The following is a 144,179-nucleotide window of genomic DNA, read 5'->3' on the forward strand; positions in this document are numbered from 1 at the left end:
ATAGGCATTCAAGCCAAGCTGAGAAAGCTGTATGAAAGGGGGACAACTTCATGAGTATTCTGTTCATTAGTGAATACTTTCATGTAATGTCCAACTTCCTTCCTGTAAAACCACGTCTTAAAGGAATTTGGGTAATGAACACCCAGATGAGTCCCTGATAATGCTTCTTCCAACCGAGAATTCTTTCCTGTGTTTGTTGATTCAGACATGGATGGAGGCTAAACCATATTTATTGTTATATTGTTATATAAAGGAATAGCATTTGCTTGTCAGCTCCCAGTCTGAGTTTAGGAATGCTAACTTTGCCTGGACAATAATTTTATATCTTATGAAAAACTATCCATAGCTTACTGTCAAACAAAACTACAGAGTGAGGAGCGCCTGGGTGGCTCAGCGGTTGAGCACCTGCCTTTGGCCTGGGGCATGATCCTGGGGTCCTGAGATCGAGTCCCGCGTCGAGCTCCCTGCGTGGAGCCTGCTTCTCCCTCTGCCGGTGTCTCTACCTCTCTCTCTCTGTCTCTCATGAATAAATAAATAAAATCTTAATTAAAAACAAAAACAAAAAACCCACAAAACTACAAAGCGATAACTTGCTGGATTTGTTGTTTTTACCAGTGAAGATAATAGTTTTTTTTTTGTCATATAAGAAGCTGGTAATTCAATCAAAAGCACCACTAACAGAATGAAAAAATTGGGAGAAGAGATTTGTAACACACTTATTCAGTGAAAGACTTGTATCCAGGTTTAAAACCCAATTTTAAGAATAAGCAAGTGTCAAAAAAAAAAAAGAAGCAAGTGTTTAAGAGGCATTTCACTAAAGAGTGTATCCAGATGATAACTAATAGACACAGAAAAGGTGTTTATCAGGGCACCTGCGTGGCTCGGTCACTGTTAAGCATCTTCCTTCAGCTCAGGACATGATTCTGGGATCCTGGGATGGAGCCTGGCTCTCCACTCAGCAGGGAGTCTGCTTCCCATCTGCCCCTCCAGACTCATGTTTGTGTGCTGGCCCTCTCTCTGAAATTAATAAATAAAATATTTTTTTAAAAAAGCACTTATCACTTTTGCATCAAGGAAATGCAAATGAAAACCTCAGTGAGGTATCACTATACCCGTGCCAAATGGCTTAAAATTGAAAGGTTGGCAATCCCTGTGTTGGCCCAGCGTGGAGCAACTGGAGCGCTCATAAATTGCTGGTAAGAACCTAAATCGGAGAGCTGCTTTCCAACATGGCTTGGCCGTATCTACCGAAGCTGAGCACATGACTGCTCTGCGACGCAGCCATACTGTACATGCCCAACACAAATACGTGCCATGTCCGCCAACAAGACGGGTATGAGAATGTTCATAGCTTCTATATTAATAGCCTCAAACTGGAAAGACCTCAGTGCAGTAGAGTGGATGGATAAATCATGTCCCTTCTGTTGGACTACTACATGGAAATGCAAATGAACCACTGAGCGACGCAGCAATGTGTAAACCATAGTGTATGATTCATACAAAGCTCAAAACCAGATGAAACCGATCAATGGTGATAGAAATGAGGACAATAGTCATTCTGGGTAAGGGGGCAGTATTGAGAGGAAGGTAACACAAGTGAACCTTCTGGGGTTTTGGAAATGTTTTATATTTTGATGCAGGTGGTGGTGTACATGGGTGTATGTAAAAATTAAATGAGCTATCCATGCATACACATATATAGTATATAATTTATATATTACTACACATGTAATGTTTAACTATATATAATAAAGGAAAAAAGCCAGCAATGAGTGAGAATTCTGTTGCCAAGGAAACTTCACATTCAAATGCAAACATTTTCAATTCTTAACAATGTAGCATATTTCACCAGGGATGGAAAAACTTAAAAATATTATCCTTTTATTAAAAAAAAAGACTGAATGGGGTGCCTGGATGGGTCAGTTGGTTAAGCGTCTGTCTCTTGGTTTCAGCTCAGGTCACAGTCTCAGATTTGTGAGGAGGGGGAAGGCTACTTGAGATTCTCTCTCTCTCCCTCTTCCTCTGATCCTCCACCCACTCTCTCTCTCCCTCTTCAATCAATCAATCGATCTGTCATCAATCTTAAAAGAAAACCCACCTCCTGCCCATAGGCAGGCGGGTGGGCGGGCAGGGGAATCTTAAAAGAAAAAGACTGGGAAGACATTTAATAAGATGTTAATATGAGATTGTTGGTTGTTTTTATTGTCTCCCTTACATTGTCAATATTTTTTCAATCTTCTAGGATGAGCCTGCCTTCATTCGTAATCAGATAACAAACATGCAAATAATTTTTAAAGTATGTGCTAAAATGTTATCTAAAAGTAGTATATTCACTGGGTGTTATGCTATATGTTGGCAAATCGAACTCCAGTAAAAAAATATACAAAAAAATAATAAATAAATAAAAGCAGTATATTATGTAACTACAATTCATTGAGTTATAACATTAACATTAAATATGTTTCCTCTGTGAATTTTTTAATAAAAGAATTGAAAATCATGTTTCTTTGGGCTAATACTCTTGGATAATAGACATCGAAGGTACATATTTTTTCTTTTTTTTATTTATGTATTTGAGAGAACACACACATGCACACACACGCACGCATGAGAGTGCACGAGCAGGAGGTAAGTGCAGAGAGAGAGAGAGAATGAGAGAGAATTAGACTCCCTGGGGAACAGGGAGCCCGATGTGGGGCTGGATCCCAGGACTCCAGGATCATGACCTGAGCAGAAGGCAGCCACTTAACCGACTGAGTCACCAAGTGCCCTTGTTTTTTCTTTTATTAAAGCCATTTGGAAAGTTGTGTCTTTCTTGCTTCCTCTGAAAGCAGTACGGCCTGTTGTTAGGCGTGCGGGTTCGTGTCTGACCACCTGAGTTCATAGACTCAGCTCTACTGCCTTCTGGTCCATGACTGCAGGCAGCCGACTTAGCCCTTCTAAGTTTGTTTCCTCTGATTTGGGGGTGGTGACAGCAGCCGTATCTATAGGGGGTTGTAAAAAAAAAATAAGTACTTCTTGTTATTATCACTGCTAGGATATATACGATTAAATCGTTCTTGCCCTGTATCTCTGTGGGCCTGGTAATATTGTTTAAAGAAACTTTTGAAGGATGTTTTACTTTAACATTTTTTAGTGTGCTGAGCTCTCAAATGTTGAATAGCATAGTTTTAACCAACTGGCCTACCAATCCACACTTGGAAATCAGCAACTATGTGCATCATGTCATCCTCACAACGACTCCGTGAAGTAGGCAGCGCAGCGCCACCCTTTTATACAAGTGGATGTACGCTGGGGCCCGAAGAGGCACAACGAGCCCCCAGAAAACAAGAGCCCGGGGTAAGGCAGGTCTTCGGATTCTGGCTCCGTCACATCACACCAGCCACAGGACACACAGGGCAGTTTCCTTCTGGTTGAGTTTAACCTGTGATTCCTATAGGCTTCTCTCATTTCTCCTTTGATGGGACCTGGGTCCGTCATCCCCCTGCACCCCCCCCTTCCCATCCACCAAGATGCTGATGCATGAACCTCCTCACTTCCACCCTGTGCTCCTGCTGGCCCTCTGCCGGCACCTGCCATCCTTCAAAGCTAAAGTCACATCCTGAGCCTGCAGAAAGTATCCCTGGTTTTCCTCATGCAGTACTCAGTTTAATTGTAGCCTCTTTGAATCCTGATAACCTTTCACTTTTCCTCTTTCTTGGCACTTCCAATGCTGTTCTGCGTTTCGATTGTTTGGGTATTGGTTTTCCCCCTCCACCTCTATTATTTATCCTAAAAACTCTTAGAGTACCAGCATCATGGCTCAAAAAGGAAGATGCCCTGGCACCTGAAGGGCTCAGTGAGTTAAGCATCTGTATTGGCTCAGGTCATGATCCCGGGGTCCTGGGATCCAACCCCGATTGCATCAGGGCTCCCTGCTCAGGGGGGGTCTGCTTCTCCCTCTCCCTCTGCCTGCTGCTCCCTCTGCTTGTGCTCTCTCTCGCTCTCTCTCTCTTTCTGTCAAATAAAGGAAGGAAGAAAGAAAAGAAAGAAGGAAGGAAGGAAGGAAGGAAAAAAGGAAGGAAGATGCCTTTGAATGGATGGATAAGTGCATAATGATGTAGCAGGCAAATAGGTACACATTTCAATATGTGGTTCATGAAACAAGTTCGGGGCACACGTCATAATATGCAAAAACCCCTCCCTTTGTTGGGATATTTGAGTGCAGCAAGGGACTTGCAGATTCTAGTTGAATTGCATTCATGAACATTTTTTTGAGGTTTTAAAAATAGGATTCTTGCTCAATTGTCCTTGGATCTGACCTCATTAAAATACTGGAAATGAATTTGTTCTCCTTTGCGGGCACATTAGCTCCTGCAGGCCGCAGACATGGGGCACTCAGAAAATTCCCTGAATGTCAAACAGATCAGAGGGCTGGGGTCAGAGCCCCTCGGCAGCAGATATGAAGGCAACCTTTCCCCAGGTGGGTCAGGATGCTCCTGCCCAGGGCAACATCATATTCAACTGGTTTGTTTAACTGACTTCTCAATATGAATGAGACTGATAGAAAAACTCTTTTAGGTATGGCACAGTGGGTTATATTTTCTAATGCAAAATGTGGTCCTAGAAATTAGATGAATTATGTATTTCAATTTTTATGCATTTAAATTTTTTAATGTCTCCCCTTCTGACCTCTGCATTTCATCTGGCTTGAGTTATATTTGAAGTAGATTATACAGTATATTTTGTCCATCAATAAATATTGAGCTGAATGTGCACAGTAAAAATATAAAAATACATTTGAATTTCGAGCCAAAGACTCTGTGCTTTTAAAAAATATATTTTTTAAAGATTTTATTTATTTGAGAGAGAGACAGAGATAATGAGAGAGAGCACAAGCTGAGAGGAGAGGGAGAAGCAGATTCCCCCGTGAGCTGGGAGCCCAGCCCGGGGCTCCATCCCAGGACCCTGAGATCATGACCCGAGCTGAAGGCAGCCGCTTAACCGACTGGGCCACTCAGGGGCCCCCCAAAATAAATTTTATGTTTGAAAATTTTGAATTAAGAATAGAAGGCTTTAGCTGTCTTTGGATCATGAGCCATCTTCTATCTCCAGAAATTCTCAGGGCCACCAAGGCTAAGCGGGTGTGAATTTTGCCAACAGGAAAGCGCAGTGGGAATTTCCAGAGGATGATCAGGGACGAGTGCGTCCGTCCGTGGCTTGGAAGCGAACCAGAACCAGACGGACAAACAACAACTGGCTGATTGCCTGATCTCAGATTACTTGCTGGGAAGAGTTGTGTATTATATTGGTCTGAGTTCTCTAGAGAAACAAAGCCACCAGGAGCTATGGAGCTATACAGACTGATGGATGGATTCATTTTCAAGAAATTGGCTCATGGCTCACACGAGGTGGAGATATGGAGGATCTGGAGGTGGAGACCTCCCAACGTCCGCAATCGGCAAGCTGAGGCCTAGGAGGGTCGGTGGTAGTTTCCGTCCAAGCCCCAGTTCAAAGGCAGAGAAGCCAGACGTCCCAGCTGGAAGACAGTTCATGATGAGGGAAATCAGTGCTTATCAACAGACGGGGCGGACTTCTGTTCTCTTTTGGTCTTCAGGTGATTGAGTGACTCCCACCCCCTGGGGAAGGCCAGGCCTTCTCTACCTGGCCTCCTAACTCCAGCCTTACTTTCATCCAAAACACCTTCGCTGCTTGGCTCCCATGATGTTTGACTGGAGTAATGTCTGGCTGAACAAACATCCGGGCACTCGGTGACCCAGTCAGGGCGACCCATAAAATTACCGTCACAAGCTGTTTTAACAGGATTTTCCCTGCTGCCCACAACAATCAATGCAGCTCTCAAAGCTGCAGCTGAGGGTCAGAAGGGTCACCTCCTCCCGGGGAGAGTGACGTGATGACAGAGCTGACTTTGGAGTTAAATTGGTCTGGATTGAAATCCCCCCCACCCCTTTTAGCTCTGTGATCTCCGACGAACTGATTAACCTCTCGATTCCCTCACCCACAAAGCACAAAATATTGCAGATGATTAGGGGAAAATATTTGTGATGTGACTGTCGCCGAGGTAAGTGTTCAGCACGTCACATCTGTTATCGTTAGTGCTTCCCTCAGGATTCATATAGCGCTGTTCCAAAAAATAACTATTCTGCACTTAGCACTTTAGGGAACACAGAAAACAGTTTGTAGGCGGGAGATAAATCACAGTAGCTTGGACGTAGCATTTTTTGAAGGTGTGTTCAGTGGTTTGTTTTTTTTTTTTTTTAATCACCAAAATGTACCCATAACTTCCAAGTCTTGAAACTCCAACCAGACCAGGACATTCATTCTTTACATACACCACATTCCTCTCTAATGTACTTTGATTTCGAGACATCCTGAATCTTCCCTGAGACCCTGATGCCGCCAAAGTTGGCCAGGCGAGCTGAGGGGAAAGCAGGGCATGTCTCCCTCAAGGGTCAGCAGAGTTGGTCTCTTGTTCACTGCACTCTCGCTATTAGGTCACGCCACTTTGGAGACTGAGAAAAACATGGGGTTGGGACCACTAACAGGGCATTTTAATTCGTGGAGCTTCGTGTGCTGTTTGGGGGTCAAACTCATTGTGGCCCCAGTGAAAAGAACAAATGCTGACCGTGAGGGCAGATAGGACATGGCCTGTCCCAGGAACTTGGTAACCCACTCCCTTGAAGCAAAGCTGGAACAACTAATCCAAACTTAAATATAGTTGACCTGACCATAGACTCAGCCCTAGGAACCAACCTCCCAGAAAGCGGACATGGAATGGGGACAACCTAAGGGGGGTTGTGAAGCAGTGAATGTTGTCTCCTGGGGACCCTCATTTTCTGTTTTTACACGATTTTCCTCCTCTCCAGGCCAACTTCTGTTACGTACCTCCTTTCTTTTCTGTGTTTTCTCAAGGCCTCTGCTCCTGTCACAGTCAAAGCTGATTTATATTTTAGAATTAATGACTTGGTATTTTACCCTTCTGGGCATATTTGGGTTTTAAACAAAGATGGCAATTACAGAACAATGCTTGGCTGAGAGGTGTATGTCCTACAACTTGGGTTTCTTTCCCCCCCCCTTTTTTTTTTTTAAAGATTTGATTTATTTATTCATGAGAGACCCAGAGAGAGGGAGGCAGAGGCACAGGCAGAGGGAGAAGCAGACTCCATGCAGGGAGCCCGATTCAGGACTCGATCCCGGGTCCCCAGGATCATGACCTGAGCCAAAGGCAGACACTCAACCATTGAACGACCCAGGTGCCCTGCAACTTGGCTTTCAATTCCCTTCTCCACCAATCATTACTTGGTACCCACCAGCATCTCAGTTACTTGCCTGTAATATCAGAAAAATAAAAATAACTTCCCCAAAATGACTTCAATAATGTAACATCTGTAAAAAAAATGCTTTTGTAAACCTTGGATTATTATAAACACTGTTACTCTTTTTTTTAAGATTTTATTCATTTATTTATTGAGAGACAGGGAGACTGTGTACAAGTGGAGGGAGGGGTAGAGGGAGAGAGAGAGAGAATCTCAGGGAGACTTCCCACTAAGCATGAAGCCTGATGTGGGGCTCAATCTCATGACCCTGAGATCATGACCTGAGCTGAGACCAAGAGTCGGATGTTTAATCGACTGAACCACCCAGGCACCCAACACTGTTAGTTATTTTTGTAATTAGGTCAATATCACTAACTTGCCCATATTTCTCACAGGATTCTTGAGGGCCCTGTAAGGTGACTTATTCACCACTGACCCCCAAGGACTGATGCTGTGCTGAGCATTTAGGTGGGATGCAGCAATATTCATTGAATGAATGAATGAATGAATGAATGAACGCGTGTATGGATGACAGCCCATGGGGGAAGTGGGTATTTTGAGATCTAGTATTGAGCTGAATGCATCATCCGGGCATCTCTTCTCTGCCTGGACAGCCCTTAGTGGCCACAGAAGAGAAAGAAACAGGGTTCACTTTTTTGATTGACAATTCATGTGAAGCACTCACCCCTATACATGTTGGAGTTACAGTTTATGAGGCCCTTTTTCTCCCCACCATAAACCGAAATTGGTGCTTAGAAGCAGGCAGAAGAAAAACCGTATGATCCTAAAACTCATACTAAAAAGGAAAGGCTAATAGCGTATTTTTAGTTAGTTATTGTGCCTGTGAATTTTGAGCCAGGATAACCACTCGGCCTGCACATTGGATCAGAGCGACACCTATTATTTCTGCTAAGTGCCATGCCACATTAAATGTCACTCATGTCTTTTTTTTTTTTTTAAGGGTAATTATTTCGGAGAGCCTAAAGTGCTAAGATTTGCCTCTGTGAAAGAAACGTGAAAACCCCCTACCTTCCTTTCTTACCTGTGCTGTTAAATCGCAGGCTGCAAAACCACCAGGTGTGGGCACAGCCTGTGTCCTCTGTGTGCTAAGTATCTTCTGTCTCCAGGATTCATCTTCTACCTCCCTCTACACAGAGTCTGGCCAATGTAGGCTGCACACACGGGGGTCCCTGGGGGTCCCAGGGCAGAACAAGGAAGGCACAGGCGATAGAACGGAGGCCAGAAGGAAGAGGAAGTCTGGGGCATTTATTTTCCTGGTTTCTTCTCTAAGGACTCAGCAGAGGACACTGTAGGTGCCAGGCTTTCCTCACAGAGCCGCCCTTTCTTAGAAGGGGGATGACTTCCTCCTTTTGTTAGCAGGTCTAGAGGAGATAACAGCTCCTTGTTGCCACGGGCCCCAGAGTGTGCACAGTCTGTTGGTGGTTTGTTGGTGGTTTCCGTAATCCCTGCCCACGTCTTTGCAGAGAGGGCCTTTGTTAAGCGCTTCTCAGATGACCCAGTTTGAGGATGCCTCTTTCCTGATATGCCTCCTGTGCAGAGAGAATTAAGGCAACTGTAAGTTGGCCTTTTTATCTCAGATCCTTAAATATTAGCAAAAGCCTGGGAGGGGTCATCTTCTATCCATTTCTCTGAGTAATTCACTACCTACTATCATTTTTATGGCTCTACTGTCATAAATATTGACATGCCTCCTTCCTGCCGGTCCTGCGCGTGAGGTGGGTGAGCATCCGCAGCGTTAACACAGGCCACAAGGCCTCTCACAGCGTGCTCCGCAGCCACAGCCGCGGTGTCGCCTGGGACCTCATCAAAATGTAAAGTAGTGGGCCCAGTCCCAGACCTACTGAATCAGGAATTTGAGGAGTGAGGCCAACAATCTGTGCTCTAACAAGCCTTCCAGAGGATGCTAATATATGCTGAAGTTTGGAAACCACCAGTGTAACATGCAGTTACATATGCATTTTAATGGAAGGAGCCCCATCCTGTTCTCCTCGGGGAAGGACTTTCATTTCTCCAGTTCTGTGGTCTCAGACGGGAGTCCACCAAAGTCCCAGAACCACCCATGCATGAGGCCTGTTCAAAATTCCAATGCCTAGATCCCACACTGGATTCAGTGAATCGGAATTTCAAGCTTGAGAACCACTGATCACTCTGTCAGCTCAAAATGGCAAGACCCACAGCTGGAATCGATAGAAGCAAGCTGAAGGAAGGGCGCCCACCATCTGGATGTGGTGAGCTCTAAGAAACTGGGATTACCTTTGGACCTGACTTCGACTTGTTGTATACTGGCAACGTTTTCTACTGCAAACAGCTGGATCCCGTTTATGGCCACTTTGGTTGCAGACAAGAGGGAAGTGTCTGACCTACGTTCCGAAGGTGCCTGCCCTCCCACTCCTCTCTTTCTCATAGGCTGCGCTCCCATCCACAGCTCCTGCCAAGTGGGCAGGCCATGCAGTCGTCCCAGGCCACGGATGATTGCATCCAACCCAAATCATTGGCAGCCTAGCTGCTAATCAGACTCCTTCTCTCAAAAAGGCCCTAAGGCCTTGCTCCTCAGAGAGGTGGTCTGTGGACCAGCAGCATCAAGCTATCACCTGGTTTTCTCTGGGCCCACCTAGACCTACCCAGTTAGAACCTGCAGCCTAACAAGATCCCCGGGTGATTCACATGCAGATTGACGTTTGGAAGCTCACGTTAAAGAGACAGAAACCTTTTAGAGACTCAGGAATAGATACCTCAACCCTATCCAGAACTGGTGGTCATTTTAAAAAATATATTTATTTATTTGGGGGGCAGAGAGAGAGAGAGAGAGAGAACAAGTGGGAGTGGGGGAGGGACACACTGAGCAGAGAGCCAGACACAGTGCTCGATCCCAGGACCCTGGGATCATGACCTGAGCCGCAGGCAGATGCTTAACCAACTGGGCCACTCAGGTGCCACGGTGGTGAGTTTTGATCATATAAAATAATGATGGGTTCTTTTTTTAATTATTTATTTATGATAGTCATACAAGAGAGAGAGAGAGAGAGAGAGAGGCGCAGAGACAAGGCAGAGACATAGGCAGAGGGAGAAGCAGGCTCCATGCAGGGAGCCCGACGTGGGATCCGATCCCGGGTCCCCAGGATCGCGCCCTGGGCCAAAGGCAGGCGCCAAACCGCTGCGCCACCCAGGGATCCCTAATGATGGGTTCTTAAAGGAATTAAGAAAACCTGTCTGCTGAGAGCAGGTAGCTATTTGGGAAGACAAGAAGAAGCAGAACTTAGATACATGGAGAAACAGAGAAAGTAGCTGGGTTGTTGAATTTTCTGTATTAGGCTCCCCAACAGCAGGCTTTCTTTCATTTTTTTGATGTTGGATCTTAAGGATGTTTCGGGTTGTATCATTACAATAAACCTCCCTGTTTACTTAACGTAGCCTGAATGAGTGTTTCTTGTAAGAGATAACTGGCAAAGAGATGAGCTACACTGCAACGAAAAGAAAATTAAAACAGACATTTGGAGTCATTTATAGGGTATATTGTATAGAGTATTATTTATGAGTAAATTGCCTTTTAAAAATGTTTAAATAACAGTCATTATGAAAAATTCAAAATTTTCAGAGAGAAGCAAAGTAGAAAAAAATCTCTTTCTTCCCCTAAGAGCCTTCCCTAGAGGTAAACGGTTAACAGTGTTTTGTATAAACTTTAATAATTTTTTTTCTACGTTCCTGTAACCACCCCTGTTTTTTCCCTTGGCACCAGTTAAAGAAAAGAAAGCTGCCTCTCGGGATGCCTGGGTGGCTCAGTGGTTGAGCGTCTGCCTTCAGCCCAGGGCCTGATCCTGGAGACCCAGGATCGAGTCCTACATTGGGCTCCCTGCAGGGAGCCTGCTTCTCCCTCTGCCTGTGTCTCTGCCTCTCTCTGTGTGTCTCTTATGAATAAATAAATAAAATCTTTAAAAAAAGAAAGAAAGAAATCTGCCTCTCAGTCCCATATTGACCTCAAGTTGGAGGAGGTAAGTCTAGTGTCAAAATGGAGAGCCATGATCCAAAGAGACCAGAGCAGTTGAGGAAACTGTTTATTGGTGGTTTGAGCTTTGAAACTACAGATGATAGTTAAAGAAAACGTTCTGGAAAATGGGGCATGCTTACAGATTATGCGGTGATGAGAGACCCCCAAACCCGACGTTCCAAGGGTTTGGGTTTTGTGACCTACTCTTGCGTTGAAGAGGTGGGTGCAGCAATGTGTGCTGAGCACACAGAGCTGATGGGCATCTAGTGGAACCAAAGAGAGCTGTTTCTCGAGAGGATTCGGTAAAGCCTGGTGCCATCTCACAGTGAAGGACATTTTTGTCGGTGGTGTTAAAGAAGATTTAGAAGAATATGATTCGAGGGACTGCTTCAAAAAGTGTGGCATAATTGAAACCATAGAAGTTATGGAAGATAGGCAGAGTGGAAAAAAGAGGATTTGCTTTTGTCACTTCTGATGACCGTGATACAGTTTGATAGAATTGTTGTTCAGAAATACCACATTATTACGGGCATAACTGTGAAGTGAGGAAGGCCTTTTCTAAACATGGAATGCCGTCTACTGGATCACAAAGAGGTCATGGAGACGGATCTGGCAACTCTATGGGTTATGGTGGAAACTTCAGTGGAAGGGGAGGCTCTGGTGGTGGAGGTGGTGGCAGCAAAGGTAGATATGGAGCAGATGAGGCTGGATATTTTGGAGGTGATGGTGGCAGCCATGGTGGTGGTCCTGGTTATAGCAGTAGACGAGGCTATGGTGGTGGCCGAACGGGATATGGACACTACAGAGGCGGCTGTGGTGGTGGTGGTAGAGGATATGAGGGTTAAAACAAAGGAGGAAATTTTGGAGCTAACTATTGTGGTGGTGGGAACCATTATGGTTTTGAAAATTATGGTGGATGTGATGGCAATGAAATTATGGACCCATGTAGCAGACGTGAACAGACATTTCTCCGAAGAAGACCTACACGCGGCCCACAAGCACATGAGAAAATGCTCTGCATCACTCATCATCAGGAAACTACAAATCAAAACCACAATGAGATCCCACCTCACACCAGGGAGAATGGCTAAAATTAACAAGACAGGAAACAACAGATGTTGGAGAGGATGTGGAGAGAGGGGAGCCCTCGTGCACTGTGGGTGGGAATGGGAACTGGTGCTGCCACTCTGGAAAACTGTGTGGAGGTTCCTCAAAGAGTTAAACATAGACCTGCCCTACGACCCAGCAATTGCACTGCTGGGGATTTACCCCAAAGATGCAGATGCAATGAAACGCCGGGACACCTGCACCCCAATGTTCATGCAGCAATGTCCACAATAGCCCAACTGTGGAAGGAGCCTCGGCGTCCATCGACAGATGATGGATAAAGAAGCTGTGGTCTATGTACACAGTGGAATATTCCTCAGCCATTAGAAAGGACAAATACCCACCATTTGCTTCGACGTGGATGGAACTGGAGGGTATGATGCTGAGTGAAGTAAGTCAATCGGAGAAGGACAAACATCATATGGTTTCACTCATACGGGGAATATAAAAAATAGTGAAAGGGATTATAGGGGAAAGGAGAGAAAATGAGTGAATAAAAATTAGAAAGGCTCTGGGAAACACACATGGTTGTGGAAGAGGAGGAGGCTGGGCGGATGGGGTGCCTGGGTTACAGGCACTGAGGAGGGCCCATGATGGGATGAGCACTGGGTGTCATACTATATGGTGGCAAGTTGAATTTTTTAAAAATAAAATGATTAAAGGCAAAAAAAATCAATAAATAAAAATCACAGGCCCACAACGGGGGATAGTGTTGGTGGAAGAAGCCTGGGTGGTCCCTCCAGTGGCGGTCACGGGTCTGGTGGAAGTGGTGGACACGGTAACAGAAGGTTCAAAAGAAAGAAAAAAGGAGCAAAGGGCTCCAGGGCTAGCAGGAGAGAGCGAGGAGTGGGCAGGAAAGCCAGTCACCCCGACGCATGAGAGGAACCGTAAAAATCTGCCACAGAAGGAACAACGACCCACGTTGGCTTGCACGGGAGCCCTTCTGGCCGGGGCGGCGTGGGGGGCGGACCTGGGCCTTCGCCACAGCTTGGTCCTTCCCTACATGGGCACACCCCGCGGATCGTGGTAGTGGTGCCAGGAACAAAAAATTAAGGGATTTTTTAAGGAAAGAAAGAAAGAAGAAAGAAAGAAAGAAAGAAGAAAGGAAGGAAGGAAGGAAGGAAGGAAGGAAGGAAGGAAGAAGGAAGAAAGAAAGAAGAAAGAAAGAAAAAAAGGAAAGGAAGGAAGAAAGAAATGAAAAAGAAAGAAATGAAAGAGAAAGAAATAAAAGAAAGAGAAAGAAAGAGAAAGATAAAAGAAAGGAAAGAAGGAAAAGAAGGGTAAAGAAAGAAAGCAAAGCGAAGCGGAGCGAGAGGCCCGACCACCTTATTCTCCCCCCACCTGGAGCGATGTATCTAGAACGAGCTCACGTTTGCTCACCTTCCAACCTTTAAAAATGCTCCCCCCTCCCCCCCCCCCACTTTGGTCCTTTGTCCTTTGTTTATAAGCGAGTCCTGGGAGGTCCACGCGGGCAGCGGCGTCGGGGTAGGAGGCCGCCCTGGGCTGCGGCTTAAAATGATGCTCTCGGTTTTCATCCGGCTTCATGAAATACGTGGTTCTGTGACAGTTGCTGTTGTATTTGCTTGAAAATATTTGAAGACGTCATCCACGGGCACACGTAGGAATTCTCTTCTAGAATTCAGTGCTAGGGAAAGACCGCGCCCCCGAGACCCTGGACCGGCTCCGGACCAGGCGCGGAATCACCGGCCGGGGCCTTGACTTTCTGTCTCAGCTGCTCAGGGTCAGAGCAGAAATCAACCAAAGCAACTGATTCCTTTCTTCCTCTCTCTTTCTTTCTTCCTACCTCCCTTCCTCCCTTCGCTCCTTTCTTCCTCCCTACCCTCCTTCCTCCCTTCCCTCCTCCTTTCCTTCCTTCCTCCCTATCTCCCTTCCTCCCTCCCTTCCTTCCTCCCTTCCCTCCTCCTTTCCTTCCTTCCTTCCTTCCTCCCTCCTCCCTTCTTCCTGTCCTCCCTTCCCTCCTCCCTCCCCTCCTCCCTCCCTCCCTCCCTCCCTCCCTCCCTTCCAGTGTGCTCTCTGCCCGATGTGGGCCTTGAACTCACACCCTGAGCTGCAGGAGTCAGAGGCGCTACCCACCGAGCCAGCCTGGTGCCTAAAGCAGCCGCGGCGTCCGGCTGGCAGATTTCTGTTCTTTCCTTGGGCCACGAGCTCCACGTGACCACGTCATGGTGTATTTTGCTCCAGGACAAGCCGCCTCAGGCATTTCTGGGGACTAAGCAAGGGGTCGGGGTGCTCCTGGCCGCGGCCGGGAGCCGGGCACGGGGCCACAGTGCGGGCAGGTGCGGCGTCCTCCCCGGGCCTGGAGCTGAGCGGCCGGGCCCTCGCCAGGGACGCCTGCAGATGCCACTGGATGCCCTCGGAGGACGTCGGGCTCCAGCATCTGAGGCCTCCGGGCTCTGCCGCACGCACCGTTTGCCAAGGCAGCTTCACCTCTAAGGATCCCCCCGAGGCTGGGTGCCCCCCACCTGGAGCCGTTTGCAGCGGCCACAACAAAGGACGAAGGCCCCAAGAGGTCCCTCAAAAATGCAGGGCCCCCTTTTTCGGTCAGCGTCTTTCCAGATAGTTGGCAACGATCCACCTTGAATAAAAACACGTAAGAGAAAACAGACACCCTGTGGCCAGGGAGGTGAGTCGTGCTTTGGCAAAGCATCCGTGCAAGTCCTTCTGCTTCGGGCAGCGAGGTTTCCAGAACGCCGTCCTGCTCCCCAGGTGCTCGGTGGGGATTTTGAAGTCTCTCCGCTTTCAAAACTACCCCCACTTGATTTATTCCGTTAGCAAACATAGCATGGCTTTTTACTTACCTCTGATAAGGATAAAACGTCGCAGAAGGCTACTGGGACATCTTTTTTTTTTTTTTTTTTTTTTTTTTTAATTCCAGGGAAATAGCGGCCTGGAGGCTGGTTAATGCCATCTGCTTTCCAGAGTGCCCTCTGCTGGCAATTGCCTTGAATTTAAAAATATTCTAGCCTAGGCTTCAGGGTTTCACTTGTTGACCAAATAAGGTTTTTTTTTTTTTGATGCATTAGTAAAAGAAAACATTTGCGAACATGAAAACAAAACAAAACAGACATTTTATCTTAAGGATATAAATAAGCATATATATATATTTAAAGATTTTATGTATTTATTTGAGAGAGACGAGAGAGCACTAACAGGGAGGAGAGGGAGAAGCAGGCTCCCCATGGAGAAGGGAGCCCCATGTGGGGCTTGACCCCAGGTCCCTGGGGTCATGACCTGAGCCAAAGGCAGATGCTTAACCGACTGAGCCACCCAGGCGCCCCAACTCCCTTGTTTAAAGATTTTTCAATTCATTTGAGAGAGCGAGCGAGCAAATACATTAGATAGAACAGCATGAGGCCTAATTGCACGTGTGAGGAAGAGAATGCTGCTCTATATTGTTTTCAGTTGTGACAGCACTAGGGCATTTGTTCAGCAGAGATTTCTTGATGCTTATTCCGTGAGAGGCAGCGCGTCAGACCACCGGGGTGACCAAGGTGCTGCTGACACCCTCCCGCTCAAGGATCCCACAGCCTCGGGTGAGAGCCGCGAGGAGGTGCCGTGAGTGCAATGTGAGGCCGAGGAGGAGGGACCCCATCCCGAGGAGAGGGGTGCTGGGAGAGGCACCCTGGAGGAGGCGGGCAAAGAGAAAGACGAAGAAAGGCAGGGGGAAGAGTCTTGGGAACCTCGGTGGGGAGTCCAGCTGGGGCCGGTGTGGCTCAGCGCAACACGCAGGCCTTGCCAAGAGATGCTGCTGTCCCCCAGCAGTTCTCCAACGTCTTGGTTTCGGGACCTTCCGCCCTTAACCATTATTGAGGACCCAGGGAGCCTTTGTTCACATGGACTCTATTTCTTGAGGTTTACCATATTCGGATGAAAACACGGTCATTCGTGTACTTCATTACGTGGTAAGCTTAAGCTCTGTTTTATGGAAAACAAAACGCTAAATGTTCCAAACGCAAGGGAGTGAGAAGGTGGCACTGTGTGACGTCTTTGCGAACACTCCTTCACGTCCGGCCCGACGGGAGCCAGCTGGATTCTCAGGTCTGCCTCAACTCCCACCTGTTGACACGCCGCATGTCGAGGAGCAGCTGGGAAACTCCACTCGTGAAAGGGAAACAGTGGTGAAGGCAAATAACATCACAGTGTTATTTAAAAAAAAAAAAGGTTTGATTCTGTGCACCCCCGAGGGGCCCAGACCACGTTGGAGAGGGTGGCCGCGCGAGTCTGCAGGGGCAGGCCCACGAGGGAGCGCTGTGCAGGTCACATGAAGCGCCCTGAGCCTAACCAATGGCCTGAAGGACCTTAAGCTTGGAGCTAGAGCCGAGGGTCCAGGCCTGGAAGGAGGGCGATGGACTTTGCGTGTTTGAGACATGCCTACTTGAGATATGTGTATTTTTATATGAATATCTTCTAAATATTAGATATATACGTATTTTATCTATAAATGTTTGGGAAGTAGAATTGATCGGACTTGGTGACCAACAAAGCTGAAGGACTAAGGACATAGAGACAACCCCCATGGTCCCAGGCTCGGCAGGACCCAGCACAAGAAGGCCCAGATAAGGCCCTGCTGTGCAGGGGGAGAAGGCACCCCAGGTATTCAGTGTGGGCCTTGCCACCCGGGTGGGGCTATGGGATGGCCCAGGAGAGGCATTTAGGATGAGGGTGAAGGTGTGACCTGGAATCTTGTGCAAGGGCAGATTTACCATAAACCTTGAGCTTAGGGCCCCTCCCACGCGTGGGTCCCACTCAGGGAACTAGAGGGACCCCACTCACAGGTGCACAAGATTATCGCCTTTTTGTAAATACGCAGAGGTTAAAATACCTTCTAACTGCAGTTGACTAGTGTCGGTGATTCCCCCCGTTTCTCCATCACAAATTCCCTAGCTGTTGGATAATTAGAGGGGCTGCAGACATTTTGGGGGATCCAGTCAAAGGCAAATTGAGCCAGTGGTGCATTTAGCTCGGTGTTAGTGGGATAGATTTATGGAAACCGCAGCTTCTTCAGCTATGGGTGCCTCACCCAGTAGGGGAGAAACCTCCAGGAATGCCCCTGCTCCCCCGATGCTGCAGTGCGGGGCCAGATGTATTAAAATATGAACTATTGCACCAGCACCAGAAGTTCAAGGGGTAGTGGAGGGAAAGCAAGGTTGAGGATGTACGGGGCCAAGGGCGCCCGGGGGGCTCGGTCGGCTAAGCATCTGCCTTCGGCCCAGGTCATGACCCTGGGGTCCTGGGATCGAGGGGGACTCCCTGCCCAGCAGGAAGCCTGCTTCTCCCTCCGCCTCTGCTCCTCCCCCCACTCACACTCTCTGTCTGACTCTCAAACAAACAAATAAATAAAAAAAATGTATGGGGCCAGAAGTAATCTATGGAAAGTTCTCCCCATCATCAGAGGTACCACTGATGTAGCAGAGGACTTTGTTCGTGTCAGTGACTTGCCGACATGAAAGTTCTCTCCAGGCACGAATTCTGGTGCATTAGACATGAGTTTAATTCTTTGTCACTCCTTCTGGGAGGCAGTGGCTCTGTCTCCCCCCCCCCTCCCCCGAGCCCGGGCTATTCCTGTGACTGGCTCTGACCAATGGAGGGCACACCCGAGAATGATGTGGGCCACCCCCAAACCCGGGTCTTAGGAGCCACGAAGCTCCCCACCTTTGCCCACTCAGAATGCTCCATCATGGGATCCAGATGCCAAGCTTCTAGAATTCTAATCCGCAGGAAAGGCCGTGCGCAGAAGCCAGCCCCCCAGCTAACGGCCAGCAACAACTGCCAAGTGCATCGTGAGCCATCGTGACCCCGGCCCCGGGGAGCGCTCTCTGACTACAGCCCTGCTCAGCTCTGCATTATTTTATTTTTTAAAAAAAGATTTTATTTATTTATTTGACAGAGAGAGAGAGAGAGAGCGAGCACAAGCAGGGTGCATGGCCGGCAGAGGCTGAGCGAGAAGCCGGCTCCCCGCAGAGCAGGGCCCGATGTGGGGCTCGATCCCAGGACCCTGGGGTCCCAAGCAGAGCTGAAGGCGGCTGCTTAACCTCCTGGGCCCCGTCCACACTGCATTTAGCAGGTGGCCCACCAGGTTAAGCTTAGTCAACCCAGAATCCTGCAGCAACAAATGGCCAGTGTTTTAAATGACCAGTTTCGGCCTAATCTGTTCCTCAGCCATAGAAAACCATAAGAGTAGTTCGGTGTTTGGAGCAGAAGGAAAATAAAATGGAGATAAAAGGTGAAAAATAGGACAAACTTGACTATCATGGTAGAGCTAAGACCAAGGAGCGAGTGGTCCAGGGAGAGCAAAAGGCCCAGGGGAAGGGGAGGTGCTCTGACCTGGCTTCCGAGGCCATGAGGAGTCCATCAAGGACCCAGACTGAGGTTCTGGCTTGTGTAGGAGATGGGGAGCGTCATTCTGTGAGAATGCTAGAAATGCAGTCAGCAGGGCTGGCATGCTACTTAGCCCAGTAAATGCTTCATCTTACAGAAGAAAACTTAAACTAAGTTGAGTCTGGGCCAAGCAAATACATAGTATTTATTGCATGATTTTTGAAGTCTTAAATTTTTTCCAGTAATCTCTGCACCCAATGTGGGGCTCAAACCCACAACTCCGAGATCAGGAGTCGCATGCTCTTCCAGCTGAGCCGGCCAGGTGCTCCTATCCCATGAACTAAATGGAATAAAGAAGGGCAGCTGGATGGCTCAGGTTGTGACCCCGGGGTCCTGGGATCGAGTCCTGCAACAGGCTCACCTCAGGGAGCCTGCTTCTCCCTTGCCTGTGTCTCTGCCTCTGTGTGTCTCTCATAAATAAATAAAATCTTTTTTTTAAAAAGTAAAGATAAATGGAATAAAGAACATAGAATTTGATTCCCTATTAAAAAAAATATAATGAGACCAGAAAGAGGACAATATCCTGAAAGTGATAGGATTGCTTTAACTGGTTAAAATTACTCAAGTTCTTAAATTGACTTCCATGGAACACCTTGTGAAATGTGTTATATAGATCATCCTTTTAGGGCAGTTTTATTTAGCACAGTAATAGCCTCGATCGATATCTGTTAAGAAAAATACAGGAAGGACTTGAGCTCTGGAAGGAAGGAAAAAAAAAAAAACCTTCACCTCATCTGTATGATAGAACGTCTGGGGTCCAGGAGGTCAAGACACAATTCTTGGGATGTTTTTAGTGCAAAAAAAAAAAAAAAAAGAAAAAAAAAAGGTGATTTTAGTAAAGCATGTGGATAGGACCCATGGGCAGGTAACTGATTCTATGATTCTAGAACCTTCAATGAGGGCGGGGGGTTAAGGACAGTGTATGTGTTTGAGGAACTTGGAAGCAAGGTTTTCTGGACCCTGAGAGGCTAGCTGTGGTCTAAGACAAGGTCATTTACTACCGTCTAGTAAAACCTTAGTTGTAAGACCCCTCAGATGTCGGTCAGGGGGCCGTACGTTAGGAAGATGATGGCTAAACATATATATTGGGGGAGGAGAGGAGGGAGAAAGGAAGTTTCCAAAATGGATTTTTATATGTCAAAGCACACTGACAGGACCTGGAGGTCAGGCTAATGTCAAGCTAAGGTTGTCTCTTGACTCTGCCGATGTATTAACATTGAGGCAGTTGAGTTCCTGGAGGAAGGTCACCCTGCCTGTCTTAAGGACTTGTCAATGGGCTGCAAAGGAAATTTATTTTTTCCCCTCCATTTCTTTTGCCTTTGTTGTCCCCATCATTATCCATTCACTCAAAAACATTTTTTTCTGCTTTAAAACTCAGTAGTTAAAAACGGGTATGAAATTACTTCGAACTATTTCATTTTTCTTGGAAACGTTCAGTTTTTAAGATGGTGATTTTAGTCTAGTTTCTGATATTTGTCATAAGCTTCATTCGCTTCTGAAAGAAACACATGAAAAATCATAACCAAAGTCTTATAAGCTCAATTTTTCTCATTTAGGATTTACTTATTAGAAAACATGCTTTGAGGGGTGCTTGGGTGGCTCAGTTGGTTGAGCATCCAACTCTTGATGTCTGCTCAGGTCATGATCTGGGTTGTGAGATTGAGTCCCGCATCGAGCTCTGCTAGCCTGCTTGGGATTCTCTCTCTCTCTTTCCCTCTGCCCCTCTCTGAAAATACAAAACCACACATTTTGATAGTCCACTATGTGCTCTGCTGTAAATGCTGAGGAAACAGGAAGACACAAAATGACATCTCTGCCTTCACGGAGCTTACATTTAAATATAAATGTAAAGGGAAAACAGGGGCACCTGGGGGGGCTCAGTGGTTGAGCCTCTGCCTTTGGCTCAGATCGTGATTCCAAGGTCCTGGGATCGAGTCCCACGTCGGGCTCCCTGCATGCATGGAGCCTGCTTCTCCCTCTGCCTGTGTCTCTGCCTCTCTCTGTGTCTCTCATGAATAAATAAATAAAATCTTCAAAAAAATAAATAAACATGGGGAAAACAGAAAACAAACACATAATCAAATAGCGAGAATTGCAGAAGGAGAAGTGAGATGGCAAATAGCAGCAATAAACAGCAACCAAAGGGGGCTGAAGAAAACCTGGTGACTGGAGGCGCTGGGTCTAGTTTGGGCAGTCTCTCCAGACGGTGGGGCCCTCAATCTCCGCCTTCCAAACAAGACACAGGATGTCACCAGACTTTCTAATGACACAAGATGCTGGTTTTATTTTATTTTATTTTATTTTATTTTATTTTTTATTTTATTTATTTATTTTATTTTATTTTATTTTATTTTATTTTATTTATTTTATTTTATATTTTAAGATGCTGGTTTTAAAGTGACAGGGCTACACAGCTTATGCATGCCTAGAAATTATATTTACGTCTCCAGTCTCTGAGATTTGGGGACTCTGGTACTGATAGCAATATCTTCTAGATGTTTGCATACAGGATCTACTGGGAAATAGGAGATGTTATAAGACACGGGGGATAAAAAAAAAAAAAAGACGACAGTCACAAGAGAAACAATATTAAAACACGCGCAGCACATCTTTAATGCTCCAAAGGAGAATTGTGGAAAATGTTAGTGGGTCTCTCCAATGAAACACAGCCATACACCAGAGATGTTGTTGGGGAAGGTGAAAGAAACTATAATTGAGTAGAAAAATACAGTTTACACACACGTATGTGACCATTTAAAACCAATATGAGCAATTCTCTTTGCAAAACATTTTTAAATATTCCTATAAAATTGATAGAAACTAAACGTAATAAACTCAAGTGTGAAATTATTAGATTTGCTTGTAATGTCAGGGTCATTTTGAAAATTGCCTCCAGTGCTATTGGCACTTCAGTGGCTGAACTATTTCAAATCCAAAGTCTTTATTTACACTAGGATCATCCCTTTTTAATAGGTGTATTGACAGTCCCAAAATAGCCTCAGGGCCAGCCTCACTTTTACACAGACTCTAGCCAGTCCAAGGCGGGTTTTCCCAATATGTGCAGCACATACTGTCTCCAGACTTGAAATGCATGTCACCAAGGAGGCCACTGAACTACCCCTAGGTGACTGAGAGACGCTGGAGGACGCCAGGGGGCAGGGCTGTGGGTAGGGATCTGAGATACAGAGAGAGAGCTGGGAACCAGGAAAAGAGACGAGAAGAAGTGAAAGAGGCACATTCCCAGATGGAGCCACTTTATTTCTAAACTTGAGTCGAAACAGATACAGACTTTCCTACCTCCACCCTGGATTTTCGTCTTATAAAATAGATTTGCTACCAAAAGCCTTCATAAAATCTGCCTTCCTCTTGGCAGTAGGGAAATAAGCAAAGAGTCAAAGGTTAAAAGGTCATGCATAAAATATCATAGCCACCAAGATAATTAAACAATAGTCTCAAATTCTTCACAAACCAATGATAAAACATTAAGACTAATTTACATTCCACTATGGTTGCAGCACGTTAAGATATTTTCTTCATATATTTATGTTCAGATTTCACAAACAATAATATTACGAAAAGACTATCAACTTTTTTCATAAAATAGGAAAACAACAAAGCCATCATAGCATAAAATCAACCTGCAGGGCACACACTTTTTAATATGAGAACAAAAATTAAAAGGAAGCTAATTCACCCCGAACTAAAGTATCTTCACCACAAACTCTGTAGGCTTCCCAAAGGAGTTCTCAGCACTCAGATTTGGGGTTGGTTTAACCACTCTTGGACCTGCTGGTTTGTGTGTATCCTGATTCCAACTGTTATTATTCCAGGGAGAATTTCAAGAAAGAACTTCAAGCAAGGTCTGAAGTTGGATCCAGAGCACGTTATTAGACAATTTATTCATACACGTAAGAGCTTGAATGAAACGCAAGTGTTTCATTAGAAACAGTGGTGGCCCCTTTCTCTTTCACTCCCTTTTCATCCAAGAGAATCCTTTAAAGATCGAGAATCATGTACTGTCTGTGATTACTATAGCATTTGGGATCTTAAATCTGGGGGGAAATATACCATTTTAAGAAACTCTGTGCATGTATATTTTCTTTGCTTTCTAGAGGTAGATAACCTCAAACTAAGGCCTGAACACTGGTCCCTTCAAATGGTGTAAAAATTCCCACTAGAATGAAATGAGGAGAGTAGCCGTCAAAGAGGAAGAACTAAAATCTTGGGTTTTTTTTTTTTTTTTTAGAAAAAAAAAAAAAACCTTTGATGACATTTGTGTCTATGTACATGGAAAAATGACCCACAAACCACACCCCCCAAAACAAAAAGGCAAAACGCTGTAGAAGAAGCCAATATGGTTTGCCAGTCTGACAAAATGGTTGGAATTTACAGTTGAAAGACACTAGATTAAGCAATTCAAATGGCTGATTTTAGAGGAAAGGGAAAAGCAGCCCAAGAGATGGTAAATCACTTGTTTCCAACATTAGCACGTTGATCCGCATGATTATTTGTTATACACACGCACAGACACACATCGTTGCATTTACTGCTCTTTTGTACGTACAATTCTACTGGCTTGTGCAATAAATGAAAAATACAGGTGCACGTTTTCTTTTATTTCACTGCAGAGGTGGCGAGTGCCCATCTTTCAAGTGAGTGAAAAGGTTCCCCTTCCTCTCCACCGACTATCCTGACCTGGCCGTCCTGCTGCCTTCTCAAGTCCCCGCAAAGGGCAGGGTGGGGGCAGTAGTAAGAGTGGCAGGAAGGAGGGCAGAGGCACTCAAACCGGAGTTAGATTTCCTTGCTTTGCCAAAGATGTTCCCACTGGCAGTGAAGGCTTTACATGAAGTCAAGCTTGGGCTTCTAACCAGGCTGGAAGGAGATACAAAGAGGTGACGGCACCGGGCGCCCATGTATGCTTCACCCAGGGGACTACGAGCTAGCGTTGTTCTGACCACACAGGGCAGAAATGAGCAGTGTGGGTCCTACCTAAGTTATTGAACTATAACCTCCGACCACTTTGCTAGGTATAGCCACAGTTCCTAATTATTCTAATTTGTGACGGCGTAGAAACATCCAAGTAGTTAAGCCTGACGTGTAGTAACATGAATAGCTACTTCACCTCTTTCTGTAACATTACACGTGGATATAATTCTAAGGTAGTTTTTTAAAAATAGCATTATTTTTAATGTTCGTTATAGACGTTATTCTGAAAAATCTTAAGTCTAGCTGCATATATTAACATTAAATAACTTAAAAAAATAAACCATACATTATATATACCAAAATAGCCCCATTTTAAAGCCATGTAAGTGGAAAAATTGAGTTTTCAAGAATAAACTAGACCCTCTTAAGGTATTTTTCATAATTTCAATATTAAACGTATCTTCTTTTCTGACTATGCGAAATATATTACACACTGCTCTTGGTAACTTATGTCAGAAGTGTTCATTAAGAAAATAAATAGGTTGGTTCATTTGTCCGTTTTTACTTGTTCTGTGATGGAAAATCTATCCTAAATCTACATGAATTTGCTCCCAGAAGATCTCCCCCACGGAGACAATATAACCAAAAAGAACTTAACAACGTACAGATATCCAGGACATGCGACTTTATATTTTCTAATAATAGTGGTAGAGAGTAACTTTCAAGTATCATTATAATCCAACTGGAGCTGGAGACAGCTGTCCCGTAAAATTAACGCTCTACGGGAAGGAAGAAAGTCATTTGAGAAACTCGTCCCTTCTAGAACGCCTTTGCCAAAATTCCCATAGGAAACAAAACCATCTATCCATAAAGAACAGAGGGCACTTGGTACCCAGCACTGACCTTCACGTGCACACAAGGAACACTGCTCTGAATTTAAAATAAACCCTAGCAAGTGGAAGAAGAGCCCACATTTGCTTTACTCACTAAAGGTCACTGTGTCACCCACAGCTGGAAGAATTTCTTCTAGAAAGAATTTCTGGATGAAGACAGAACCCAAAGCTATTTGGGCTCCTGGTCTGGCCTTCTGCAGCCATGAGTGTTGGTAGTAGTTTGGCTAAAACCACAAGAGCAGAGAGCCCGGCCCACTTTGAGAACCAGATTCAGACATTTTGCCCTCACGTTAGTCAAACGCAATTTCGAAAATTAAATTCGTGTAAAGTATGCGAAGAACAGAGATCCTGTGACTCACAAGTAACAAGGAGAAATCAGTCAACCAAAAAGTGCATCTCTTTCCAAAGCAGGTGCAGGAGGTCAAGAGGGGCTCAAGCATTCTAGAAATTTCACCCTTTCACAGGTTTTGATCCAGCCACTTGATGTAACTATTCCTAGTCCGGATTCCCACGGAGAAGTTGGTGGGCCAGCTGGTGAAGATCATGCACCCGTGGAAGCCATCCTCAAAGTGATCCAGGGTCACCTCCACGCCTGCACTCTCCAGACGCTTGGCATACATGATCCCATCGTCTCTCAGGACGTCGTGCTCACACGTCAGGATGTAGGTCTTTGGGAGGTGCTGCAGGACTTTCTGGTCTGCGATGAGCGGGGCTGAGCGGGCATCCAGCAGCTGAGGGATCTCCCGCACGATCCTGGCGTTGCCGGTGGTCTGCACGACGGGCTTGTAGTCCTTCGTGAGGGATGGAGGCAAGAGGGACGTCCAGTTTAGACGGGCCCTGAGGGCAACAGCCTCTTCCACGTCAAGTGAGGTGTGGTTGTTAACCACCATTGCCTGGACAAAGTCATAGTTGCCTTTGAAGTAGTCCACCCAGTACTTCACCATGACGTAACGGGGCAGGATTGGGGTGTTCACGTTTTGCTGATAAGAGGGTGTGTTAAAGTCTAAAGCTTGAAGGACTGGATAGATCAAAGCTTGCACTTTGAGCTTGTCTTTGAGGTTGGCGTCTTGAGTAAACTGGACAAGAGGAAGCAAACACAAGATCTCTTTTCGCTTGGCTCCTTTTACAGAAAACCACACCTGACAAGGTAGCTGAATGCATCACTTTGACACAGTCAAAGGGGTAGACGTACGAAGTTTCCACCAGCACTGGTATTAAGTAATGAGGTCTAAAAAATAAAACTTCCCTACCGCCCCCCACCACCCTCTGCCCTCACCTCCTTGATCAAGCTGCTGGCTATTTACTAAGCAAGGAATGATGTGTGAGCGAACACTGCAAACGCATGTGATTTCTTAGGTCCTGAAACCCCCATCCACACTTTACTTGTATCTATTCTTGGGCCTTAGCACACCTTGCTGGGTTCTATGGATGCATGACGTGTGAGCCTTATTCTGTTAGGTGTTCTCCACAAGGCCCGCCAAGGCGATGGCTTCCTGGGGAGAAACAAACTGTTCTGATCCTTCCAGAGGGGAAGGGTAGGAAGAGCTAACCGAACAGGATGATGGGACTCCCAAGTGTCGGGGTGGGACCTCAGGATTTCTCCTCTGATGGGTCAGAGAGACAGAATGTGAGAGGCGCCACAACATGCCCTCCAGTCTCCTTAATGAGAACGTGCCCCAGAGTTGAGGCTGAAACGGGAACGTGGATGTGTCCTCTAACTGAGCAGATCTCAACCCCACCGCCCCCCTCCCGTGCCTCCGTAAAATGCGAACACGCTGCCTCACTTAGTAGTTCCAGTGGCTAAAATGATACGTATTTTCGGGTAACATCTGAAAGCAGCTAACTAGGTCGCTGTGTCTGGTAGGCAACTCAGCAACCATCAAGGTCACTCGAGCCATACAATTCCGCTTCGGGTCGGAGTTTAGAACTCCATCCCCAGGGAAGAGGGAACTACTCGGTCAAAGCAGAAGGGAATGATCAGGGAACAGTACTATTAACACGTGCCAAGAACGGCAGATACATCATTTCACTAGGTCCTGGCAACAGCCCTGAAGTCAGATGGCATTACCCTCATCTGCCTGAGGCGTAGACACGTTAAGGCGTCTGCCCAAAGTGCTGTAGCTCTCAAAGCAGGGGGACTGGATTCCATCCCACTAGGTCAAAGTTTAAAGCCCACGATGCTCTCCGTACTACAGCGGGTCTCTCTTCTCCCCACATCTGGATACATGCACAACACACCTGCCAAGGCCAAAGTTCTTTACGTACAGCAAAGGAGAAGAAACTGAGCTGCACCACAGATAAAAAGGTTGGATCTATTTGAGACGCCCAGAAGAAATTTGGAGCTGAGGAGACAGAGAAGCTCTTCTAAACTTATCCCATCCATCAGAGGAAGAAAATGTACTTATCTTTGAATTTACCCAGCTGCCCAGAACCCTGGGTGCTCTAAGAGCTAGGTAGTTTTCAAAGAATTTAGCCAGGTAAGCTCAGATGAATTCGTATTATAACATTCGAAGTTATAATTTTTAATTTAATTTTAAATTTAAATTTTTTCCTCTTCTATTAGAGAGTAAAAAAAAAAAAAAGAACCTTTGGGAAACCCTTCTTAGCTTTTTCAATTTGACTCAAGCTCTAAGGAAACAATCTTAACAATTGGAATTTGAGCAAAACAAAACAACCAAATTGCAAGTCTGTCTTCAGAAAAATCGGAGACCTCTGCAAGGGCAGTCCTCTGGATGATTTGGCCCCGACCCACCAGCCCACCTGCTAGGCCTTTGCCATACTTAGTGGGGAATGTGTTTTGTTGGTCAGCAGGACGCCAGCAAGCGCCTCAGGGCAATCTGTTACCTGCTGGCCCAGGGCAGCGGCCAAATTCCCACCAGCGCTGTCACCAGAGATGCCAACCCGGCCTGGGTCAACCGAATACTTGTGTAAGACTTCCGGCTGCAGAAAATACTTCGTGGCGCGTACAACATCGTGGATCTGTGCGGGAAAATAGACCTTTGGGACGAGCCTGTACCTGCGAAGACAAAAGTTGTATTCATTTAAGGACCTCACCAAGTCTTTAAGGGCCATTTAAAGCTTAAGGGGAAACCGATTCTTTTGACACAGAAATAAATAAGGAATTAAAATAGATATAAAGGGGCGTCTGGTTGGCTCAGTTGGTAGAGCATAGACTCTTGATCTCAGGGTTGTGAGTTCATGCCCCACATTGGCCATAAAGTGTACTCTAAAAAATAATGGTAACAAAATAAATACAAAAATTATGATAATGATAAAAAATAAATACAAAATAATAAAAAATGATAAAAAATAAATACAAAAATGAACCATTCATTTTCTTGCAAATCAGATGTGATGATTTTGTATTACCAATAATCCTCCCCCTCCCGACATTTTTTTTTAAATTAGGAGCTACCAAACAAAACAAACACCTAGACCACCACCAATGGAAAAGCAAAACATCACAGTTTTATTTATTTTTTTTTTTTACTTTTTTTTTAACATCACAGTTTTAAAGGTGGGTCTTGATCATTAAGATACAGGTAGAACCACAATAGATTTTGAAATTTTATCTTGGGAAGTCTGTTCAATTCACAACACCGATGGGTTAGAAGGTGACCTGGCAACATTAACCACTTCATTGGTCTCATGTTTAATGACTCCATGTGGTATCCTTTACGATTTACTTGAGAAATATAGCAAAATTATGCTTCGACGAAGAGGGGCATGCCAGCCTGACATTAAACCCAGCCAATGAATTCACTCCCTGGGAGGCTGGAACCGAAAGGCTAGTTTTCAACCTGCAAAAAAGGAAGCCAAGTCTGCCAGACGGCCCAGGACAGGCCTTCGGGGGCACTTCTGAGGCTTCTTCTATCCCCCTGCTTTGAAATATCAGAGTCCTTTTGGGGATCCTACTCTGTACACTTTGTAGGATTCCTGTGCCCGTAAGAACTCAGTTTTGTCAAATGCCCCACCCATAATATCATCTTACAAGTCCATATTTGATGGTAGCCTGGGCCTGGAGGGTCTTCTCAATCTCCTCCTTCTTTCCTTATTAATTCTCAGTCATCCTTCAAGCCTTACTCAAGGGTTTGGCCTTCTCCAAGTAGACGTCCTTGACTAAAACTCCACTTGTTTCCAGGGCTGAGCTGGGTACCACTCCTTGATACTCCTATGTGCTGGGGTATATTACTGGTCTTTTCGCCTCCTCTTAAAACAATGTCTTTATGTATTTCCTCTAAAGAGCGTGTCCTCTGATATCAGGACTGTGTTTTCTTTGTCACGGTGTTCCCAGCATCCATCAATGAGCTAGGTACATAAGCATCCACCCAGTAAACCCTTTGTGACATACCTTCCTTTTGCAGACAAAAGAAATTGAGGCACCTAAAAGCTACTTCATTTGTTAAATAAGTCAAACACAGATAAAAACAAGGGGAGATGGAAACTGATTTACTTAATTAAAATCTAATAATATTAAGAACTCAGGTCTTTCAATTTCCATTTTATAATGAACATACTTATTCTCAGAAACCAATTTTCCCCCGTCTAAAATACAGCTAGCATGACTGTCTGAACACTCAGGGCAGATACAATCAAATGGACAAATATTTGTGACCTACTCAGAAGTAGTGAACATTGAGGTGGTGACTCAAGAACTACTGCATTTTGGAAATTCTAAATGTGATTCAAAAAAAAAAAAAGATTCCCTTAGTAAATTGCCTTATAACAGACAAAATAATTTTTTTCATTTCGTTTTTTATTTCTCCGTCGGTGGATCAATATATCACCCAAAATGGTTTTTTTTCTCCCTTGAATTTCATTATGTCCCCAAGCAGCTGCTAAACTAGGATTGGTTAAGGAGCGAGAGGAGTAGGAGTACGCCGTTTTGTCCACTAGATGGCGCCGTCTCTCACAATTCCAATCACCCCCAGTTTTAGGACAAGATCTCAATTTTTGAATTTTCAGTTTCACCAAACTGAAGCTGATTTTTAAAATTTTTTTTAAGAGAAGAGGAGAGAGAGGAGGGAGGGGCCGACTGGGAGAGAGAGAGAATCTTAAGCAGGCTCCTCACCCAGTGTGGAGCCCTAGGCCAGGCTCCTCTAGCTTAAGACCTGAGCCAAAATCTGGAGGCCTGGGCTCAACCCACTGTGCCACCGAGCACCCCTGACCACGCTGCATTCTTAATTCTTTCAATGGAATAAAGACAAATGCACTTCGTGACCCACGTAGTGAGAATAAAGGCTATTTTGTCTCAGCAACATGCCATACTGCATGATAAACTGTTCCCCTGGGACACAGGTAGGAACTGAATCTTTGGATATTGTTTCCCAAGAGGCCTTAGTGACTTGGAATCAAGAGAAATCTGTAATCTTAAAAACAAAAACAAAAACAAAAACAAACAAAAAACCTTGCGACTGCCTCAGTCGTATCCGTTGATTAATAGTCGGCTCAGATAACAAAGTAAACATCCTTAAAAGAAAAAACAAACAGGTCATAATAGAGCCTTCCCGGTGCCACTAAAGATCTGCCTCCTAATCCCTATCTTAGTTCAAGCTGGAAACTTTCTCTAGTTTGATTCCGTAAGACGACACTATTTTCACAGATTGGAAAATACAGTGAAACTATACATTTCTGAGGGCGCCTAGTGTAAGGCAAGGCTTCAAAGGCCCTTGACATCGACCGGAGAAGTAGAGCAAAAGGGCTCTCTTTGAAGACACAGAAAACTCAGAGGCCGCAGATAATTTAGGAGGGCTAACAGCCAAGGAAAGCCAGAATAAATGCATTTATCCGATGCGCTTGTTTAAGGCTCTGTCCCCGCATAGTACGAAAAGAGGATTCTGGGTTTTTTAGGTTTCACGGCGATAGCTCTTGAGCTAAAGCACCTGATGAAATTTGTGGCAAATAGGGTCTCAGTTTGCCCGACGTAGTGCCAGGGCTAGATGACTCTGCAGAGCTGGCTCCTGCCTGTTGCTGCGCGCGCCTCCCTCTAGCAAAATGTGGTTGTGAACCCAGGAATGATGCTTAATCGAGGTAATAAATGTGTACACCTTGTGAAAATTAGCTTACTTCTGGGGTGCCTGGGTGGCTCGTGGGTTACGCATCTGTTTTTGGTATCAGGTCATGATCCCGGGGTCCTCGATGGAGCCCCCTGTGGGGTTCCCTGCTCAGCAGGGAGCCTGCTTCTCCCTCTCTCTCTGCCCCTCATGCCCTCTCTCCCTCTCTCTCTCTAATAAATAAATAAAATTGTAAAAAAAAAAATCATCTTATTCCTGCTAGGCGAGGCACCCTGCCAAGCACCCTGAAGGTGTGTTTCACTCAAATCGAGGGCGAACCTCAATTGGGTGCAAGAACGAGCACACGAAGCTCAAGGGGGATTGTGACTTGTCTACACAGCAGCTGGTGTGTGGCACAGCTGTGGGGGGAACTCGCCACTGACTTCAAAAGCCACGTGTAACCCCGCCCTAGAAACCATCCTCAACTCTTCAAAACCTACAGCCTACATGTCAACGCGCATGTGTGTTTTCCCATCGCCTCACCAAAGCGGTCCGTCCTCACACCCGCAGATTTCTGGATCCCAGGATGGCTCTCCTGGCTGCGATGGCTTTGCAGGCCCCTCAATCGAACCACCTGCCACAGTGCCTGCACGTGGTGCATCGTTAGTAACGGGCTTTCCTTCCTTCCAGGCCAAATTTTAATGACTGATTCTGTACCTTTTACATATAAAATATGTCATATAGCACTCTTCTGTAGTGAGACAAGTAATAAGCCACATGGCTTTAAAAAACATAAAAAGGGGATCCCCGGGGGGGTCAGTGGTTTGGCCCCCGCCTTCGGCCCAGGGCGTGATCCTGGGGTCCCGGGATCAGGTCCCATGATGGGCTCCCTGCATGGAGCCTGCTTCTCCCTCTCCCTGTGTCTCTGTCTCTCTCCTCTCTCTGTGTGTCTCATGAATAAATAAATAACATCTTTTAAAAAAATTTAAAATTTAAAAAATAAAAAACATAAAAAAAGAAATCGTTCCTGGCCCACCTACTCCCCAGGCGCATCTCCAGGAACTGTGCTTCCTGAAGTCTAGGCACAGCTCAGAGCCCCAGGATGATCTTGGGAGCTTTACGAAAACACTGAGGTTTGAGCCCCTCTACAAAACATTCCAACGTATTCGAGAGCCTCGCTTGTCTGTATTTGAAGGTGAATTCCCCCAATAATTCTAACGCACAGCCAAGATTCAGAAACCTCACTCTGAGTCCAGTCATACTGTCGCTGCTCTCTGGGTGCACGTCCCTGTCCCCAGTCCCAGTGCTCTGGTGTCTTCTATCCTCCGTGCCTTCCCCCCAGCACCTCCTCATCGGATGTTCCTATCCTGGAAGTCTCATCTCAAATGCCACGTCTTCCATGGAGCCTTCTGGAGGCCAGCCAAATGTCACTCCCCTGCCCCGGAGCCCACCAAGTCTCTTCGACAGTGGGTCACTTGGAGGACACCTCTATTTCCTTTAGTAGTAGATGGAAAGTCATGAATCTGTACTGAAGACTTTGGTGTACACCTACCCCGTTCCTCTGACCCGTGAGCTTATTACCTACTTTATTAACGGGGACCAGGGAGATGGAGCGATGCTCACAGACACGAACAGATCGCTCCCGAAGTGGGTAGGGGACGCCGCACACAAGCCCGGCGTTGAGTGAGTCGCTCCAAACCCATGGAAGTGGAAGCGCTGAGTGGCACTCGCGTCCTAAGAGCGTGATGATGCACGTTCCCCCTCAAAATAGCCCAGCCTGGAGACTGTGCGCAAGCTTCTGCTGATGACAAGGACACTGAATTCTCGTCGTGTGGTGGGTGAAAAGGTACGGGAGATACACTGGGATGAAATTATACCCCTTTAGGTTCAGCAGGATCTCTCTTCCTCTTTTTCTTGGCCTTTTTCTTCCTCCCTTTTCACCATCTCCCAAGAAGAGTTCAAAAGATTCACCTTGAGCATATAAAAGATTAGCAGGCCCCTCAGTCTTACAGAACCCATCTCCTCAGGAGGGGCCATCTGGAACAAACCAGTAATTGCATCTCCGCTGTGCTCTCTCTTGGAGGGAGACAACTCCAGGGGAAGAATCTCTATTCCTTTGCCAGGCAGATGCTTTTCTTTTTTCCCCAATTAAAATTATAATAAAATTGCACAATAGTGGAAGCATAAAGACTAAGAAACAGTCTTCTAAAAAGAAAAAAAAAGAGAAAAGAAAAGAAAAGAAAAAAAGAAAAGAAAGAAAAGAAAAGAAAAGAAAAGAAAAGAAAAGAAAAGAAAAGAAAAAGCCTTCCTTCCTGCTCCAGCTCCTGCTCTCTTCATCGGCCCCTGTGAGAGTTTGACAATAGTCATTCAACAAAGGACAGCTGAGATGGGCGAAGGCTCGGCTCATCGGGTAAGAATGACTCCTGGGTGGCTCAGTGGTTTAGCGCCTGCCTTCAGCCCTTGGCATGATCCTGGAGACCCGGGATCAAGTCCCATATCGGGCTCCCTGCATGGAACCTGCTTCTCCCTCTGCCTGTCTCTGCACACCCCCCTCTCTATCTCATGAATAAATAAATAAAATCTCTCTCTAAAAAAACAAAAACAAAACTGATGTTGCTCAGGATGCTTTGCCAAAATCCTAGGAGTGACTGAGCCTAAGACCAACGAGCCGACTGACCGTGATCCACTGTGATCCATTTAAACGAAGTGATTCTCCGAAGCCCTGTTGACAACTGAAGACTTAGAGACTTTTCTGAGCACACAGCAGGGATCTCCCCGGGGCTCCAGACCTGGACCTAAACTGCCCCCTCTGACTCAGATGCAGACCTACAACCTCAAGGGTTACAGAAAGAGCCAGAGCACTCCCAGGTGGCTATGGAAGCCCGAGCAGGCTTGGGGTCTCCTCCTCCCGGCCTCCTTTTTTCATGTGGCTTCAGGAGCGAAACATAACTTTCTAGAGCTCAGGGGTGGGTGGAGCTCGGCTTCACATCCCCGCCGTGGTCTGCTCTGCGGCTGCAGCACAATAGCTCCGATGGCTTCCCCAAGTCTCCCCAGCCACGCACACCTCCACCCTGCTCCCCCGAAATCCTCAAAGACCTCAACCACAAGAGAGAAACCAGCGGCAGTGGATTTTTCATGTTACTAGAAAACACAGCTGGGAAGACATTAGTTGACTATGTCTAAAAAGGAGCGACTCGTGAGTCAATGATAGAGAAGAAAACAAAACGAGCTACTTCTTAAAAGAAGCACAACACGATCCTTCTCTAGTTTTAAATGACTGGTGATGCTGGTCTTCACATCTGCTAAGGTTGGCCTGGACTGAGCGCCAAGGAAAGTTCTCAGCAAATCGTTCCTTTCTTGGAGGAGAACGGTCAGCAATCTGGGCTGCCCACCTGCCAGGGCTGCCCAGGCGGGAGTGACGCATGAAGATGTCTCAGCTCAAGACTCAGAAGAAGAGCAGGAAACGGAGCAGAGAGAAGGTCCCAGCTCGGTCTCCATCGCTCGGTGCTTTCCTGAGTATCTCGTTCGTACAACTGAGCTGTGTGTCGCACGGGGCCGCCCAAAAGAACTCATTCTGTCAGCTTGCACTCATCTAATTTTATGGATTAAAAACACTTGGACTCCTTGACCAACTCATTTTGTCTGGCCAGATTCTGTTCATTCTCAGGAGCTTAATGCAAGCAGCACTTTCTTTAAGGTACGGATTTTCTTACCCTACAAACGAGGTAAGATCTTGCCTATTTTCTGCCTCCATGCTACTTACCCTTCTACTCCACAGCACTTAACACCAAGTAATGTTACTCGCTCATCATTTATTTTCTCATCTAGATTGCAAACTCCACGAGGGCGGGAATTATGTTTGTTTTACACGGTTATGTCGGCGGAGTGCAATGCAATGTAACTGGCACATATTAGGAATTCAATGAATGTTGATGGAATAAGAGAAAGGGGAAAGACCTGAGCAGTGAGAAGAAACATGTTCCCAAGTTTGACCTCTGAATACACTTTCCAAGAGAAACATGATCACATGATGTTGGCTCTGCCTCAACTAGAGCATAGGTTACGTGACCTCTGGCCTGCCTGGGCTCTAACCACCTTAGCTGCTGATCTCGGCCCAGAAGAGTGCCATGAATTCCAAACGGGGGTTGATGACTACATGTGCGAGTTGGGCCTTTCCGTTCTGGGGGCCAGAGCCCTAATCCTCCAGACCTGTCTAGTGCTTTACAGTATCAGTTGTATCCCAATGCTCCAAACTGATTCTCATGACCATTATCTGCAGTCATTAACCCAACTCAAAGTGTATTTACTTCCTTCATCTAACTGCATACGTCTTCTAAGTCTTGGATTGGCTGATAGGAACCAGAGGAAGGAAGACAGGGTTTCTCTTCCCAGCAGCTCACATTCTAGACACACAGGAAGGATTCCTCGGTCCAAGTTTGCACATGACATTGAATGACTTGCCTGAGGTCATGCAGTCGTGAGTAATGGTACTTGTCTACTGCTGTGATGCCTCCCAGTGATAAACTTGTGGATACTACGCCACACAGAGGGGGCACAATGGAAAGTGAAGATGGAAGCAGTCCCTTCCATATCTAAAAGAAATCTTAAAAACATCCTATCCATCCTTGTATGTTTTGTGATAAGCTTAGACTAAAAGAACACCTATTTCACTTGGGATAGATGCCAACAGGTGGAGACGGGCGCGAAGGAGGAATTTAGACTTGTTGCCAACTGCCTACATGGACGCCCTGGGTGGGGAGGCCTGTTGGAGAATCCTCATAGTGTCAAGAAAAGCAAGCGCAGTTTCCCTCCAGGCCTTAGGCCTCTGAGGAAACCACTGCAAGGTTCCTGAGGCAGGTTCCTCAGGTCTGAGCTGTAGGGCTTGGCTCCAGAATGGGACTCAGCTACTTAAGCGGACCCTCCTTTCCTCTGGCCAGCTGCCCAGGCTAGACGCAATCCTTCACCGGAAGGTCCCTGCGTTTCAAAAGTGCACTGCGAGCCCTTCATGGTCTTGGAGGCCTGTGGAGAGGCCGGGGCCAGCCAGGAGCTGTCCAGAGCTGCCTGGGAGGCAAATCTGCTCAAGAGGCGGCCACAGCACTGCTGTGTGACTCTAGGCCTTATGTTCAAGAGTCAGGGCCACCCAAATGACTTGGGAGACCAGCCCTTCCAAGAGACTGCAAGAGAGGAATCTCTTAGGTCTCAGATCTGAAGCAGGGGCTTCAGAAAGTGGTTGATGTTATCATGACCCTGTCGCTCGGCATAATCAGCGTCCTTCAATACTGGCTGGACACTGGGTCAAAAAAAAGTATGGGGCCTCAGGGCATGGGCTTAATGCCTCACTCCATTTATAAAACTAGCTAGCTCTGGGGCCTCGCTTCCTTTCCTAAGAGAAAAATACCAAAATATTTATCTTGAATGATTTATTAGAGAATTAAGACAGACTCCTATTCATTCGTTCCACAAATATTGATTGAATGTTCACTCTCTGCCTGGGATGTTTCCAGGTGCCAACGATAAACAATGAACAACCCAGGCCAAAATCCCGAAAATCTCTGTCTTTGTGGAACTTGCGTTGTGTATGTCAACCCTGTACAATAAATACATAGTAAGCCGAATATATGGTCTCTCTGAGGTTGATGACAGTTTTGGAGAAAAACGAAACAGAGGAAAAGTAAGTTGCAATTTTAGATAGTGGTAGCAAGAAAGGCCTTGCTGCAAGCAGGATATTTGAACAATGATTTAAAGGAGGAGAGACAATGTATGTAATAGCACCCACACGAACCCTGCCGCGGAACAGGTACCAGGGCTTTTATATTACTGCCATCACAAGTGTTATTATCATTTTTATTCATATTCTTATTATTAATACTATTAGTAATAATGATGACAATAACTTCATCCATTGAGATTTGTTGAAGGGATTCTATTTACCAGGTCTAAGTTATAGAACGGGGCTCCCAGGGGAGTGACTTTTCCAACTCTAGACTGGTTTTTAAAATTTAAAAGTCAGGAAACATGGGGATCCCTGGGTGCCCCAGCAGTTTGGCACCTGCCTTTGGCCCAGGGCGTGATCCTAGAGACCCGGGATCAAGTCCCACATCCAGCTCCTGGCGTGGGGCCTGCTTCTCCCTCTGCCTGTGTCTCTGTCTCTCTTTCTCTCTCTCTCTCTCTCTATGAATGTGTCTCTATGAATAAATAAATAAAATCTTTAAAAAAATACAAATAAAAAAAATAAAAGTCAGGAAACAAAATTATGTGCTCTGGATAACTGACTGCATATTTTTCTCAGTCTCCGTTAATTCCTTTTCCAAAAGTTTTCAAAACTAAAATAAAAAATAATTCAAGGGCACAGATGGGTGGCTCAGATGGTTAAGCATCTGCCTTCAGCTCAGGTCATGATCCTGGGGGTCCTAGGATCCAGCCCCGGTCTCAGGCTGAGGGTCTCAGGCTCCCTGCTCAGCGTAAAGTCTGCTTCTCCCTCTGCCCCTCCCCCTGCTCCTGTTCTCTCTCTCTCTCAAATAAATAAATAAAATCTTTTAAAAAATGAGAGATAAAAGTGAGTTGAAGAAATTCCAAGTGACATCAGAAATCATTTTGTGTGACCTTGGGCCAATCCCTTCATCTTTCTGGATCTGTACTTTGCACTGTATTTTACTGCTTGTAAAATAAGTAGATGATGATCTAAGATCCCTTCCTAAAACTCATTTTTTCCATGACTAGTATTTTTCTTTGAGAGAGAGAAAAAGAGAGAGAGAAAGAGAGAGAGAGAGAGAGAGAGAGAGAGAGAGAGGAGTGCAGGGAAGCAGGACGCAGAGGGACAGGACAAGAGATCTTGAGCAGGCTCCACCCATTGAGCATTTAACCCATTGAGCCACTGGGCGCCCCTCTGTGACCGGGATTAATTACTTACTCAATGGAGACAATGACAGCATTCAGTTCCTCAGCCATTGCTGTACACAGTTCATCATAATACCTGATTTCTAAAAGAGACAAGGGGACAATCAGTATTAAACAAGTCATTTAATACTGTCCATTCTCAAATTCTGCCCACTGGGGACTGCTTTTAGGCTTGGATTTAAATTATCAATAATAAAAATAACAAAAACCAAATATGAACATATGTCTCCTTAATAGAGTTTAATTTAAAATTAAGTCTGGCTTCTGAGCAAATGTAGTTAGTATAAAATAACAGGAAATCCGTATTAGATTACCCTTCAATGTGTTTTTAACTAACTATTTATTTCATAATAGACTGTATGAAATGCACCAAATTAATTTTGACTTTGTAGCTCTTCGAACATATGCCTTTCCAAAAATCACAGCAAATAAAGTTTCCTCCTTAGAACCACAAAAATTTTGTTTATCCCTTTCCTTGCTGCAATCCAATTGAATTCTTCCAATGTGAAGAACAGCACATTCTGTTTAAAACAACGTAAAAAACTAGAATTTTAGGAAGCCTTAGCATTTCTCAGAAAGAGGATCCAAAGGTTTGCAGCGACAGAAACAATTTTAATAACTGCATAACCATCTGCATAGCGTCTCCAGCCCGAGGAGCTCTTCCTCCTGCAGGAGTGATGAGTCAAAATTATGTAGAAAATGCCAGGGGGACTCGTAATCGATGCCATTCTGGGCGCTGACACTTCCTGGCCTCCAGTGGAATGTCACACTTGCCAAGTGTCCAGTACTATTGATGCAGTCCCTCTGTTATTCGCTGTTGTGTTCTCAACCCCTAGCACACACTGGGATAGCCATGGGTATAGGTTTATACGTAACTGTTCAAGTTTTTATATTGGAAATCCTGCACCCCAGGAAACCCCTCAGTCCCGGACCAACCTGCATACCCCATAAGCATCTGTTGAAAGCATGAACAAACCCGTGAGTAAAAGGATAAAAAATGAATATGAAATGGGATTAATAGAAAAAGTTACACTTTTCTGGCCTTTGCCACATTAAATTAAAAAAATGTTATCTAAGAACACAAACAACAAATGCCTGCGGTGGCTCAGTCAGTTGAGCTTCTCTTGATTTCAGCCGAGGTCCTGATCTCAGGGTCGTTGCGTTCAAGCCCTGCATCAGGCTCCACGCTGGGTGTGGAGCCTGCATTTACAACAAAACAAAATAAAACCCACAAACTAGAACAAACTGTCGTTGCCTTTAAACCTAGGGGATGCCAGGGCACCTGGCTGGCTCAGTTGAAAGAGCATGGGATTCTTGATCTCAGGGTCATGAGTTCGAGCCCCATGTGGAGTGTAGAGATTACTTAAATAGATAAAACTTAAAGAAAAAAAAAAAACAAAGAAACATAGGAGATGTCAATAGCTTTGGGCTGAACAGGAGGGAGTAGCTCCACGATCACTACAGGCGGAGAAGGCCCTTATTCCGCCTTGGTGTGCTTTCTGCTAGGCTACTCCGCCCGGCTGTCTGCCACTCCTAATGTGTTCTGCTCCTGAACCGAACAGAGTCATCAAACGCCAAAGGGAATATTCTCGAATCTTACAATACTGTTGCCTTTTAGGGGTGGTGTGTCTTTTATATTTTTTTCATCTTCTGTTTCATAAGCAGATGAAATGTGGATGAGTTAACACGTATACTCAGAAATACTTGTCCTACTTCATTAAATAAATAAATAAATAAATAAATGAATGAATGAATGAATGAATGAATAAATGTATGTATGTATGTATGTATGTATGTATGTATGTCTTCAAAGCACAAAGTTGGCAAAAGAGCTAAAGATGCTTTCCTCATGGCCTGGCCCGGTGAGAGTGTGACTGGCTTCGGCCCAGAAAGCGATCATCAGCACTGTCGCATGAGCTAGCCTACGATTTAGGACCCGGGAGAGATTTCCTGAAGAGTCTGCCTAGGTTAACGAGCAAAACCTTGATGGGGATAAGGGTGTCCCCGTCACCCCCAGCAGCACCCTTTCGGGCGGAGAAGGGGCCCCCACTGACACAGGTGGCCGGGGTAGCGGGAAGCCCAAGCATCCCCACGCGCCCCCCCCCCCACCACCTGGCCCACGGGCGACCGGGACATACTTGCACTGGCCAGGGCCCAGCCGCCTCCGTGGACGTACACGATGCTGCGCTTCAGAGGCTCTTCTGGCTTTGGGGGGCCTTCAAACACTCGGACCTCCACGCCGTCGAAGGCAGTATCGGTCACCTTCACCCGCGCCGACGAGTGTGCGCTTTTCTTGCCAAAAGAAACGATGATAAAATTCAGGGCGAGCAGATGATGGCTCAGGCCCAGGGAGTGTATGAGGTTGCTCTGCAGGGCGGGGGGCAACACGGAGGAGAACATGAGCCAGGCTGCTCACCACCAGGCCACACTCCCCCCAAGCACTACGAGCAACTGCCGCCACCCGTCTGCGCCCACCAGCCCCCTGTGACACCTAACAAATAGGTTTTTTTTTTGTTGTTGTTGTTGTTGTTTTTTTTTTTTACTTTTTGCCCTCGGTGTTTGTAGCAAAGTAATTTCATACGTGAGACTTTGTTTTCTGGGCCAGCGCTGCGAGGGAAGCTGGACGGGTATCCTCAGTCTCACTTTACCAAGATGGTCACCTACGTGACCACTTAGCTGGGTAAGTGGTGGTTTGGGGACTAAAAACTACGACTTGTAAATTTTAGGATTTGGTCCTTGGTTCCCCTTCTCCGTCAGTACCAGCACAGTTTCAATAACGTACTGGGAATGGAGAAAGAATACTTTACTAAATGCAAATAAAAGGCAAGGAAGTTTCACATTTACTCTAAGATTGATTGATTGGTTGATTGATTTTTAAAGATTTTACTGATTTATTCATGAGAGACACAGATAGAGAGGCAGGGACACAGGCCGAGGGAGAAGCAGGCTCCCTGTGGGGGGGGCCCCATGTGGGACTCGATCCCTGACCTGGGATCACGCCCTGGGCCCAAGGCAGATACTCTGAGCCACCCAGGCGTCCCTTACTATAAGTATTTTTAAAGTGTTTTACCGCATATATATCGTGTCTGTTGTTTTGAGAGTGAAGAAAGAAACAGTGTGCAAAAGGCAAAGAACAGAGGTAACTCAGGCCCCAGCACTGAGGAGCAGAGCAGCTCGGACATTACCAGGAGCTTCTCAGCAGGAATATATGGCCTGCCGTCACTTCCCCTTTGAACCTGAGGACACTGAGCTCTGCATCCAGCGTTTGCAGGAAATCATCTGGGTGGAGAAGGAGCAAAGTGACAAGAGACCCACGTCACCCACCCAGCAAACACCCTGCAGAGTGTGTATCCCCCCTCTTTCCACGTCTCATACAAGGTCTTCCTATTGAGTACACTTAAAAACATAAAACCGACCTCCCTGCACGACGTAATGGCCATGTTTCAGAGCCAGAGAATTGGAAGCCATCTGGCAGCTACTAACTAGTCTAACTAGAGAGGCCTGCAAGTATCAGAGAGTGACTGGAAACTTTCCTGGCACAGGTGCATGAAGCTAGATACCGTATCTCCCACCGGCTCTCAGACCTAGGGGAGAGGAACAGCTAGAGAGTGACAGTGCCCTTCTAGAAAATATGAAACAGGACAAAGATGAAATATTTAATGCCACCATAACATCAAGGAAACAATATTACTAGTAGTGGGAACCAGGATTATAAGAAGTCTGTGAGGCACGTTTATATGGCTTCCCAGCTTGTACATGGGGCACACTGGTGTGCCTTGGGGAGGAGGGCACAGATGGGCTCTAGTACTGATCCCCTCACCCTGGGGAGCCAGGCTCCTGAGAGCCCCTTACCCCAAGTCCCATATAAAATATTATTGTATACACATCCCGGCCGTGAAAAGAGTCGGAAAGCCCTGCATTATAAAACCCCTGGCCAGCATTCATGAAACACAAGAACAAGAGGCAATTAATCTAACCTGAAGAACTATTCCAGTCACTTCGTTAATATTTGTCTGTTGGCAGGACGCCTGGGTGGCTCAGCAGCTGATTGCCTGCCTTTGGCCCAGGGTGTGACCCCGGGGTCCCGGGATCGAGTTCCACATCGTGCTCCCTGCGTGGAGCCTGCTTCTCCCTCTGCCTGGGTCTCTGCCTCTCTCTGTGTGTGTCTCACATGAATAAATAAATACATAATCTTTTAAAAAATATATTTGTCTGTTGGCAATATAAGCAGCAGAGCAAATACGTATTAATAAAATAATTCTACTTCTATGTGTCAATTGTCCACTTTACTGGAAAAGTTAAAACAACCGATAACGTGCTTGCTATGAGATAAATGTGTGTGATATGAAGTAGGTTCACACACAGAGAATTCTAACCATTACTTTAACGTCTTTGGTAAATTGGGAAAAAGCAATCCTCATTTGAGTTGTGTGGCAAAATGTCAGTCTTACTGGGGAATATTGATTTCTGCCAGGACATGGCTAAGAATCACTGCATTCACTGAGATTTCTAGAGTTCACACGTGCCCTCGTCAATATCGTTATCAATTAATAGAGAACACAGAGGATCCATTCCATTTCTCACAGAACAAGTAGCTCGACAGGCATGAAATAATGAAATATGAACAAAGCAATAGCAGGCTTCGCTCCATTACTTCCCTGGACTATTTTTTTTTCCTTTAAGTTAAATGAAGACTATTGAATATTTAAGACAAATTATAGATGAGTTTCTTCAACTACAGGAAAGCTGTAAAACAGATGATTTGCCTTTACAAGACAGATTAGAGAAAACTGTTCATTTTATAGAAAGCCTACCTTGGGTTTCTTTTATGCACTGCATGCCCTGAGCGCACGCAGACTTGACTCAACTCGTCCATGCCGTTCCCCAAATACCTCTGCCCTGTTAAATTATGATCATTCGCACTAACAGAATTTCTGAACAGCTATCTGCATTGTTCACAATACTGCCAGGGTGGCGTGGGAGCAGAAGTGCTCATTCAAGAAGAGATAGTTCATATGGGAAAAACAGATAAGCGAATAAGAGTAAGGAAGGGTCCAAGAGGTGCTAAAATACAGTCATGCTAATGTTTGGAATTGTGTTGCTAAATTCGAGAATGAAAAATAATTGTCCTGCAGAAAATACCCAGATTATTTCAAAATGTGAAAGTGGTGACACACTCAAGCATGAATCTGTCACCAACCTTCTTACAATTTTTATTGTTAATGGTCGTTATCACTGTGTGAGTGCCCACAGTGCTAGGGGAGGGTAGTCTTATGCAGGATGGGCCGACATTTGCATGTCTATGTGATATCACATGGCACGATAAAATTGTAACTATTATCTAACTTTTTTTCTCCAATATCTACTGTTTTCCTTAGCTCTTCTCACTGCACCCCTCCCGTAGTTGTTACCTAAGGGATGGGATATGAGAACAAAGAGCAAAGAAACAGGATTGCCTTCATGCTTTTGACTTTCGAAGCCTATGTATCCTTTGGAGAGTTTTAAAAATAGACATTGATTTTGGAAGATCTCATGATGAATAAGAAGTCTCCTAGAATAGAAAATGATTCTCCAAACTAAGTAGTGGGAGATGGGAGGAGAAAGTGTTGGAGGTGAAATGAGGAACGTAGGACTTGAGATCTGAAATCCAATCAAAAGAGAACCCTGAGACACAGCAACCCCCAGATATGTCTGTGGAGTCTGAGAGCAGGAGATATAGGCCCCATGCCCAGACAGAATCTTGGAAGGAGGTAAAGACCTTAGGAAAGATTGGCTGCAAGGTGTATCTAAGAAGATGGGGCCACAAATGGCCTCTGAGAGTTCCTCAGGCTTCCACTGGTGCAGAAGCAGCTGAATGATTCCATATTCCAACGAAGGCATAAATGTGGCGAGGGCTGCACGAGTGTCTTGCAGATGGACGTGAGACTACCTTTCCATTAGCCTCGGCCCATTATATGCTCTCAAGGGTCCAAGGGAATAGAAGAGGGCATTAATGAATCTGAAGGGCTCTTATAAATTAGAACAAAGGATATTCCAGGGGAAACGTATAGAATTCAAACACCAAAGACCACACGGAACAACGATGTGAGCCAAGGATGGGTACCCAGATGGCCTCCCCCACTCATTATGCCTCAACATTGTATAAGACCCCCCTAAAACCTAAAAGTAAGCAGAAATTAGGGGAATACTTCAATCATCGGACCCAAGTTCTCTCTTAAAAATGCATAGTCAAAATATAGATGAGGTTTTATTTCTTGCACCCTTAAGTTTGTGAAGCGGGATTTAGATCCACCTCAAAAAAACATTCTCGAATTAACAAAGTTTCCTGAAACCTCTTTAGAAGTAACTGGAAAATTCCAGCAGCACAAAGAAGCAGGCCAAGTTTTAAGGGCCCCACAGGTTGAGAACTGACCAATTATTGGCCAGCTGAAACACTCTAGGGCAGTGATATGGATCTTCAAAGCTTGCCCCCATAACCACTCCAGGATCTAGGGGAGAAATTCTGCTTGAGGAGATGGAAGGGACAAAGGGTATTACATCAGAGTAGGACCAGACACAACAAAATAGATGGGCCGCTGGCTCCCTACCCAGGTATGATGACCAAAGATCAAAGGACAAGCAAGAATCAAAGGAAGAGAGCAATAGAGAAGTAACTTGTTATGTTTGTGAATGGGGTTGTTTTCTATTCACTCACTCATTCAACAGGGGAATTATGAAATTGATTCTGTGGGCAGGGAAGCCTACTCGGGAGGCAGAGACAATGTTCTGGAGCTTTGGAAAATAGAGGAGAACCAAGACTTGTAAATGAATAGCTGATGTGAGTTAGCCAAGCAATATAAGCAGCAAGGGAGATCTAGATAAAAGGTTGCATGAGCTCAGAGAAGGAAGAAATTACTTCTTTCTGTTCTTCCTGGGATGAAATCCAGTAAGGCTTCCAGGAGCCTAAACTGTGGCTTAATGGAAGACGAAGCATGAGCAGCAAAGAAAAGGGTAGGAAACCAAGCTGTCAAAGTGTTGGGCAAGTGCTATAATTCAGAGACCTGCAGGAAGAGCTGGTACGTAAGGGAAGTGAAGGCTGGGGGCGGACGGGCGTAAAAGGCTCCATCTGAGAGGCATGCCCAGCGCCAACGTCAGGAGCACAGAATCCAGACCTGGACTGCCTGAGTGAAAAGCCCGGCCGCCCCACTTACCAGTGGTGGGATCTTGGGCAAGTTACTAAACCTCTCTGTGTCTTGATTTCTCATCTACAAAACAGAAATCATGATACTAACGACTTCAACACATTCTTGTGAAGCTTAAAAAAGGTAAAAACACCTAGAACAGCACCTGGCACATACTAAGCCTTCTACGAGTTGGTCATTATTACTAATAGCCCTGATCCAGTAGATCACTGAATGAAGACAGGTGAGCCCAGGGTCAGATCGTCCAGGGTTTCCAGGGAAGCTGAGACGATCATTTTCCCCGTTATGTACATTTGTTATTAGGACCACACTGATTCCCAAGTTCTGGAATTACTATGGATTAAAGAGATGTAAAAGAATTATCTTTTAAAAGGCTCATTTGCATGCTCGTGTCCAAGGGGGAGGGGAAAGCCATAGTACAGTGATACCGATGCATCAGTAACAGCCTGTGGTCAAATTTCAACATGAACCAACCACATTAAAATACTTAAAACATCTATTGTAACTGACTACCTGCTTCACTTCACATTTTCAAAGCGATTCTCCAATTTTACCAGTGACAGCCATTTTATCTTGTCAAAGAGCTTTCAAATTCTCCTATCCAGATTCTGCTCTATTGAACACCTATTCCAGGGAAAAAAAATTGTGGAATATCTGCATGAAAATTACGGTCATATTTTTCAAACATTATAAAGTTTGAGAGTATTTTTAAATGCAGACTTTTTCTTATTGCCACACAAATTATATGACTCACACTTAGGCCCACTGTAGGGATCACATGTGATTCACTAATGCAGAAATGTTGTTCTACAAAAAACCCACAATGTCTGTGGCAAGAAGCTACCAAAGGGCAGATAACTATAATTCAAAAAGTATTAATTAGGCACCTACTATATGTAAACACTCTGCTACATGTTATAAGAAGGCAAAGGTGGGTGAGTAGTTAAGAATTTAAATCTTATCTGAATCCCTCCCTTTCCCCTAAATTTCCATCTCTCCTTAAGCTTTCACAGTTCTCTGCACTTTCTCTAAGACTCTAACTCCTCTGATTTTAAAGCCCTGATTCAGATTAATTTTGTTTTGATTTTTTTAATTTGCAGACAAAACAACACACATCTGCAGGCCATATCTGGACTGAGGACCAACAGCTACAAGTTCTGATGTAGGGATAACCCTATCTGACTGAAGGTACAGCTGGAAAGACAGTGGCAGATTAATCCTCTTAAGTGTAGCCCCTCGTTGTCAATGGTGAAGCAGCAAAAATTCTTGTTTTTTTTTTTTTGTTTGTTTTTTTGTTTTTTTTTAATGAGACTATACTTTGGGAAGGATTTCACCTGTGGTATATGCGACAGATTGGTGAGAGGAGAGACTGGAGGCAGGGGTAACAACTATAAGAATTTGGCAGTTGCCCAAAGGAGAGAAAAATGAAGGTCGGCCCCAGGAGAATACAGAGATCACTGAGGCAGAGTCGATGGGCCTTGGCAACTGCTCACGGAATGGAGGGACTGGGACCAGGTGGGCAGTCGGGTGGGGTACCTGGAGAAAGAATTCAGAGATATCAGAAGGTCTTCACTTGGGGTATGAGAAACAGACAATATAGGCAGAATGGTCAGGGAAGGTAAGATAAGTTTCATTTCAGAATTATTCCATTTAAAATCAATAGGTAGGGATCCTTGGGTGGCTCAGCGGTTGAGCGTCTGCCTTTGGCTCAGGAAGTGATCCTGGAGTCCTGGGATCAAGTCCCACATCAGGCTCCCTGCATGGAGCCTGCTTCTCCCTCTGCCTGTGTCTCTGCCTCTCTCCCACTCTCTCTGTGTCTCTCATGAATAAATGAATAAAAACCTTTGAAAAAAAATAAAGTCAATAGGTAGATGGGTCGAAAACGTAGCCAGCGAATGTATAGTCAGAGATTCAATAAGGTTGGGCCTGAAGGAAGAAGTCAGAAGTAATTTTTAATAACCCAAGCAACACACAAGCATAAGAACATGCTAGATGTTCACAACAGATGGTTATGATGGATGCAGAACCTCCAAGAGCAGAGATATGGTACCTTAAAGTGCAAAGGTGTGGGGCCCAGCCTAGAAGAGGAGACAGAGGCTGTCCAAAGAGGCTGCCTGGACACAGTGTCAGCTGGGGTTAAGTGTTAGTGAATGCCCAGGTGGCTGGAGACGGAGAGGAGGGTAAGAAAAGGCAAGCGGATACCCGTGGTTGTGGGGCAGGTGTTCCACACTTCAGTCTTGTGCCCACCACTCACGCTTTGCTTCCAAAGTGATGCCAAGAGGTAGAAGCCTTTCCTTTTTTTTTTTTAAGGCAGAACTTAAAATAATTTATTTGTAAAACTGTTACAATCCTAAATTTCTGAGTTTCAAAACTAGCTCCCAAAGCCCAGAATCGTGACTCTTCACAGCACAACAGTCCATGTTTGCCCAGACTGCTGGGTTATGCTACAGTGGAACCCTGAGCTAGGGTCTTGATGATATTAGATAACCTATGAAATATACAATTAAGTTGGTTCAGTAAACTGAACCCCTCAAAGACTCCCTCAAAGACTTCTTTCCTATTCCCATCTAGATTACAAGGATGAAAATATTCCTTCCCTTGCTGAGGGCTGGATCTCCATCTCGACCCGACTCTGATGAGAAGACGGGGCTGTCTGAGTATACCATTCTAGAAGGCTCTGGGCCTCACAGTAAAGTCTGCCAGAGAGGGAAAGTCAGTTTGCTTAGGAAAACAGGAATCGTAAAGCTGAATAAAATAAAAGCTGAAACCTTGGGTACACCATCACTGCAAGCAGAGAGTGGGCAGGAGACAGAACCAATCTTTAAAAGATCTCTCCACCCTCCCTCCTCTAAAAAGAAGAAGAATGAATTATTAGCATGGCAAGAGAAACAAGAGACTGGAGAAGTTAAGGGGGAAGAAAGTTTCAAGAAAGAGCAAGTTGTTGAATGCCTATAGAGAGGCCAACTAGGTCATGGGTGTTGGCAGTGTGGTCATGGGATCACTGGTGAACCTATTAAGGCCAGTTTGGTCAGACATATGGGACTGGGAGCCAGACTATAATGGTTTGCAAAGCGAGTCAAAGTGAAGAAATAGAGATAGTGAAGGTAGAGAGAACTCTCGCTGTAGAGATTAGGAAAGCTGTGGGACACCAGGCTGAGGGAGAGTAAAGAAAACCCATTTTGTTTTGTTTTGTTTTGTTTTAGATGAGAGAGACTTGAGCCTGCCTGTAGGGAAAGCACCCGTGGAAAAGGGGAGACAAAAGTGACACAGGAGAAAAGAAATGCCACGTGATTGGAGACCCTGGCGGAGGAAGAAAGGCTCTGGGAAAGAGATGGGAGGGCTGGACTTGGGGGGAGGCCGTAGCAGGTGAGCTCACTGTAGGCAGGGAAGGAAGCTGAGATCAATCTCTAGAAGGTGACTTCTGTTGAGATCAGCTGTCTTTACCCTAAAGAACACGGGCACTTTCAAAGCCTGCGCCCTTTGAAGGCAACTCATTACAACGTGGCTCTCAGCCCCATATCTCTGACAAACTGACCAGGTTTGATTAGGTTCACCAGTGACCCCCCCCACCTCTTCACACACCCCCCCCCCGCCCCTGACAACACCAATGACCTACTTGGCCTCTCTGTGGGCATTTAACAATAATTTGCTCTTCCTTGAAACTCTCTTCCCCTTTCATTTCCCTACTATCTTGTCTTGTCTCTCTTGCCATACTAATTCATTATCTCCTTTGGGTTCTTTTACTGATTGTTTCTTCCTCTCCTGTCCACTGGGCCTTGAAGTGACAATGTTCTCCAAGGTTCCATTCTTTATTTTATTCAGCTTTATAATTCCTGCTTTCCCTAAGCAGGTCGATGTAACTATTTTGGCTCAATGTCCAGCATCGGGACGTGCTTAGCAGCAGCTTATTAAATTAGATGGCCCTGACCTCTATCCATACGCTAATGACTTCTAGATTTCTATCGCCAGTCCCGGATCTATCATTCTTCAGCTCCAGATCCGTATTTCCAATCATCTCCAGGATCTAGCCTATAAGCTCTTCAAAATCAACGTGTTCTACTCGCCCTTCTCCACTTCCAACTCAGCAACTCGATTAAATTCTCCATTAATAATCTAACCACAAATCTAGCTTCCACGCTGGAGACCTTGATATCTTCTTCAGCTTCTCTCTTCTCTCACATGATATCCAATCATCAATTCATGGCAATTCCATCTGCCAACATTTTCTACTCAAAATGTTGCTCTACCTCTAGCCTCTATCCCAACTCACACTGCTGCCTTCATTACATGCTCATTATTTCCCGTATTTGCCTAACTTGAATTCTAGATAACCCCCTTTTTATTACCTGCTGCATACTGCTGTTAGAGAGCTTACCTTGAAAAGTCAATCACATTACCTGGCTGTTTAAAAATGCCAACTAAAAATAAATAAATAAATAAAATAAATAAATAAAAATGCCAACTAACTTCTAGTTTCCTACAGAGAAAAGTCTAAACTTGGTATGCTCTGATCCCGCTGTATGTGCCAACTGCATTTCTCACCACCCCGCATCCCCTTGTATTTTCTAGTTCTCTGGAGTCAAGTGTATTTGAGCATAAGTTGCATAACTTTATTTTTATCTGCTACTCTCTTAGGCAATGCCCTTCGCTGATGTTCTGTACCAGGCCTGAACTTACAAATCAGTTGACATCAGGTCAGTAGCCTGAAATTGGCCGTGATGGGAACATTTACATAATAGAAATCAACAATAGCTATAAATCAGGGTCTCCCCACTTCCTGCCCCTCCCATCCCATGGACAGCACTCCACTACTTCTACTTCACCCCTCCTCTTTCCTTACTCATTCAGAGCACAGCAGATAGTGTTTTATGGTGTGGACTATGAGGTCAGTTGGCCAAGGCCCAATCCTAGTTCTGACACTTACTAATTGGGTGATTCTGAGCAATTCACCTCTGCCTGACTCAGTTTCTTTACCCATAAAATTGGAGAGATCATAATATCTACTTTATAGCGCTTTTTAAAGGATACCTGGCATAAAACTTAGAATGTAAGTGCTCATGTTACCTCTTTTTATGCGCTTATGTCAGGCCCTCATAGCATTTTCGTCTGCCATATAATGGAGTCTTGCTACATTAGCTGGGAAGAGCCAGGCTAAGTCACCAGCTGCATGTTCCTAAACCGAGTGATATACGACATCAAGGTAGCAGAGCTCTTTAACTGATACCAACCCCATCTTCGAGGCTTCCTCAGAAGAAAAAGCTGTGAAAAAATCAGCTTTCATTATCCCTGCCTTGAAATTTGTTACCAAGGACAGAAAGGGTAAGGAAAAATCATTGAGAAGAAAGAGCACAGACTTTGCAGAGAGACAAGTTCTGGCTCTATCATTTATTAGCTACACGACCTACGTAAGCTTCCTAAGTTCTCTGGGCCCCAGTTTCTCAGATAAAAGAGGGAAAAACTACACGTGAGGGGTAAATCCACACTAATTGTTCTCTTTCTCTCTCTCTCTCTCTCTCGAGGTCCTGAATTGATAGAAGCTTTGCTCAGGCCTTTGGCAGATCCCCATCTGGTTAGGGATCCTTCCAACACCTGTCTTTCCTCTCTTATTTCCTTACTGAGTATTATCTTTGTAAAAAAAAAAAAATCTTTTGTCTCACACTCTGAGAGTAAGCACAGATCAAAAGGGTTCAGTTTGGGGACACCTGGTGGCTCAGCAGTTGAGCGTCTGCCTTAGGCCCATGGCGTGACCCCAGGGTCCTGGGATCGAGTCCCGCATCGGGCTCCCTGCAGGGAGCCTGCTTCTCCCTCTACCTGTGGCTCTGCCTCTTTCTCTCTATTTCTCTTTCTCTGTGTCTCTCATGAATTTAAAATAAAACAAAAAAGTTCAGGTTGGGGCACAGTCGCACTCTCTCCATAGAGTAAAGTACCCGAGAGAATTATTATGGCAACCTGTGAAACACAAATATAATTATGTGAGTAGGATCCTCTGATGCGATTGCTCTATTACAAAATTTCAGATTGGTTTAGCCACATATCCAAGGATTTCTGGACAAGCTACAAAGCAGACCTGAGGAGAATCTCACTGCCATTGGATCAGCAAAAGTAACCTAGAGCTGCGGGATGACCTTCACTTTGTTCTCTCACTTGCACAGTTGCAATTCAATCTGGGGGAGCACAAGGACAGGCTCATCTCTCTCCAGTTGCTAAAACTTTTTATTTTTTACTATGACCCAGCAGACAAATAGCTCGACATTGCCAAGGTGCTGGCTTAGCTCCAAACGCCTCCTGCGTTCTATCAGGGGACAGCAAGGGGCATAGTGGCTCCTATGTGCCGATATTTGCTCTCTGCCAGTCACTGTTCTCAGTGTTTGGGGGAGTCTCAGAACAAGCGCGGTCCAGGGAATCACCCAAGGTCACACAGGCAAGACGTGGTGGGCTGGATGTGAACCAAACATTCTGCTTCCAGAACTCTTAACCATCACCCTCAACTGACACTCAGGAGTCAATGTAGTTTCCAACCTGTATCATAAAACTGGAAGATTTTACATCTGGAATAAACATTTAGCCTCCCGCATTCTACGAAGGGAAGCTCAGCCCTGGAAAGGAGAGGATACGTGACTCGCCCAGGATCAGCTGCTCCAGCACAGCCCAGCCTTGACCACTTGGCTCAAAGAGGCTCCCTCCACCTCCCCCTTTCCTCCAGCTCTTCCTCACCAGCATCTTTTTCTCTCTGGGAACCTCTTTCTGGGTCCTGTTCCCAGCTCACTCTTCTCCATACACACACCCATGACAGTTGATACGAGACTTTAAAAAATTACTTGGGAGTTCTTTTTTTATTTACATTTCTGTTATCTATGAAGCAACAAGGAATTGTGATCTCCTTGGGACAGACGAGGTCTGAGTCCTGGGGATCAAATTTTATTTTCCGGTGCCCCATGTACAGCTGGCCATAAACAAATGTCCTTCGTGAGGCTCGTCGAGCTGCTAAAAGCCTCCCTTGACTGCCAGGACAAGAAGCGTTTGTTTTCATCTGAGCGTTCCAAATAGCAGCTGACTAAGGACAACACAAAAGAATTAAACTTCACAACAAAACCTCCCAGACTCCCTTCCGCTATATGACAATTCAGAGCTTGCCCACTCACGCCCCCTGCCCAGACTACGATAATCCAGAAGTTGGGGTTATCTGCTTTATGTAGAGTGTGGGAAGCAGCAGATTAGATGTGACCTTTGTTTTTTTTTTAATTTTTATTTATTTATGATAGTCACAGAGAGAGAGAGAGAGGCAGAGACATAGGCAGAGGGAGAAGCAGGCTCCATGCACCGGGAGCCCGACGTGGGACTCAATCCTGGGTTTCCAGGATCACGCCCTGGGCCAAAGGCAGGCGCTAAACGGCTGCGCCACCCAGGGATCCCTAGATGTGACCTTTGAAAACTGTTTCTTAAATGGCACATAAATCCAAAAAATAAAAAGCAAATGATTTTTATAGACATCTACAGACGTCTGAAGGGCTAGATTCAGATGATGATTAGAATAAGACTCCTCTGAGTACATTCAGAATGTGATTATAATTAATCAATGCATGCTATATGAAACATGTAATAAATTATAAAAAAAATCATAGGACTCTTTTGTACAGTGCTTTCCGTGTGAACTTTCACCAGTTTGACTCTTAACAAGGGCCTGTGAAATAGGAAGAGCAGGTATTACATGCATTTTATGCTCATTTGAGGCTTAAAGAAGTTAAATGCCTTGTCCAGGATCATAAAGCTCAAAGTGACAAAGCGAGTACTGGAAGCCAAAAGCCCAACCGACCGACCCGTCACGCTCATGTCAATACTCAGAGCTCAGATGAAAATCACTGACCGAACCATTATTTGAATCAGCAGAGCCTCTCCCGTCACACAGGTTTTGAACACCTAAGAGTGAAAGGTTTAAAATCAGCGTGGAGAAGGGAAGTAGGTCATGAAATGCATCCCAAACTCCACTCTGCCAGAGGCACATTTGCCAGCAGATCTGCTAGGCTGGTTCGCAGGACCAGTCTGCCAACTTAAACGGTGCCTAAGAAAGCTAATAGTACAAAAGCTTCACTGCAACTGGAATTTCTATAGCCAGCAGTTTCAAGTTCATGTAGTTTCGCTATTCCTTGGCGCATCGGTGCCAGGGGCTCAAGAAGGAAGGCACAGGCCATGGTGATGGAATCTGGAGTCCCTAAAAATGAAGGTTTTTACCTCTGCCCCAGGAGAGGCTTCTCATTTTAACAGACTCAGGAAACAGAATAAAAAATGTACTCCTTGGGGATCCCTGGGTGGCTCAGTGGTTTGGCGCCTGCCTTCGGCCCAGGGCGTGACCCTGGAGTCCCCGGATCGAGTCCCACGTCAGGCTCCCTGCATGGAGCCTGCTTCTCCCTCTGCCTGTGTCTCTGCCTCTCTCTCTCTCTCTCTGTCTCTGTGTCTCTCATGAATAAATAAAATCTTTAAAAAAAATGTACTCCTTACATTTAGTCAAGATCCACAATTACCATGAACAATCTAATGTGTTCAACAGCTAATATCTTAAGCTTAAATAAAAATTATCTATACACCAGATAACTATATTGCCCTCCTGGGGTGAATCTGCAGGTCAGGCATCCCACTACATGGAAAAGGGTATGGGTCTACTTTTCATCCACTTGTTCAACAAACATCTGAATGTGTATTGTGTGCCAGACACCAAGACTAGTAGAGCGATAAGGGCAAGTACAGGATAGGTTCCATCCTTAAGAAGCGGACACCGTATCAGGTGGTCCAAGGCAATAGTATGACCAATACCAGGGATACATACGCAGGGAAGAGAAGTTTAACACTTTCTGCCCAGAGGAACTTTTAAGGTGTTCACGGCATTGGTGACATTAGAGCTGTGTCTCTAAGAGGCACAGGAGAAAAGGGGGAGAAGGGCAATCCAACAGCGGAGCAATACGGTAACACACAAAGGTACAGAAGAGCAAGGCGTATTGGAAAGTTGGGATGGGCTCCTGTTCCGTGGCCCTAAGAAGAATGGGGTTGGCACTGCATTTTGAGGTACTGAAATAGCCTTAATCTGATGATTGTGCATTTGGTCTTTATGGTACTTTTTAAGAACATCTGTTCCCCACCCCCTCCGATCCCCAGGGAAGGCGAAGTATAGCTCCACTAACAGAGGTCGCTCCCAGCTGAAGGGACAAAAGGCCTTTGGCTCACCAATAGCTTAGCAAATTGTTCATTTTAAAAATCCACCTGTTTGGGGAAGGTTGTTAAGAACCAGTTATATCCCTTATCTCTGTTATCACCATTAAGCAATCCTACAAGTTGTCTAACCCGAGGCTATTCCAAGGGTGGTCCACAGACTGGCAGCATCAGAATGTAAATTCTTGGGCTCCAACTCTACCTGTGGAATTGGTATCTCTGGGGGTGGGACTTAGGAAGCTCGCCAGGGGGCTCTTTTTCACCTTAACGTTGAGAAATACTGGTCTAGTTCAAAGTATGAAACAGTATTTCATTCAACAAGTTTTGTTTGTTTGCTTTTTTAATGTCAGCTCGACACCCGAAGCAGGGCTTGAACCCACAACCCTGAGACCAGGAGTGCCCCGCTGTCCTGACTGAGCCCGCCAGGTGCCCCTAGACCGTCTTCTTGTCTTTGTAGGTAATGGCTGAGCAGGTGTGGGAGCATGTGGCCAAGTGCAGGGCCTGCAGGGCTTGCAGGGCTTAGGGCAAGGCCGCGCACAAGGCCTGAAGGGGCGCGCCGGCCCCCTCCGAATTCCTACTTATCGGTCCAGACACCTGCTCTCTTTAGTCCCCCGCCCCGCCGCGCCCCTGCTCCCGGAGAACCGACGGGCTCCGCCCAGACACCTCGGGGCTGGGCCCCTGGGCCCCCCAAACCCTGGGAGCAGGAACCCACCGCAGCCCTGGGCGAGCGCGGGCACCCAGGGGAGCAGGTGCCCTGAAGGGGGGGGTGACGGGGGGGGCAGGGAGGGGGGAGGGCGGCCCTGGGGGTGGGGGGGGCGGCGGGGGCAGGGGGCCAGGGACAGGGGGCCGGGGGCGGGGGGCGCCGGGGGCAGAGGCCAGGGCGCAGGGGGCAGGGTCTGGGGCGCAGGGGGCAGGGGGCCAGGGCGCAGGGGGTGGTTCCAGGGGGCAGGGGCGGGGGGGAGGGGCACCCAGGGGCGGGGGTGCATGGGGCTGGGGGGTGAGCAGGAGGCAGATGCCGGGGGGACCGGGGCGCAGGGGGTAGCTCCAGGGGGCAGGTGCGGGGGGGGGGCGCCCAGGGGCCGGGGTGCAGGGGGCTGGGGGGGCAGGGGGCCGGGGGCGGGGCGCAGGGGATGGAGCCAGGGGGCAGGGCGGGGGGGGCAGGGCACAGGGGATGGTTCCAGGGAGCAGGTGCCGGGGCGCAGGGGGTGGAGCCAGGGGGCAGATGCCGGGGGTCGGGGGCCGAGGGCAAAGGGCCAGGGAGCAGGGGGTGGACCCAGGGGGCCGGTGCGGGGGGGGGGGGGGGCGGGGGCGCAGGGGCAGGGGTGGGGGGCGGGGGGGGGGCAGGCGCCAAGGCCGGGGCGCAGGGGGCCCACGGGGAGGAGAGGAGGCAGGGCTGAGGGGGCGGGTCCCGCCCTGCAGGGTCTCAAGACCCGGCGAAGAGAGGGCAGAAACTGAAAAGGACAAAGAACATGGAAAAAAAAAAAAAAAAGAACTGCCCACTGAAATATTTAAAAAGATTAGACTTTAAAATAACAATAAACATATAAAAATGTGATATGAATAATAAATATAATAGCAAAATAACAAGGTGACCTTATTCTGACACTGCTGAATTATACTAAACACAAGCAATCAGATCCTGGCCAGCCCCTTGGTTTCAAATTTGGTTTTCATTTTGAACACAATATACCCAAAGGTGTTAAAGAGGAGTTAAACTTGAGATTGTGTTTTTCGTGATCTCCTCAATGAGGATTGAAAATTGGGGCTTATAGGGGCGCCTGGGTGGCTCAATCGGTTGGGTGTCTCCCTTCTGCTTGGGTAATGGTGCCCGGGTCCCAGGGCCCTGGGGTCCACCGATGTGGGGGGTGGGGGGGGCCTCCCGCATCTGGGTCCCTGCTGGGTGGGTCTGCTTCTCCCTCTCCCTCAGCCCCTCCTCTCTGCTTGTTGTCTCTCTCTCTCTCAAAAAAATAAATACGATCTTTTTTAAAATAAAAAAAAGAAAGAAAAAAGGAAAATTGGGGCTTATAAAAGTTGTCACGTAGGTAGGAAGTGAAGAATTTCATTTTGAAGCCCTTTCACTGTGCTATCACACTACACATGGAACACCCAAGCCCAAACTGAACATTTCCTCAATGCTCAATTTTTCAACTCTTTTAGCCCTGAAATTTCCTAATGCAGAGAAAGCACGGACTCAAGAAAACTGCTCTTGTTTGCAACCCAGAGACCATCACCTTCACCCTTCAGGAGAGAGGAGGCCTGTGTTGGCCATCAGGGCACTACTGTTAACGGGGTCAGGAAAACCACCAAATCCAGGAGTGTGCCCCGGCCTCCAGCTCAGAAGTAGAAAAGGTGTAAGTGTGTTCGCATTAGTTGTGCCTTCATCATCTTCCTATGTAAATATAAGATGGTACAGAAGTTAAGGATTTTGGGGAAGAATATATTTAATATAAAGGCAGTGAGTTCCTTTGTGGGTTCTGAATTGTGTGTGACCCAGCAATTTATAAAGAACTGTAAGGTTATTTACCACTGTGATGTTAACAAAATCTAGTCTGAGCAAACATTTTCCTCCTCTCATGCAGCACAGTAGACAAATAAGGTGACTAAGCGTATTTTCTTTCTGGTAAAACTTTGCTGAAAGTTACCATTTTATCATTCTTTGAACTTAAAATGAATAGAATCATTAGAAACGAATGAGGGAGTTAACGTTTGCATAGGCAAAAGGTCTTTGTTGGAAGCTCGATACACAGCCGCACAGGTCATAAGGATAATAATGATGCGTTTGTTCACAGTTTCATCCTCCGCACTCAGTACACTGGCTGGCAGAGGGCGTGTGTGCAACAAACACTTGTGGGATGAATGAGTGTCCAGAATCACGCTTAAAAGTATACGTTTCACGCTTGAAAATGAAATGCTTCCCATACATCTGAGACTCTTTACCGAGACGTGTATTACTGTGTCTTGCAATCTTGAAATTACTAAGACTTATTTCTCCTCAGTAAACACCCAAGAAAGTCAAATCTAGAAAATATCACAAGACTACACACAAAATTGGAAACTGTTCACCAGGGTGCAATACCCAGGGTGCAATACTTATCCTCTTATTAACCAAAAAACCTATACATCTGGGGAAGCTAATCCATTAAATCAACTTGTTAGAGCAGTTAATGATAATTCAGTTGAGATGTCTGGGGGCTTTGAGTGGGAATTTAAGCCATGTTACCCTAAGAAACCAACCAAATACCTTCTAGTCCGTGTGCAATGCTATAGGGAAATTCCAGAAGCTGGAACCCACGGTTTCACAGAGTCCCATTAAAGATTTATCCTCCAGGAGCTTGTAACATACCTCTCATGACCTAATTCTCTCTAATCTAGGTCTCAGCCCTCTTTTGCTCATACATCTTTCCTCACCAATCCCTTTCGGAAGGACTCAATCCTTACTATCTTAAATGAGATGCAAATAAAAGTACAAATTTAAAACCTAAAAGGCCCACCTATATAGTCTCTCTTCTTTGAACACTCAGGAAACTGATGCCCAGAGAGGTGAGCTGAGAAACTGCCAGTCATCCAGCTACTGAAATGTTTGAACTAGACCCCCCAGGTCAGCGGACCTGCCTATTGATTTTTTTTCCCCTACATCTCTGTTGAAAAAAGTTCCATTGATCTCAGAAAGCTTCTGAGACACTAAAATTGCTTAACTCTAGGCTTATTTTTTTTGCTATCATTCTACCCTCCACTTTACTGTTCCACCTGCCCCCTAGAGCCAGAGCTGGGGTATCCAGGTTTCAACAGCATCTCCCTAAATCCTCACCATCTGCAATCTCTTTAGCAGTGTCCGGCGACCTGATCCCCTCTTTGACATCTCTGGCTTCCCTACTTAGTATTAGAACGGTAGAGCTGAAAGGAAAACTGCTAGCGCCTTCTCCCGAGCTACGTTCTAGAAAACAGCACCTCGAGGAGAGAATTTTGCCCAGAGAGCAAAGAATGAAGGATCCCGTGATGCCGTGACTAGATAGCCTTGGGAAACACTACAGGTCAGTTCTTCTCTCAGAGATTTACAACGCACGACGGCTTTTTAAGACAAGACCCTGAAGTAGATGAGAAATTTATTGAACCCTGCTTACTCTTTAACCTCCGGACACCTATTCATCTCCCTCAAAAGCGGTTTGGGACGGCCTTACCTAGTCCAGCCCCGTTGTTTTACAAATCAAAACTGAATTTGGATGGTTTACCAGGATCTCCCTCTATCTGGGGACCAGAACCAGGGCTCCAATCCAGCTCTGAGTCCCAGGCAGGGCCTACTCTCTAAGAATTATTCGAAGTATTATTTCTCCTCTGCTGGATCCAATTCTTCCTGGTCTTCAGGATGTCTAGCGGCCAACCCTCTGCTGGGGATAGACTACAAATGTTCACATGGTCTTTCTATGGGGCAAGGTGAGAAGGGTGGACGTTTGATCTTATTTCAGCTTGATCCCACATCTAATTAGAACATAGGACCGTGCTGGGTTTCCTCAAGTTAGCCAACTTCTATGCAACATTGAACACTGTAGAACGTAAGTCTTAAACTCATGTCTTCAGGGGCCAGAGCGGCTAATGCAAGTGAGTAAAATAGGCTGTAATACTTCAGGGAATGGGAGGCTTGTGGCAAAGTGGAAAAACAAGGCTTGGAGTAAGGAAGAAGCTTCCCCTGGGTGATTGTGTGATACGGAAATTCTGGCCTACTGTTGCCAGATGATCCAATTTTTGAAGAGAAGCTGGCAGCTCAGATTATTGTGTGACATATTCTGAATATTAGGTGTTGGTAATGAATTTAAAAATGCTTAATAGGGTCGCCTGGGTGGCTCAGTGGTTGGGCACCTGCCTTTGGTTCAGGGCGTGACCCCAGGATCCGGGATCAAGTCCCACATCAGGCTCCCTGCATGGAGCCTGCTTCTCTCTTTGCCTGTGTCTCTGCCTCTCTCTCTCTCTCAGTCTGTATCTCTCATGAATAAATAAATAAATCTTTAAAAAAATGTTTAATATACAGGGGTGTCTGGCTGGCTCAGTTGGAAGAGCATGCAACTCTTCAACTTGGGGTCATTTTTTTTTCATACAAACAATATGCCTAATTGACAGTGCTCTAACCCCAAATCTGGATAATAATAAATGAAACCAAGACATAAAATTAGAAATATTTGAAAAAAAAAGAAATATTTGATTGTGGGTCTTGTTTATTCTGCATCTTAGATTACGATGATGGATAGAAGCAGTTTAGAAAGCAATGACAAGGAACGTGGGAATTATGGAAAACCTGAGGGGGACTTATGGGTTCTCTCAAGGACTGCAGAAGTTCATGAACTTATTTCTTTTTTAAAATGTCTATTCCTTTCAAAGCAATAAAAATAAAATAGAATTTTTTTCCCTTCAAAACACACAGATTTCCTTATTCTTAATTTGAATGTAGTCTTCTTGTCTGAGGTAATTATGGTCATTCTTGGGGGATTACAAAAGAAATGGGGGAGGCACCTAGGTGGCTCAGTGGTTAAGTGTCTGCCTTCAGCTCAGATTGTGGTCCCAGGAACCCAGAGTCGAGTCCTGCATCGGGCTCCCTGCATGGAGCCTGCTTCTCCCTCTGCCTGTGTCTCTGCCTCTCTCTCTCTGTATGTGTCTCTCATGAATAAATGGATAAAATCTTAAAAAAAAAATAAAAAAGAAATGGGGGATGAAGATTAATTTTTTTCTGATTTAATAAACTGGGTTGGGGGATCCCTGGGTGGCTCAGCAGTTTGGTGCCTGCCTTTGGCCCAGGGTCTGATCCTGGAGTCCCGGGATCGAGTCCCACATTGGGCTCCCTGCATGGAGCCTGCTTCTCCCTCTGCCTGTGTCTCTGCCTCTCTCTCTCTGTGTGTGTGACTATCATAAATAAAATAAATAAATAAATAAAAATAAACTGGGTTGGAGTTGGAAGACAAAAGGGAAATAAGTTTTTTTAAAGATGTACTTATTTGAGAGAGAGCATGTGTGCATGCATGTCTGCGTGCACACATAAGTGGGGGGGACGGGGAGGGGCAGAGGAAGAGAATCTCAAGCAGACTCCCCATTGCGCTCAGAGCCCAACTGGGGGCTTGATCCCCCAACCCATGAATGAGGTCATGACCTGGGCCGAAACCAAGACTTGGATGCTTAACCAACTGAGCCTCCCAAGTGTCCCACCCCATTTTTTTTCCCCCAAAAGAACATGTTAAAGAGAATATAATACAATTTGATGTAGTATAAGTCTGAAAGAAAGTCTAAGCGGCCTAAATACTGCCTCCTTCACCAGCACTCCCCAAAGATGCCAGGGAGTGGGCTATTTATAACTGTTAGAATGACAGGTGCCCAGTACTATGCTAAGGGTCACTGGTCCTTCTTCTTGAGGTTGACAGATGTGTTAAACACCTGGAGGTGCTCTGGACACACAGGGCCCTACAATACAAGCAGGGGTGGGAGCTGACAATCCTTTCACATAAACTGAAAACCAAAGCAACTCCCCGGGCATGAAAAAGACTTGACCCTTGCAAAGAAGGAGGGAGTTCACATGTATATGATCCAACATGTCAACCAGGGACTAACGTATTGTTTTGAAACTGCTTTCAGAGACTTTGGTTCACTCCTTTGTATACTTTTTTTTTTAAGATTTTATTTATTCATGTGAGAGAGAGAGAGAGAGAGAGAGAGAGAGAGAGAGGGAGGGAGGGAGGGAGAGGCAGAGACACAGGCAGAGGGAGAAGCAGGTTCCATGCAGGGAGCCCAACGTGGGACTCGATCCAGGGTCTCCAGGATCAGGCCCTGGGCTGAAGGCAGTGCTAAACCACTGAGCCACCCGGGCTGCCCCCTTTGTATACTCTTAATGAAGACAAATCTTCTTTCCCAGAGGTTGAACCTAATTTCTGGAAAAGTCAAAGTCCCCCTAAATAACAAGGTGTGTAATCAAGCTGAGGATGGCCCTTTGTTCATAAACAAGGTGAGACTATAACGCAATGAGACTGATGCTCATGCATACCTCGGGGAATGGCCAGGAATCACATTCCTGTCGAAATGTTCCAGACATGTTCCGAGTACTAGCTAGCGATGGTGTCACCAGTACATTAAACTTAGAGGAGGACACTTGGAGGAACAGGCACTCTGCGAACAAGCCCCTATTTTCCTTTGTAGGGTATTGTAGAAAACATCAACGATTTCCAAAGAAATTACAGTTAAATAAGGCATCCATATAAGCTGTTAAGTTTTTAAAAGTCAATTGCAGGGGCTCCTGGGTGGCTCAGTGGTTGAGCATCTGCCTCTGGCTCAGGTCATGACCCGGAGCCTGGGATCGAGTCCCATATCGAGCTCCCTACAGGAAGCCTGCTTCTCCCTCCGCCTGTGTCTCTGCCTCCCTGTGTGTCTCTCATGAATAAATAAATAAAATCTTAAAAAAAAAAGTCAATTGCCATTGACCCTTGAACAATGCGGGAGTTAGAGGCACCAAACCATCAGCATGGTCAGAAATCTGCCTGTAGCTTCTGACTCCTCCCAAACTTAACTATGAATAGCCTACTGGTGGCCAGAAGACCTACCAATAATGGTTGATTAACACCTATTTCCTATGTTGTATGTCTTATAGACTGTATTCTTACAATAAAGTAAGCTAGAAGAAAGAAAATGTGATTAAGAAAATCATAAGGAAGAAAAAAATACATTTAGAGTACTGTAGTGAAAAATAAATCCATGTGCAAGTAGACCTGCACAGTTCCAACCTGTGTTGTTCAATGGTCCGCCCACTGCACCGTAGTTCATGTTGGGAAGGGTATAAAACAACTGGCATTCTCTCACACTGCTATGATCCGTATATAGGAAAATAACTTGGCAATCAGAAACAAGAACTGTAAAAAATATTTATACCCTTCGATATGCTAGTTCTAATTTGGGGCAATCACTTGAGGAAAAACTCTAAAAACAAAACGATTATATACTCAGCTATGGTCACTGCAACATTATTTCTTTCCTTTTCTTTTTTAAAGATTTTTATTTATTTATTCATGAGAGACACACAGAGAGAGAAGCAGAGACACAGGCGGAGGGAGAAGCAGGCTACATGCAGGGAGCCCGACGTGGGACTCGATCCCAGGACTACAGGGTCACGTCCTGGGCCAAAGGCAGGTGCTCAACCACTGAGCCCCCCAGGCCGCCCACAGCAACATTATTTCTAATCACAAGTAACTAGTCTAAGTGTCTGATAAAGGGAAATAGCTTAAAAATGGCACATGCTCTTGGATACATCCATTCCAGAAGGAAGGGAATACCACACAGGAATAATCTGGCAAATCCTTCTGGTAAGTCATCAGTAAAAGAAGTTGTGCGTAGAACTGTGTGTATAGTGTGACAGCGTCTAACAAAAGCCATTAATACGCAACCAGAGACTGAAGGAAACAGAACGAAGAGCAAACGGTGGCTGCGTGTAGGGGAGGCTGTAGCTGAGTTGTTCTATTTTCTACGTTTTCTACAGCGTGATCATACACTTCTTCTGGCATAAAAAATAAGAATTCAATCCTCTAATGTGCTCAAGGAATTAGGTTTCTATGGGAAAACATTTTAAAGCAGCTGTGACAGCCGGAGATTATACAACTTAGAACATACTCCACCCTCTGGTAACCACCTACTATACAAACACCTCTTACCTACTCCTAGTCCTACACACTACTTCCCTGTACGCACCTGCGCCTGCACAACCTGTCTTGCCCGCGCGGTATATACCTTCCCCAAGGATACAGAAGGCTGAACGTCTGTTATTGGGATTTCTCCTTTTCACAACCAAACTCATGTTCATCCTTTAGGGTCCATCGCAAATGCCCTCCCCTCTGGAGCACCCTGGCCCGCTCACTCCGCAGTCACTCCTGCCTCCGCCCTCTCTAGTCCTTGGATAAAGCTTCTGCTTCTGATACTTGTGGAAATGGAGAGTAATCATGTAACATCCACCTCCTTCACTTTTATTCCCCTGGGGCTGGCATAGGCCTGGTATGGCCTGGTACAGTAACCAGCGCTCACCGTAGTTGGGGATGGATTAACACAGTGTAGACGAGGTTTCCTTTCATCCTCACTTCTAAGTCCGTTGCTTTCTCAAAAAAAAAAAAAAAAAGCAGCTTACCCCTGATTCATTTTTCTACTTGGTCTCTTCATGAACAGGAATGGGAATCCAGGGCAAAGGCCAGCACATCTTGCTGGGTGCTGCGTGTGATGAGTCACTGAACCCTACTCCTGAGACCAGTAGCACCCTGCATGTCCACTAACTCGAACTGAAATAAAAACTTGAAAGAAAAACAAAACAAAAAAGACAAAAGCCAGCACTTTTCACTGCTGGTCCTGTTAATGACGCCTAATTCGAGAAGTGGGACGGACAAGGCACCAAACTTCCAGTCAGGACACTTCCACCACTGTCTTTACAGTAAAAGCTGTCCAGGGACTTGGGGTCAGTCACCACTCATTCACTCAGCAAATATGTGAGTATTCACTCCACGCCAGGTACTTTTTGGGAGTCGGGTACAGGGTGGTGAAGCCCACAGACACACTCCCTCCCCCCACAGGGCCGCCAGCCTGGCAAGGAAGACACAGTGACTTGGGAGCCCAGTGACTTAGGAGCGATGAAACAGACGATTCCCAATAGCGCCTGTCCTCTGGAGGGAAAGAACAGGTGGAGGGTGAGCCGAGGAGGTCAACACTAGAGGTCTCTAACCATAGACCAACCCTCTGAGGAGCACCAGGAAGCTTCTGTCTCAAGGCACCACAGCTCTCAAGAACTGCACGGTTTGTTTCAAACTTTAAACAAAGAATGACTTTTCTGAAGCAGTGCTCTGGGGACACAATGGGAAAGACTGACTTAAGTTTTTTGTTTAAGACAAAAAAAAAAAAGCCCTACTAAATCCAAATAACAGTGGCAAAATACATTGTTTGCTCTCAAATTATATATTTGGCCACCAAAATTTAAGTGCTATCCTACAGGTTTGTAACAGAACCTAAATTTTTTTGTACTATTTTTTATTTTTTTAAAGATTTTATTTATTTATTCATGAGAGGTACAGAGAGAGAGAGAGAGAGAGGCAGAGACACAGGCAGAGGGAGAAGCAGGCTCCATGCAGGGAGCCCAACGTGGGACTCGATCCCGGGTCTCCAGGATTGCGCCCTGGGCCAAAGGCAGGTGCTAAACCGCTGAGCATCCCCAGGGATCCCACAGAATATTTTTAATAAGCAGTTTAAAGCTTTATCTCACCAAGTAGTACTTATTCTTGAAAAACCATACTCTTGCATGTTTTCATATTTTTATTATTAGCTTACCTAGAGTTAGTAGTTAGTATAATTAAAACAGTGAAATGTATCTTAACACAAGCCTGGGACTAGTCCTACCCACGGTTCAGTTACATAAAGACCTTCTTATACCTTTCAGAGTCTCAGTAGAAGTAGTTCCCGGTGGGTGTCATGCTGCCCCACCTCAGAATGGAACTCAGAAACTTCCCACCTGCTGTTTTCCTGCAATGCCCTTACTTCTCCAGACTGTCTGATGCATTTCTTTATATCCTTTCAGACTCAAAAAATGGATGGTGGGGGAATGGCATAAAGACATTTACATGCTGACAACACCCGAACGGAAGTCCAACTTTTAAAGCAGTTAAAGTTCTATGATTTACCCAAAAATAGGCTTTTATGATTTGCCCAAAAATGGGCTCTTCTGGAGTCAAGAAATCACATTTTTAGAGTAATTGTAAATCACTGCCAAGCAGATTCCTTCCGTAGACATAACCAACAACAATGTTCTCATTTTTATCCAAACTATCTTCATTTAAGTTGCAGAAATATGCAAATTTGAATTTGCTATGTGAGGAAATAAGACCAACAAGTTATTGGTTTTGGTCCGTAAGAGCTTCTGTGGCTGCTACCGAAGGCTCGAATCTAGCACATGGTGTACCCTAAAAACTATTGGCCCACTGTTCTTGACAAAAGCATAGTATGTGCATTTAAATGGCATACTAGTAACTACAAAATTAGTAGGCATCAATCTACAAGGAAGAAAGTTTAATATTTATCTGATGTGCACCTCATTTTGAAGCAGACAGGAAATAAGCTACTTGACTTGTAAGAGTCTACCTTTTAAGATAGGTTTCCACATAGATGAACAACCAGTATAAATTTAAAATTAGTTTTTTTTGGGGGGGGGAATTAGCTAGTTTGCTTTTTATTTCCACCTTTATAATTTTTTAAGTATTTTTTTTAATTTTTTAAGCAAGCTCCACACCCAGCATGGAGCTCGAACTCATGACCCCCACACCCAGCATGGAGCTCGAACTCATGACCCCAAGATCAAGAGTCATCTGCTCAACTGACTGAGGTAGCCTAATTTTTAGGCACCTAAATTTTTTAAACAAATATTTTTTAATCTATTAGTTATAAGTATATAATTTTATATATTTTATATATATAGCTATTTAGTACCTCAGCACTGTCTATCAATAACCCCTATCTCAGGTTTTAATCATAAGCTGCAAAGTTTATTTTGGCTCTTTCCTGTCAGAAATGATAGTTTAATATGATGAACAATACCAGTCATAACGTTTGTTTTGGCAGACATCCTTGGAATCATTCCAACAGGTTACAGGTTGAGACGCTGAAACGAAAAATCCACAGTTGCTTGGGAGTATGTCTTGTGGCTGATACACTGAGGATGTAGAGCTGATGGGCCCCATTCCATCCTCACATCCCTCCAACTCTCAGGAGAATCCAACTCAGTTGACCACCCTCTCCTGGTACTACTCTCTTTGCTGGTTTCTCTGACACTCTATTTCCCCAGTTTTCCTCGCTGTTCCCTGACTGCTCTGTCCCCTTTGTTGGCATCACCTCTTCCCAGACCTAAAACTACTCTCTTCTCGTTCAACATTGTTTCTTTAGGGGATTTCATGTCTTTACAGGATCTCAATTATTGTCAGCCTGCCAACAGATTTCTCCATATTCACTCCATTTTCTTGCCATGTATTTTTGGCACGGGACTGTAGTTCCAGGAAGGCCAAGTGCCGTTTGTTTTGAGAATTCCTATAACCCCAGTGCCCAGTGTGTGGCTGTTAACGAATGATAGAGGCCATCGTGCCTTTCTTCTCTCGTGGGGGCCAACTGAAGACATCTGCCTTTTATAACTTCAGAAGTCAAAGTCATCTTTTCCACAGTTCCCAGCTAGATCTCTAGGCTCAAAAGACGGCAATCATTTGAGCAAATCCAAAGCCCTTTGTTGAGAATAAGATCAACCCTGCTTGCAAGTCCTTCTTCACCACTTTCACAATGTGGCAAGATGGCCCACCACTGAGACAGAATTCAAATAAAGGATTTTAATTTATATAACAAAATGTCATGTCCCCAACGGTACCTTAGGCACCGAAAGTCTTAAGGAACTCTTTTTAGGTGATAATGATAGTCTAAAAGGAATTGCTACCTTGGCAAACTCCAATGGAGATCTTTGATATAAGACAGCGAAAGCCTAGAGACATTCAATTTCTTTGACTTTTAGAGCATCAACTCCAAAGGCAGAGAGCCTGAATGAGACTTTTGGCTCTGGGTGTGTGCCGTGGGCAAGATACGCAACCCCTCTGTTCCTTCATTCACAACACAGGAATAATAATAGTACTGACAGGACTGTTATAAAGACTGAGTCTATACATAAAATGGTTAGAACAGTAGGAGTTAGCTATGATGATGATGATTCATAGATCTATTCGGTTAGAACATAGGCAAACTAAGCCTACAGACTTCAAAACTTTAAACACAGGAGGAAGTGTTTAGTTCTTGCTTTATGGCAAGCACTGTGCTAAGCATGTTATACGTGCAATCACATATAGTCCAGATAACAAGCCTCAAAGGAAGCACTGTCATTATCTCACTTTTCTAGAAGACAGAACTAAGGTTAGAGTTCAAGTGACTTGCCCAACTAGTTTCACAATGAGTTAGTGCCAAAGCTGGGAGTTAAACCAAGCAGCCAAAAAAAAAAATAACAATAATAATAATGATAATAAAATAAAATAAAAATAAAAATAAAAATAAACCAAGAAGCCACAGCCAACAGAAGTCCAAGTGAAGAGCTATCCATAAGGAGATACCTCTATAAGGGGCATATCAATACGCACGAGGATCTGCATCTTAAGTGCAGAAATCCAGTCTGCTAGTAAGAGCAATAGCAGACTGACAAGAATAACAGTGAAAATAGAAGAGTATCAAAACAGCCATATTACTATTGGAGTATACTGTCGACAGCTGTCAAAAATCAGACCTGGACTATACATATCTCTTGTGCCAGGTACTGCCCCAAGTCCTTAACATATCACCTAATGCGTGATAATGACGACGAACAACCAGTAAAGCTTTATGCAGATCGCCTCATGCAGTGTTCATACCATATGGGTTAAGTCTCACAACCATGTCCATGATCAAGAAACAAACTCAGAGGTTAAATACATTCTTCAAGGCCACATGGCTAGAACAGCTCAGAGTCTGGATCTGAACAGAGATCTCCCCGACCCCAAAATCCATGCTCTTACGCACTACGAAAATGATCCCCCAAACTTGATTAAAAAAAAAAAACAGTATTGTGAAGGGCTTTTTGTGTGTGTGCAAAATAAAGATCTGTAAATTCGGGACTCGCTGCATAGTCTAAGATTCAAAATACACATTAGTATGGTGGGTGTTCTGAACTGTTTCACAATGAAAAAGAGAAATCCGGGCAGCCCGGTGGCGCAGCGGTTTAGCACCGCCTTCAGTCCAGGGCCTGATCCTGGAGACCCGGGATCGAGTCCCACGTCAGGCTCCCTGAATGGAGCCTGCTTCTCCCTCTGCCTGTGTCTCTGCCTCTCTCTCTCTCTCCTCTCTGTGTGTCTCTCATGAATAAATAAAATAAAATCTTAAAAAAAGAGAGAGAAAGAGAGAGAGAAATCCTGGTTAGCTCTCCGTGGAACTCATTCTTTCCCAGCCTCATCTAACCACAGAACCTCTTCGATGGGCATATATATTAAAATCCAGGACTAAAATTTTGAAGGCATAATACATTAAATCCTCTAGGGCTGAACTTTGTAAATACATGCTACCTCCCCGTGTGATGCTTTCTGGATGTGGATCATTTCAGAGTGCAGGGGAAGGAACGGGAGGAGGGAAGACTGAACAATCATAATACGAAGCTGCGGAATACCGTGGGAAGGGCTGTGGAGTCCAGCAGACCTGGTTCACAGCCAGTAGTCAGTAACCCCTGCCGGTGCTTGCGTTTATTATTCAGCAAATGGACCCATCATTACTCCCCTCTCTGCCAGTCATCTTGTTCTATTAAAAGCAGATCATTGGCTACAAGCAGAATTGAGCCGGTGTGCTAAGAAAGTCAAGGAAATAGGAATTACTGTCGCCACGGACTTGCTTCTCACTTCCAGGGAAGAGCTGTGCCACATGAAATGGAAGGGCCTGCCAGCAGGGACCGAGTGACCCTCACAAGTGAGGCATAAACTAGGAGGAGGGAGATAAACATCGTGCATTTTGGAAGAGCAGGCTTCAGAACAGCCAAAGAAAAAGTATTTTGGACCCCAGAAGCAGGGACGTTGTTATGGGGCAGCCAGCACAGAAGACGGCCGGTCAAATTAATTTTGCATGAAGCATTTGGCGATTATCTGTTCAAGAGGAAAAGGGAAAGACAGACATCGAGGGGATGTGGGAATTCACTGGGGATGGCCTAATGCGTGACTAGAAGCCGGCAGGTAAAGTCCTTATGAATTCAAAAACAAGCATCAGGGGATTCCTGGGGGGCTCAGCAGTTTGGTGCCTGCCTTCGGCCCAGGGCCTGATCCTGGAGACGCGGGATCGAGTCCCACATGGGGCTTCCTGCATGGAGCCTGCTTCTCCCTCTGCCTGTGTCTCTGCCTTTCTCTCTCTCTCTGTCTCTCATGAGTAAATAAATCTTTAAAAAAAAAAAAAGCATCAATCTGCAACAAGTATGAGGAAGTTAGAAACCCAAGAACAGTGAGGCTTGCAAAAAGCAGTTGCAAAGGGCAACAACAACAAAATAACCCATTTGAGGGTAAGTTCAGAGTCAGAGGCGCATGGAAGCACGAAGTCTGCTCTTTGGGGCAAATAAAGTAAGCAGAACCATGAGTTCCTGTATTTCTTGATGATGAAGGATCTTCAAACCAGAACCAACCCCTAAAACAGGTAAGCGGGAAATTATGTCTACGATGGTTGAGAAAGCCTAGCATGTGGCGGGGAGCTTGTCCATAAAGAAACATCAAGCTAAGGAAGGAGAAGTGCAGGGGCCACACACACGTGGATGCCAGCAGAGCATAAAGGACAGAGAGATTAAGGCTGACTGGGAAAAAAGGGAAGTTTCCAAAAGAGATCATTTTTGAGTGGGTGTTGAAAGATGTGTGGGACGTTAGCCAAAGTCCGCGGGTGGGAGGGCAAAGGGGGGCAGAGGTAACAGGAAGAAAGTTGTCAGATACACAAGTGTGCAGACTTTGTGGGGACTCTGAGGCTGGATTCACTAGTGTGGGACTGGCCGGGCAGGTGCCAGGTGCCGAGTACGGAAATGGGGCCAGGGGGACAGGGGGTGAGGGAAGAGGTGAGGGAAGGGGTGGGGGCGGCTCCCTGGAGGGCTTCCCGGTCAGATCTGAGCAGAATAAGGAGCCCAGGAATCATTCTACAGCTTTGACTTGATTTTGCCAGATAAAAGTGGACTGAGCCTCTCTGTCCAGATTTGAGAATAATTCTGGTTTAAAACAGTTGTCCTAATGAATGAATAAATAAAAAATCTTTAAAAAAAAAACCAACAGTTGTCCTGGTATGATCATTAAGAAGCGGCCTCTATCACTCTTAAATACGTGCTGGTTTGGACAGTAACTTCTAGGACTACCTAGATACATGTCACTTGGGGACTATCTATCTATGTTTAATAGCAATAATAACAAACTTGTAATTAAATAGTTATAAACTGGGGATCCCTGGGTGGCTCAGCGGTTTGGCCCAGGGCGCGATCCTGGAGTCCTGGGATCGAGTCCCACGTCGGGCTCCCGGCATGGAGCCCGCTTCTCCCTCCTCCTGTGTCTCTGCCTCTCTCTCTCTCTTATAGATAATAAATAAATAAATAAATAAATAAATAAATAAATAAATAAATAAATCTTTTTAAAAAATTAATAGTTATAAACTGCAGGGAAGAGAGCTCCCCAACAGGTGTGCCCCAAATGGGTTACAGGTGGGCCGCAAGACATGGATGCTGAAGTGTTTCGTGGAGACAAAAACTCAAACCCATTTTTTTTATAGCTCCTCAAAATTTATCAGCCTGCATATCCTCCTTGAGAACCACTTGTATCATCTTCTACATAAATAAATCCTGTGAGTTCTAGCACTCAAGCCCATGCAGACTGATTCCCTCCTTATTTCCTCCACTCTCCCCTGGCACACGCTTAGAAATGTAATCAAGTCTACGGCATGAAAAAAAGATTGGGAAAGACTACTCTAGATTAATTTAAACGTGGGAGCTCAAAAAAAAAAAAGGTGCAGATTCAGGGACCTAGTGACAAAGTGAGCGTGAGCAGTCCCACGTGCACGGCTGGAGCCACAAAAGGTGGGTCACGAACACAGCCCCCGAGACAAAACGGGAAACTCCACCAGGGAGGACTCTGCTCTCAGGCCAGCCGGACTCAGCAAGGGAGAGCAGGAAAGTAGGAGGCCAGAACAGTTGATTCTAGTCTCTGTTTTGCCAGGATGCACTAATTATGTGATCTTGAGGATGTCCTTGAGCTTTTTGAACCCCGGTTTCCTCACTTGATAAATGCACGTCATTTATGCCAGCCGGTGATCCATTATAAAAATAACATGAAGCGTGAGGCGCCTGGCTGGCTCAGCTGGTGGAACATGTGACTCTGGGATGGTGAGCTCAAGCCCCACATTGGGCAAGACAGTGTACTTAAAAAAAAAAAAAAGTAAAACACAAGGTTTTGTTTTTTTTTAAGATTTATTTTATTTGAGAGAGAGAGAGAGAGGCAAGGGAGGGGCAGAGAGAGTCTTAAGCAGATTCCTCACTAAACACAGAGCTAGATGTGGGGCTTGATCCCATGACCCTGAGATCGTGACCTGAGCTGAAACCAAGAGTCAGATGCCTGGGTGGTGTCACAAAACGGAATTTTTTTTTTTTTTAATGATGTATGCCTGGGTGGCTCTGTGGTCAAGCATCTGCCTTTGGCTCAGGGCATGTCCCAGAATCCGGGATCAAGTCCTGCATTGGGCTCCTGTTTCTCCCTCTGCCTATGTCTCTGCCTCTCTGTGTGTCTCTCATGAGTAAGTAAAATCTTTTTTTAAAAAAATGAGATAAGTGAAACCCTTTGTAAAAGCTGGGGCACTGTGTGAATGTAAAATTTAATAAAAAGATGAGGTTCATCAGGGTCTCCTCTCTCTTAGGGCTCACCTCCTCTTCCTGTGTCGACCCAGGTACCCACTGGGGTGTCCCTGATAGGCTTCTTCAAGCTTACTCTCACTCCATGCACATCCATTCCCATGACTTGCACCACCACTCATTCATCGACCCTCCAAAATCCATGTCTGCAGCCCAACTCTCTCTCTCTCTCTCTCTCTCTCTCTCTCTCTCTCTCGGGCTCTGGTCTTGTACATGCAAACTATTTACAAAAAGCTGTCCTGGACTAGTCCCATAGCCACGCAAAACAAGGTCCCAAACTCTACTATCTTCACTTTCAGATCTGCTTTCCCTCCATGAGGGTCACCATCGTGATGGTCCATGCCCGCACCCAGGCTCTGCCTCAGGAGCCACCTCTGCCTCCCTTCTCTCCTTCAGCCCATCAGCCAGTCTGTCAGCTTCACTGCAAGTTCGTGCTCTCACCTCTCTTCTGGATTACTTCCTCAGGGGACTCTCACCTCCATTTACTTTAAGCTCCAGTCTCTACACTATCACTGAGAAAGACTGTTCTAGAACACGGACTTGGCTATGCGATTTCCTTGTTAAAAGTCTCTCAGTGGCTCCTTTCTCGGCCCACAGAGCCCTTCACTACCCCGCCTGCGCTTCCTTCCAGCCTTACCTCTCTGAGGTCTACACCACTTCTAGTTCCCCAGCCATCATCCTGTCCCGTTGGCATGTCCCTTCTGGTTGGAATGCTCTTCCAACCTCCTTCCGGCCCCTCCCCACCTCCTCCACTTGGCTCCTGCGGAAAGGCAAGCTAGTGCAGTGGTTAAGCTCTTCAGCTCACAGTGAGGCAGGCAGGAGTTGAATCGTGATTCTACCTCTCATCAACTGTGTCATCTTGAGCAAGTGATTCTTCTTTGCATTTCAGTCTCCTCCTTTGTAAGATGAGGGGAATAAGAACATCCACCTCATAGAATTATAGGATGGACTCCATGAATTACATGCAAAAACCACAGCACAGTATCTGGCACAGTAAAGCCTCGCTATATACTCTAGAGATGTTAGGGTTTGTTTTTTTTTATTGCAAACAATCAACCTTGATAACTCAGGTTAGATGCCAGCGAGAAAGGGCAACAGTCCTCAATGCCCTCTGCCTGGGTCGACATTAGAGCAACCCATAAGGCCTCTGTCTGTAACTCTTGTCGTTCAAGAACACCCTCTGGGTAACCACCAATAAATAGACTTATCTCCCCTTCACCCCACTGTAAATGCCTCAAGATTAGGTGTGCGTCTTTCTCATTTTGTTTTGCCAGTTCTCAGCACTGGTGTTCAGTTAATATTTTTTGAATGAGTGATGACTTCCAAAGGGTAGGATTTTAATTTTATTTTGGAAACCCTGAAAGATAGGTTATTAAAATTTTGGACACAAATTAGGTAGAGACTACAGCTAGGTTTGCCACTTGGAAATTCAATTACATTTCTTAATTCTTTTTAAACATAAAACAGGGTAGATAAGTAATGGTCCCACACGCCATTTCATTTGGCAGTGGAAATACATACTCAGTATTTTAAAAGAAGTCATTGTGGGATCCCTGGGTGGCACAGCGGTTTGGCGCCTGCCTTTGGCCCAGGGCGCTATCCTGGAGACCCGGGATCGAGTCCCACATCGGGCTCCCGGTGCATGGAGCCTGCTTCTCCCTCTGCCTGTGTCTCTGCCTCTCTCTCTCTCTCTCTCTCATAAATAAATAAAAATTAAAAAAAATAAAATAAAGATAAAAAAAAAGAAGTCATTGTGCATTAGCAGACCATTTAAGAACAATTATCGTGCTTCTGCACCTCACAGAAATGTCTTCAGGTCAAGCCCAAGTCCTACGTTAGAAATAGAACTTCCCACTAAAATAAAGTGCTATAGCATTCTTGTGCTGAGGGCTATATTTGTAGTTCTAGGGAAAATAAAAAGGAAAACTATTAATCAGGCCTTGTCTAACACACCCGGTTAAAATCAATCAGAATCAATTGAATCAATTGATTCAATCAGACCTTAATTTTTAAAAAATATTTATGGATTGATTTTAGAAAGAGAGAAAGGAGGGAGATGGACAGAGGTAGAAGGAGAGAAAGAGAATCTTCGGCAGGCTCCACACAGAGCGCGGGGTCCCACGCAGGGCTCGATCCCATGACCCGGAGATCATGACCTGAGCCAAAATCAAGAGTTGGTCACTAAGCCTACTGAGCCACCCAGGGGCCCACCCCGAAAGTATTCGTAAAGCTTGTCTGCTACCAGGTATTGATAAAAATTCCATCAAGTCAGCTAAAAATGATCGAGATTGGCAAAATCTCTAATGTACACGAAGAAATATGTATCGTAGCAAGTCTACAAGGCGGTGGCCAAAACTTATTATTTACCCATGTTTTGGGGTCGAATTTACCTGACAGTAGCAAATGTTCCAGCTCACAAATGGTTACGTAAAAGGTTAGCAAATTGGAGTTCTGCAAGGCATCCAGCTCAGCGGGACCGAACCCTCACCCGCACAGCCCGAAAGCGCATCATGCACTTTGATATTTGGGGACACGTTACAAGGTGAAAAACCTGTTCAACTAGTTCAACAGCACTGTTATCCCTAAGAACAGGAGGAAAAGTTCTGCAAAAACATCGATTTCAACAACCTGTTTTGCAGTTATGTCATTAAAAAGATACGCAGGAGAGGGGCGCCCGGGTGGCTCAGCTGGTTAAGCAGCCCCCTCCTGATTTCGGCTCAGGTCATGACCTCGGCATCATGGGATCAAGCCCCGCATGGGGCTCTGAGCTCCTTCTGGAGTCTGCTTGTCCCTCTGCTCCTCCCCAACTTGCACCCACTCTCTCTCTCTCTCTCAAATAAATAAACAAATAAACAAATAAGTAAATAAAATCTTCAAAAAAAAAAGATACATTGTAGAGGAACTAGTAAATTGAGAAATGATCAAAGTAAGCTCAGCCCAGCCTAGCCCTTGCTCTGAACTCCCTCTAGATACCTGATGCCTTCAGCCACCATCTTTACCTTCCTCTAAACCGTGCATAACCTCTCCCTCCTCTGAGCTTCTGGAACTGTGCCTCTTCAGTAATGCTCACCTGCAACGACCTTTTTAATAGCTGTATATTAATGTGTCTTCTGCATTCCATCAAGTTATAGGTTCCTTTAGGTCAGTTTGGCATCTTCCCAAACCTCCCCCCCATGAAGCATGCCACCGTGATAGCTATATCAGGGGATCCAGGATGCCTTTTTTTGTTTTGTTTTGTTTTTAAGAAATTTGCTTTTCTTATAGAACAATTACTAAAATAGGAATCACATTGCGGGGGGGGTATGCACATCAATTCCTCTTTACAAGTAGGAAACCTACAAAAAATTTTAAATAATTTCTTATCACTACATATTCATTGTAGAAAAGCTAGAAAATATAGAAATGAAAATTGAAGATATAACCCTATGGCCCAGAAAAAAAAAAAGCACTACTATATTAAGTTACGCCCTTCTGCTTTTTCTCTGAGTTTAGATAGATATAGACATATGTTTATGTGTGTTTTGGTATACAAGTATTATAAATGGGATAATGGTATATATATGCTCTTTTGTTGCATTTTCCCACTTAACATACAGTACAAGTCTTTCGTAGGTCATTTAACGTTATTTTACAACCTAAATGTTTTGACTGTACAGTATTTTAAAAAGCATGTTCCATGATTTATGTAATCTTTTATTTTTCTTGCTTTCATTTTTTAAAAATAATGCTGCAAAAGAGAAAGAAAAGAAAGAAAACAAGGTGGCTAACTGTTCCCCCATATTTCTTATGAAACAGCAGTGCTGGGGCGCCTGGGGGGCTTAGTCTGTTGAGCAACCAACTCTCAATTTCACCTCAAGTCATGGTCTCGAGGGTCCTGGGATCAAGCCCCATGCCTGGCTCTGCACTCAGGGTGGAGTCTGCTTGAAATTCTCTTCCTCTCTCTCTCAAAATAAATAAAATCTTTAAAAAAAAAAGAAAGAAAAAAGCAGTGCTTTTGGACTAGTTGAGCAAGGTTTCTGACCCTGTAAAATATTTCCATCTTTACAGCTATAGTTTTGCCTGTATCACTGGTGACTTTAATTCATAATGAAGGACTGGTGGGTCAAAGAATAAACATATTTCTACTGCTTCCAACGCATACTGCCAAACTCAGCAGTGTACACTTCTCAGTATCTTCACCTGTCCTGGTTTTACCATTTTGAAAAACCTTTCCTTGCACAGCATTTAAAAATCAGTCTCTAGGACCTCCCAAACTCCCTGCGTTTGTCCCTCCAGTCTCTTGCTGACCAGTCTTCTCCACTGCCACTCCCAAGCCTTTTGTTTGCGCTTTTCCACAGTTCACGTCTTACGAAGGCTTTGCTCTAACACTGAAATTTGCCTACCTAGTACTTTATGCCCTTCGACTCTTACAGTCAAACTGCCAATCAACTAATCCGATAAACTAATCCATGCTGATGTGAAACGGCTCATTCCCAGCGACATGTGTCCAATATAACCAGCACAATTTAAGGGCTATACATCATCTCATCTGCAATGCATTTTATTTACCTTAAAGAGCAGTGGTTCTCGAGGTTTCCTGCACACAGAAATCACCTGGGGAGCTTTTGAAACTACTGGATGCCTGGGACTCACCTCCCAGAGATTCTGCATAAATCTGGTATAGGATAGAACTTGAGCATCAGGATTCTTAAAGTTCCCTAGGTGATTTTAATGCAGCATCTGGGTTTGAGATGGACATTAGAGAAAGATCTCAGGTAGCTTCTTCTTAGGTAATACTGGAGGATGCCAAGGCGGGGGGGGGGGGAGTACAATGAACAAAATCTCAATAATCTGACTCATCTGCATAAGATACAGGAGATAAGAGTGGGCAAGAGGTGCAGCATTTGCCAATGACACGGAATAAAAGTAGCATTCATAGTTCTTGATGCTGGGCACGTGCCGGCTGTGCTAAGAAGTAGGCCACGCTTCCCCGCTGAAGTGGCTTCATTGGCTTTTGTAATTGAGCGAATTGCTTGGGTAACAAACTTGATGCCATGCAATTTAGTGGTGGCGCTCCAGGTTTCAAGGAGATAAGTCGCTTCTAGTTTACATTTGTTTTACTGTTTCAAGAAAGTTGGGCAATCTCCCAGATTTTCTCCACAATCCACAGCAGAACTTCGAAAGAACTCTGAGAGGAATAACCACAAGTTCCAGGCATTTAAATACATTACTGGGGGCGCACCTGGGTGGCTCAGTGATTTGAGGGTCCGTCCACCTTTGGCTCAGGTCGTGATCCCGGGGTCCTGGGATAGAGTCCTGCAACAGGCTCTCCTCGGGGTGCCTGCTTCTCCCTCTGCCTGTGTCTCTGCCTCTCTCTCTCTGTGTGTGTCTCATGAATAAATAAATAAAATCTTTTAAAAAAATACATTACTGAAGCTCATAGAAACCTTGTAAGGTAGATGTCAACCCTATTTTACAGGAACAAAACAGAGGAGAAGAGAAGGTTAGTAAACTGCCTGGCCTCGAAGCCAGAGGGTGGCCTGGTTGGGATGAGACCCAGCAGGCAGCCTCATACATACTTACAGTGTGTCAAGTCACATTGCCTTTTCCCCCAGGCAATTTGAAGTGACAGTGATGTTACTAAATTGCTTTACTGGGTAGAATGTGCTTCCATGTGGTCTGAATGATCTTTCTGGTATTTCACAGCTTAGAAGAAAAGAGATGAGAGCCACTTCTGTGCAAACCCACTCTCCAGCCACAGTGTCAAGTGAGGATACTTGGCTACCTCATTTATCTCTGTGACCGGGCTCTACACATAGTATCATTCCCAAACACCAGATCACAGGGTCCAAAGGCCTTGCCTCTGATTGGGTTGCCACCCTATAGTTGGGGAAGAATGGCTTTTCTCCAAAACTGGCTTTTCCCAAATTATACATGATGGGGAGGACTCCTTTGGTGACCTGAAATCTGAGAATGATCTCTGCAGCCAACATGGCAGTTTCTTTTTTCATGTTTTTCTTATTCTTCTTACTGTTGAAGGTCATTATAACCCACCCAGGTAAAGACCACTGTCACTCCCAAACTGCGTAATTTTGGAAGGAAGAGAGGGACTGCAGGGCTTCCTACAGGAAGACTGCCTTTCTTGAGAGAAAAAAAAAAAAACCGCTAGAGAAGGAGATGGTCATTCTTCCACCATGTCAGCATGACAGACAGCAGGAGGGAAGGAAGGGGATCTATAACTTCATAGACCATCCCTACCAGACAACAGGGGACTTTGGGGTGCAAAATATGGCTGGTTTTAAGAAAAACAAATTCCTGGGATGCCTGGCTGGCTAAGTCAGTGGTGCATGTGGCTCTGGATCTTGGGGCTATGAGTTTGAGCCCCACCTTGGATGTAGAGATCACTCGAAAAGAAATTATTTTAAAAAATTAATTTAAAAAAAATCCCTGGTAGGAAAGCGCTACAAGGGATTAAGGGGCCTACTTAAGGGGCCTTTTGATAGGACAAAAGGAACATCAACCCTCTAGGAAAATCATGATCCGCCCCCCCCCTTCTCTTTCTCTAGTCATTCCTGAAAAAAAAGGTTACAAAATAACCTGAGATTAAGGAGGGTTAGAATAATAGGGCCCAGCTTTGGCTGCAGCTTGTGCTTTAGATTTTAGATTCTCTGGCACTAAAATTAATGTCTCTTACTATTGAACAAAGTGCAGGCCGTTATGGGGGAAAAAGACATTCCTACGCACCCTATAATAGAAACGTCACCCCGCCAGGGCAGGCAGGAGGCCCTTGGCTCCGGCGAAGATTATCTCCTCGACAATCGAGGGCATAAAATAAGTGCTGCGGGGCAGGCAGGGAACAGGTGCACCTGCGCACCTGCCGCCCCCGCGCCCCGGCCTCCTGCCTCCTCCCGGGCCTGAGCCACTAAGCTGCGGGCGGGAAGCGCCAGCTCCGAGCTGTCGCTCCAGGCTCTGCCCCCGCGGCTGCCCCGCAGCACAGGGCTCCGCGAGCAGGGGGCCTGGGGGTGGGGCGCCGGAGATCCGCCCGGTCCCGCCCGCAGGCCTCCCTGGAACCCGGGCTCGCGCTCTGCAGCCCCGACGCAGGAAAGAAAACGGGGACCGAGGACGGGGGAGGGGGGGATGCAAAATGCAAATGTCAATTCCTTGCAAACCAAGGACGAGGAGGGGTTGGCGGGGGGGGGGGTGGGGTGTCGTAAGGACCGACGGAGCGGGTGAGCAGTTGTCCAGCTGTAGGCAAGACCTCCACGGCCACCCCACCGGCGCAGGCGGGAGGATAGAGACCTGCCTCCCCCGCAGGGAAGCGCGGGCCTGAGGATAGAGACCTGCCCCCACCGCAGGGAAGCGCGGGCCTGTGGATAGAGACCTGCCTCCCCCCAACCCCGCAGGGAAGCACGGGCCTGAGGATAGAGACCTGCCTCCCCCCAACCCCGCAGGGAAGCGCGGGCAGGAGGATAGAGACCTGCCTCCCCCCAACCCCGCAAGGAAGCACGGCGGGCGGGGAAGGATAGAGACCTGCCCCCCTCGCAGGGAAGCACGGGCCTGAGGATAGAGACCTGCCCCCGCCCCCCCTCCGCAAGGAAGCGGGGGGCCTGAGGATAGAGACCTGCCTCCCCCGCAGGGAAGCGCGACACCCTACACGCGCAGCGCAGCCCGAGCCACCCCAACAGTCGACCGCCTGGGGCAGCCCGGGCGGCTCAGCAGTTCAGCGTCTGCCTTTGGCCCAGGGCGTGACCCCGGAGTCCCGGGATCAACTCCCACATCAGGCTCTGCCTGGGTCTCTGCCTCTTTCAGGCTTTCTCATGGATAAATAAAATTTTTTTAAAAAGCGGGGCTGGGGGAGGGGCAGCCCGGGTGGCCCAGCGGTTCAGCGCCGCCTTGGGCCCAGGGCGTGACCCCGGGTCCCGGGATCGAGTCCCGCGTCGGGGTCCCTGCAGGGAGCCTGCTCCTCCCTCCGCCGGTGTCTCCGCGTCTCTCTCTGTCTCTGCCTCTCTCTGTGTCTCATGAATAAATAAAACCTTAAAAAAAAAAAAAAAAAGCCCGACCGCCTGATCGCGTTCGAGAAATGCGCGTCCGGGGGCCCCGCTCCGGGCTCCGGGCTCCGGGCTCCGGGCTCCGGGCTGCGGGGCGCGTCTCACCACTTGCTGCGCGCTCCGGAAAGTGGCGTCCAGCAGCATCAGCTTCCAGGGGTCCGACACGGAGCCGGGCAGCGGGATGTAGACGTAGTAGGCCGCCAGGGCGGCCAGCGCGGTGAGCAGGACGCAGGACGCCCTCATGGTGCCCGGCAGCCCGGCTCGCGGAGGCCAGGGGGGCGCGGGGCCGGCGGTCTCGGCTGGTCTCGGCGGGTCTCGGCGGGGTCGGCGGCGGGGCCGCGGGGCCCGGGCCCGGGAGCCAATCAGACGCGGCGCCGGGAGGAAGTGGGAGCGCGGCCGCCTCCCTCCGCGTCCTTGGCGAGCGCCGCCGCGCCCCGGGCTCCAGGGGCTCCGCGGCTGCGGGCGCCGCACAGCGGGCCCTGGCGGACGCAGGCCCGCCCTGCACCCCGCGCTGGGTGGGGGTGGGGGTGGGGGGCTCTGCAGACGCCCCAGCCCCAGGTCCCCTCTGCAGGCTCCCCAGCCCCAGGTCCCCTCTGCAGGCTCCCCAGCCCCAGGTCCCCTCTGCAGGCTCCCCAGCCTGGAGGGCCCCTCTACAGGGTCCTCAGCCCCAGGTCCCCTCTACAGGAGGTCCCCTCTGCAGGCTCCCCAGCCCCAGGTCCCCTCTGCAGGCTCCCCAGCCTGGAGGGCCCCCTCCTCAGCCCCAGGTCCCCTCTGCAGGCGCCCCAGCCCCAGGTTCCCTCTGCAGGCTCCCCAGCCCCAGGTCCCCTCTGCAGGCTCCCCAGCCTAGAGGGCCCCCTCCTCAGCCCCAGGTCCCCCCTGCAGGCGCCCCAGCCCCAGGTCCCCTCTGCAGGCTCCCCAGCCCCAGGTCCCCTCTGCAGGCTCCCCAGCCTGGAGGTCCCCTCTACAGGAGGTCCCCTCTGCAGGCTCCCCAGCCCCAGGTCCCCTCTGCAGGCTCCCCAGCCTGGAGGGCCCCCTCCTCAGCCCCAGGTCCCCTCTGCAGGCTCCCCAGCCCCAGGTTCCCTCTGCAGGCTCCCCAGCCCCAGGTCCACTCTGCAGGCTCCCCAGCCTGGAGGCCCCCCTTCTCAGCCCCAGGTCCCCTCTGCAGGCTCCCCAGCCTGGAGGTCCCCTCTGCAGGCTCCCCAGCCCCAGGTCCCCTCTGCAGGAGGTCCCCTCTGCAGGCTCCCCAGCTCCAGGTCCCCTCTGCAGGCTCCCCAGCCCCAGGTCCCCTCTGCAGGAGGTCCCCTCTGCAGGCTCCCCAGCCTGGAGGTCCCCAAGGATGCGCAAAGCCGCGGGGGGTTGGGGGGCATCCTGGCTCAAAATGGACAGCCCGAGAAAGAGAATAAAAATCCTCGGTCTTCTAGAGCCAGACATGCAATAGGATGTAAATGCTAGCTGATGTGTCATGCAAAATAAGAGAGAGAGACAGAGAGATTCCTATAGCTCAATCAGTGACATGCCTGTGGTCTACCTAGCATCCAAGTCTTGGTTTCCCACCTCGTTCGCCAATAAAAAGGAACCTGGACTCTGCTGGCTCTTTGGAGAAAAGCTTGATTCCAAGGCTGGGACCAGTGAAGTACAAGGCGGGTCGGTTGTGCGAGAAGCTAAGGAAGCGCTCAAAAATGATGGGACTGATCAGAAAGACACAGGGGACCGCCTGAAGTATCTCCCAATGGCTAAAGCTGGGCAATCTTAACATCCAAATAAATAATTAGTGGGTTACAAATAACATAAAATCCAGGAATTTATTACACATGAATAAAAATAAACAGGGAAATGCCACCTGATAAAATAATTCTTTCAATGGGTCAAGGATAGCAGAAAAAGCATTTGAATCCAGATTTCCCATGGGGGAGAGGGTGGGTGTAGAATGGGGCAAAAAACTCCAGCAGCAGAATTACCACCAGGGATTCCCAAAGGAAAACATTTGGAAGAACTGTTTTAGGGAGGTGATAAGAGAACAGCTCCAAACTTACTGGACACGGCCTCAAAACACCTGGCACGTATAATCTCGAGCCTTAAGATAGCCATTTAGATTGAGTCTGATTCAAGGAAGTGAAATAGTCCCAATAATTTGGGACTGATAATGAGATTTTTAGGAGAACATGTGTTTCTTGTTCAGAATTGGAAGGAAACATTCATGTGAAGGGCAACACTTCAACGGTATTTCAAGCATTCAAGTTCGAGGTCACTGTTTTGTATCTTTTGTTGTTGTTGTTGTAGCTACCGCTTAAGCACATGACTCTAAACAGAAAAGGATGTGTATGTTTGTGGGTGAATGTATAGGGTATAAGGTTAAAAGCAAATCTTTATGGGCGATTAGAAATAATCCCAGAGATATCAACCAAACTGACCACTGAATTAATCTGTTTTCAGGCCATCTGTAAAATAATTCAAAGTTTTACCTTGTAGGTTTTGATGTTTTCTTCCTGGCTTTTGACTTGCGCTCATAAAATCGTACATCTTAGAGCTGGTGACAAACCACAACAAACCCACCACATCTGACTCATCCTTCCTTTCTTGAGCAGTAGTAACAAGCTCAGTCTTAGGATGAAACTCTCGAGGCCCAGAGCAGCTGGCTCGCAGTCCTCTAGTTTGTAAGTGATGGAACCAATATTTAGTCCCCCCGCCTCCCTGTACAGGACAGTTTCCCTTAAGTAGGACACTAAGAGATAGAAACCAAGAAGGAACAAAGAAACCACAATAGCTCTCTGTGCTTCTTCTGTAAATCTTAAAATTAAAAAAAAATGGGGCCACTTTGAGACAAATGCAAATGCCTTCAGTACTTGTTTCTAATACTTCATCCGTTCATTCAACCGATACACCTGGCCTATACTGGGAGATGAAGGAGGGAGGCAAGACAATAAGGTCTCTGCTCTTTTTGATTTTACATGCTTGGTGTGATGGTGGTGGTGGGGAGAATGTAGGAAAGATAAAGATTCTCTGCAGAAAGGTACAAGTTGGGGGCTTTGACCAGAGATTTTTATTGCCTAAAATCGGGCACATTCCATTTTCTAAAAATTCCTGTGCTCTCCGGGGAACTGAATGTTATTTTGGTGTCCTTGGTGGATCTGCCTACGAGAAAAGTGTGGTCCACGTAGATGACTGGGCATGGTTGTTGGTCCTGGGGTGTATCTGATGGAAGGTCGTGACCTGGTAGCGATCAGGGGCTCAGGCAATCAGTCATCTGTGAATTTGAATATCATCTTCAAATAAATTCCAAAGTCCTTTTCTAGGCTAGTCTGGCTGTTGCTGCCTGCCTCTGTGATCACCGCTTGTCCTCCCCGCCTGTCTTCTATGCTGCAGCCACACTGGCTTCCCTCCTATCAGATGTACTAGGGCTTTTCTGCCTCGGGATCTTTCTATGTGTCACATTCTGTGCTATTTCCTCTGCCTGGCACTCTGCCCCCTGCTTTGCATCCTAGTTGTCTCATTCCTATTATTGAGATATCTGCTTAGATGTCAATTCCTCAGAGTGACAATATTTAATAAAGTTCAGGATGCAGTTGGGCCCTGAAGCTTGTAAGTACCTTCTGTAACTGCTAACTGACCACCCAGCAGTGGGATTCTATCTTTGTCACAAAGCGAATTTAAAGGATCCACCCCTGAGTAAAGATGGAAATGAGTTAGATGGAAAGAGAGTTATGTTGTTGGGTATTCATATCCTGAAGGAATGTGTTTTATAAAGCACTTTTCAAAATTTCTGAAAATACTGAGTTGATTTTATTTCAGAATCTTGTTTCGGAAAGTCTATTGAACATTATTTGCCTGCTTAAAAGCTAGTCTTTTTAGGAGTGTTCTGGTTAAGCATCTTTTTTCCACTTAACATTTTTTTTTTTTTCAGATTGTCAGACCGATGCAAACAACTATGGGTAATCTATTTGAGGCTTGTCTTCCTATAATCCCTGAGAAAGTGATTTCATACATTTTTTGTTATAAAATAGCTCCTTCCGTTTTATGGGGTGCATCCAAGAACCGGATATCTTTTCATGGCCTATGTATAAAATTGTGTATCAAGGAATTGATAACATTCAAGATTATATAACATCACAATATGTCACAATAACCTTATTATCTTTGGACATAGATTGCATTTGTTTTCTAGAGCCTGCAGACGTTTACCAATGACCTACTAGTACTGAACACTTATCATACTTGGGGGTGGGACAATATCCCTGTATGGAAGGAATTCTTAATTTAGTAGGAAAAAAAATAGTAAACAGGAAAATAAAAGAAAATTTGCTAAGTTCTATGGTAGAGGTATAGGAAGGGGAGTCTTCAAAGGTGAGAAAAGGCATATGCAGGTATAGTGTGCGATCTAAGGTTTGTGGTGAGAGCATGGTACCTGAGGGGAGCAACGTCTGTTGATTTTATGAGCAATACCATATAGTAAATTTTATCAGCAGAAGTTTCAGGTCTGTGTTTGTTGTTGTTTTTAAGCAGGCTCCACACTCAACGTACGACTTGAATCACAACCCAGAGATCAAGAGTTACACGCTCTGTCAGTGGAGCCAGCCAGGCATCCTTCAGGTCTGTTCTTAACTGAATGACCAGTGGAAGCAGAGATAGTGATATATGATCAGAATTTATTTCACTGATTTAATTGAATGTATATAAATCCAAGATAGGATAATCTGTGTATGCTTCTCAGGAACAAATGACTTCTATTTATAAATGTACTTTTAACAGTTACTTAAAATATCCACTGGCCTAAGTTCTTGGGCCAGGTAGTCAGGATGACATTTACATTTTAGCAATGAGACATGCTAAAAATAAATCAAGTGGGTTATATATTCAGTTAGGCTTCTCTATTTTTTCTTGGTTCATAAACATGTACTTATCTCGGAAAAAAATAAACCATTAGTTTGTTCGGTTGGGCATTTACTTTTGTTAGGTCCCACTATATTCCCAGAAAGTTATTCTTTTTAAAAATTTGAACCCCAGATTTAAGTTCTTACCTATTCCAGTGCCTGCCCTAAGCTCTATATCCAGGTCCCAACTCAGTCCTAGGCACACAGCCAAAGTTCAATAAATATGTAGAGCTGATAAAGTCTAATAAATACTGAGATCTGAAAGGCTGACAATATGAAAAAGAGATCATTACTTCTCTTCCACCCCTAAATATAATTAGGTAACGAATTGAATATTACGCAGCATTTTAAAACAATAGGTCTGTTAAATTTAAATCTGTTTCTTATGCATGTATAATTTTGGAAAGTAATCCAAAACTTTGAATATCTCCTCTGAGAGAAAGAGAGAGGATTTGGAAATACCCAAATCCTTTTTTTTAAAAAATAAAAATTTTATCCCTGTTTTTTTTTCCCCAGCTCTATTGAGATATAATTGAAACATTACATTATGTAAGTCTAAGGCATACCACCTGTGGATTTGATACACTTAAATATTGCAGAACAACTACCCCCATAGCCTTAGCTAATACCTCCATCATGTCACATATTATCATTTCTTGTGGTGAGAACATTTAAGATCTACTCTTCTTGCAACTTTCAAGTACATAATATGGTATCATTAACCATAACCACCATGCTGTGCATACCATCCCCAGAACTTTTATTTATCCTATAACCAGAAGTTTGTTCTCTTAGAGCAACATCTCCCCATTTTCCCTACGTCCTCCCCAGGCAACCACTGGTTTACTCTCATTCTCTCTGAGTTTGGCTTTCTTACATTTTACATATAAGTAATGTTGGTATTTTTCATTCTGTATCTGACTTAAAACTGGAAATCTGGAAAAAAAAAAAACTGGAAATCTGTGCCCTTTAACCAATCTCGCTCTGTTTCCCCTACCTCTCAGCCCCAGGCAATCACTTTTTCTACTACTGTGTTTCACAGTTTGACTTTTTTTTTTTTTTTTTTAAGATTCCACATACTAACTGATATAATGCAGTATTTGTCTTTCTCTGTCTGGCTTTTTTCACTTAGCGTAATATGCCCACAGGGTCCATCCATGTTTGCTGCAAGTGGCAGCATTTCTGTCTTTCTCATAGTTGAATTAGTCCACTGCGTGTGTGCACATGCACCTGTTTGTAACAGAATTTCTCTATTCATACATCTGTTGATAGACATACTTAGGTTTTTTCCGTATCTTGGCTACTGTGACTAATACTTCCCATGTGAAGTGCAGATTTCTCTCTGATTTTTTTTTAAAGATTTCATTTTTTATTCATGAGAGACAGAAGGAGAGGGAGGTAGAGGGGGAGGCAGGTTCCCCGAGGAGCAGGGCACCTGATGCAGAACTCGACCTGAAGACCCTGGGATCATGACCTGAGCCCAAGGCAGACACTCAACTGACTGAGCCACCCAGGTGCCTCTCTGATATTCTATTTTCATTTCACCAGGAATATTGATTGACCTCTAGCTTTCCTTTAAAAAAAAAGATTTTATTTACTTATGAGAGACACAGAAACACAGGCAGAAGGAGAAGCAGGCTCCGTGCAGGGAGCCTGATGTGGGACTCGATCCCAGAACTCAGGGGTCACGACCTGAGCCAAGGGCAGACACTCAACCGCTGAGCCACGCAGGTGTCCCAAGTCCAATGTTTTCTTACTGATTTTCTGTCTAGATAACCTAGCTAATATTGAAGTCTCCTGCTGTCATTGTATTGTCGATTTCTCCCTTCAAATCTGTTAGCATATGCTGAATATATTTAGGTGCTCTAATGTTGGGTCCATATATGTTTGTATGTGTTTGTGTGTGTGTGTGTATGTATATAGGATTATTACATCTTCTAAGTGAATTGATCCCTTTATAATTAGGTATTAATATTACATCAGCACTATTTTAGGATTTTTTCCCTTAAAGTTTGTTACTTAGTTATAATTTGATATGTATATTAAAAATATGGCAAACTTTTGATGCACTTGTTCAAATGTTTTAAATTTCTGTTAAAGTTTGTGTCAATATAAAAATCCATTGATTTTATCAAAATAAGTACTTTTTAACAATGTTTATATTCATATGGCAGAAAATACAGCCAGTAAAGAGATACATGGGAAAATGTTCAACCTTACTAAGAGTCAAGAAATGTAAAAAAATTATCAGGGTCCTATTTTTCCTTCCAAAAAGTTACTAAGAGAGAGTATATCATAGATAGGAATAGATGTTATAAAAGATAGGCAAATACACAGAATCCAGTTTCCTTTTATAAATGATACCATGATATGAGTCTTTATGTAGAAGAACAAATTCCTTAATAAAGACTACTTTAAAATGATTATATATATTCAAAATATAAAAAAAATAAGTTTCTCCTACATATTAAGTAAGTAAGGATTGTATCTAAATGTAAATAGAGTGCTTAGCCCTTAAAATAATTAAAAAGCAGGATACTACCACAAACAACTGCTTAGGTAATAATAAGTAAATATGTATTATGGCAACAACTAAGTTTAAAGAAATGCAAAAAGGCTTAAATACAACTGGAAGTAAATACACCCTAACCTCAGATGCATTTATGTTTATGTAGTAGAACTATGGATAATTTTAATTTCTTTTTATTACTTGGAGTTTTTCAATTTTCTTCATCCATTATTATAGTGTTTTAAAAATAACATAGAAACAGGTCACAAAAATGCCAAACAACATTGGTACCAGAACCATCTCATATCAGATAAACCTGAAGCTTTATTGAAAGTTATATATCTATTTACATTTATTTATTTAATTTAGAAATTGTATTTATAAAACAATCCTCTATATTTGCCTCAAAGTGCCTGTCCTAACAGAAACAAAGTTGGCTGGAAATTCTTTAGTCAGCTCTATCATTGGCTGTCTATATGACCTTGGGAAAGTTACCCATCATTCTTGACTCTTAGTTTCTTCATCTGTAAAATAATGGTTTGGACCCAACATCTCTAGGATTCCTTCTTGTTCCAAGAGCTATCCGTTATATGAGAATGCAAATACACATGTTACAAAAGGCACTGTAAATAAGGCTCTAAAAACATACTTTTATAGGAAAAATGCAAAAGCTACTATGGAAAAGGAATTTCTGTGTGAAAAACAACGAGAAATGGTTAAAATATAGTATTAACTCAATAAGTGATCATGATCAAATCACAGAAATGTGTATGTGGCAAGAAATTCTATCATTGAGAAAAAACATGAAGCTTGATTAAAGTCTTCTAGATTCATTGGCCTAAAGTTACTTTTCTATTCCTTTGGTAAAATGGATCATTCAGTTGTGGCAATATTAATGACTATTTACAAATTACTATATAACTTTACTTTTATACTTTTTATAATTTATAAAAAATTACTTTATATATATATATAACTTTATATATATATACACGTATCAAGATCTATACACATACTCTTAATTGTATATGATGGCCTATTTCTATTAAATGAAAGTCCCATTGATTTGAGAAATTATTTGATCATCTACCTCATAATAGATGCATCTCACTAGTTTTTAAAAATTATCTTTTGGGCTCAGTTGATCCAGGGTGCGATGTGCCTCTCGATCTCGGGGTTGTGAGTTCTAGCCCCACATTGGGTATAGAACCTATCTGAAAGAAAGAAAGAGAGAGAGAGAGAGAGAGAGAGAGAGAGAGAGAGAAGAAAGAAAGAAAGAAAGAAAGAAAGAAAGAAAGAAAGAAATTAAAAAGGAATCATCTGACTTTTCATATGCTTTATAGTGAATACTTTTGGGGGCATATGAATGGGACATTATTCCAAACAAAACTTTAGGGATCCCGGGGTGGCTCAGCTAGGTTTAGTGCCTGCCTTTGGTCCAGGGCCTGATCCTGGGGTCCCGGGATCGAGTCCCACGTCGGGCTCCGTGCATGGAGCCTGCTTCTCCCCCCTGCCTGTGTCTCTGCTTCTCTCTCCCTCTCATGAATAAATAAATAAAATCTTTTTTTTTTTTAAAGAAAACTTGCATGAGCATCATAGTCAGCATTCGGTATATCCCAGAATTTTTTTGTACACTGTTGATAAATGTTGGTAATTTCCCACATTGTGAGTTGTAGGTCTGCAAGCTGGAGGCTATCTATCTATCTATTTATCTATCTATCTATCTATCTATCTATCTATCTATCTATCTATCATCTATCACGGTCCTACTCTCTCTCACATCTCAGACACCCAGCATGTGCCCTAGACTGTGCCATTAGCAGCACTTAAGGAATGCCCTTGATTCAAAAGAGCATTGTGAGGAAGGAGGTGTTGCGTAGAGTCAGGCTGAGAGGCACCGAGTTCTCCGTGGTATCAGAGGTGAGGGTTGCTAGTAGTGTCTGTGCTCCTTGTTTCCGGGGCACCGTGGGCAATCTGGTGGTGGCTTTGCCCTTTCAAACAGCTTTAGCCTCTGAGAATAATTCACATTTTCTGTTAAAAGTAGCTCTAGTGAGTTGGTTCTGTTGTTTGTAACCAAAAGCCCTTATATGGTCATTTACAGAATAAATTCACAATTATGGTACTCAGTTTTGTTTCTCTTGCCTCTCACATTAGTCTTCCTTTTAATTGTTAACGTCCTTGATCATGACTATAAAATCATGTTTCCTGGATTATTAAAAAGGATACCTTAATAATCTCCTTGCCACCAGTATCTGTTCCTTTTCTTTTTCTTTTCCTCATTTAGAAAATGAAGTGGGCAGAAACTGATTTTAAGGTGTTCTCTAGCACTAAAAGTCTATGATTTATTCCCTACTGTTCTTACTGATTGGCTCTTCTCTGCCCAGAATACCTTATCCTAAATTTCACACTTGAGTCTTTGCCACAGAAAATAAATATGAAAAAGAAGAGCCTGAAGACCAGCAGCTAAGATTTGAAGTGTAGGGCAAGGCCCATATACTGAATCTGTGACCTTGGCAACCTTGCATTAATGTGTTTTGGTTGTTTTAGTTGGTACTATACCCCTTATGGTTATGAATATTTCTGTAACCCTAAGAAGAATGAGAAATAATAATAAGTATGAAAAGCATAAATTTAAATCCATAATATTAATATTTTTAAACTACTTGACATATGAAGTAGTAATAAGTTTTATAATCAATATAATTTGTATTTAAGATTTTATTTATTCACGAGAGACACACAGAGAGAAACAGAGACACAGGCAGAGAGAGAGGCAGGGTCCATGCAGAGAGCCCCATGTGGGACTCGATCCCAGGACTCCAGGGTCATGCTCTGAGCCAAAGGCAGATGCTCAACCACTGAGTCACCCAGACGTCCCCTGTGTGTAGTATGATAAATGTGTATGTACTATTTAAGAAAATCTGACATATCAGACTTGTGATTTTTTACTAATAATTATGAAATTTCAATTATATGTTTTAATGTTTCATTAAGTACATAATCAATGTTTAAATTTAATTCATTTTGATTTAGTATCTTATAACTCATGTTTAAATAATTAGTGTAGTGGGATGCCTGGGTGGCTGAGTCAGTCCAGTGACTGGCTCTTGGGTTCCCCTTAGATCATGGTCTCAGGTCATGGTTTCTGTGTCAGGGGACCCAGCCCTGAGTTAGACTCCATGTTTGGCAGGGAGTCTGCTTGAGATCCTCTCTGTCTCTAAAATAATATATATTTTTAAATAAATTGCATAGGGGCACCTGGGTGGCTCAGCGGTTGAGTGTCCTGTTTGGCTCAGGGTGTGATCCGGGGATCCGGGATTGAGTCCCACATCGGGCTCCCGGCAATCCCTGGTTGTGCAGAATGTGTCCACATTTGAGAGGAGATATAAATAGGTGAACTAAGTGAAGCAAGTGGAGGTATAGCCCAGTAATGTGGTGTAAGCCAAGGACAGTGAGCTAAAATCTAGGTCTTCATTTTGGATGGCCCTGGAAACAATGCCTATGCTTAAATCTCCTTCTCCTGTTTCAAGAAGAGGAACTGTGCTATAATAATAATTTTTTTTTTCTGTCCTGAGGAATTCTAAAGTAAAGTCAAGAAATCAAGCCAGAGCTTCCTCAAGACAGTGCAATGTTGGTTTTGCTAAAAAGAATTCCTTCTTTTTGATAATCTTGTGATAATCAAACACAATTGATTTAAACTGATTTTTCTTTAGGGACTTAAGATAATAAGATAGTAAATATATTCATTACAACTCTAACAAGATAATGAAATAGACTAATAGACTAGAAACTCAAGCTTTTTTTTTTTTTTTTTTTTTGAGATTTGCACTCTTACCTGTAAAGCTTATGGACAGATGACTTAATTTCTAATTTACAATTTCAGACACATGTATGAATTGTGGGTTTTGCCATAAGGTGTTCCAAGAGTTTCTGGGAAATGGAAACTTATGTTTCTTATTTTCATAGCAGGGAAACATATTTGTTCAATCTGCTTTGGAGGAGAGTTGGTAAAAGACCTTGAGTGTTCATGGGACAGTGCTTGGATGTATGTTAATGCATGCTATTGATAAGCCAATATCAATAGCAAGGGTTTGATAAGAAAAGTGGCACAGTGAGAGCTACTTTGTTTCCCTAAGTTTTAAATTATAAAAGTAATCCATGTTCACAATTTAAAAAATCAAGCAATGTAGAAGTGTTGTCTAGAGGTATCTACTATATGACATTGGCTTTTAATTTCATATCAGTGTTCCCAAGAGCAGTGACTTAATGCATATAAGTTCCTTGGTCGGTCACTTGCATGTGAAAAGAAAAAGAAAACAAACAAAAAATAATTTAATTAGGAAAATGAGACAATGTAAATTTAAAATATTGATAAACATCTCAACTCGATATGATACTATACATAACAGCTCCATTAAATCTTCAAAAAGAGAAGCAGGCAAAAATGTTAATGAAAAATTAAAGGAAATTATGCTTAATGAAGGAGAAAATAGCCTAATATTTTAATAGCCTCTATAAAGTAAGTTCAACTGTGTGTGAAAGGGAAGGTAAAAATAGTGATAAAGCATTAGGTTTTTTTTTTTTTTTCACATCTGTGACTATATCAAGCATCACAACTTTCATGTTAGTGTGCATTAGGGAAACATTTTTCTCTTTTATACATATTACCATGAAATTACCTGTCTACTGTGGATAGTGAGGATGCCGTATGGCCTTGTGAACTCCAGCTGTATAAAAAGAGAGGTGGTAAGATGAAATAGGGACTGTGTAGATAGAGCTCACCAAACCCTGAGCTCTCGGAGGGCATCAATTTGCTCTGCATCAATGATGCTCTGCATCAATTCGCTTCACAGTTGCATCCCCAGTGCCTAGCACAGTGCCTGGTGTATATAATACCTCATAACTCTTTGTCAGATGACAATAGTAATAGCACTTATTGAGTGCTTTCAGTGCACTATTCTAAACACTAATCTTATTTTACACAATCCTCTAAAAACTCACAAACTACTTCATAGCGTATCTATCAGTGCAGGAATTTATAGCTCATGGGATATGAGCTCAAAGGCATTGGGACCTAAGAGAAATTTATAGTTTGGTCGCTATAGGGCAAAGGTTAAGAACTTTTGGAATCATACAATTGCCTGAATTTTAGTTTTCTTCTGATTTACCATTGTCCAAAATATGGAATTTCTTTTCCTGTCTGTGCTCTCTGATCCTTAGCATCTCACACAGTTTACTTGGTCTCATATGCTTGCTACAATTTCAATAGCTCAGTCATCATGGGTTTAGAACTTTGGTTTTCAGCCACTTGACTATGATATGCAAAACTTTCTTGGTATTCATCCAAAGTTGGGTTGGCTGATATTTTGGAAGTAGAGATATTTTCTTCTGGCAAAAGCTATCTATATCTTTTGTCAGATTTGAGAAATTTTTGGCCATTGTTCCTTAACAGAGGGACTCCAGGGGCGCCTGGGTGACTCAGTTAAGCGGCTGCCTTCGACTCAGGTCATAATCCTGGGGTCCTAGGACCGAGCCCCACGTTAGGCTCTCTGCCTAGGGATGAGTCTGCTTTTCTCTCTCCTTCTCCCTCTGCACTTCCTCCTGCTTGCTATCTCATGCAGTCTCTGAAATAAATAAAATATTTTAAAAAACCCAATGGGATTCCAATTATATGTGATGTTTTCCCACAGTTACCTGAAGCTCTCATTTTTTAATCTGAAGTTTTTCTGTCTTAATATTGAATAATTTCTATTAATCTCTCTTCAAGTTAATGGACTCTTTCTCTGACACTTACATTCTACTGTTTAGCCTGTCCAGTTAATTTTGGATTTTAATTGTTACATTTCTCATTCTAGAAAATTTTGAAAATGGAAAACAGATTCCATTTTGTTTTAGAAGTATGTTTGGTGAGGTGTTGTTTCACTTACATATAGTCAAATTCTTGAGTTTTGACAAAGGTACACATTTGTGTAGCTATTACTACAATCAAGACATGAGTTAGTTCCACCATCCCCGAAACTTTTCTGGTGGCATCTGTAGTAAACCTATTTCCTCACCTGTAGCCTCTGTCAATCACTGATCTGTTTTTTGTCCCTATCTTTGTCTGTTTCGGAATGCTATATAAATGGGATCATACAACATCTAGCTTTTTGTTTCTGGTTTATTTCACTTACCATAATGCTCCTGAGAGTCATCCCTCTTGTTGCATGAAGATTGCTGAATGGCATTCCATGTTTGGGATGTACCGCTATCTGTTTATGCATTCATCAATGATACACATTTAATTTTTTTCCAGTTTTTAGCAAGCATGAGGAAAATTTCCTCAAAGATTCTTATATGTAAGAATGGGATTGCTGGATCTTGTGCAATCATATATTTAACTTTTTTTTTTTAAGATGTATTTATTTATTTGAGAGAGAGAGCGAGCAGGGGGAGGAGGAAAGGGAGAGCGAGAAACTCCAGCAGACTGCCTGCTGAGCATGGAGCCCAAAGCGGTGTCAGATGTGGGGCTCATCTCAAGACCCCTGGGATCACCACCTGAGCTGAACCCAGCAGTCAGCCACTTAACCAACTGAGCCACCCAGGTGTCCCTCTTCCCCTATTTCAATTCAGCTTGGCTTTTATGTATTTTTTATATATAGGAGTTCATTGTAATGTTTCATTTGAAGAAATACTCAAAAAGCTCAGAAACTTAACTACAGAAAACAAATTGATGGCTACCACAGGGGAGGTGGAGGAAATAGGTGATGGGGATTACAGAGTGCATTTGTCATGATGAGCACCAGGTGATGTATGGAAGCATTGAATCATTAAGTTGTACACCTGAAACTAATATTACACTGTATGTTAACTAACTGGAATTTAAATGAAAACTTGAAAAAAGTTTGAAAATAGTTGATAAATGAATTCTCATTATAACATGTAAGAAATATTTAGAAGTTTTAAAATCTTTCCTTTCTTCCTCCTTTTGATTTTTCATTCCCCATTTCTTCTTTTGCTTATTCTTTAAAAAAAAAAAAATCTCAGTTCCTAGGATGTGGCAGGTATTCTACTATGGAGGGACAGATAACAATCAGTAACATAACTGCAGGTAATAACGGCCATGAAATAACAAAAGAGCAAGACAAAGGGGACCAGCGGTGTTTGGGGAGGGGCTGCAGTTTTGGTTGGGGTCACCAACTAGGTTGATGGAGACAGTGCATTTGAATAAGAATTGAAGGAGAAGAGGAAGAAAGTCATGCCTGTTATGAGGAAAGAAGATAAAAGCAGAGGAAACAGACTGAGCTAGGAGCAAGCCTCCCATGTGCTCCTCACAGGAGGAGCAGCAGAGAGCCCAGTGTGGCTAGAGGTAAGTAAAACTGTGAAGGGGAGAGGAGTAGGTGATGGTGTCAGTGAGGATTGTGTTGAGGCCTTAAAGTCTCCTGTGAGAACACTAGTTTTCCTATGGAAGAAATGGGAAGCCATTAAAGGCTGTTGAGCACAGTGACAAGATCTGACTTTCGTTTTAACAGGAATGTTCCAGCTGCTTTACTGAGAAAAGACAGTGGAGGCTTAAGGGTGAAACTGGGGAGATGAGTTTGTAGCTACTGCAATAATTCAGGTAAGAGAAGATGGTAGCCTGCAAAACGATAAGAGAGGGGCTAAGAACTGCTCTGGATTTATTCTGAAAGTAGAGCTGACAAGATTTGGATTTGTAAAAGCAACACATCTTGGCATTCTTGGTCACAAGCAGTAGAAAACAATTCTATCTTGAAGGAAAAAAGATTGATTTTTTTTTTTTTTTTGGTGCAGAATCAGTGTAAGGATCAATCTTAGAATGGGCAGGAGCTAGAGAGGAGGAGTAATAGGTAGTGGAAACACTAGCAAAGATGTTTGGACTCAAAGACTCTGGTCTGCATACTGCTGTTGCTATTGGAATGCATATGATTCCTCTCCTTTCCATATCTTTAGCACATGCTAAAAATTCAAAGTTCTATGAAGAGCATCTGATTGGCCAAGCTTTAATCATGGGAAGAATGTGGCCCTGTTCATATCTGTGGTAACAGAGAAGCACTACTATTTACTAAAACCATATTCCATGAGGGATTTCTCAAAAGGGAAATTGGACTATTATTAGGAAGGAATGGTTAAATGCTCAATAGCTGGGAAAACAATTGTCCACTAAAACATGATGCTAAAACATTTGAAAATTAGGAAAAAAAAAAAGAAAGAAAAAGGAAAGGAGAGGGATAAATAATCTCCTTAAAGGCTATTGGCCAGATACAGACATCAAGAAGATCTCTTGTATTTCTTCAGTTAATTCTTTTCTACACATAGGATTTATATATAGTTGCACTGTGCACTTATATATCATTTATCACATTTTATTTTATTTTTTACTTTTAGTTATCACATTTTAAATAATTTTCCCAATGCATTTCTATTATTTCTTACACATAATTTTTCCTTCATTATTAAACCCGCAGTTAGACTGCTTATTGCAAATGGGCATACAACGGAGATCCAATATCCACCATTTTTTGATGACCTGGTTCCATTTTTATTTCACCAGCATTAACAATTCCATTTTTTCCCATTCATTTGAATGGCAGCAAAACTATTGCCAAGTACAAAGTATTCAACTTGTTGCCATAGCAAATACTATTTTACAAAGATAAAGTTGCTGTCAAAACCAAACAGGCAGACTGTATTACTTTAGGATACCTCAGGTATGGGACACCTGGGTGGCTCAGTAGGTTAAGTGTCTGCCTTCGGCTCAGGTCATGATCCTGGAGCCCTTGTTATCGGGTTTCCTGGTCAGTGGAAAGCCTGCTTCTCCCTTCTCCCTCTCCCTCTGCTCTCCATCCACACACCCCCCCCCCTCCCCGCTCATGCTGTCTTTCTCTCTCTCAAAAAATAAGTAAAATCTTAAAAAAAAAAGGGGATACCACAGATATTTATAAATTAGTTGATAGTGTGGAAGAGATAATTTATGCGTGCCAGTGTATAACATATAAAAGTGTAGTCAGTGTATAACATATAAAAGTGTAGGAAAACTCATGTTTTGATATGAATAATAGCCTATGTTCATAAACTATCAAGCCTTACCTGAATCAGTTCGGTACCATTAGCATTAACTCTCTTCCACTCATAGCTGCCCTGGCTGTGGTACAAAAATCATTCAATTCTTGGGTAATTTACTTGAATGTCAAAGATGCGAATTATTTTACTCTTGAAGTAAATTTATTAATTTTGGAAATATGCCATTTAATTTTTTTCTGAAAAAATGTCATAAATAATGGGTTAGATAAAAGTAAAGATAAGAGAAACTTTCTTTAGTATCTTTGAAAAAACCATCACTGATACAATAAAAAATAAGTTCATTCATTCATTCACTCATCGAGTTACTTGTTATTTCAACAAATATTTAATTGAGTGCCCTCTGTATGCTAGGTCCTGTGGTTAAAATGGCTCTGATAGTTGTGGGTAGTTAGAAAAGACCTTCCCAGGAGTGGTAAAGTGAGCAAATGCTAAAGGGTGAATAGAAGTTGCCTGTTCTAGGTTAAAGGGATGGGAATCAGAAGGATTGGTAGATAGAAGAGCAGGTGCAAAAAACCTTGAGAAGGAAGGCAGGTATAGAACTCAAAGAAAGCAAACATGGTGTAAAATGAAGCTGGAAATGTAGATAGAGGTCAGACCATACAGGCCTAGTAGGATTGAAGTAGTGCTTTGATGAGTTTGTATTTGCAAAATGTCACTCTGAATACAGGTTGGAGAATGGATTAGAAAGTAAGGTGTATTCGTAGAGAACAATTATGACTTATTCAGGCACCACCTACTAAATGCCAGGAACTGTTGCTAGGTGCCGGAGATACGTAAGTGAACAAGACCAAAAAGTCTTTTCAGTTCTTGCCGAACTGAAAGTATCTTAAAGTTTTCAGACGTAAATTAAAAATATAAGCACTATGAATAAAGATATTGGTATTTTTAGAAGTACGATGTAAACCATAAATATCAATATTTTAATAAAGACAATAGAGTCATGAAAATAAAACATTTGATCTTGATTTTGTCACTAACTAGTTATCTGACCTTGGTAAAGGAATATAGTCTCTATGGTACTGGCCTTGGTAAAATTCAGCTGTAAGATAAAGAATGAGACTAACGAGCTGAGATTTTTTTTTCCCACTTCTAAAATTTTATTAATCAAATTACATAATTTGAAATAATGGCCTCATCATATTTGGAAACCTCTTGCTCCATCAAGCAAAGCTAATTCTCTTTGTCTAAGTGAAACTTTAAGTGTGAAATTCGTATAGTCTTGGAAATCTGTTAAGTGATTTATAGCCTAATGATTCATATGAATAAAGCTACGATTCATATCCTAATTACTGGTTATTGAGGTATGTAAAATAGCTTCTTCTGGCTCCCAGTGATTGTAATTTCTTTTTAAAAAAATATTTTATTTATTTATTCATGAGAGAGAGAGAGGGGGGCAGCGACACAGGCAGAGGGAGAAGCAGGCTCCACACAGGGAGCCTGACGTGGCACCTGATCCCAGGTCCCTAGGACCACACCCTGGGCTGAAGACAGGCGCTAAACCGCCGAGTCACCCAGGGTGCCCTGACTGTAATTTCTAGAGCATGTTTTATGGGCAGAGATGACAGGTTAAAAGATGCTGCATTTTAACAAACTTGGAAACAGGACTTTTCCATTGGAAAATGTTATTAATTCCAAGAAGGACAGATTTCCATTAAAATTTTTGAAATAAATGTCTTAAGTGATAGGTTCTTAGAGGGGTCGATTCTTTGTATACTGTGTGGCATCAAAGGTATGTACTTCAAAAATGCTTTGAGGTGGTAAGGATGCTGCCAGAAGGAGAAAAACAATTTCATAAAATCTGTGGCATCACAATGTTAATATTTAATTGTAGTAAAACATTCAATCCTATGATGAAACATTTAAATTTACTATAAAATAGTATTATTGGGTGATAACATTTCATATTTTAAAACTTGATCAAACCACATGAAAGCGTTTTAATTTTTTATGATTTTATTTATTTGAGAGAGAAAGAGCACATGCTTGAGCATGAGGGGTTAGGGAAGGAGAGGAGGAGAGGGAGGGGAGAAGCAGACTCTTTGTGAGCAGGGAGCCTGAGGATGCCAACTGGGGAGGGGGGTGGGGCTCAATCCCAGGACCCTGAGATCACCACAGGAGCCAAAGGCAAGCATTTAGCTAACTGAGCCACACAGGTGCCCTAATATTTCACATTTTTAAAATAAAATCTAGGAGTTATAAGGTATTTCATAACAACTTTAGGTAATTAAATCAAAGTCCACTACAACAGATATTGCAACAGATTTAATAATTTTTCAGATATACTGGTTCTTATTGTATGAGTGTGGGTGGGTGTGAGGTGGAGAGATATCCCATAACTGAAAACTAACTTTCCTAACTCCCCATTCTCTGCTGCTCTGAAGTTGAAAGAAAGAGATATGGAGGGTGAGGGAATGAAGGAAAGAGAGGAAATATGAATAAAAGGGAATAAACTAGAAGAAGAGCAAGGGTGGGATAAGAGTCAAGAGAGTCCAGAGTGTCACCCAATTTGGAGATGGAGGTGGGAAAGCTAATCCTCCAAAGGAAGCATCTCAGTAGGTCTTTCACATTTCACTTTCTCCATCTCCAAAATTTTTATTCCCTGCCTTTAGAAATTGTTTTATTGCTTGGGGGAAAATATGTCACACACCACTAAGTACTTAAATTCAGTTAAATTCCTTTAGTATTTTGTATCTGCAACCTGTTCACTTGGTATCCTGGGAGTTGTTGGTGACACACAGGAATTGTTTGATGGTTTATTCTTTCAAGTTACCCCTTATTTTGGTGTATCTATCTGCCCCATATAAACAGAGGTCGACATATAAATTTAACAACTGTACTTCCAGTGAAGGGGCCTGGAGAAAGAGGCTAACATTTAATGTAAAGAATCTCAGCTAGGACCTGCCTTGGAAGGGGACAAAAGCCTGGCCAAAGGCAGCAGCAAGAGAGCTATATCTTTCCAGACCAGAGAAGACAGCTTGAGCACAGCAGGATTTCCTTAAAGGAGAAAAGGAAGAATAGATTTGGTATAGAAGAAAAATCATCCTCCCTCTAGGGAAAGAAAGCAATGGAGCAATGGAGGTCTGGGCTGCCCCAAGCTTGGATTTTGTTGGAGAGGGGAGTAGTTTGTGGCCTGGGAGGGTAGGGGAAAGGGGGGTATGGGTGCCATTGCTCCTGTGCTCAGGGCTGAGAAGGCTGTGTAGAGGACCACCAGTCCCATCAGGCAACTTACAGGGTCCCTCAGTTGAGATAACAGTAGCACTAATATTAACAGCTAATGCTTCTTGTATGTTCACATATGCCAGAGTATGTCTTAATTATATATATAATTCCAATTATATATATTATTTTTGCAATTTCCAATATAATATATATTGGAAACCTCTTGCTATATATATATATTTTTATATTAAAAATATTTTTTTAAAGTAGGCTTCATGCCCAACATGGGGTTTGAACTCATGACCCTGAGATCGAGAGTTATTATATATATATATTTATGAAACCTCTTGCTATATATATGTATTTTATATATATTATATATATATATTTAAAAGTAGGCTTCATGCCCAACGTGGGGTTTGAACTCATGATCCAGAGATCGAGTTATTATATACATATATATATTTATGAAACCTCTTGCATATATATATAGTGTCATTCATTATATATATTTTTATATATATATATATATTTCAAAAGTAGGCTTCACGCCCAATGTGGGGTTTGAACTCATGATCCAGAGATCGAGTATTATATATATATATATGTATATATATGAAACCTCTTGCTATATATATTTTTTAATTATTTTTATTGGTGTTCAATTTGCCAACATATAGAATAACAACCAGTGCTCATCGCATCAAGTTATATATTTTTATATATAAAAATATATATTTTTAAAAGTAGGTTTCATACCCAACGTGGGGCTTGACCTCAGGACCCTGAGATCAAGAGTCCTATGCTCTATGGGCTGAGCCTGTCAAGCACCTGTTTTAATCGCATCCATTAAATGCTCACAGCATGATAAAGTACTACTGAACCCTTCTAGGGAAGGACAAACGGAGGCCAGGTTGTCCGCCTCCCGGCCGCGAAGGAGGCTTCCGGGGCCGCGCCCTTCGTAGGTCCGAGTCGGTGGGGGGGGGGGGTGGAGCCGGGGCCCCAGGGCCGCATGGAGGAATCGGGCCGCTCTCCCCATCAGCGTGAGGCTTCAGCGACGGGAATTTCCGGATGCTGGGCACACCTGGCTCCACCTGCAAGCGCATTCCAAAGTGAAATTTCAATGACCATTTTCCTCCCCTTTCGCCTTGGCGGCCTTCACAGCATCACCGGGAGCGGCGGATTTGCAGGTGACTCAACAGGGAAACCGAGAGTTAGCAGAGGGCATCACCCCCCCCCCGCCCCCCCCCCCCCGGATTGTGTTCCAGGCCTTTCAGGCCTTCGGAGGTGGCCTGACAAACTCAGCAACACGAATTCTGTGATTTCTCACCCAGCACACGGTCCCCCTCTCCTATCGGGTGGCTCTAAGATTAGGGCCCGGGATTCCCCTTTCCTCTGTCACCTGCACTATGCAAAACCTACCTGGCGGGAGATGGGGGGCGGGGCGGAGTATTTTTCTTAAGAGATGACGTTATAGGGTATTAGGCTTAGAAGTGGAAGGGAGGTGGGGGGGGGGGTTGGGGAGACTGGGTGACGAGCACTGGGTGTTACGCTAAATGTTGGCAAATTGAACTCCCATAAAGAAAAATTAAAAAAAAGCAAGCAAAAAAATAAAAAAAGAAGAAAAAGTGGCAGAGACTTGTTTGTCGTGCAGCGATTACAATTACGGGACAAACGCTGGATTCTTGGCTACGCTTTGCGGGGAAAGGAAAGACCTCCCTGCGGGGAGGAGGCGGCAGGAGGCAATGGGCTTTGGCTCCAGGAGACTCTGGAATCCCCTGTGACATTTGTTCAAATGCCCACCTATAGCCTAAAAAAAAAAAAAAAAAAAAAAACCTCGGAGAAACCCTGAGGATGCCGGGGGCTCGACCCCGCCGCCGCAGGTCGGCACCTCCGAAGCCGACTTTATTTATTTATAAGATTTTGCTTATTTATTAGAGTCACAGGCGGAGGGAGAAGCAGGCCCCACGCGGGGCGCCCGACGCGGGGCTCGATCCGGCGGCCCCAGGGTCGCGCCCCGGGCGGAGGGCAGGCGCCGCGGACCGCGCAAGCGCACTGGCAGGACAGCAGCTCCCAGCAAGCGCTGGGGACAGTCACCCGTGGGGGCACCGACTCAACGTAGACGGCGTAGTGACGCTTTAAAAAAAATAATAATAAAATAAATAAAGGTTGGCTGCGGGGAGGACCGCACGGGAACGCGGGCCGGGCTGACTGAGGTCGCGGGGGGCAGCGCCCCGGCGGCGGCGGCCCCGGACACACCTGCCCCGCCGCCATCCGGGCCCCTCCCCGCACCCCCGGCGTCCCGACGTGCGAGCCGTTACGGTGATTTGAAACGCACGCACCACCAATCAGCGGGCGCGGGGGGAGGGCCGCGGCCAATCAGCGGGCGCGGACGGGGAGGCGGGCGGACGGCCGCGGCCAATCGGCGCCCCTCTGGGGGCCGCGGCCTATGGGAGGCCGGTTGACATCCTGCGCCAATCGGCGCGGCTTTTAGAGAGCGCGGCTCACTTTTTGAATTGGTGGTGGCCGACCCCGCGAGGATGGCGCCGGCCGAGGCGGGCGTCGGTGCGTGAGCAGGTGGGCCGCCCAGCGAGCTTCCGAGAGCGGTGAGGACCCTGTGGGTGGGGGGGGTGGGGGGGTGGGGGGGCGGGGGCCGCAGCTGCCCGGCTCCGGGGCCTCGCTCCCCGCTCACCGCGCTCCCGGCCGCCGCGCCGTGGTGTGTGCTGGGGCCCGGGGTCCCCGGCGGGCCCGGCATCGTCAGCCGGTACCTGGTTCGCTCCTCCTGGCGGAGGGATGTGGGGGGGCGGGGAGTGGAGGAGGGGAGGAGGGGGGAGAGGGGCGCAGGGGGGAGGGAGGGATGTCGGGGGAGGAGGGACGGGGCGCAGGGGTCAGGGGTCGCCGCCTAGGGGGAGGGAGGGATGTCGGGGGAGGGGAGGGGGGAGGAGGGACGGGGCGCAGGGGTCGCCGCCCCATCCCTGCGGTTCCGGCGGCGGCTGCCTTAATCTCCACCGGGCCTAGTGGTTTCCCTCTGCGGTTCTTCTGGCTGTGTTCCCTGGAGGAAGTCTATTTTTTTCTTTTTTTCCAGATTTTTAAGGGTGTCAGGCCCTTCCGCCCCCCGCGGGCTCCTCCCTCCCGGGACCCGATTTGTTTGGCTTTAGTGGCTGAAAGCGCAGCCCCTGCGGGCAGCCCGGGGCCCGACCCGCCGTGGGCCCGACCCGCCGTGGGCCCGACCCCCGTGGGCCCGACCCGCCGTGGGCCCGACCCCCGTGGGCCCGACCCGCCGTGGGCCGGGCCGGGGTGCCTGCCTCACCCGTCTCTCGCAGGTGCAAGGTCTGTAGGACGCAGACAGTAGTAGTCCCCGCCTCTCTTAGGGACACCTTCAGAGATCGAGGAAATGCCCGCGGAAGAACTTGGAACAAGGCGTTTAGGCGTTGAATGGATGGATGTTGACCCACCATGTCTGTGACGGTGACGCTGTTACTGGTGATGCTGTCGGTGTTACCGTCCCACACAGCATTTCGTTTAGCTTCTCTGAAGGATGACTGCCTAAAAAAAAAAAAAAATATATATATATATATATATATGTATATATATATATGTAAAAGTAAAGAAGTAAAAGGAAACCTAAAATGAATGTTTAAGCGACAGATTTTTGTCCTCGGGATGACAAGAGGCACGTGTGACAGTCATTTATTTAGTCGAAAGCTGCTTGAGTATGTTCTTGGATGAGAGGGAAGCTCGATGGGTTTGTGAGACGTGATCTGTGGTCTTTATTTAAAAAGCTTACAGGGGATCCCTGGGTGGCTCAGCGGTTTGGCGCCTGCCTTTGGCCCAGGTCGAGTCCCACGTCGGGCTCCCTGCATGGGGCCTGCTTCTCCCTCCTCCTGTGTCTCTGCCTCTCTCTCTCTCTCTCTATCATGAATGAATGAATGAATGAATGAATGAATCTTTTAAAAAGCTTACAATGTGAGTCAAAACGATCAGTGTTATTTCCGGCCATAATCCGAAGCACTGGATGTCATCCACTGCCCCACAACTCTTGTTTTTTTCTGAGATTTGAAGCTATTTCAGCAGTAAATTGATCACATGCGGTATTTATCAGAGACGATTTTAATTTTTGATTACCTAGTTTGATGCCCTTTAAACAGGCATAGGAGAAAAAATGTGAACTCATATGACGTTTTTGAATATTAAAATCTCCCTCCTTCATTGCTTAAAGTACATTAGTTCATCTCTCGACTTGTTTTAAGGTTAGGGAAGCCTTGAATGAGAGCCTTTGTAGAGTTTTTCTTTTTCATGGAAACCGTTAAGTGTAGGAGACTTAACAAAAAAGGGCTGGATGGGGATCCCTGGGTGGCTCGGTGGTTGAGCGTCTGTGTCTGCCCTCAGTCCAGGGTGTGACCCCTGGGGTCCTGAGATTGAGTCCCGCATCGGGCTTCCGGCATGGAGCCTGCTTCTCCCTCTGTCTGGGTCTCTGCCTCTCTCTCTGCGCCTCTCATAAATACATAAGTCTTAAAAAAAGGGGGGGGGCTGGATGGAATTTGTCATTGATTCTAAATAGAGGCTGTTAGTAACAACTATCAGAGCATCCCTTTGGAGAGGCTTAGAGTGATGATTGATGGGGAAGTACATAGTAAGACAAAAAGAGTCCGCATTTTGAATTTTATGGAAGTTTTCAATTGTCACTCACTTTAAGATGTCTTCTATTCAGTTTTCATCACAACTGGATTTGGGTTGTGCCTTTTCATTATCTTTTTCTTGTGGAGGGTGACCTGAAGAAACTGACGAAAGAATGGTTTGGAGCTACACCATTTGACCAAGTGGCCATTGAGCATAGAGAAGGGGGGCCAGGTCTCTGCTCTTTTTTTCCTAAAATTTGAAGCTGCTTTGGCAGTAAACTAATAATCAGAGATGCTTCCTATGAGGTCCCAGAGTACTTGAGGTAGGACTGAGGAATTTGGGGGAGGGCAAATGAAGTAAAGAGTAAGGGGAGATCTATGTTTTGACAGGGCTTATCTGAAGGATGATGGTAGTATTATAAATGGAGATGGGAAGAAGAGTAGATTGGCTGAAGGCAAAGGTGGGGAGGAGGGAGATAGAATATTTACGACTACTTTTGAATTTTCATTGTATGTCAGGTAATGTTCTGAGTACTTTTCATGCATTGTTATTTTTACTGTATTCCTATGAGTCAGGTAGTAGTATCTTTATTTTACAGAAGGGGAAACAGGCTCGGAAGTTGAATGACTTTTTTTTGGTTCAATGTTAAGGAAGATGAATGATGATACTTTTTTTTAATGAATTCTAGACATAAAAGTAGAGCCTCTAATGCTTGTTTTTGCCCAATGATCATGCATTTTTTATTCACACTTTATGTTTTTCAGCCAACATAGAAGAGTACTAACAATGGCTGACAATAGCATATTAACATCCACTACTGGAAGGACGAGCTTGGCAGACTCCTCTATTTTTGATTGTAAAGTCACTGAAATTTCTAAGGAAAATGAGTTTATTGGATCTGCTTCATATGTTGAAGGTAAACCTGTTAATCAGCTTTAAAGCACCAAATCACAGGCAGCCCGGTGGCTCAGCAGTTTAGCGCCGCCTTCAGCCCAGGGCCTGATCCTGGAGACCCGGGATCCAGTCCCTCATCGGGCTCCCTGCATGGAGCCTGTTTCTCCCTCTGCCTGTGTCTCTGCCTCTCTCTCTCTCTCTCTGTGTCTCTCATGGATAAATAAATGAAATCTTAAAACAAAACAAAACACCAAATCACTATTTTAATTCTAAATTTTCTGACTAGGAGTTTAGGATTTCACTGTAATACTGTTAAGCAGACTACAGTTATTCAGTAAATATTTGTTGACAGAATCTCTTTATACTTTGTAGATTTTTTAAAGCTTTTATTTAAATTCCAGTGAACATGCAGTGTGATACTAGTTTCAGGTGTACAATGTAATGATTCAACACTTCCAGATCTCCTGTCCTCATCACCTGTCTCGCCCCCTGCCCTGGGGTAACCATCAGTTTGTTCTCTATAATTAAGAGTCTGTTTCTTGCTTTGTCTCTCATATTTTTCACTTTGCTTGTTTTGTTTCTTAAATCTCACATGAGTGAAGTTCTGTGGTATTTGTCTCTCTCTGACTTATTTCACTTAGCATTACACTTTCTAGCACCATCTACGTTGTTGGAAATGGCAAGATTTCCTTTTTTGTGACTAATATTTCATTATACATACACCACATCTTTATCCATTCACCAACTGATGGCAGATGCTTGGCTTCCATAATTTGACTATTGTAAATAATGCTGCTATAAACATAGGGGAGCCTGTATCCCTTTGAATTAGTGTTCTTGTATTCTTTGGGTAAATATCCAGTAGTGTGATTGCTGGGTCATAAGGTAACTTTTTGAGGAACCTCCATCCTGTTTTCCAGAGTGGCTGCACCAGTTTGCATTCCCACCAACAGTGCACAAGAGCTACTTTTTCTCCCCATCCTTGCCAATACCTGTTTTTGACTTTAGCCATTTATACTATGTAGATTTTTGATTACTGTTTGGATCAATGCTTCCCACCTTGGAAGGAGAAAGCATCTTATTGTTGAATATTGCTTCTTCCTTGTATGAGGGCAGTCTAACTGCAACACTGTTAGAATTTATTCAGTTATGAATGGTTAGGTGAAGAGCCACTTCTTCCCTTAACTGCTTTATAAATGGGTCTCCTGAAGTTGCATGCACTGTTGAAGAGGATAGCTGTGCAAGAGAGTAAATTTTTTTTTTTGTTAAGAGGAGTGCTGATGTTTGTATACTCTGCTGCAATTTGTTTTCTCTTTCTCTAAAGTGATAGGTGATCACATTTTAAAAAATAAAGAGAATTAAGTCATTTTAATTTTAGAGAATATTATGATCTCAAAGATGGAAATACATGCCAGATTTAGCCAAAAGAGGGATTAAGAACTGTTAATTTTGATATTAGTACCTGATAAACATATTTAAATATTTTTATTTTTAATAGAAGAAATGCCTCAAATCGAAACGAGAATGATTTTGGTTCAAGAAGCTGGAAAACAAGAAGAACTTATAAAAGCTTTAAAGGTATGGAATTTTAGTTTTTTAAGGGAAAGACTATTTTTCTTCCATCAATATTTAAGTAATTTTATAGTTTTCTTTATCTTATACTTAAGTCTCTTTTCCACAGACCATTAAAATAATGGAAGTCCCTGTTATAAAGATAAGAGAAAGTTGTCCTGGAAAGTCGGATGAAAAATTAATAAAAAGTGTTGTTAATATGGTAGGTCAAGCATTTCATTGCATGTGGCATGCTGCACTACTCTTGATTGTATTCTTAAATTCCACTTAATGGTGATGGACCTAAATTAGGCACAAGGTATATTTTGCACTCTGAAGCTAGATGAATAGAATCATTTATATTTATTTTAAAAATATGAGTATTTCTGAAACCCCGAACTATAGTATATATTTTAAGTATGAATTCTTTACACAGTAACTTGGCATTGTTAAATTTAAATGGCGCACATATTCACAAATATATGGTGTTTTTCTTACCTTAACTCTTAGCTTTTTTTTCCCCATTAATTTTATGTTTATTCCAAATTCTTGCTCTATTTCCAAAATTATAAATTGCTGGGGCACCTGGATGGCTCAGTTAAGTGTTCAACTCTTGTTTTTGGCTTGGGTCATAGTCTTAAGGTGGTGGGATAGAGCCCCAAGTTGGGTTGCAGGCTTCGGATGGAGTTTGCTTGAGATTCTCTCCCTCTCCTCCGGCTCTTCCCCTTGCTCATGCACATGTGCTCTCTTTCTCTCTTTCAAATAAAATAAATAAAATCTTAAAAATATATATATAAATCACAATAACTTGAGAGTCATCAGGGAATTCGTTTCCGCATATGAAATATATTCTGTATACCAGCTATAGTAGTTTGTGAGAGCTGCTGTAATAAAATACTGAGACCGGTGGCTTAAACAATAGAAATGTATTTTTCAAAGTTCGGGAAGCTAGAAGTCCCAAGATCAAGATGTTGAAAGGTTTGGTTTCTCTTGAGGTCTCTCTCCTTGGCTTGCAGATGGCTGCCACCTTTTTATGACTTCACATGGCCCTTTTGGGCATGCACATCCCTGATAACTCTGTGTCCTTGACTTTCTTCTTTCTATAAGTACAGCAATTTGATCAGATTAGGGCCCACCTACATGACCTCATTGAACAAGATTACCTCTTAAAGGGCCCTGTCTTCAAATATAGTCTGATTTTGAGATACGGGGGTGGGGGTTAGGGCTTCAGTGTGAATTTCAAGGACATACAATTCAGCTCATCACATCAGCCTAGCAAATAAAGCCCAAAACAACTTACCAATTCAGAATTTTCTTTTAAAATAGTTCCATTCCTTTTGAACAGGAGTCATACAGGTACTTTAATATCTTCATTTTATCTTAGATGTACATTATAAAATATTAAACATAAAGCCTTTTTATATCCTACATTTTGTCACACAGCAACTGCCTTCTTATTTCATATCTCTTATTTCCCTCATATATACTGAAATGGTTAAGTTAACCTATACCCTTTTTGTAGATACTAAGTGGCATAGTATTTTTTCTATTTCTATTAATCATTCTGAAGATGATTTATGAACAAAGAACTGTTAAGTGTGGCATCATTTTCTTAGAATAAAAAGTAATAGTGGAGGGATGCCTGGCTAGCCCAGTGTTTGAGCCTCTGCCTTTGGCTCAGGGCGTGACCCCAGAGTCCTGGGGTCCAGTACTTCATTGGGCTCCCTGCAGGGAGCCTCCTTCTCCCTCTGCCTGTGTCTCTGCCCCTCTCTCTGTGTGTCTTGTGAATAAATAAATCTTTAAAACAAATAATACTGGATATCTTTCTAATGCATCCTACTATCAAAATATGTATATATAAAAATCATTTAAATTTTATATGTGTATTAGATTTATAATGACTAAAGTCATGTTAAAAATTTATAATATTAATATTCAGAATTTAATATCAATATGGATGGAGATATGTATCTATAAAAATACAAATAAGTAAATAAGGCTGTTTGCTATTAAGTATAATGCTCATTGTGTGATTTACAAGTTTACTACAAAATCTAAAAATAAAAATATTGATAGTGAATTGATTTTAGGTTTAGAGTTATATGAATTAATTTTGTAATTATAAATTTTTATTTCTCATACCACCTGAAAAAAATCAAGGAAATTAAAGTGCCCTTTGTAAAGATGGAATCACTAGAAGAATTTGAAGGCTTGGATTCTCCAGAATTTGAAAATGTGTTCATAGTCACGGACTTCCAGGATTCTGTTTTTAATGAGTTATACAAGATGGATTATAGAATTGTTGGACCACCAGTTATCTTAAACTGTGCCCAAAAAGGAGAGGTAAGAAAATATACATTTATTATGACTTTCAAGGTTAAATTTTTATTAATGAATTTTGTGAAAATTCTTTACCAGAAAAATCCTGTTAATTGTTAGGAGTATGTAATAGTTAGAATAAGGTTAGTAGTTGTTATTCTAAGATAGTTTTTAAAATCTTTCTATTGTAACTCATAGGACTAAAAATCTTAAGACTTTTAAAATAATGACAATCATATATTTGTGTGTATATACGCACATATATGTCTTAATACCTTCTGGGGGAGAGAGAATTTCTTAAAACTTGGGTTCCAGCAATGTATACACATATATAAACTTATTTTCTTCCATAGAATATATATACATTTCCATTTTTATTTGTTACTTCATGGTTTAAACATATTTTTTAACCATTCTTTTTCCATTATGTATATATCTCCTTTGGTTAAATTATTACTGTTTGCATTTTTATAGCTCAAAAATTGGAATCATATTTGGTTCAAGTATATGTGTAATTTACATAGTGTTCGTTATAAAATATTTCAAACTGTTGTAACTTTAATTTGGAAACATTTACAATAGTGTATAGAGTCTGAAATTTTCCTAGTAGGTAAAACTTTGTGTCAAAGTATATTTTAGAACTGAAAGTTTGTGTATAAATATGTTTAAATTGCCAGTAGTAAGGTGTGTTTAGATTATGTGTGCCAAATATCAATTGGGAATTATGAGGGGTTTTTGTATTGTAAACTTTGTAATATATGTTTTTTGCTATTTTTTTTTAGTTTTTTTTTAATTGGTATTCACTTCAGAAACTTGAATCCACAGATATAAGCAGTATATTACCAGAAAGTTACAAGTAAACACAGATTATACATGCAAATTTCTGTTCACAAAGGTCACATGTGCGTTGTATTCTAGTAGTCAATGTATTTTCAGTGAAATGTAAAAATATTCCCGTTCTCTTTGAGCAGTATTAATTCCTTGAGATCTTATTGCTTGTCACTTGAATCTTGTAGCTGTCATACATCTGGTATAAGCAACATTTGATTTTTGAAGTGTGTAGACCATCTCTTCATATTTCAATATGTAATTTTACATTTCTGCATTTTAAAAACAGTTTGGCCATAATCTAGACACACGCTTCTAATTCATATACCTGCACATGTGACCTTTGTGAACAGAAATTTGCATGTATAGTCTGTGTTGTATCTTGAAAAACACAAGAAATCTTGGATTAACAAAGTTGATTGGCAAGAGGGGGAAATATGTCTTAGCTTGAGAAAGATGTGTTCTATTCTCTACTATAAAGAAAGCTCACAGATTTAAAATTGTTATATCCTTCAGCCTTTGCCTTTTTCATGTCGCCCACTCTATTGTACGAGCATGATGAATCTAGTACTATGCTTTACTGGATTTAGAAAAAAAGAAGAACTAGTAAGTATTTTAAAACCTTCTATTCAAGGAATAATTTTTTTCCAGCCAAATAAATTTAAATTGATATTTTTGTTTGGTTAATTATATCATGGTTTTATTTAAAACATATTGAAGGAGAATTTATGAATGTGCTATTTTAAATTTTATGAAGAAACATTCTGAAGAGCATTTTAAAGAAACATTTAGTTTAGGATGGCAGGCATATGAATTAATAGAAAGACCTTATTACTATCTGATCTGCTTAAATTGTCTTTGTGTTAAGTACCATTGAGCATATTATTTGAAGTTTTTCTTAACACATTACAATTTTTGGTTATACAAGTCCAGCCTTAATGTATATTCATTGCCCTAGAGAATTCATAGAAACCTTTTTGGTTCATAAAATTTTTTGTGTTGGAGCTATTAGGGTATTACTGTAATTTGTGGGAAGAATCTTGGTGTGATATAACCTAGTGTTAAAAAAAAATCTTTTTGGATGTATGAAAGCCAGTTGTTTAATTTCATTAAGTTTTGGGCAGTCATCTCTACTACCTTATCTCTATGTATAATTTTGCCTGTGCAAATAAGGCAAATGAATCTTTAATTTTTTTTGACATAAAATTCATATCTTAATAAAAATTCTTGTATGTACCTTATAAATAAAAATTATTCAGTAGATGCTAAATGACTTCTAAACATAATTTAACATTTTGTTCAAGTTAATTATAAAGTTAACGTTGCCTAATTTTTCTTTTGAGGTCAGATTGGTGACGTTGGTTCATCACATGGGTGGAGTTATTCGAAAAGACTTTAATTCAAAAGTTACACATTTGGTGGCAAATTGCACACAAGGAGAAAAATTCAGGGTATGTAAATTTGAGTATTTCACTATAGCATTTTTTGGGGGTAGGGATAGATAACAGCACTTTCATCCTATTTCTCTCACAGTTTACTGAGAATCAGAAATTCAATTTTTGCTAAGTACATTTAGTAAAAATTTTAAATCCTAGGAGTGTGGTCTTTTAGGTTTTAAGGAAGCAATGAAACCTGAGTTAGGTCTTGAAATAAGTAGCATTTGCGAATGAGTAGGATTGTGGAGGTTGGTAGATGGGTAACGTTTCAGGCAGATAATTAATATCAGCAAAGGTTACTATTAAGTGTTGGTGAATAAGGGGATTGGGAAGTGCGCAGTTATTTCACTCTTGCCTAAATGGTCTTAAGAACTGAGCTATCTTCTTATAAAATGGCTCTAAGGTTTAACTAGTGAAAACTATGAAAGAGCAGGAAAAACTACTTTTATTAGAATTAAAATCTTAGTTTAAGATTGCTCTTGAATATCGTAGGAAGAGCTTATCACCTTGTTCCCACCCTCCATCAGAGTATTTATGTAAAAAATGGTAATTAGGGGGAATGTTGAATTCCTGAGAGGTATACTTTTCAATTCATATCTTAGTTTCTTGTGACTTAATCAGGTATTTTGTTCTGTAATCCTATCTTGGGGGTCAGTACTTCTAAAGGAGTAAACACGGAGAAAAGAGAAATAGAAGTATAGTAAAATAAAGATGAACTTTTAACTTCAGAGTTGTATTTATTTAAAATAAGGAAATGATTTGGATATCATGGAACTTGTTCTAAATTATTTTAACCTAACTTGTATGATTGAAAGACAGTTTTTCTGTTAATGTTTCTTTATTTTGTCATAAAGCAGATGAATAATGATTTAAAACTTCAAAAAATATGTATAAAGTTGCTTAGAAATTCCATGAATGAGTTATTTAAGGTGAAAATTTATTGTGATTAACTTATGTTTTTAGATTGCTGTGAGCCTGGGCACTCCAATTATGAAGTCAGAGTGGATTTACAAAGCCTGGGAAAGGCGGAATGAACAGTAAGTGTTTAGAAAATCAGTAGTTCATGATTTGAATTAAATGTTATGAAGGTAAACTCATGTGCCCAAAACCCTAAATTCATAAAGAGTATAGACAGAATGAATTCAGTCTTTGGGTAGCCTAATGAATAAAGTCTAGGAGGAACAAAGTTATAAAAACATAAAAAATTGAAAGACATATATGGTTATCTTCAGACTTTACCTTGTGGGATAATTTTGATTATCATTAGCATTCTAAAACTCTTAGGTAATAGCTTAATGAATCTGGATATATGGGTTGTGTTATATTTTTTTCACTCTGGTTACATTCTAAGTGGTGATTGCAACTCAATACCTTGTTAAGCTTTCCAACCTCATAATTCCTTGCTATTCTGCATCATTACTTAATATTTCATAAAGCTGTAGAACCCCTGGAATAGATAGAAAATTTCACGTCCAGAGCAAGGATTTGAATCTTTTAAAGACTACTTGTGATCAAATTTTATCAGAATTTACTCCCGGATGACTGAGGACACATCCAATTTTTTTTTTTTAAGCAATGTTTTTGTGAACATTTCAGGACCACATGTAAAATATTTTCAATAAATAGATTATACTAAAACTTAGAGAATTATTGTAGATGTATAAATTGATATACTTTCTGAATTTAAGTTAAGCTGGTTTTAGAAGAGTATATTTTGTTTTTAGGGATTTCTCTGCATCAGTTGATGACTTTAAAAATGAATTTAAAGTACCTCCATTTCAAGATTGCATTTTAAGTTTCTTGGGATTTTCAGATGAAGAAAAAAACAATATGGAAGAAATGACTAAAATGCAAGGTAGAATTTACTATAATTTAAAAAGTTCATATTTTTTTCCCCCACTCTTGGTTAATTACCTCCTGGTGAATATACCTCTTTAAAAATTCAGGTTTGGAGATAAATAGTTTGACTTATGCTTGTGTGCATTTCTTTTAGGAGGTAACTGTTTACCTGTTGGAGATGAAAGATGCACTCACCTTGTAGTTGAAGAGAATATAGTAAAAGAACTTCCATTTGAACCTTCAAAGAAACTTTATGTTGTCAAACAGGAGGCAAGTAATTCTAGAATAAGATTGGCTTTTGTTTTAGAGTTTTATTTTTATTTTATTTTTTTATTTTAAGTAGGCTTCACACTCAGTGTGGGGCTTGAACTCACTATACCAAAATTAAGAGTTTCATGCTGAGTTTCAACTCAAAATCATGAGTTTCACTCATGACTAACTGAGTCAGCAAGGAGCCCCAAGATTGGGTTTTTAAAAATATTACTAATTGCTTCTCTGATAAGATAGATTCTTTTTTTTTTTTTTTTTGAGATTTTATTTATTTGAGAGAGAGAGAGAGAGAGAGAAAGAAAGAGAGAAAGAAAGAAAGAAAGCAAGCAAGCAAGCGAGCATGAGCAGGGGAGAGGCAGAGGGAGAAGCAGACTCCCCACTGAGCAGGAAGCCTGACATGGGGCTCGATCCCAGGACCCTGAGATCATGACCTGAGCCAAACGCAGATGCTTAACCAGCTGAGTCACACAGGTGCCCCTGATAAGATAAATTCTTAATTAAAAAGTTTTTCTTCTCTCACCTAGTGGTTCTGGGGAAGCATTCAAATGGATGCTCGAGCTGGAGAAACTATGTATTTATATGAAAAGGTATGTATTTTTGTCCCTTAGTCATTCTGTGATTTTGATTGTATAAAGATAACACTTCTATCTGAAAAGAATATTATATAAATGGCATGTTTAAGAGTTTGTGAATAATTGAACAATTAGATATTGAAGAAGTTTGTGTAGATTTAAGCAAAACTATTCGGTTTTAATCTACCATATGTCATTTTGTGCTACTTCTTAGTGATACCATTATGAACAATAACATTCCTATCTTTCGAAACTTAGAACCTTAAGGGAAAGATAGATATACAATTACAGTGCTGAATATGTGCTGTAGTTGAGTTATTATTTTAACTAACCTCTCTCTGAGAGACTCAGGCAGGACTGAAAAGAGCAAACACACGTTGAACCAACTGATTAGGCTAATCTTGCAAGGACATTCAAGTTAGACAGCAGGTGGGAGATGATGTGAAGATTGAAAGTACCTTGAAATAGCAAGTAGTTCAGTATGGGTCTTGAAAGGAGTGTGGGAAAGAAGGCCAACAAATAAAGCTTACAATTTAGGTAGAAGCAAGTAGTTTTTAAAATGTTAAGGAATTTGGGTAGTATTGGGAACCATTGAAGTATATTAAGGAGAGAGATGTCATTGGAAAAGTAACTCTATTAGTAGATTGTAGGCAAGGAAGATGCACCTGTCACGCTAGATTGGGGAAGAGTGTATCATTTACAAAAACGTGGCATAAAGGTATAGAAGTAGGCTTTAAGGGAAAATTTTCTTTAGTGGGAGATTTAATTTGAATGAAATATTGAAGATTGAGGTACAGATTTATTGTATTACTGTGAAATCTAGATAGGTTCTATATTGTCTTGTCTTCTGACTCTTGTTCTCAGTGTAGAGTTCTTGACCATAAAGTTTAAAAACTGCTTTAAATTCTAGCAGAGAGCTTTTAAAGTCAAGCATTATTTGGCAAATACTGGAGAGCAAGATGTCCAGGCACTGTGCTAAATGCTAAGGATACAGTGAACGAACTGTGAATGGTCCCTGCTCTCCAGAGTTAATGGCCTAACAGGGGACTAGACAGTAAACAAGCTTACAGATGAATATGTAATGGTGATAGAGCTGAGAAGAAACAGAATGAGGTGCTTGGGGTTAGGCAATTACAGTGGTCCCTTGTCTATTATGTTTTATGAATCTTCTGAATTTCTTGGCAGAGTGTAGGGTTGTAAAATCATTGTGCAAAATCCAGATTTTTGTCAGACTTGTAAATATAATTTTCTTCTATTCCTGTCTCAGTGTAGAACCAAGGAAGTAAAATTGAGCTTTTGTGCTTTTGATTGCAGGCTGATACTCCTGAGCTCAAGAAATCAGTGTCACTGCTTTCTCTAAATACCCCAAACAGCAATCGCAAAAGACGTCGTTTAAAAGAGACACTGGCTCAGCTTTCCAGAGAGACCGACCTGTCACCTTTTCCTCCCCGTAAGCGCCCATCAGCTGAACATTCCCTTTCTATAGGATCACTTCTAGATATCTCCAACACACCAGAGTCTAGCATTAACTATGGAGGTAATTCACATTAAAAAAAAATTGATCATTAAAATTTAGTGGAATGCAATAATTGTTAGAATATAGATAAATCACTACTACAGTGAATATGAAAGGTTCTACCTTTTATTATACCTTTGTTCCAGCTGAGGAGAAAAGGCACATAAAAATGCTTCCATTTAATGATTGTTTACTATATGCTAAGTGCTTTCTATATTTTATTTGTATATCACTCTAGAAAACGATAGAGCTTTTCAAAGAACAAATTCTTAACACCAGCAAAACAAGATTAGAGTGTCGCATGGATTGTGGAGAAAATAGGTATGATGAAATCAGCAGAGGCTGAGCTCAGTTCTCAAATGATATAGGGAGGCCCTGCAACTAACTCTTCTCTCTTGATCATCAGTTTTTCCCTCTACTTTTGTTTTATGATCTACACACAAATATGTCTTGTTTTTTAGTTTTAAGAAACAGTCAAAACGTCCCCTTGACCCCCTGACACTCTCTACTTTCTACTCCATTTCTCTCTTTCCTTTTGCATGAGTATTCTTCAAAGATTTAACAGTGATCTGTTGTGTCAGTTCCTTGGTTTTCATTGTCTTCTCAACCCATTCCAATTGAACCTTAGTCCCTACTGCATGAAATTGCTCTTGCTGAGATGACTTTTTTTTTTTTTTTTTTTTTTTTTAAGATTTTATTTGAGAGAAGAGAGTATGAGCAGGGGGAGTAGCAGAGGGAAAGAGAGAGAGAAGCAGACTCTCTTCTGAGCAGGGAGCCTGACATGAGGCTTGATCCAGGACTGTGAGATCATGACCTGAGCTGAAGGCAGACACTTAACAGACTGAGCCACCCATGCATCCAAGATGGACAGGTTTTATGTAGTCAGCAGCATTTAATGCATGAACAGCTGCTATATGCTCCTCCAACTGAGTCAGCCAGCTGCCCCCATTTTTGCCTTTCTACATGCAGCACTTAGGTCTCTAAAATACACATAAATTAGCTCATGCCCTCCTGTGCTTGAAGTCATTCAGTGGCTTTCCATTACCATAGCTTTTGAGTTCCTATGTGATCCTTTCTCACCTACCTCCATACTTAGATGATGATGTGCTCTTCTATAATACTTGAAGCTTCAGTCACACTTATCTTTGTTATTCTTTGGATATTTCCACTACATTCATACCTCAGGAACTTTATACTTTACCTCTTTGCCTTAAAAGAAATCTTCCTGGGTTTCTGCATAGTTAAGTCCCTGTTCCAGTACTTCTCACTAATCCATTAACCTGGTGGTTGTCTTCAGTAGTAGTTATCACTTTTAGAAATTAATATTTTTTATTTACTTCACCAGAGTGTAATCTTTAAGAGAACAAAAACCTTGTCTAATCCTTTGCTTTGTTCTCAGTTCCTACTACAGAGTAGATACTCCCTAAATACTCATGGAAGAAGTTGAGTGTCAATTTATAGTAGGCCCAGAAGACTGAAGTGGAGTTGAGAAATGAGAGGGGCAAGAATACAAAATAGTATACAAATTCAGACTTTAGGGAATAGTGAATAGGTGAGTTTGCCTAGAGTATGGGAGAGTAATAGTTAAATTGAAAAGTTAATTGTGGCCTGATATTAGAGGACTTTGAAATCAGACTGGTATGTCTGAACTGCATATTGTCATCAACAAGGAATTTTAGAAACTATTGAGCAGTGGAGTAATTGGTTGAGTAGGTAATTTTTAGTGGATTATTCTGAAGATGATTAAATGGATTATTAAAAGAAAGACAAGTTAGAGATGCCCAGACCATGAAGTAATCCACAGTGGCTTGGGCCACAAGGTGATAAAGCCCTGAACCAAGATTGCTAATAGAGTAAGAAGGATTGTGGAGAGACTGATGGAATAGAGTGACAGGAAGGGAATAAGAGATTAAAATAGAAGACATGTTACCATGTCTGCAAAAATCGAAGTCTGTATTTTAGAGGAAGTGCAGTTTTAGAGAATATCCAGGTTAAACTGAAGTACAGATGTCTAGTAGGTATCTGGAAAAATTGAGGTTGGTACTTGAGTGGAGGATTATGATTAGATACATGGGTCTGAGAATTTACTGGTTCCATAATTGTGGACGTACTGGGCATGAGATGGTAAAAGTTTTTATCATAAAGGAATGAAGCTTGAATATGCAGTTTAGAAGACAAGAGAAGAAAATGAGTCACTGAAGAAAACGGGGATGATACTACACTAATATATTAGGTGTTCTGTGTTGAATCCCCAGTGTGTAGATCACTGCTTATATGTAATAATTAAATTGGGCCAGTGTATGTCAGATTTTTCCTCTTGAGATATGTAACGGCAGAAGCTCTTGGGTCTGGAGAGTAGTCTGACATAATGGATGGCAGGTTGGAAAATCTTTGATGTGTTAGCTTTAAAAAGCATTCAAAGCTCCGTAGTACGCATCATTGTTTTAATAATGTTTTAAGTTGTTATTGAGTAAAACAGATACACTGGGACTGCATGTTATTTTTTTCATGTCATTCTATTGTATGTTATAATTTGTTTTCCTATTTAAGAACTTATTATGAGATTTTGTACTAATGTTAAAGTACTTTAACCATATTGATAGTAAGAAAGTGTATTTTAAGTTTTTATGAGATTTCATTTTTAAAAACTGCATATAAAGTATGCTAATATGTCCTTCCACTTGTGTTGAACTGGATGTTTTATGTTCTTTTATGTTAAGAACTAACAATTTGCAGTTGATGTTGTTGGATTTTGTTGAGGAAGGTGTCTTCCTAACAAGTTTTGTTACAATGTAATCATAACCTTTTTATCCTTTAACTAAATATTTTTATATAGTTGTTTTTCATTTTTACTATTTGAGCTCTTTATTTTGAAATAATTTCCAATTGCAGTAAGCTACAAAAGTAGTATAGAGATTCTAGTACTCTACTCAGAATTCCCAAGTGGAAATATCCTGCTAGGATTCCTTTAGCATTCATTCATTCATTGTCTCTTTCTGTACACACATGGATTGTTTATATCTGCACTGTTGAGACTAAGTTGCAGGTCTGATGTACTTCTAAATACTTAAGTGTGTATTTCCCCAAATAGAGGGACATTTCTTGCACCACTACATACAGTACAGATGTGTTAGAATTAGGAAATTGACATTAATAGTATGACTGTTAATTTTTATCAGTTTAACTAATACTCTTTTTAGGAAAAGAAAAAAAGTTCTTTTTTTCTGGTTCAGGGTCCATTCTAGGATCATATGTTGTTATCTCTAGTCTCTTCTAATCTGGGATAGTTCCTGAACTTTCTTTGTTTTTAATGACCTTGACTGTTTTTGAAGAGTATAGGCCAGTTATTTAGTATAATGTCTGTCAACTTGGAGTCATTGATACTTTTGACCATTTTTTTTTTGTTTTTCTGGCCATATCCTTATGAGGAAATTTTACTTTAATGAAAATCTAAATGGTGTATTTCTAAGAATGGGTATCCTTCCCCTTTTTTTGTTAAGTCTACATAATGTCTCATACTTTTATTTGGTTTTCATTAAATCTTTCCTCTTTTTTACCTTTTAGAAACCCCAAAGTCTTGTACTAAGTCTTCTAAAAATTCCACTCCAGTTCCTTCGAAGCAGTCAGCCAGGTGGCAAGTTGCAAAAGAGCTTTATCAGACTGAAAGTAATTATGTAAATATATTGGCCACAATTATTCAGGTAAGAGTTTGGTTGTAAAATGATCCCTGTTCCAGTATTTCAACTAAAAAAAAGTCTAAGAGATACTGTTTCTTACAAGAAAATTACATAGAGGCACCTATGTCATTTGGTGGCTCAGTCGGTTAAGTGTCTGCCTTCAGCTCAGGTCATGATTCCAGGGTCCAGAGATCAAGCCCTGTGTTGGGCTCCCTGCTCAGCCATAAGTCTGTTTCTCCTTCTCCCTCTGCACCCCCACCCCCACTCATGGGCACATGCTCCCCCCCCCCTTTCTTTTTCTCTCAAATAAATAAAATCTTATAAAAAAATTATGTAAGCATAGAATTGGAACTTAGGTATTAAAAATGAAAATACATAACTAACAAAACTTCTATTGGGGAAGTACCATACGATGAATAGAGTAGCTTCTATTCATACAGAAATAGTATCATTTTTTATAGTGACTAAAAAGAGAAGGATCCTCAGTAGATGATCTCTGAGGGGACTAGGTTTTATTTGATTCAGAACTTTGCAGGTTCCCTGTTACAACACTGAATTTATATACATAGATAAGGTAGGTAACTTGTTTTATTTAGTACCTGTATGTATATGAAAAACAATAGCAATGAAGCATAACAATATGGATGTAATTTTTTTGGTAATCATGTGTCAAGTTTCTTAAAGGATGCAGTGGTTAATCATAAATGTTAACTCATTACTGATCATTAAAATGTACTGTGAAGTTATTGCTAAAGAAAAACAATTCTAATGGATCCTTATAGGATGAAATTGAAGAAGATATGAAGAATAAACTGAAATTCAAGGTTCTGAAAGACAATAATAGGACATTATTTTGGCATCTGCGGAAAGAGGGAATAGATTTGTTTTAGGTAATGAAGGAGATTGTCAGGAAAATAAAGTTGATACCATCAAGCTTGTCTTTGAATAGAAAAATAATAGGGAGTTTCTGATTGGGGTTAATTTTTACCTGACCTCTATTTGAATTCTTAATATAACTCATTAGGGTTCAATATAATAGGCTTTAGTTGGTTTGTGCCATTGATAAAATTCATGGATAAGAAATGGAAAGGCTTCTTTTTTTTTTGTATTCATGGAGAGGTTATTCTTCACAGTTAATTTGTTTAGCAGTAGTCAAGGGTTTATGAGGCCCTCTGCTGTATTAAACTTCACTGTTTTAAGTCAGCTTTACTCTTTTTCCTCAAGGGAAATCATTATGGATGAGTTTCTTGTTGAAGTTTTTATAGTCAGCCAAAATATAGTTGAGTAGCAGAAAATCCCCTTGGCATATATTGTTCATGTACTTTGGTAGCATTTATTACCCAGAAATCTAAATCCTTTCAGGGCATGGTAAATGCACTGGAGTTTCAGAATTCTAATTTGCATATCAATAAATTCACTAAAATGCCTTTTAAAAAAGCCTTTAGAATGATTAGACTGTACATAGTTTTGTGCCAATATGCTTACTACAAACCCACCTAAGATTTTCTTTAAAAGATTGTGGTCTAAATTCATTTTTTTTTTATTTTTTTTTAAAATTTTTATTTATTTATGATAGTCACAGAGGGAGAGAGAGAGAGAGGCGCAGAGACATAGGCAGAGGGAGAAGCAGGCTCCATGCACCGGGAGCCCGATGTGGGATTCGATCCTGGGTCTCCAGGATTGCGCCCTGGGCCAAAGGCAGGCGCCAAACCGCTGCGCCACCCAGGGATCCCGTGGTCTAAATTCATAATAATGTTCTCTTCAGACTTTCTTTTAGGTGATGTTTTCCTCCCCCTCCCCCCCTTTTTTTTGGAATTAGATTTGGAATAACTTAATTTTAATTCAGCCCCCAAATTAATGAATATCCGGAAGCTTCTTTATTTTGTGTAATACTTGGGTGCCTGCTAACAGAAATTATTGTGCCAGATGTTAAAGAGGATTCCTATTTTAAAGGAACTTAGACTGGAAGAGGAGGTAAAACATACATATCTAATTATAATACCAAATGGAAGGTTATAAGCATCATGAAGGAGGTTTAGTTAAGGTATTTGGAGATTTGTGGGGTGAGAATGTTACTCTTCCAGCTTAGGGAAGGTGTTGGGCTAGAAGCTTCAATGGGTTGAACATTGGAAAAAGTACCATAAAGAAGATAAAAATCGATGCGAATTTTATTTAAAGATTTATTTATTTATATTATATATAGAGAAAGATAGTGTGCATATGGGAGGGACAGAGGCAGAAAGAGAGGGAGAGAATTTCAGTCAGACTCAGAGCTCAGTCTCAGGACCCTGAGACCATGACATGAGCCAAAACCAAAAGTTGAGTGCTTAATTGAGCTACAAGGTACTCTTGAAGTGAGTTTTAAGTATGAGTATGATTAGTACATGGAAAGAATATGGGTAGGAAGTGTATTTGAGATTCTGCAAACAGTACAGACAATTGAAGATGTGTATCATTGAGGGTTTTATGACTAGTCTAGGGGCATTAGCGTTTTGGGTGGGTTAAGGGTTCTAGAGTAGGTGTGGGGAGTGGTTGTAATGAGATTTGAGATAAGGATGCCTATGTCAAACCAGAGAAGGCCTTTGTATATAGTGTGTTAGGTCATCCGTAATCTAGAGAAGAATTTTTGATGTGAAGGGGAAGATGATATCTGACTTGGATTTTAGAACTATAATTTGGTTCACTTTGAAATAGGTATTAAAGAAGGGAAATTATGGAGGCAAGGCCAATTTGAAGGAGATATATATATTTTTTTTTTGGGGGGGTAAATAAACATAAAGAATTGTCGTTCTTAAAAATAGTAATAATTCATAATCTTCATGTAGTCCCTTACTATTTGTAATGTATTTTCATTTAATCTTTTTCTTTTTTGCTTCATTTCCTTCTCCCCTTTGCACTATTGGCATTCATTTTACTTGAACATATATTAAGACCCCAACAATAAGTTACTATTTTTAGTTTAAATCGCCTGTTAAAATGTTTATTTATTTGTTTGTTTATAAAAGATTTTATTTATTTATTCATGAGCGGGCTTCCCATGGGGGAGCCTGTTGCAGGACTCGATCCCAGGAACCTTGAATCGCACCTTGAGCCGAAGGCAGAGATGCTCAACCACTAAGCCACCCAAGCATCCCCAAAATTTTATGTTTTAAAATATCATGTAGTGAAATTGACTATGGATTTTAATACATGCAAAAATTTATATAATCTCTATTACAATCAGAATATAGATCATTTCCACCCCCCCAAAATTCCTGGTACTTCCTATTCCTTTATAAGTCATAACCTTTCCTTATTGCAACTCCTGTAAGCACTGATTTCTTCTTTCTCACTATAATTTTGTCTTTTTAAAAAAATGTTTGTACTTAAGTATATGTTTGGAAATAGCTGATTGCTTATTGCCTTCTTATTAACTTGAAAGTACAAATTACTCTTGTATTCTAATAATTTTAGTGAATTGTAGAACTGTGTGATAAACTTGTATGAGATTCTAACATAACAGAAGAGTATGTATATACACGCAGATGTATAAAATAGGATAAAATAGAAAATGTTAAAGAAAAAAGTCTCATATTTAGGGAGAAGTATTTTTTTTTTCCTTTTTTTCTTTTCCATCAACATTTTCTTTCATCACTGTCTATATTTCGCTTTTTTTTCCCCTTTCCCACAATCTAGCCAAACTAGTCTTTTTTTTTTTTTTTTTAACCTTTTAGTTATTTCAAGTACCATTGGAAGAGGAAGGACAACGTGGTGGGCCTATCCTTGCACCAGAAGAGATTAAGACTATTTTTGGTAGTATCCCTGATATCTTTGATGTGCACATGAAGATAAAGGTAAATTTGTTTATGTTAGGTTTGTAGTAATTCTTTTTGGATTGTGCTTATATAATATTTTTTTCAGGTACTGTTGATTGGCTAAATGAGTTTTATACCTAAGACTTACTCCCTCGTTTATTCCTTTGAATCATTTATGTCCCTGTGCTCCAATGCCTTATTAAGATTTGTTTGCCTATTTTTTGATTTTTGATTAATCCTGAGAATAAGGAATTAAAACTTATGAAGTCTTTTCTATAGAGACATGTGGTTACTAGTGCTAATTTTCTTACTGTTCCTCTCAGGCTGTATGTTTTGTTTTGCTTTGGACAGTTTGATAAACTTTAAAGCTGGAAGAGACTTAGAGACCATTTTGTTCATTTCTCTATTTCTGGTCAGATAAATATAAAAACCACATAAGACAATCCTATTCTCATTTTAATGATTTTTTTTTTTCCTTTGATGAAGGGTCCCTGATTTATAAATATCAGTCTCTCAGAGTTGGGGCAGGTTTAGCTGAACTCTTAAAAGTAGTTAAGCTTTATTTTCTCTTATTTTCCTATAAGGTGCTTGAGCAAAATTGGTCAATTTTCTCCTCAGAACACCTCATATTAATGTTTAGTCCATATTCCAGTAAAAAGATCAATCTGAATTATAGGATGTTTTCTTTTTCTTTATTTTTTTTAAAAAGATTTTGTTTATTTATTCATGAGAGACACACAGAGAGAGAGAAAGAGAGAGAGGCAGAGGGAGAAGCAGGCTCCATGCAGGGAGCCCAACATGGGACTTGATCCCGGGTCTCCAGGATCAGGCCCTGAGCTGAAGGCAGGCGCCAAACTGCTGAGCCACCCAGGGATCCCCATATAGGATGTTTTTATACAAGTACATTAAGTTACTTTTGATTTTATTGCACATTATAAAAATATTAAAAGATCTACAAGTTTATGAAAATGTAATTTATCATTTGTATTTTGTACCTTATCAAAATGCATAATCATCTTTTAGTTATTTCTAGATCTCAAGGGAACTCTGAAAGAATTTTTATTTTCTTAAAAAGCTACAAAATTTCAGCCTAGTTTATCCTTATTTCCAGGTAGGTTTAATCTAAATATTTGAAAAGTATTCTTGATATATTTTTTCTTTGTAAGAAACACTGAGAGGTGTAAAGGTAGGGTGGGAAGGTAAGTGGGTTTTCATCTTGGTGTTCTAGCACCAACTTATGGATCAACTTGAATTTGTGTCATTTAGTTGGTCTGGTTGTACAAGTACTCTTCAAATATAAAATGTTATACCTGTTATGTGTATAGGATCATAATTTCAATTAAGAATCATGTTCTCTGATTCACTGGAGCTTTGAAAGTGATTGTCACTCTAGTTTGTCATGTGTAATATAATTCTTTAAGCTTTTTCTAGAAAGTTGGATTACCAATATTTCAACTATTAAGTTGTTTTTTAGCTGATTTCAGATTTGTCACACGTTTGAAAATTTCAGAACCTGGGGTGCCTGGGTGGCTCATTTGGTTAAGCATCTGACTCTTGGTGGTCATGCTCAGTTGTGAGATCAAACCTTGAGTCAGGCTCCATGCTCAGAGCAGCCTGCTTGAGATTCTATGCTTCTTCCTCTCCTCCCTAACTCCCCGCCCCCCCATTGCTCACACATTCTCCCAATCTCTCTCTAATAAATAAAGAAAATCTTTAAAAACTTTTTAAAGCCTCTGCTCTTTTTACCATGAAACCAATACATGTCAAACATTTGTAAAAATCAGTAGTAAAGAAAAGAGGAATAGAAAATGCCCATAATCCCATCACCCAAATTAAAACAAAATTGTTTTTGTATTTTCTTCTTTTTTTTTTTTTAATAGTAGTTTTTTTCTCTTGTAAATGTAGCTGGCCATCAAGCATTGCCACATCTATTTGGACAGTATAAGAAGTTGGTATTAAAAAGAAAAAAGTTGGTATTATTGTCTACATTTTACAAATGTGAAACTGCTACACCCAGCAATTAAATAATTTTTCCAAAGTCAAGTCATCTTATAAATGCTGGATCCAGGATTTAAATACCTGTTTATCTGACTTCAAAGTCAATTCTTTTAAACCCTATTGCTAGCTTGCTTTTTTTAAAAACTGAGATACAGTTGATGTAACATTGTATTCATTTTAGCATAGGAGATAATGATTTAATATGTGTATATATTGTGATCACCACAATACATTTAGTTAGCGTCACCACACATAGTTACAAATTTTTTTTTTCTTTGTGATGAGAACTTTTAAGATCTACTCTCTGAGCAACTTCCAAACCTGCAATACAGTATTGTTAACCACAGTTACCATGCTGTGTTACATCCCCATGTCTTACTTATAACTGGAAGTTTGTACCTCTGACCACCTTTGTCTATTTTGCCTTGCCACCCCCACCTCCACTCCCCACCCCCTGGCTCTGTCAACCACTAATAAGTTCTCTGAATCTATGAGTTTGGTTTTACTTATTATACTTAGTTTGGGTTTTTTTTAGATTACACATAAGTGAGATCGCATAGTGTTTGTCTTTCTGACTTACTTCACTTGATATAATGCCCTCAAGGTTTATCTTTGTTGCAGATGGCAGGATTCTTTCTTTCTTTCTTTCTTTCTTTCTTTCTTTCTTTCTTTCTTTCTTTCTTTCTTCTTTCTTTCTTCTCTTTTCTTTCTTTCTTTCTCTCTCTCTCTTCTCTTCTCTCTCTCTCTCTCTTCTTCTTCTTTCTTTCTTCTTCTTTCTTTCTTCTCTTCTTCTTCTTTCTTCTTTCTTCTTTCTTTCGAATTTATTTATCCATGAGAGACACAGGGAGAGGAGAGGCAGACATAGGCAGAGGGAAAAGCAGGTTCTCCATGAGGAGTCTGATGTGGGATTGATCCCAGAACCCTGGGATCACGACTTGAGCCGAAGGCAGACGCTCAAGCACTGAACCACCCAGGTGCCCCAGGATTTTCTTTTTTTATAGTTTAATAATAATCCATTTTCTATACCTACAAATTTTCTTTATCCATTCATCTATTGATGGACACTTAGGTTGTTTTATGTTGCTTCTTGATATACTCTTTTAATATGCAAAGGAACAAATGTGTCCTAAATTTGTACAGTTTTTCATATCTTGTTAACAGTATTCCTGGGAAGCACTGCTGTGTATGTATTTTATGGTATTGCACAGTGGTTACAGGTGTGGGTTGTGGAATAAGGCATAAATGGGTATGAAGTCAGGTGGTTAAGTGCTTCAGTTTTCTTATCTGCAATATGGGATAGTTAGTCTGACATGGAGGCTGTGGAATTTTTATTTTTATTTTTTACATATTCAGAAGACACTAAGCATAGTACTTGACACTATGAGCATTCAATAAATAACAATAGCAATTCACATTAATAATTTAAATTCAGAAGTGAAGTAAACCAATGTTCAGAAGTTTTGTGAAGGAGTAAAACTAGTTTTTACCACTGTGTTTATAGCCATTGTGTCTGGCACTTAGATTTCTGTTAGTAAATGTTTGCTGAATGGTGGTCATGCTGTTTTTAAATGTCCAGATGAGGACTGGAAGTATTTACTTATTTAGTTCTTGGCTCTTTTTTATTTTTTTTTTAAATTTTATTTATTTGTTATAGAGAGAGAGTGCGTGTGAGCACGAGTAAGGGGAGGGACAGAAAGAGAGGGTGAAACAAACTCCCTGCTGAGCAGGGAGCCCAACGTGGGGCTCAGTCCCAGGACCTTGGGACCTGAGCTGAAGGCAGACATGTGACCAGCTGAGCCACTCAGGGGCCCCTGACCTCATTATTAATTTGATTGCAAGGGAATTCACTGATGATATTTAGATTAGGATGAGAATTTTTGAGATTGTTATCAACATCTCTCTTTTCCTATATGTGAATATTTGCTTTTCAGGATTTATCAACATTCATCCTTGATGTACAGATGCCTACTTTTGCATGGAACTATGTTGAAACAAGAGAGAAAGGGATTGGATAGAGTGCTTTTTCTTTGTATGTTTATCCTTTATTAATTTTGTGGAAGTGTGAAGGTACCCTGTGCTTGATTCAGGAACAGGTGTATGTTGGGAAATCTGCTAATTTGGTTTATTGTGCAATGAGCTAGGTAAAAGAGAAATCCATCTTATATAAAAGTAGATAGCAGTACAGAAGAAATCTTAACAAGGAAGAAATGAAGGAGGTAGCTCTTGGGCCCATCTCTTTACTTTCTCTGCTTTTCTAACAGGCTACGGGAGCTCTGCTTTATGTCTTAGAACTGTAGAGTTCTGCTTATGGCCAGGAGGTAAACTTGGGAGAATCCTATGGAGAATTCCTGATGTGTTATGGACAAAGAGAAGGAGATGTATCCCAGGGTCCGTGCTAAATTGAATGAATCATTTTCCCACAGGAGCATAGTAAGAAATGGTGGCACTATGAATAATGCTCTTGGGGGCTTACCTGCCCCTCTGATTCCCCATTTCTAATGGAGAGGAGCTGTGGTATCGATCAAGTGGAATAATGGAATCTGGAGTTAGACTGCTTGAGTTTGAATGGTGGTTCACAGCTGTGTGATTTGAGTCAAATGGCTTGATCTCGCTAAATAGTTTCTGAGGTTACCATTCATGAAGGCAGAAATGCTTAGTCAACAAACATTAGGAATTCAAGGTTCACCAGAAATAGACTGTTTCAGAGTGCCTAGAGATTATATTGCTTTCTGATAGCAATGTTCTTATATATAGAGCCGTTTTAAAGTTTTTTACACTTTGTTTTTAAAAAGATTTTATTTATTTGAGAGAATGTACATGAGTGGGAGGTGGGAGCAGAGGAGAGGTACATGCAGACTCCCTGCTGAGCAGGGAGCCCAAGGTGGGCTCAATCTCAGGACCCCAAGATCATGACCTAAGCCAAAGGCAGACACTTAACTGACTGAGCCACTCAGGCACCCCAGCTTTCTACAATTTATAAAAAGGCCACTAGATCATATTGTCAGAGCTGTAAGTTTTTTCTCTTTTGTATTACAGCTTTATGAATATTTTGTGTACTTTATATTAAATACATAGGTAAATACAGTTAATAATAGCTTACTCAGGACAACAATCTGTTAAGGATTTTTTTTTTTTTAAGATTTTATATTTAAGTAATCTCTACCTAGTGTGGGGCTCGAACTTACAATCCTGAGATGAGGAGTCATATGTTCCACTGATTGAGCCAGCTAGGCACCTCTCAGGATTCTTCTAAATACTGAACAAGTTTTTAATTAATTTAATCCTCTGAGATAGGAATTATTATAATACCTCATTTTTCAGAATAGGAACTTGAGACATGTAGAGGTTAAATAACTTGAACCAAGGACACAGAACAAACCCTAGGAGCATTATTTAAAACTATCTAGTTAGTGTCAGAAGCTACTACATTATATTGCCCCAAGGTTAGTCTTATTTATAAACTTTTTCTTTTGTTTCTTTCAAATGCTGTTTTAGGTTGTTAAGTCTTATTTCTTGATTTTTGGGCTGTTAAAGTACTTTTCTGCTATCAGAAGTAATTTTTCCCCCTTTTAAAAACTTTTCTGAATCTGTTAGTATAGGACAGTGGTTAAACTACTTGGTCTCAGGATCCCTTTTAATTCTTACACTATTGAGGAACTTTTGTTAATATGGGTTTTATCTATTAATATTAGCTATTTGAAATTAAAATGGAAAATTTAAAAATATTTTTCAAGATGCTTCAAATTTTTTAACAGCTTTATTGAGGTACATTATATATGTCCTTAAATTCACCTATTTCAAATATAGTATTCAGTGAGTTAATGACTTTACTAAGTGATGCAACTAATCTAGTTTCTGTCTCTATAAATTTGTGTTTTTTGGACATTTCATACAAATGCAAATATATAGTATATTGTATCTTAATGTCTGACTTACACGTAGCATATTTTTGAATTTCTTGTATGATGCTGCATGTTAGTACTTTGTTCCTTTGTATGGGCAGATAATATTCTATTATTTTGAAGTACAAAAGTTTTTAATTTTGATGAAGTCCAGTTTATCCATTTTTTTCTTTTATGTACTGTGCTTTTGCTTTCATATCTAAGAAATTTTGCCTAACTTAAGGTTTTAAAGATTTTCTTCTATGTTTTCTTCTTAAAGTTGTATTGTTTTAGCTCTATAGTTAGGTCTGTAATCCATTTTGAGTTAATTTTTGGCTAAAGTGACAGCCCATCTTTTTACATGTATATATTCAGTTTACTTTAAAAATTATATCAATAAATTTAAAGTTATAATAACTCATTATATATAAGTAGCACAAATAACATAACATTTATAGAAAATAACTAATTTCCAAAGTAGAAATAGTGAGAAGAGTGACACTGACATTTTTCCTGTCTGGCTTATGAGAAGACTATTTATCATACAGGCTTCTGAATTCAGTCTGTTGCAGTATCACTCGTCATGTAGCCTGTAGGAAACTCTATTGTATTCTTGTGAGAGAATTAAAGTGGGAAGTCAAATAGAGCTTTAGTATTGTAATGAAAATAGTTTTAATCTCATGAATCCCACAAAAAAAGATGTCCTGGGGGGGCCTGTGGTTGACACTTGGAGAACTTTGGTTATAAGAGCTTATGGATTAATTTCTTCTTTAAAGTCACTCTTAGAATTTCAGTTAGGGAATATGTCATTTCTTGGCCTCTCATTTTATCCTCTATTTGAGTTTTATTACCTTATGCTTTTAAATGTCTTCTAAATTTTTATAAATATTTAATATTTTAGGATGACAGTAGAGGAGCTTTATAGATCAGGAATTACAAAACTATGATTGATGGACCAAATCCAGTCAGTTTTGGATTTTGGTAAAGTGTTTTGCTTGTTTTGGTGAAGAAAGCTTTATTGAAACATGGCCACATTGGTTGTTTATGATTTGTCTATGGCTGCTTCAACAGTACAAGGACAGAGTACTTGTAACAGACACCATATGGCCTGCAAGGCTTAAAATATTTACTATCTGACCCTTTAAGTAAATTTTTCTGACCTGTCAGATTATAGTTTCAAATGGCTGATGTTAAATAAGATGCTTTAGCAGCAAGATGGAAAGTAGTTTTCTATAATTAATAATGCCAATCAACTTTATTGTTAATAGGAAAAGATGTTGAGCTGTCATATCAATTTGGAAAGTTAGGCTTAGTCTTACTGACTTGATACTCTTGATATTTTCTTAATTATTTTTCAAAGGATGTTTTCCTGCTAGTCAAGAAGCTAATTCCTTATTGATGTGAAAGAATGTGTTATATTAATTGTTTTGCACAAAAAACTGAGATGCTTTGTAATGTAAGGTGCTACTTTGAATATTTCAAAAATATTGAAGAATGTTTAAGGCACTGCCAAGTTCAAGCTTAAATGTTTCAGTTTGTGCTCTTTCAGGATGATCTGGAAGACCTTATTGTTAATTGGGATGAGAGCAAAAGCATTGGTGACATCTTTCTTAAATATGTAAGTATTTTACTTGTTTTTTAGGCTTTCAGGTTAAAGCATCATCTCATTAAATACTCTCAAGGGAATGACAGGTACTTGTTTAAATGTAAGAGCTTGCTTTCAAAACTTTGACGTAGTTGTGTTTGTAAAATAAATTGGAAGTGTTTTTGTCTTATGAAACATAGAAGTTAACACTTTCTTGATACCCTGAGGTCATTGTTAGGAGCACTGATTGTCATACTATGCTATAATCATTTTATTATGTATCAGGTTATTTGCCCTTCATTAAAGGCTACAGATTAATGATTTTTTAAAAATTTTCTGTAGTTTTCATTTTTTTCTTTATAGTTGGTATCATTTTTGCCGTTACTGTGTCTCCTCTACGTAAAAGCTTCTAACGAAGTGCTATCTCTTTACTAGGGTAGGAACTACATAGCTTAACTTTATCAAATAAATTAATTTTGAAAGAGGTGCAGCGAATAGGGTTTATAAGTGTCTTTTAGTCTCTGAATCTAATTTATAGTTTTCGATGTCTTGAGTTCTGGCAAATAAACTTTTCTTTTCTGAAGCTTCCTTTTAACTTCTATCCCTCACCATATAGTCTTACATGTTTTTTCTGGTTGGTTGAGAATTCCAAAGAAGAAATAATTATCACATTCCTTTTTTTTTTTTTTTTTTAAGTTTCAGAGAGAGAATTTCGTGATTCATCATTTGCATATACAACATCCAGTGTTCATTACTTCAAGTGCCCTTCTTAATGCCCATCACCCAATTACCCACCCCATCCCCCCACATACCTCCCCTCCAGCAAACATCAGTGTGTTTCCTAGAGTTAAGAGTGTCTTATGGTTTGTCTCCCTCTCTGATTTCATTTCATTTTATTTTTTCTTCCCTTCCTCTATGTTCATCTGTTTTGTTTCTTAAATTTCACGAGTGAAATCATATGATGTCTTTTCTTGACCGACTTATTTTGCTTAGCATAATACCCTTTAGTTCCATCCACATCATTGCAAATGGCAAGATTTCATTTTTTTGATAGCTGAGTAATATTCCATTGTATATATATTACCACCTCTTAATCCATTCATCTGTCAATGGACATCTGGGCTCTTTGCATATTTTGACTATTATGCCAGATATCTTTTTGATATCTGTTAGTCTTCTCAATTAGCCAAGATGTTTTTCCTTTTTTTGTTGCTTTTTTGGGTAATATTATTTCATCTATTAAATGATGGCTTGGATTCATCAATAAATAGCATGTTCTTGGATACTAATTACTATATTCTGAACTTAATAGAAATTTTTAAACTAGGTCATGTTTATGTCAATACAATAAGCATTAGTATACTTTCGTTTTTTAGTCTTCATTTGCTTTTCAAGTTTTAGGCTATGTGTACCAGTTGATGCATTTTGGTTAGCAGTTAACTCATTAATGAGTAATTCATAAAATTTCTATATTTAACTTGAGAAGAAACTTATTTTAAATTTTTTATTTTGCATCCAATGAATCAGATTTTGACTATTATTTGGCTTTAAATTTCATTATCTAAGGGTAACATATATAACAAATTAATGTGGTTTTTTTTCCTTCTTCCTAGTCAAAAGATTTGGTAAAAACGTACCCTCCCTTTGTAAACTTCTTTGAAATGAGCAAGGAAACGATTATTAAATGTGAAAAACAGAAACCAAGATTTCATGCTTTTCTGAAGGTAACTTATATTTCTTGAAAATAAAACTGTGAGAATAATTTCTGAAGGAGTGCGTTTAAATCATACTTTTAGTAAATATTAACCATGTAAGAACACCTGAGTGTTTAACCTTTTAACTTTAGGAAGACCTGAGAGTGGCAGTGATATTAGGCTTCAGAAGATTTAGATAGTAACAGAGGCCATGGGGGAGCTGAGTAGTGAGAATATTGTCTGTAGGTACTTATATTTTTTTAAGTTATGTATGGTTTAGTTCTCAGACATTTTTCAATGTGATTTGCTTTTGCCTCTAAGTGCTTTATTTTGTTTACTCAATAGTATCCGCATAATTAATACTTCAAAAACCGTTTTTTTTTTTTTTTTTTTTTTTTTGTGAATGGTGTAGACCTAAGTGAAATTTAGGATAGACTTTATAGAAATGTGCAGAGAAACTCACTTTGTGTTTAAGATGTTAATCTTTGAGTAGCCAAGAGTTCATTTCAGGCCCTGGAAGATTATTCAACCACAGTAATCTTCTAGAGAATCACTGCCACCCCATCTCTTCTATTAGTTCTTTTCAGGGCACTAGTGATGAGGTGCAATCTAATAAATGTAAGGTGTTTAATTTTTGCAGGAAACCTTTTTTTAATTGTGAAATTCCTTTCAGATAAACCAAGCTAAACCAGAATGTGGACGGCAAAGCCTTGTTGAACTTCTCATTCGACCAGTACAGAGGTTACCCAGTGTTGCATTACTTTTAAATGGTACTTGTCTGATCTGTTTTCAGACTATTTTGGATGTTTTTTAAGAAACTGTTTTGCTCTAACAATTTTGAAATTCTTTTCATTTTATAATTTTCTTAGATTTCAGCATTAAAGTTTATGTCTTATATAGAAAATATCTTTATGGATAATCTTAAAATCACAGGTAATTCAGTCTCCTGCAATGCCTTATTTGTTACCGTATCAATTACATTGACTATTTTAGTTTTTGTTTCTCTACAGAAACAAAACTCTCTTATATTTCATGGCGTGTCACTAATTCAGAATCAATTTACATCTGTGTAAGTAAAATTCACCCATAAAATCACAAGCAAGAGATAATTCATGTCTCAAATTATTTAGTTCTTCTCTGAACCTTAAGTTCTGTATACTTAGTCTAATGCTTAACCTTTTTCTTAGATTGTACAGAACACTCTTGAAGCCTGCATCCATTTAATCTAGAGCTTAAACAGAGTCAAAATTTTTTTTTTACAAAGTTTTTTTCAAGATTTTTACTTATTTATTCATGAGAGACAGAGAGCCAGAGACATAGGCAGAGGGAGAATCAAGCTCTCTGCAGGGAGCCTGATGTAGGATTTGATTCCAGGACCCTGGGATCGTAACCTGAACCAAAGGCAGATGCTCAACCTCTGAGCCCCCAGGCATCCCTACAGAGTTAACTTTTTTTTTTTTTTTTTTTTAAAGAAAAGGTAAGGAAAGCTTTTCTTTAAAAAAAGATTTTATTTATTCTTGAGAGTCAGAGAGAGAGGGAGGGAGAGAGAGGCAGAGACACAGGCAGAGGGAAGCAGGATCATGAGGGACTCTAGGATCACGCCCTGGGCTGAAGGTGGCGGCACTAAACCGCTGAGCCACCCGGGCTGCCCCAGAGTTAATTTTTATGAATAAATTTTGCTTATAGCAAAAGAAAAGCTTATATATATGCCTTTACATTTAGCTGACTAAAGTATTGAATATTTTTAGGATACGGTCAGTTTTTATATTTTTAAAATTAAGTATGAAAACTAAATTACAAACTGAATTAAGCACATTAGTATGGATAGCCGATAAGGAGGCTAATTTTGTGACTGTTTAATCATTTCCTTTTTAAAATATTTTAGGTACAGTGCCTGGGTGGCTCAGTTGGTTAAGCACCTGCCTTTGGCTCAGGTCAAGAACCCAGGGTCCTGGGATTGAGTCCCGGATCAGGCTCCCTGCTTAGTGGCGAGACTTCTCCCTCTACCCACCTACCTGCTTGTGATCTCTCTCTCATCTCTCTCTTTTTCACTCTCTCAAATAAATAAATAAAATCCTTAAAACAATATTTTGGGTAGTATATGAATTATAGTAGTAATTTTAAAAATTGATCATTTTCTTTTAAAGGTCTTTAAATCTAGTTTAGAATAGTTTATAAGATGATTTCCCCCATCTTTAAAAGCTGTCCTGCTTTTTTAAATTCTAAGGAAAATATATGGACAAAGCAGTGTGATTTAGCTTTACAAAGCAGTGTGTTTTTTTTTTTTTGGATTATTTGCTTATCTTCATTATTTTTCATTATGTACATGTAGAAATCCATCAAATAGTTTCTAAGCCTTTCTCCTATCATTCCAACTTAAAAGATTGTGTGGGTATGGTACTAGGGAACCATCAGATGGGACATGGCATAGGGAACTTAACCTAGATAAGAATCAAAACATCAGCATGTCATGAGCCTCTGAGTTAAACAAAACCTGCTTTCAAGGTTACTGAATGCTCTCTGTGATAGAGCCATGGGCTCCAACATGAAATATAACATATAATGACTTCTCAGCACTATGGAGAGAGTTTGAGGAGCCTAGGTGTCCCCAAACTTTACTAATAGGGAATTGATACAGCAGTGTAAGAAAATCTGTACATATTCTGGAAATTTAGCCAATAAAAAATGTGGAAGAAAAAAATCTGTGAACAAATGTGTAAGAAGAGAGTTCCTAAGGGAACATTGCATAAAACCTTTTTTGAAGTAAAGCTTAGATAATATCTTTAAAAATTAACCAGCCTATATCAAAATGGACAGTATTTTTTTTTTTAAAGATTTATTTGAGAGAGAGAGAGAGCATGTGCACATAGTAGGGGGAGGGGCCAAAGGAGAGGGACAAGCATATGGGTCCCCACTGAGCTCACTGACATGGGGCTGTATCCTAGGACCCTGAGATCATGACCTGACCAAATCAAGCACTTAACTGAGACACCCAGGTGCCCCGGGATGGAGGGCATTTTGAAGTCTTAGATAAAAAAAAACTATTTTTTTTTTTTTTTTTTACTATTTTTCTAGTCTTTTTTAAATTCTAAGGAAAATATATGGACAAAGCAGTATGATTTAACTTTACAAAGCAGGGTGGTGGGTTTCTTTCTTTCTTTTTTTTTTTTTTGGATTTTTCCTCATAAAAAAACTCATAACATTTTATCATAACAGATCTTAGGAAGCATACAGCAGAAGAAAATCCCGACAAAAGCACTCTAGAAAAAGCTATTGGATCACTAAAGGAAGTAATGACGTAAGTGCATTATTTCAATTTCTTATTGTTTCTGAGATTAAAATGGAATTGTAGAACAATTAGAATCATGAATGGAGAGAAAAACATCAATAGCAAGTTTTTATAAAGTGATGTCTAAATTATTTTTCTAATGGTGTAGAAAATGATGAGAGAGAAGTATTGTAAGAATACATTGATTAATAGAAAACATTTATTTCTGAAGGTATTAAACTATTCTGCATAGAAAGTAACAATGATTTAAAAATTTGATAATGTGTGGGGCAGCCCAGGTGGCTCAGCGGTTTAGTACCACCTTCAGCGCAGGGCGTGATCCTGGAGACCCAGGATCGAGTCCCACGTCAGGCTCTCTGCATGGAGCCTGCTTCTCCCTCTGCCTGTGTCTTTGTCTCTCTCTCTCTCTCTCTCTCTCTGTCTCTCATGAATAAATAAATAAAATCTTTAATAAAAAAAAAAGAAATTTGATAATGTTATGAATGCACTTCTGGACATTTTCTTCATATACTTTCAAGTCTTAGCATATTCTTGTCTTCGTTTAAACTACCCAAATGTAACTCAGGAAGTTGACTGTGGTGAAATAAAAAGAAAATATTCATAATACTTTATAAGACTTCTTTTGACTTTTACTTTTAACTTCTTATTTCTTACCTTGAATTTAATGGAATATAAATTGATAGGGTTGGTTGTAGATGTACTAAAAGTATAAACTGTGGAATTGACTTGGATGCTTGATTGTTAAATTTAGGCTAATTACTGTAGGTCTAACTTGGAGACATAGCTCTAATCAGAGATGCTCTTTCTTTTTTTAATTTAAGTTTAGTTAATTAACATAGTGTATTATTAGTTTCAGAGGTAGAGTTGTTCAGTGATTCATCAGTCTTATATAACACCCAGTGCTCATTACTTTGCGTGCCCTTCTTAATGCCCATCACTCAGTTACCCTGTCCCCACACCCCAAACTCCTTTAACAACCCTCAGTTTATTTATTTTTGTTTGTTTGTTTTCAGTTTGTTTATTTTTAAGAATCTGTTATGATATGTCTTCCTCTCTGATTTCGTCTAGTTTTTTTCTTCCCTTCCCTATGTTCCTCTGTTTGTTTGTTTGTTTCTTTCTCTCTCTCTCTCTCTCTCTCTCTTTTTTAAGATTTTACTTATTTATTCATGAGAAACACAGAGAGAGAGGCAGAGACACAGGCAGAGGGTGAAGCAGGCTCCACGCAGGGAGCCCAACTTGGGACTTGATCCTGGGTCTTCAAGATCACGCCCTGGGCTGAAGGTGGCACTAAACCGCTGGGCCACCAGGGCTGCCCCTCTGTTTTGTTTCTTAAATTCCAAATATGAGTGAATTATGTAATTGTCCTTTTTTTCTGATTGACTTATTTTACTTAGCATGATACCCTGTAGTTCTGTGCATGTTGTTGCAAGTGGCCAGATTTTTTTTCTGATGGCTGAGTAATAGTCCATTGTGCGTGCGTGTGTGTGTGTGTGTATGTATATGTGTGTGTGTGTATTTATATATACACATATGTATATATATAATCTACATATACATATACATACACACCATATCTTCTTAGGGGGTATGCCCCATGTTGAGTGTAGAGATTATTTAAAATAAATAGGTAAATACACTTAAAAATGATCATTCTTGGGGATCCCTGGGTGGCTTAGCGGTTTGGCGCCTGCCTTTGGCCCAGGGCACGATCCTGGAGTCCTAGGATCAAGTCCCGCGTCGGGCTCCCGGCGTGGAGCCTGCTTCTCCCTCTGCCTGTGTCTCTGCCTCTCTCTCTCTCTCTCTTTCTGCCTCTCTCTCTCTCTCTCTCTGTCTATTGTGAGTAAATAAATAAATCTTTTAAAAAATGATCTTTCTTGATTATAATCAGAAATAAAGGCTGTTGTATTAATTGTTTTGCCTTATAGAGCATGAGGGCACTTCAACTCTTTGGAATTTATGTCCTCACCATGTTTAATAGATTTAGTTAAATGACTTCTGAGATTCCCTGATGTGCTTCTATATGAAACAGAGTTTCTTAAAGTACTTGAAAAGGAGCTCTTAGAGCCTTTGCTAGCTCTAGAGAGAAGGTCTGGCAGTAGAATTATGCTCAAGTTAGTGAATACCAGCCTCTGTTGCTGCTGAAAGGGCTACGCATATTTTGTATTTTATTTTGTATTTTATTTTGCTTATGTTTGTATTTTATATGCCAATCAGCTAGCCTTTATGCTTTTGCTTTGTTATTTTGGGACCAAGGATAATAATAATAGTTTTTTTCAACACTTCAAGGTTTAACATACTCTGCACATAATTTAATTTGAACCTTTCAACAAACTATGAAGTAGATGGTCGGCATCAACTTATTTTTACAGAAGAGAAAGCTGAAAGATTATTACTTTTTTTTTTTTGAATAACACTTTTATTCTGTATTGACAAGTCAGACTGGGGTGACTGCAGAATGTAGGTCACCTATAAAATCCCACTTCCTAAGAAGACTTCTGAAATACAAAGTAGAAGAAAAATTCTCTTCTGTGTTGACAATCGCACTTAATTGCACATTTTTTCTGACAGCTTCACTTTTACATGGAATTTTTGAACTTTTATTTTATTTTATTTTATTTTATTTGTATTTTTATAAATTTGAAAGATTATTACTTGTTCAATTTACCTATTTGGTGTGTAGAGTACTTTGCCAGTGTTATTTTGATGGTAGCTTTTAGTATTTGTTATTTATGTATAATATGTATTGTGAACAAAGATAGAGTAACCCAAATAGGGAATAGTCATTTGACCTGTTGTTTCCCTTAGAATAGTATCAATTGGCTGCTATAGAGATAATGAGCCATGCTGATAAGATAGGTGATTAAATATTTCTTTCTTTTTCAACATTATTTAAGCTTTGTGGGAATTTAAGAATCTAATATATCCTTATCCTCAATGCTGTGCTCATAATAGGTCTTCAATAAATGTTGAGTTGTAGGAGCTCCTATTTCAATGTTGAATTGTGATGCTGATTTATAAACCTAATAGAGTTTGACCACATCTGAGTTCTTGAGATTTTTTAATATTTAGCCTAGGTTTTAAATGCTTATTACGGCTGGTTAAAACAACTATAATTTTTTTAGGTAAAGGAAATAAAGAGATAGTGCCAATTAACTAGTCTTTGCCATTTAAGCAAACCAAAACCCCCTAAAAAGAGATTCTTACAATGTTAGTTATACATGTGTAGTGTATACAGACTTAATTTGTTATAGATCTATGCTCTAGTAGCTTTAGTATATATGTGTTTTATGGTTTCTGGTTTTTTTTTTTTTTTAAACTATAGGTGCTTCAAATGTAGTTTGAATAATTTTGGCATATATATATAGATATATACACACACACACACACACACACACACATACTCCTGAAACCACCATCACTAACTGCCATCAAGATAAGGAACATTTTGCTTCCAAAACTTTACTCAATGCCTTTTGGTAATCTCTTTTCCTGCCTCTCTCCCAATCTGCCATCCCAGGGCAACACTGCTGTTTTTATCAGTTTACTTTGCATCTTCTAGGATTTTTTTTGGTTTTTTAAAGATTTTATTTATTAATGAGAGATACAGAGAGAGAGGCAGAGATAGAGAAGTAGGCTCCATGCAGGGAGCCTGACGTGGGACTTGATCCCAGGTCTCCGCCTGAGTGTAGGATCACACCCTGGGCAAAAGGCAGGTGCCAAACCACTGAGCCACCCAGGCATCTCTAGGATTTTATTTAAATAGAAGTAGACAGTATATTGTCTTTTATCAGTCTTCTTTCACACAGCATGATTATTTTGAGATTAGTCCTTACTGTTGCTTTTATCAGTAGTGCTTTTTTCCCTATTATTATTTTCTGTGAACAAGTCTTTGTATGAATATATGCTTTCCATACCTAGTGGTAAGAATAGCTGGGTCATATAGTAGGTGTATGTATAGCTTTTAAAAAATTGCCAAACTGTTTCTAAAGTAGTTGTTCTATTTTACCTTGCTACCAATGGTATATTTGAGTTTCAGTGTTTCCTTGTCTGATAGGTGATTTGCAAATATTTTCTTATACTCTGTAGCTTGTTTTTTTCTCTTAACAGAAAAAACAGGATTTCTAGATTTTTGTGAAGTCTGAATTTATCAGTTTTCATGGGTGGTTATTTTATCAAAAAAATTTTGGTCTAACCCAAAGTCACAAAGGTACTTTTTTTTTTTTTCCTGTTTAAGAAGTTCTTGTGGTTTTAGTCATTAGGTAAAAATCAGTTAAGTCTATGATCCACTTTGAGTTAATTTTTGTGTAAGGGCCAAGGTATGCATTGATGTTCATTTTTTTATGTGGAAATCTGTCTAGTATTTATTTGTTGAAAAGACCATCGTTTCTCTACTGAATTGCTTTTGCATCTTTGCAAAAGATGTGAGGACTTATTTCTGGACTCTTAATTCTATTTCATTGATCCATACATCTATGATTATGCTAGTACCACACAGTCTTGATTACTGTGCTTTGTGTATTAAGTTTTAAAATGGGGAAATAATCTTCCAACTTTATCCTTTTCAAGATTGTTTTGACCATTGTGGATTCCTTGAATTTGCATTTGGCTTTGAGAATTGGCTTGTCAGTTTCTGAGGGTGGCCAGGGGTGAGGAAACGTGAACAGTGGGGAATTTGATAGAGATTTTGTTTTTCTTTCAACAATGTTTTAGAGTTTTCATTCTAGAAATGTCATACTTATGTGAAATTTATTCCTAAGAACTTTATTCCTTTTGATGTTTTAGTAAATGGAATTGCTTTCTTAATTTTATTTTCAGATTGTATAATGTATAGAAAGGCAATAGAGTTTTATATATTGATCCTCTACTCTGCAACCTTGATGAATGTGTTTTAGTTCTAATAATTTTTTAGTGCATTCCTTAAGATTTTCTGTGAATAAAATCATGTCATCTGCAAATAAAGATAGTTCTTTTTTCCCTTTCCAGTCTGGATGCCTTTTATTTCATTTTCTTGACTAATTACCTTGGTCAGAAGCTCCACTACAATGTTAAATGGAAGTGGTGAGAGTGACCATATTGTTCTTGTCCTGTTAGTGATTTTAGCGGGAAAGCATTCAGTTCACTGTTGAGTATGATTGTAGCTTTGGGACTTTTATAGATTCCCTTTATTAGTTTGAGAAAGTCCTTATTTATTTCTAGTTTGTTGAGTGTTCTTTACCATGAAAGGGCATTGGATTTTGTCATATGCCTTTTTTGTGTCCATTTAAGTGATCATGTAGTATTTGTCCTTTATTCTATTGGTGTGGTATATTACATTTATTGATTTTTGTTTGTTTACTCAAGCTTATATACCTGGGATAAGATCTTACTTGGTTAATGGTGCATAATCCTTTTTATGTGTTCCTGGATTTGTTTTGCTAGTATTTGGTTGAGGGTTTTGGTGTCTATATTCATAAAGGACATTGATAAAAAATTTTCTGGTGATGTCATCTTCTAGTTTAGATTACATTGGAAAGTATTTCTTTCTCTTCTGTTTTTTGAAAGAACTTGGGAAAAATTGGTACTAGTTCTTAGGTGTTTGGTAGAATTCATCAGCGAAGCCATTTGGGCTTTAAAAATACTAATTGAATTTACTGTTATGGATCTATTCAGACTTTTTATTTCTTGAATCAGTTTCAATAGTTTGTGTCTTTGTAGGAATTTCTCCATTGTGTCTAAGCTGTCTAATTTGTTGGCATGCAGTTGTCCATTGTTCTCATAATCCTTTTTATTTCTGTAAGGTTGGTAGCGATGTCCCATCATTTATTTATTCCTGATTTTAGTAATTTTTGCCTTTTTTTTCCCTTGGCCAGTCTAGCTAAAGGATTATCAATATTGTTAATCTTTTCAAAGAACCCGTTAATTTTGTTGATTTTTCTGTTAGTTTTTATATTCTCTATTTTAATAATTTCTACTCTATGATTTCTTTCTTTCTGCTTGGTTTAGATTTACTTTTTTTTTTTCCCTTGGTGTCTTAAATCAATTACCTAACATGTTTAGGTAATTGATTTAAGATATTTCTTATTATATGGATTTATAGCTATAAATGTATAGGGTACTGCTTTAGTTGTATACCATAAATTTTATATGTTATGTTTTTGTTTTTTCTCAAAATATTTTCTAATTTCCTTTTGATTTCTATTTGGGCCATTGGTTATTTCAGAGTGTTTTGTTTAATTCCCACATACTTGTGATTTTCCAAAGTTTCCTTTTGTTATTTCTAATTTTACTCCATTGTTGTGGGAGAAGATATTTTGTAATATTTCAGTCCTTTCAGAATTTTTGAGGTCTGTTTTATGGCTTAACCTGGAAAATGGCCCAAATACACTTGAGAAGAAGGTGTATTTTGCTGTTGTTTGGTAGAGTATTTCTGTCATTTAACTTTCAGCCTATTTAGGTCTTTGAATCTAAAGTGTGTGTCTCTTATAGACAGCATAAAGTTGGGCTTGCCTTATTTGTCTCCTGTCTCATAAATTGACTTCCCAGTGTCTTGACAACTAAGTTTGTTTGTTTGTTTCTCTTGCTCTCTCTTTTTCTTTTTTTAAAAGAGAGAGAGAGAGAGAGGGAGAGAGCACCCTACTCATGGTGGGGAGGAGGTGGCTGGGGCACAGGGAGAGGGAGGGAGAATCCCAAGCAGACTCCATAACCAGCACAGAGTAGAGCCAGGCTTGATCGAAGGACCCTGAGATCATGACCTGAGCCAAAATCAAGAGTCAGATGTTTAACCAACTGAGCATCCCAGGCACCCCAGACTTGTTTCTTTAGATTTTGAATGGTTTTTCACTGGTTCCAGGAAGAAGGTGTATCCTTTCCTTCCTATTTCATCTGGTATGGAAGCAGTAGTCTTAGTTTTTGTTTCAATGAAATGATTAGCATGTGACTTGGGAATGACCTTCATAAAAGCTTAAATGAACTTATATTTAGAACTTCTGTTAACCTGAAGTTTGTAAAGGTTTAAACATATTTTAGGAAGTATATAGCGAGTATAGTAAAAAAATAATAATAATATGGAAATAAATTAGTAAAACATAATTTTCTGAAGGATTCTGTGAAACTTTATTTTTTTTTAAGATTTTCTTTTTTCACGAGAGAGACAGAGAGAGAGAAGCAGAGACACAGGCAGAGGAAGGAGGAGGCTCCCTGCGGGGAGCCCGATGTGTGGGACTCGATCCCAGGACTCCAGGATCACAGCCTGAGCCAAAGGCAGACACTCAACCACTGAGCCACCCAGGCATCCCTGTGAAACTTTTTAATATATATAGTAGGCTACTTTTAGGAAGTATTTTAACTGATTTTAGGATTTTAAGAAGTATTTTAACTGATTGAGTTGTCATAATTAAGATAGACCACTTGCAAGATCTCTTTTAGTGACATGATATCTTTATATGCAGTTTTCATATTTTATTGTTTTAAAAGTTGAAGTTTTAAAACTAAACTTTTTAATCTTTCAGCCATATTAATGAGGATAAGAGAAAAACAGAAGCCCAAAAGCAAATTTTTGATGTTGTTTATGAAGTAGATGGATGCCCAGTAAGTATTCATTTTTGATGATTGTCAATTTATTTTCTTCTTAATTAGGTTCTATAGCTTTAATATGAACAGAAGCTTAGCACCTTTTTCTTTTCTTTTTTTAAAATTTATTCTAGAGGTTGGGAGGGAGGGGAAGAGAGAGAGAGAGAAAGAATCTCAAGCAGCTTCCACATTGAGCACAGAGCCCAAATGGGTACTGATCCCTGAGATAATGACCTGAGCCAAAATCAAGAGCCAGATATTTTACCAATTGAGCCTCCCAGGTGCCCTGACACCATTTTCTTTTAAATTATAACTTTAAAAAGATTACTAACAAGTGATTACTTTTATAATATTTTAAATCTATACAGGCTAATCTTTTGTCTTCTCACCGAAGTTTAGTCCAACGAGTTGAAACAATTTCTCTAGGTGAACATCCCTGTGACAGAGGAGAACAAGTAACTCTCTTTCTCTTCAATGACTGCCTGGAGGTAAATTTGTACTTAATATAGTATAATAACACTGGTGATTTGTGTGACCTGCCTGAACATTTAAAGCCAAGCCTTGATTGAGGTATAATACACAAGTTAAAGTTAATTTAATCACTTTTTGAGACCACTTGTTTAATACTATTAATAAAATGGTTTTAAAGAGAAGGCCTAATACTAAAAAGTATGATAAATTTTCATGACTTAAAAGCCAAGTCATAATGAAAATCTAGTTTATTTCCATGCTAATAAATGCTTTGGTCAGAAATTTTAGGAGTTTACTGTTTCTGTGTATGTTTGTTCAGGACCTACAAAATAATTTGAAATTGAAATAGATTTTTCAAGTATTTTGTTGAAGATTAGAATAACTTGATTATTTACTATGAATTACAATTCACCGATTTTTCGTTAAAACAGCAGGTTTAGGGTGAATGAGTAGTTAGTATATCAGAGGGGTGCAATGATTATAATTCTAAAATTCTCATCTATTAAAACATTTCCTCCATATCAATTCTGTGGGCAAATGGAATCACCTTCGTGTGCTTTTCCAACCTTTTTCTTAATAGTGTATTTTTTAAACAACTAAACAGTCAAATGGGAGATACAAAGATGTGTATTTTCCTTCATCTCAGAAGAGAAAACTGTGTATTTTGATAAAACAAATATATTAACCAAAAGACTCCTTTGACATTTCTATTTCTTGCTGTTGCTTTCATTGAATTGATTTGATGGGTTTCCTTTTTCTTTAAAATCTGTACCTCTTTTATCGTTTTTTACTTCTCTTGACATGCTGCACTCTTGGTTACATTATTATTTAAAGTATAAAATACAAGAGAATTTTAGAGAAAACCACCATGTGCAGTTACAGGTATAATAAAATCTCACCAAAGCTTGACTTGTGTTAAATGTAGAGTTTTGTTGTAGTGGGGTTAATAAAAAATGATATTTTTATTGGTCAATAATGTCACAAAACACAAAAGACAGTGAAAATACTATACGTAATTGACCATACCCTGAAGTGAAAAAGTCATAAAAAATCATGAGGCAGATAATTCTGAACTACTTTGTTACCCCATAAAGAGAACGTCAGCCTGCTTTGCTTTGGAGAACAGGGGCAAGGTGAAGTCAGTTTCCAGTGGGGTTTCACTGTACATAGTTGCTCAGTACTTCTATTTATTTGCTTCTCTTAAAGCCTTTTTAAGGTTTTCCCTATTGAAGTGCCCAGGTCAGCTGGCTCCACTGTCTATACTTCCTGCTAATCCATTCTTTTGGGTTTTATCTTCTTAATCCTGAGAGAGTGTGGCTTACTTTAAATTTTTGATCATATATCTTTTTTTAAAATTCCATGAAGTTTTCTATAACTTGCTCGTTGAC

At 41.9% G+C, this 144,179-nt stretch overlaps 2 protein-coding genes across 11 annotated transcripts in view; one reads left to right on the plus strand and one right to left on the minus strand.

Annotated features, from left to right (window-relative positions):
* Window positions 1–21,226: 21,226 nt before the first annotated feature.
* Window positions 21,227–79,695, minus strand: NCEH1 (neutral cholesterol ester hydrolase 1). Of its 3 annotated transcripts, none has more exons than XM_055308568.1 (5): window positions 79,498–79,695; window positions 39,676–39,829; window positions 37,551–37,620; window positions 27,492–27,663; window positions 21,227–25,723 (listed from the first exon to the last, which is right to left on the minus strand). In XM_055308568.1, the coding sequence occupies exons 1-5, from the start codon at window positions 79,633–79,635 to the stop codon at window positions 25,106–25,108; spliced, it is 1,152 nt and encodes a 383-aa protein (XP_055164543.1). In that variant the 5' UTR covers window positions 79,636–79,695; the 3' UTR covers window positions 21,227–25,105. The 3 variants fall into 3 exon arrangements, with proteins under 3 accessions (XP_055164543.1, XP_055164542.1, XP_055164544.1); XM_055308567.1 differs by having other exon boundaries at window positions 39,676–39,904; XM_055308569.1 differs by lacking the exon at window positions 79,498–79,695 and adding an exon at window positions 40,723–40,743 and having other exon boundaries at window positions 21,228–25,723; window positions 39,676–39,904.
* Window positions 79,696–100,146: 20,451 nt separating this feature from the next.
* The window catches only part of ECT2 (epithelial cell transforming 2), a 64,455-nt gene continuing 20,422 nt past the window's right edge, over window positions 100,147–144,179 (plus strand). Inside the window, exons 1-20 of one of the 8 annotated variants that reach the window (XM_055308428.1) lie at window positions 100,147–100,199; window positions 104,394–104,545; window positions 106,022–106,101; window positions 106,205–106,297; window positions 108,235–108,417; window positions 109,738–109,827; window positions 110,565–110,672; window positions 111,621–111,694; window positions 112,382–112,512; window positions 112,651–112,766; window positions 113,291–113,353; window positions 114,653–114,875; window positions 118,419–118,555; window positions 122,245–122,364; window positions 129,754–129,822; window positions 131,403–131,513; window positions 132,157–132,253; window positions 134,700–134,781; window positions 142,260–142,338; window positions 142,689–142,808. In XM_055308428.1, the coding sequence (XP_055164403.1) occupies window positions 104,416–104,545; window positions 106,022–106,101; window positions 106,205–106,297; window positions 108,235–108,417; window positions 109,738–109,827; window positions 110,565–110,672; window positions 111,621–111,694; window positions 112,382–112,512; window positions 112,651–112,766; window positions 113,291–113,353; window positions 114,653–114,875; window positions 118,419–118,555; window positions 122,245–122,364; window positions 129,754–129,822; window positions 131,403–131,513; window positions 132,157–132,253; window positions 134,700–134,781; window positions 142,260–142,338; window positions 142,689–142,808 (2,106 nt within the window). In that variant the 5' untranslated portion in view covers window positions 100,147–100,199; window positions 104,394–104,415. Of the gene's footprint in view, window positions 100,200–101,519; window positions 101,616–101,716; window positions 101,774–102,322; window positions 102,340–104,393; window positions 104,546–106,021; window positions 106,102–106,204; window positions 106,298–108,234; window positions 108,418–109,737; window positions 109,828–110,564; window positions 110,673–111,620; window positions 111,695–112,381; window positions 112,513–112,650; window positions 112,767–113,290; window positions 113,354–114,652; window positions 114,876–118,418; window positions 118,556–122,244; window positions 122,365–129,753; window positions 129,823–131,402; window positions 131,514–132,156; window positions 132,254–134,699; window positions 134,782–142,259; window positions 142,339–142,688; window positions 142,809–144,179 lie in introns of those variants that run through there. The other 7 variants (XM_055308427.1, XM_055308432.1, XM_055308430.1 and 4 more) reach the window with 7 other exon arrangements.

Source organism: Nyctereutes procyonoides, unplaced genomic scaffold (assembly GCF_905146905.1).
Source record: "Nyctereutes procyonoides isolate TBG_1078 unplaced genomic scaffold, NYPRO_anot_genome, whole genome shotgun sequence".
NCBI classification, from domain to species: domain Eukaryota; kingdom Metazoa; phylum Chordata; class Mammalia; order Carnivora; family Canidae; genus Nyctereutes; species Nyctereutes procyonoides.

Bases quoted from the DNA above. Each gene is read 5' to 3' on its own strand.
- NCEH1 (XM_055308567.1), bottom strand. From the start codon at position 79,635: ATGAGGGCGTCCTGCGTCCTGCTCACCGCGCTGGCCGCCCTGGCGGCC. The intron at 39,905-79,497 runs GTGAGACGCGCC...CCCGCCCTGCAG, and splicing joins TCCGGAGCGCGCAGCAAGTG to AGCAACCTCATACACTCCCT. The intron at 27,664-37,550 runs GTAAGTAATTAA...TTGTCTTCGCAG, and splicing joins GCTGTCATTGTCTCCATTGA to GTACAGGCTCGTCCCAAAGG.